This window comes from Mesocricetus auratus, unplaced genomic scaffold, assembly GCF_017639785.1.
Source record: "Mesocricetus auratus isolate SY011 unplaced genomic scaffold, BCM_Maur_2.0 Super-Scaffold_100009, whole genome shotgun sequence".
Taxonomy (NCBI): Eukaryota; Metazoa; Chordata; class Mammalia; order Rodentia; family Cricetidae; genus Mesocricetus; species Mesocricetus auratus.
In genome coordinates this window covers 32,197,755-32,341,933 of record NW_024429193.1, presented here as the reverse complement: position 1 = coordinate 32,341,933, position 144,179 = coordinate 32,197,755, and the positions used below count along the sequence as shown (strand labels likewise).

The 144,179-nt window shown below is 37.3% G+C and overlaps 1 protein-coding gene across 2 annotated transcripts; it reads right to left on the bottom strand.

The window, feature by feature from the left end:
* Nucleotides 1-28,664: 28,664 nt before the first annotated feature.
* Nucleotides 28,665-95,238, bottom strand: Ugt8 (UDP glycosyltransferase 8). 2 transcript variants are annotated; one of them, XM_005077141.4, is made up of 6 exons: nt 95,084-95,238; nt 74,565-75,388; nt 39,107-39,249; nt 37,680-37,756; nt 35,035-35,254; nt 28,665-31,039 (listed from the first exon to the last, which is right to left on the bottom strand). In XM_005077141.4, exons 2-6 carry the CDS (start codon nt 75,384-75,386, stop codon nt 30,676-30,678), a joined length of 1,626 nt encoding a protein of 541 aa, XP_005077198.1. In that variant the 5' UTR covers nt 75,387-75,388; nt 95,084-95,238; the 3' UTR covers nt 28,665-30,675. The 2 variants fall into 2 exon arrangements, with proteins under 2 accessions (XP_005077198.1, XP_040607839.1); XM_040751905.1 differs by lacking the exon at nt 95,084-95,238 and adding an exon at nt 95,003-95,021.
* Between the last annotated feature and the right edge of the window lie 48,941 nt (nt 95,239-144,179).

The following is a 144,179-nucleotide window of genomic DNA, read 5'->3' as shown; positions in this document are numbered from 1 at the left end:
TTTCTTGCTCTCCTTTATTCTTCCCCTGACTCAATCTTCCTGATCCCTCATGTTCTCCTCCCCCCACTTCTTCTCCCCTTCTCTTTCTCCTACCTGCTCCCCATGCTCCCAATTTTCTCTGAAGATCTTGTACCTTTCCCCTTCTCCAGGGGACCATGTATGTTTCTCTTAGGATCCTCCTTGTTTTCGAGCTTCTCTGGAGGTATGGATTGTAGGCTAGTAATCCTTTGATCTATGTCTAATATCTGTACATGAGTGAGTACATACCATGTTTGTCTTTCTGTGTCTGGGTTACCTCACTCAGGATGGTTTCTTCTAGTTTCATCCATTTGCCTGAGAATTTCAAGATTTCAATTTTTTCTGCTGAGTAATACTTCATTGTGTAAATGTACCACATTTTCTTTATCCATTCTTCAGTTGAGGGGCATCTAGGTTGCTTCCAGGTTCTGTATTACAAATGTTGCTGTGAACATAGTTGGACAGATTTATTGATGTATATATGTTTTGCTTTCATGAATGTCTGTGCATCACATGGCCACTAGAGGGTGCCAGATCTCACGGGACTGGATTTACACAGGGTTATGAGCCATGATATAATGCTGGGAACAAAATGAATAGCAAGTGCTCTTAATCACTGATCCATCCCACCAGCTCCTCTATCCTTCTTACCAGTATTTCCTGGTTCTTAACCCCTTTAGTTTGATTATAAACGGACTATTTCTCGCACTATTAGTAACCTAACTCAGAGTAAACTAACTCAAACACTTTTGTTTCCTGTGGTCCATTGCTTTCCCTCCCCACAAGAAATACCCTGGCTATTTGAATGTATGCTATTTGAATGGACAAAATGAATTTGTCCATGCACTGGGACTTCATAGAATGAAAGGAAAATCATCTGGTTGCACAGTCACATGCATAATTTATCAGAGCACTTCCTTCCTCTGGAGGCATGGATTCTTTGTTCTGTACTTTCAATCTCCAGGTTTATAATAGTATTTACTGCCTTATACTTTGGAATTCTAACAGCTTGGCTCCATATCTCATGGCAGTGTATCAGCTGCTGTAGACAGCATGCTCTGCTGTCTGCTCATGTGCAGCAGCCTGCCTGGACAGTCTTTCTCTTGCCCTTTCCATTTGCCTAATATTTGCTCTCATCCACTAGCCAATTTGCATAAAAATTATTGCCTAGAAATTGCTCCATGCTATTTATATTATGCAGAGAGCAATTAAGTAATAGTTTCACATTTGAAGTGTTTGTTGTTGTTTCTGTTTTACACACAGAATATATATGAAATTTTGAAAATGATTGTCAAAGTTTGAGAGTAGTGTGTATATCCATTGATAAAAGGGATAACAGTTTTCAGATGTAGTAATGTTATTTTCTAATGTGTTCTACTTCGTGTGAAGACACACATTGGAAATCCTTTGAAATGAGATATAAGGATGTTGGTAATTCATTTCAAAATATTTCAGCAAATAAAAATGAAGTAATAAAATAAAGCTGTCAGTTTTCAAAATAGAATCCATCATTTTAATTAACTCATAAATTGGCATACATTATTCTAATAATAAAATAGTCATTGCTAAATAATAGTTCCTGGGTGCTGATTATGTGCCAGACACTCTGCTAATTATTTCATCTGTATTAGGTCACTTAATTATATGATAAAATTATTTGTTAGTTTAAAATTGTTACTGGGTTTCAGGAAAATTCATTAATACATTTAGTTTTTACATACAATAGGTCAATAGTCAACATGAGTGATTAAAATAACACAAAGAAGCAAAAAAGTTTAGCTTGAAAATTAAAATAACTGATATCAAGAAAGAAAATTTAGCTACTAAGAACTAAAATAGTTCAAAGTAATAAACTGGTAAACACTTGAAAGTATTAAACAAATTTGGCTGTAGTTTATATTAGCGGCCTCATCAAGAAGTAAATGAAACCAACTACAGAAGTCACAACAGTTTTAATATTTTCTAAGTTGTACAGTAAAACTGTTCCAAAACTACATTCAGGGAATAATTTCTATTAACTCTATAGGGCACAGAGAAAGAGAAAAATATCCTTTGCGTCAGCAGCAACCAAAGTTTGTTGCTCATAATATATCTCTAATTTGAAAACACCTTCCTGTAAGGCCCTGTTCCTTCATACAGGACTCCTTCCCACTTCAACTCCTGTGCCACAGTAATCTGTTACAGTGAACCACACTGACATGCTGTCAGGTAAAGTTCATGTGTTCCTTTAGAATTCATTTAGAGTTATACCACATTCAGGGGTTTCTGAAATGTATGGCAAATTGAAATTGATTCATTGACCTGAAACACTGCCATCTTAGCACGTGGTCATCCCTCTTCTAACCAACTGCCAACCACCAATTATTTTACTGTCTCCAAGGTTTTGTCTTATTCAGAATATGAAATATTTGGAACTCTGCAGTAGGTAGTCTTCTCATATTGACTTACTTAAAAATAGGCATTTAATATTTTGTCTAATTTTAATAGAATGTTGAGTTTTAGCACCAGATTTAATTCTTTAGTTTTAGTAAGTCTTGGATAGAGCTTAGGAGGATCCATTCCAGACATTTTGGTACAAAAATAACTTAAGTAGATTGAGAATCACTGGAAATATTAACAGCAAATATATGATGGATGTTTCTTTTTAGAAAGTATGCCATGTGCACTAAATCTGCCCACTAAAATTAAGCAAATTAATACATACATGCACATATATGCATACACAGAAACATAAATACAAACATATATACACATATATACACACATACACACATATATACGTACATATATATAAACATATATACATGGATACATATATACACACATATATGTACACATATATATAAACATATACATATACACATATACATACACATATATATGTATATAAATATATATTCACACATATACATATACACATACATATATACACATACAATGTACATCCTGGCCAACCTCTTGGATAATATGAAGATATAAAATTCAAAATCCGTACTCTAAGTAAGGACCCGGAGTACAGCTGGTTTTGCTGTGGGTGTTGCCTTCAGCAGTCAGTTGCATGCAGAACAAACACTCATCCTTTTGTAAAATAATTCGGAAAAGGGTATGAACATAACTATACAGTTATCCAGTGAATCAAGTCACACCATGGGTAAGACTGACATCATCAGATATCAACTCCCAGTGTGCTCATGTATAGTAACAGCAGGGCAAACAAGTTCCGCAGTCCTAAGCTGTGAAGTATGTCTGCAACTTAATGGTAACAAATTGAGCTCTATGTGACACAAGATGAGCCTGTACATTCTACCTCCTACATGCCAATTGTCATAAATGAGATAAAAGTTTTACTTGATATAACTTTAATTTTAGAATATTTTATTTGCATCCCTCTTTCCTGCCAGAAATTAGATACTTGGAACTATTTTATATTAAGTCCCTTATTAAATCCTAGTGATAAACGTAATTCATTTTTATATAAGAAGATGTTATGTTTCAATTGTTACTAGTAGAGGAATGAATGTTCATTTTGAGATATAAAATATTTATGGAATGAGTTGAAATAAGGAAAGAGAGTGACCAGAATGCATTCTTGCCTTCCTTCCTTTGGAAGGCATTAGCTCATGCATTAACAGCCCATCCCTATTGGCTTTGATTTCCTTACTCATATTAAACTGTAAATCTTTGGACATTGCCAACCAATCAATCATAGCAAGTGTGATGTAATCCTTAATAATCTCTGTCCACAGGTTTAAAGGCTGAGGAAATATGAGCAAATCAAAGAATCAGGTTTTGATTATTGCAGACTGTCTAGCAATAAAATGGCACTAAATAAAACCATGGCCACTTCTGGAACAACAGCACATGATTCAGGCTGCTGTCCTACAAAATATTTGTGTGACATAACAAATCAACATACCAAGTGAGAAAATAACATACTGCAATATGAAATGTTAACGGATGACTTTGGTTGAAACAATTACCAAACCAAAGCAAACAAAGGAATGGTGAGATGGCTAAGCAGGTAAAAACGCATCCAGATGAGTCTACTAAGCAGATGTAACTCCCATGGAGTTGTCTTCTGAGATACGTATGTCGTGGTTAGTGTGTGTGGATACACACAAGATGAATCACTGAAGAGTTTCAATTAATCATTAAGGGTGAGCAACATTCAGAGTTAACTGGATACCAAAAACTGTTAGTAGCAAATCAGTTATTAAAAGTCCTTAAATAGTCATGAAAGAAAGAAATCCTAGCACATTGTCTTCTAGTAAATGGCATGCTATTTGGCTCAGCCTGGTTATTTCAACTCAGCTTCTAGGAGCTGATCAAAAGAATAACCAGGAATCTGGATAATGGAAATAGTACATTATATCAAGAAAATTAAATGATGATAGAATGTGAGCTACAAAAGTAATTTGAATGGCATGCCTTCTTGTCCATCTTCCTCCTCAAGTATAGGTATTAAATTTGCAGAATATTTGTAGCAAAACTGCAAACATACTTATTTTTCCAATAATTAGACAAAAGGGGCTGCTTCCAATTTGTATTTTTTAATTAGCATTCTAGTATAGTTAAAAATTTGAGTGCCTAGTCTTGTGATGATCATATACTAAACTAGAAATTATCAATTTTCTAAACATTGCATTTATAATCATACTTGTGTTAATAATTATGAACCACAAATTCTTGGTGTAGTACTAAACTATCAAGCCTAGTTACACTGTTATAATTAAGTTAAACTTGTTTCTATGATTAGTATGTTTCTAAAATAGATGATTAATAAAAATGCATCACATCTAAAGTAGATTTTGACTCTCAATAGAGGTGAAAGGAGACAGATCTTCAAGCTTCTACAAAATTCTCAAATTATGTTTCCTCTCAAACACCATCAGTAAGCACCCTTTCCACTTAGGGTCTGGGATGTTCTAACCCCAGCTTGTTCAGCTCAGATTAGTGTACTGAGTCCTAAGGCAGTGAAGAGAATTATGCAACTTAAAATCATTGCTGAAACTGTTTGACTTCTTCCATCTTTTCTTGTCTTTAGTAACCCAGGGTTCAGATTTTTGTTTTCTAAATTAATGTTCTATTTAGTGCTAACTATCTACTACAAAGGCATGATTCAAAAATTATAACTATGGATTGATCAATGAATCCATGAATAAGTCAATGAAGAAATGCAATTGATCTGCTAGCTGTACTCCAGTGTACACATACAAGCTTATCTTACTTTTGCACTGTCTTAAATCCTTATTTTTCATTAAATCTTTCACAAAGTACTATACATTTTTCTTAAAGCTGTCATATTATTGTTTAAAGAAATTCACTATAACTCATGATCCTTTATTAAAAAGAAAAAGTAATCTTGAATTTAACAAAACCCAAAGCACTGTTTGAAAAGAAAAAAACAGAACAAACAAAAATATTTTTGTACATATTTCTGTACAAGAAAATTAAAAGTTGCCGGGCGGTGGTGGCGCACGCCTTTAATCCCAGCACTCGGGAGGCAGAGACAGGTGAATTTTTGTGAGTTTGAGACCAAGCCTGGTTTACAGAGTGAGTTCCAGGACAGTCTCCAAAACAATACAGAGAAACCCTGTCTCGAAAAACAACAAAAACAACAACAACAACAACAACAACAACAAAACCAAAAAAAAACAAAAAAAGAAAATTAAAAGTTAAAGTTTAGCTATGGGTATTAGGGTCTTATACATCAATTTTATCCTCAGTTTTATGTTTGTCATCCTCTCTCTTTCTCTTTCTCTCTCTCTCTCTCTCTCTTTCTTTTTGTTTGTCCTTGTATTTATGATTTTTATTTTTTTTGTTTTTATTGGCTTTGGGTAGAAAACAATATGGCATTGGTAGGTGCAGTCTTCATATGACTGTATTAAGTGTTCAGCATGAGTTAGGTATGTTCCCTGCAGTTAAAGATTTTCATCAAACGGACAAAGAGAAATGGGGCTTAGTAGGTGAGAGTGCTTGCTGAGTATGAGGAGTTCAGTTCAAATTTCCAGCACACACATAAAAGTTGAGAGTGGCTGTGAAAATGTCTATAACTTGGAGATGAGGTGATCCTGTAGGCAACTGGCTACCAACCTAGATATAGGGTAATAGAGATCTAGGCTCAAGGGAATAAGGTGAGATCTGGTAGACCCGAATGTACAACTGGCCTCCATGGGCATTTATTTCACACGTATTCCTCCATCTGTGAGTACAACACACAAATACACACATGTACACACAAATATATCACAGAATCTCTCTTTTTAGAAATCATTTTCAATATGATTCCTGAACTCTAGTCAAAACTCCATTTGAACAAGACTCTACTCAGCCCTACTGGACAGACTCCTCATTGTATTGAAAAATTATTGCCTTCTGTACTGACTGTCCTGGGAGTTCATGGCTTTAAAAATATTCATTTATATGTGCTCATTGACCTATGTTTTAAAATTACTAAAACAGACATGACATGCATCATTAGAAAATCAACTCAACATTGATTCAACCTGACCTTATCAAACAGTGTGGAAAAATCTACAATAACTGTCTTCGATAACATCTTTCTAATTCATTTTGATGTCACAGATATTACCATGTATAAGTAATTGGTATTTTCAACAATGGCTGTTACCTGATGAATGAAGAGACAAGAATTTGCATCTTTCCAACCGAGAGATGAAAATGGAAAACTTCCCAAACACTCCAGAAGCTCTGTGGGAAACTGGAATGCTTTTTGGAAGAGAACTGTAGAGATAGGAATTTCAATGACTTAAAATAGAACAGTTCTTAAATATGGAAGATTTCCTGCAAATACTGTGATGTGTTCCTATTTCTTCAACAGGAATAAATGAGGTTTAATTGGCATCTCCTTTGGATATTAGTGTCGTGCAAGGAAAACTTTGTTGGCATCCCTACCTTGCAGGAAGACTTGACATTTTACCGAGCAACTTCAAATGTGCTTTGTCAGATATAACCAAGTAGTAATATCATAGTCTTTTTTCTGGCTGGAATATCTTTGTGATGCTTTTCTTTTAGCAACTCATAATCCTGCAGGTCCCAAGAGTTGAAGTTTATTTGAAGTCATTTGAAACTGACCAGATCTCCTTGAATAACCTTCCAAATTGCCTACAGGGGGGTTAGTATCATGCCTGGGGGAGTACACAAGTGAGGGTGGTTAATTTTTAAAAGGATAATAATTTTAAAAACACACCGTTACTCACCTTGTGTGCAACAACCTTTTTGTTGATTTTGGAGGTTGGCAGGAAGCTACGCAATGATTTCTAAAGCTGCAAACCGCGGTATATAGCATATCATAATATATTTATTAAGAACTAATGCAAACCACATTGAGTTAGAGGAAGGAAAATGTATTCCCCAGTGCTTAGAATTTACTGAACACAAAGAATTTGAATGAGATTTAGTGAGGAGGAATTTCCATGCCTATCTACACAAACAAATAAATCACTGCTTATACCCTGTGAATGTTTTCAAACAGACTGTGTTTAATGACACGGGTCGTATTTATAACTGAGTTTATATTCATGTCTTTTCTGTTTTACTTTTCAAACGTGTACCTCATGTTAAATTGCAAAATATACATTCAACATAAAACACTGGGTACCAAGAATTCTTGTCCTTGAATTGTTCTGCTATTTCAGGACATTAGCAGTTGCTTCTCAGGATGGTTAATGTGTGTGTGTGTGTGTGTGTGTGTGTGTGTGTGTGTGTGTGTGTGTGTGTGTGTGTGTATCCATAAATATCACAGGATTATACTGTAAATGATCATCTTTGAAACTGTCTTGGCTTTAGTACAGTAAAAAGGGTGGGTGAACTAGGTAGAAAAAGGAAAAAATGCCTCCCAAATTTGCCCCCTCTTCAGTTGATAAATGACTCCTGTTCTTTGTCCAAGTCTTTCTGTTAATTGATAAAATACTGAAGACTTGAAACCAAACCTAAACCAAGGCAAAATCAACTAAACAAAACAACAAATAAGACAGGTACCTAACTTTTCTCAGAATAAGAGCTACCCTGAAAGAGTGAGGCCAGGTTTCTAGCAGTTCCCACAGGATCTGTCTAAGATCAGCATACTTAGTAGGTAATTGTAATAAAAATTTTAAAAGATTAAGATGTAGAAGACAGACACTTAGACCTGATATCAGAAGACCTAAGTGTCGATTTGTGTACTGGACAACTGAAATGTACAGAGTTATAACTACTGGTTCCATACATAAATGTCAGAGATGCTCAAAGCCTGTGATGACCTCAGCAGGAAGAAATGCCTAGAAGGAGACACAAGTGCTGGTCTTAAACACAAAGCTTTGTAGATGAAGAAAGTAACCACACCAGCGTGAAAGTTGCCATTGAATAGTAAAGGATTGTGCAGTCATTATTTAAAATACAAATGCAAATGGGTTTAAGGAGATGTTTCACGCTGTACATGAAAATGAACTTTTATGTATAAAAACAAAGTGTTGAAAAGTGGGACAGAACAAAAATAAATTACAGCTATATATTAATGGTCTCAGGTGGGAAGAGGGGGATGAGGAAAACCTTGAAAGGCACATAACAGAATGGGAGACAAGGTTGCTAAAGTGTTAAAGTTTATACAAATGTTGAAAAAATAGTAAAGCAAGAGAACACATTCAGATAATTTTATATTAAAAACATAAAATTCAAATGCAATAGGATACAAATTTCTTTTAGCAAAAGTTACCCAAAAAGTATAATTCCTAATAAGATAGGAAAATATGTACTAGCACTACTGAAAATACAGTTATTTTAAAGTATTGTTAAGTCACTTGGCAATACTTACGAAGAGTAAGTTGTAAAATATTGTTATCCATTTATCAGTTAAATATCAAATCATTAGTTCTGTCCTAATGCAATATGCTAATACCGCAGAGGCATTAAGGACCAAGGTGTCTCTGAAGGCATTTTCAAAATATCAAGCAATAGAAAGAAAATACATGACAAAAGTTAAGTCAAATTAAACCTGGTATACATAGGAGCCTAGTAAAGACTGTAGAGTTATATTTTTTAATTTACATATGATTTAATATACACAATAACAATTTAATTTTACATTAAATTACACATAAAATAGATCATTTAAATGATATTTATAATTCACAAAAATTTTGATCTTGCTTTTCAAATATTTGACTGCTGATACAGTATGATTAATGCAGTGGGGTTTATCTAGCACAAAAATATTCCACATTTTCATTTCAAGAGAATACAGGGTTTTATATTATCACATAAGCTTGTATTGTCTGTAAATTTGCAGGATGAATTCAGCATAGGAAAGTAGAGGCTAAACATTTAATTTAATCAACACAGACACATTAGGGTAGGCAAATGACACTATGAAAAAATGAGTTTGTATTTAAACACAAAAGAGTAAACTAACTGGATAATTATTAAAAATTCAGTTCCACTTATAATGTTTACTTAGCTTTTAGACACAACTGTGACCTCCATGACCTCAGCTTCTTAGTTGAATTTTATTCTAAGTAGTAAATAGGAGGGTCATATTAAAATAAAATAGATTGGCATTCACACAGTCAGTATTTATTTCTGAAAATAATGTTGAGATTCAGCAATGTTCATCCATCCCTCCTTATTTTTGTTAGCACATACATCTTTGAAGACATGCTCTGGGGGTTTCTAAAATACTCTCTGTGCACAGAAATATGTTCAAAGACCTAAGTGACAGATGATTTTGTTCTTTGCAGTATGATAATATACAAAGACTTTATCTCATCTTATTTTCTGGTCAAGTGGGTTTTTTTTTTATATAAAACATACATTAAATAGGGAATTAGACCTAGATAATTTCCTACAATTAATTGTATGAAAATGTGTTGTGGAATAATCTTTGTGTACACTATGAAGGTGTGTCACTCATTTTGGTTTAATAAAGATCTGAATGGTCAATAGCTAGGCAGGATTTCCAGGTACAGAAGACGGTGGGAAGAAGAGGGGCCACGTCATTAGTCACCTGCCAGAAGGAGAGCAAACAGCATAGGCTTTCTTTTTTATTATTATTATTTTTTGGTTTTTACGAGACAGGGTTTCTCTGTATTGTTTGGAGGCTGTTGGTCCAGCCTGGCCTTGAACTCACAGAGATCCGCCTGCCTCTGCCTCCTGAGTGCTGGGATTAAAGGCGTGCGCCACCACTGCCTGGCAGCATAGGCTTTCTAAGTGATGGTAACTGAGACATATAAAATAACATAGATGAAAATATATGGTTTAATTTAAGTTGTAAGAGTTAGTTATTAACAGGCCTAAGTTATCAGCTGAGTCTTCATAATGAATACATTTCCATGTGGATATTGGGAGTTGGCAGGTAGTATGAAAAAGTGAATTGGTAACTCAAGTAAGAAGATGTGGACATGGATGCATTGTGGAATTTGCAAATATTTATTCAAGGTATATCACTAGAAAGATCTCAGCAGGACAAAAAAAAAGTATGACTTAATGCCTAGATTTGTAGATAAGCATGGGGATTAGTACCAAGTTAATCAAAATGTGCTCTTAACAGTTTCTCATAATAAATTGTCTGCACACTTTGTAAATGTTACTTCTGCTCCTTTTTAATTTTCAATTTCTTCTTAGCCATTTGAAGGTATTTTTGATGAAGAAAGCAGGTTTCTTAAATTTCCCCTTAAAGAAATTAACACTTCACAAAACTTTGATATGTGTAACTAGCTAAATCTGCACTTAACCACTAGATGTCACCAAAGGTTTGTTCACCATATCACAGGCACGGAACTCCTGTCAGGAAAACCATTTGCACTATATCTCAACGTAGGACAACCTTAATAAGGACATCCTTAACAATGTCTGATTCCTCAGTGTTTCACTAGTGTGTTTTTACATGTAACGATCTTTAAATGACACAAAATAAGTCAAATATACACTATAGAGAAGTGCTTGTCACTTTAGACTTCTTGAGACACGGCTGACCAATGATACAGCCTTCAGAATTATAATGAATGTATACTAATTGTGTGTGTGTGTGTGTGTTTGTGTGTGTGTGTGTGTATACGATTTCAGTAAAGCTGCTTATAGCATAATCATAACTTAACCTCTTTCACTCACAAGTACTTCACTGATGTAGGTAATTATGATCACACTGTTTACAGTTGGACCTGCTCAAACCATAATGAGCAGCTCTATACATTCTAAAATGCAAAAGTTTAATTTTTCATCTAACTGATTTAAATTATTAAAGTATAAAGTTTAATTAGGTTTATTTTCACAAAAAATAATAATGGAATAATTTGCCGCATAAATTTTACAGTGGAATTCCTTTTAAGAGCAAATCCCATGCAACATGCATGGATAATTTCACTTGAAACCTCCAGTGAGTCACTCTTTGATTAGTATGACTGGGAGAGACTTCACCTGAACTGACAGACTTTGAACTGAAGAAGATCAAAGGGAGGAAGCAAACGATAAAATAATGAATCTGTTCACTTATGTAGATACTAATCTTCATACTATACTGCCTTACAGTTAAGTTACTAAATATTTTCCTGTAGTCTGCTTTGCAGAGCCTGTTTTCAAGGTGGTTTTTTAATGAGTGTGTTTGGTCTCTTTTAAACACTCAATGACTACACTTTGAGCTCTAGGATATGAATAATTTTTCCTTACAGCTTTCCCAACCTAAAGGTAATCTTTTAGCTTTGGAGAGTACATTTTCTATGACCAGACAGACCACTGAAAATCATACATCCAATCACCAATTCAAACCTTCCAAGCAAAAGAAAAGAAGCTACATGCTTCTGGGTTACCGTGTATATTATCCCTACTTGAAATGATGGTATTTCTGGTATGATGACCTTGGTTATACAGATAATTTGCTTTAGTGCCATTGATCAGAGAGGAATAGTAAGGTCCTGACAATTCATTACATATTGTCAGGCATCGTTTGTCACCCACAGATGCCTTGTATTGTATTTGTTAGAGACAAATTAATAAATGCATAGATGATAAATGGCCATTATCTAATGGACATTTCTACACTAATTCCCAATCTGGTAAATTCAGAAGCTATGCGTAATATTAGCAACTATGATATAATGGCAGTGTGTCCTAGTCTGCTGTAATAAAAACCATGACCAAGAGCAATTTGGGAAAGAAAGTGTTTATTTCATTTTGCAGATTACAGTCCATCATGAAGAGAATTCAGGGCAGGAACTCAAAGTAGAGAGAGACCTGGAGGTAGGAACTGGATCAGAGTATATGGAAGTGTGTGTTACTGGCTTATCCCTTATGGCTTGATCAATTTGCATCTGTATACAACCCAGGGCCACCTGACCAAAGGTGACACCAATGACAGTGGGCAGGATGTTTTAGTCAGTCATTAGTCAAGAATATGTCCCATAGACTTGCATTCAGGCCAACTTAATGGAAGCATTTTCTCAGCTGAGATTCCCTTTTCTCAGGTGACTCTAGCTCGTGTCAAATTCAGAAAGGGCTAACCAGTACACAGTATTTTCTTTCTACAGGTCACATTTACAAAGAGGCAGAAACTATTATCAGCAATTCATGCATGGAGAAAATCTAGTAATTGTCATAGTAGCCTAACATAAAGACATGGAGAGACAAAGTAGTCTAAATAAAAAACCCTTCTTTGGAGCCTTATTATGATATTTCTTCTTCCTTAAAAACCAATGTTTTATAATACTCAGGTCTATGTTGGACAAATATAAAGTTTGAAGGTTGTTAGCATTAAGGAAGGCATAATTTATTTATATTCAGTGTTATCAACAATGTTATTAACATTTTGTTCTCATCCTCTATTGGGAATATTCTATTCCAAACTTTTTGGGTTTTTGATTCAACAGTACTTATTTAGTAAGGACCACATGTCATGCATGGGCCTGGTGATTAGAGACTCAGTATTCCAGTGTTCTGCTCTCAAGATGATTGCATTCTCAGCAGGATGAAGTTCTATGAAACAAATGAAAAAGAAATGCAGAACAAGCAGCCGTTGTAAGTGCTAAAAAGAAATTAAGAAAGATCAATTGGATAACCTCTGGGTAAGGCTGGTTAAATAGAGTGATCAAGAAAGACCTGTACTCAAGAAGTGCAGAAATCACTTCTTACAGAAGATTTAAGGACACTCACAGGAAGATCTGAAAGAGTCCCTCTCCTTTCTTTTTCTAATAAAACTTCTCACTCATGCTCTGTCTGACTGGCATGTTTGTCTCCTGCTTCGGTCACCTTGCCCATCATGGAATCTGCCATGGTCCCCCATGCAGGACTCCCCATCCAGCTTTTTGCTAACATTTGAAACAAAAGAAGAACACTCTGCATTGGAAGAAGAAACATAAATGTTTTATTTAGAGGCGAACACTTAACCCTCTCAGATCCATGTGTAGCCACTGCAGTTCACTGGTGTGATTAAAGACAGGAATGGAGCAAAATAGAGCCCATAAAAAGTTAGACATAGGCAGGGAGAGCCTAAGAAGGCCTTGCTCACTACTATTTGGTACAGATAGAATGTGGTGGGAGGCATTGCCTTCGATTTTGGACCCATTCCTGACTCCACCAAACTCCAAATGGATAACCCCAACCCAATGGCCACACAGGTAGTCCTAGGTAAACTAAATAGATCACTAAATAAATCTAAAGGTCATGAATCTTGGCAAAGGACAGGTAAGAAGGAGAGGGGCTAATGAGGTGGGAGAGAGTTAAGGGAGTGTGGGGATGCAAAGTAACTAGAACAGAGTCTTTAGATGTATGAGACTGTCAAAGAACAAACTTAGTTAACTACAAAGAAATATAGTTGGGCTGATACTTACTGAACCAAGAGACAGATGGTGAGATAGCAAGCCAAGCATGTTAACAGGAAGCAAGAGACAGATGCGTGGGAAGCCAGACAGTGCTGACAGTATATGGGGGGTCATAAGTTACAGGATTTAGGAAGAGGTCTCTGTTGACAAGTACAATCTCAATACGATAAAGTCAAGTATGGAAGGTGGAATGTCTTAACTTTGTCCACTGACCCAGGAAAGAGATCATCATGATGAAGACTGGCGAGAGACTGAAGAGTTTAGGGAAATGTCCAGTGGTAGAATCAACAATAATTGATTAACTGGATATGGAGAACAAGAAAAATACATTAACCAAAGTGTTTAAGTAACTGTGTGTGTATCAATATCATTTACAACATCCAGAAGTTGTTGAGTAACTTACAAATTTTCTTTGTTGGTTTTAAACTTAAAATGTTGAGTAGGCTAAAAATGAAGGTACCAAGTAGTAAGCTAACTTGAGCATCAAAGGAAAGAAAAGAAATGGAGGTATAAATTTGGGAAGTCAATGTACATAGGTGAATGAAGAGGGATGAGTCCTAGGACTTATCAGTATACACAGGTCAGGAAGTAAATACACAGACAAAAGTCAAAATTATGAGGTGGTCACTGAGATGGGAAAAAGAATAAAAAAGTGCACCTTCAAAAGCAATATTAGCTTCCTATTTTAGAGACATTTTATGCTGGCAACTTATTAAAACAGAGTAGGTGTTAGGATAATTTATTTAATCATCTTAAAATATATATTAGGTAATTAAACATGGACACCACTAAGCTCTTTTTATTAAAAGGAGACTAAGATAGAAACTAAGAAAAGGAAATGTTTTAAGAAAGAGGAAAGTGTGTCAAATATGACAAAAAGATAAGGCTGGTGCCCAGTGTTGGTGGCACACGACTTTAATCCCAGCTCTTGGGAGCCAGAGGCAGGCGAATCTCTGTGAGTTTGAGACCAGCCTGGTCTACAGAGTGAGTTCCAGAACAGCCTCCAAAACAGCACAGAGAAATCCTGTCTCAAAAAAAAAAAAAAAAAAGATAAGGCGGGCTGGTCCTTGAACTGAACAATATGATTGTTACTGGGATTTTGGAAAAATAATTTCAATAGAATAATGAGGGTAGAAGCTCCACATATCCACATACAAGCTATGTGAAGAATAAGGGTTAGTTGCCATAAAAGAAGAAAAAATTGTCAGATAAAACAGAAAGAATCATGACATTAAAATTTTCTTAATATAAAAGCTATCAAGACTGTTTTTATTCTACTGTAAATTTTTCTATATGATAAATGAATTACATATGGAAAATTAGTAAAACTCAAAATAAAAAAAAAACAGGCTTAGACCCCAAGTGTAGAGAAATGGACTTGGTGAGTATGGAGGCATCATACACATAGAAAGAAGCTAGCAAAGTCTGAAAAGACTTACAGATTCATTAGTGAGAATCTGAGAAAGATCAACACCATTGTGTGTATGTGTGTGTTCATAGACACATGTAGATACATTATCCATGTGATAGAGGCCAGAAATCAGTGTCTACTATCCTTTTCAGTTGTTCTCCACCCTAAGCTTTTGAGAAGTGGAGCTCACCAATTCAGGTAGACTACCTGGCCAGTGAGTTCTGGGATCACTGTTCTCTGATCCATCCCCAGAACTGATTGAATTACAGATATGCACTGAACTTATGTCCTCATGCTTGTGTGCAAAGTGCATTGCCAACTGAGCCATCTTCCTAGTCCCCTCGTTTTTGTCTTCGTAAAGAACTCTAAAGCAATCATCTGAATATAAAAGAAATGTGGGACTGTTGGAAGAATAATGAAAAGAATGCAACCTTACTAAGAAGGCTAGGGGGTAAATTGCACTGAGAGTTCATTTGAGGTGAAAGTTCTTAAGTGTAAAAAAAGGTCTGCCGACCTGGTAGGCTCTCTAGATATACTGGGGTGGTGTGAAATAAGTAGGTTTTTGGATTTTCTCAAGGGAATTGATAGACTTGGCTAGTTTCCCAAAGGGAATTTATTGAAGATCTATAGCTGGTAAATGATATAATGGCAACTCAATACACATTTTTCAGAGGTGTGTGTTTACAAAACTAAAGTGTGAATTTATTAAGTCTTCACTGTCTGACTAAATAGAAATTTCATTTTCAACACATAATAATTATTGAACCATGGTTGGCATGGTAGAATGGTTTTGCAGTCCACAAAGTTTATATTTTTAATTAATCCATAGGCATTTAAATGAGTTCAAGGACTTTAATCATAGAAAATGATTCTTTTACATTTTTTGGTTAAGTCCTAAAACTTCTAGAGTTCTATACTAAATACCTAGCAGTTTTCTTTTTAAATTTTTTAATTTAAATTAGGAAGAAGTCGGCTTCATATGTCAATCCAAGCTCCCGCTCTCTCCTGTCCCCCCCCAGCCCGCCCACCACCAGCCCCCAATCAGATCTTCTTTCCACTCACCAGAGAAGGTGAGACACTCTCTGGGAGATCCCCCAAAGTCTGTCATATTATCAAGGGCAGGGTCCAGGCCCTCCCCCATGTTTCCAGGTTGAGAGCACATCTCTCCACGTGGAATGGGCTCCCAAAGTCCATTCCTATGCCAGGGATAAATACTGATTCACTACTAGAGGCCCCATGGATTGCCGAGGCCTCTTCAGTGACATCCACATTCTGGGGGTCTGGATCAGTCCCATGCTGGTCTCTCAGCCATCAGTCAGGGGTCCACTCTTAGGCATATACCCAAGAGATGCACATTTATACAACAAGGATATCTGTGCAACTATGTTCATAGCAGCATTATTTGTAATAGCCAGAACCTGGAAGCAACATAGATGCCCCTCAACTGAAGAGTGGATAAAGAAAATGTGGTACATTTACACAATGGAGTACTACTCAGTGGGCAAAAAAATGCAATCTTGAAATTTGCAGGCAAATGGATGGCAGTAGAAGAAACCATCCTGAGTGAGGTAACCCAGTCACAAAAAGACAAACATAGCATGTACTCACTCATATATGGATTTTAGACATGGGGCAGGGGATTGCCAGCCTACAATCCAGATCACCAGAGAGGCTGGGAAACAGTCAGGACCCTAAGAGAGACATACATGGAATCCCCAAGAAGGGTATTGGGACAGGATCTCCTGCGTGGATTGGGTGCATGGGGGGAGGGGAAAGGGAGCTGGGAGAAGGAGAGGAGAAGAGGAGGGGAGAGCAGGAAATTTGAGTCAGGGGAAGAATAGAGGAGAGCAGGATGAGAGATACCATAATAGAGGGAGCCATTATTTGTTTGAGGAGAGATCTGGCACTAGTAAGATTTTCAGAGATATACAAGGATGATACCAATTGGCAAACTAAGCAATAGTGGAGAGGCTACCTTAAATGCCCTTCCCGGATAATGAGATTGATAACTACCTTGTATGCCATCCTAGAGTCTTCATCCAGTGACTGATGAAAGCAGAGGCAGACACCCACAGCTAAACACGGAACTGAACTCCTGGAACCCAGTTACAGAGAGGGAGGAACGTTGGGCACGGGGGTCAAGACCAGGCTAGTGAAGCCCACAGAAGTAGCTGATCTAGTGGTTTTCTAAAGAATATAATCTGATCTTTCATATTTTATAAAAATTCTGTTAAGAGTTTGTAGGTGAATATTACTTGATTCATGACAATTTTAGTATTTTCATTATCACTATGACTTTTTTATTTGAGTTGACCATAACTACCCTTGAGAATGTAAAGTCACTGGTAATCTTCCCCTAATTATTGTTTGGAAACAAGAACGATTTGCCAAATGTATCATTGAACAGTGGAGTTTTGTAACAAAACCAATGTTTTATTCAGTTTAGTACCCAAAATACCCAGTCCTGCGCCAGCACAAAGTGAGGGTTCAATAGATTTTTTAATGAAAAATATGTGAATGATCTGAGTGAGAAGACCAAATCATATACCCATTCAAGGATTAAGCAAGAATATTGAAGGGAATGAAATATTATTAGCTTGTGAATGTAGGTAGTAGACTTTTTATTGCATTTACAACTGAGAACATAAAATCAAAACTTCTGTTCCAGTATTGATGTGATTACAGAGTTAAGTTGATAATTTAGATCTATAACTTGTTTAACCAGAGATGCTCTAAAAAGTGTAGAGTATTCCTTTCCTCGTGTCTTTTAGATCAGATCACTGACACATTTAAAGAAACTGTTCTGGAACCAGCATCACAAAATCCTAATAATAGAATAGATGATGAAGTAGTGGGAAAAAACCAAAATAAGTGTTTTATTCATAAAGAATCTTACAGATTAGTTTTTCAATTTGATGCAAAGCTAATCACCCACGCTTAGCATCTGGCAATAAATGAAGAAGTAGAAGTCATATCTGCACAAGACCTGGCTTATATTTAACATGTAGCCTTTGAATATTGAAAGTTATGATTTTGATTATATGAATATCTACTTACCTTGTTGCCAAAGGGCTCAATCTATTTTTATCTATTTAAATTTACTGGTATTCTGTGAAAGAGAATTACTGAAAACAGAAACTTTCTTGCTATTGTCTTACAGTTCTCCTAAGTTGTATAGTTTATCCTAGAAAAATGAAAGAAACAAGTACATGAGCTAAAGTGCTCAGTGTCCAAGTTCTAGAGACATAAAAGTCAAAGTTCTTTAAAGGTAGGATGAAAAAGTGCCTACTTATAAGTTCCTGGTGAATCCTACACTATTTAGAAACTCATGTGCAACATGTCAGTATTAACTCATCAAACATAACAAGCCTTCAGATATGGAAACATTGATTAAAGAATATTCATTGGTTGATTTTTCAGGCATATATGCTATGATTATTTTGAGTTTCAAATTGGGCTAAAAATAACTTATTTGTGACTGGGTGGTGGTGCACTCCTTTAATCCGAGCACTTGGAAGGCAGAGGCAAGCAGATCTCTTTGAGTATGAGGCCAATCTGGTCTACAGAAAGAGTTCCAGGACATCTAGGGCAATACAGGGATACCTTGTTTCAAAAATTCAAAAAGAATATGTATTTGTATAGATTTATGTTTTAAAATAGCACCTTCACTGACCTACAGTTCACATCCATAGGTACACATGAATATGCGGGTATATATACCACTGTGTGTACAGTACTTAGAATGTGCATGAAAATAAGTATAGAAAACCAGTGTACTCAGGTTTTAATACGTAACATCCATATACTATTAGGAAGCCAAGAAGAAAGGCAACTGCAGACTGAAGAGCCTCAGAAAAAATGTTATCCTTAAAAGATCAAGATTGCTAGGAACACAGGAAAGGGGCAGAGACACACCCTCTCCTCTCCAAGACCTCCTAGAGAGGAAATCATTTAATTGGGTAATAAATCCTCCAACTTCTGTTGAAAGCCTGTCCTGTGCCAGACACCAACTGCACATCAAGGAACCAAACAAACTCATTCCAGGAGGCAGCGAATCAAAGCCCATAAGGGAGGAAGGTAAGCACACAAGCACTGAGAGGAAGAGAAATCTATCTAAGGGGTCTTCTTTGAGTTGAGGTGACCAACGTGTAACACAAATATATATTTTTTCATCACACACAAATTTAGGCTTATTTATATGCTAAGTTAACATTGCATATCCAGACATGTGCTGACATGGAATCAGTAAAACAATAAAAGAAATGGAATGCTTCTTTTTTCCACTCAGCTAATGATTTCATGTGTTTTTTATGTCTCAAATCTGTGCTAGGAATGCAGATGAAAAAGTCAATACCACAGTTCATTAGCCAAGAAGTGAGTATACAATGAACCCGTGATGAACTGCCATGGGCACAGTAGGGGACATAAAAGACTGAGAAGTCTTTCTCTGAAAGATGATGCTTAGAGCTGTGAGTCCCAAGAGGAAAGCCTCAGCTTAGAAAGAGTGAAGGAACAACACGAGAGGAATGAAAGAAAGAAGTGAGGCTTCCAGTAAAAGGAAAGGAAAGCTTACTTCTGTTGTCACTGAAGAGCACACTGTGTATGAGGAATTTCAAATAGTTGTATCTAGTTTATGGCAAGGTGTCATAAGTGGAAAGGTGATTGAGGGTGTAGTCAAGCACCATACAGTAAGCCTACACACTAGCTTAGCTTATACCCCACTGTAAAGAAGGAGTTGCATAAAGACGGAACAAGAGATAAAATCAAATATATCTGTAAGTGCAAGAAAACAGATTGTAGGTGAGACAGTCAATTCCCCCTTCCAGAAGGGAGGGAGCAAATAAATGAAAGGTGAGCAATTATAGGGTTTTTCCTTCATTGTACACTATACAGGAGTGGCTACTCAAGCAGGAGTGGAAACTGAGTGGGAAAGTCCAAAACAAAGAGGAAGGCAGGCACTGGCAATTATCCTCTGACATCCACATGTGCAGCTACACACACACACACACACACACACGAGAGAGAGAGAGAGAGAGAGAGAGAGACAGAGACAGAGACAGAGACAGAGACAGAGAGACAGACAAAGAGAAAGAGAGACAGAAAGAGAGAAGCACTAAGAGGCAGATTGCCAGAGATGGAAGGGTTTAGGGGAACGAAGATGAAAAAATGTTTACCAGCATTGTGCAGTATTTATTAGTATTGTGACGTGTTTAGCTCCAGCAATTTGTTTTCCTAACATGGCTTCAATTCTTTATATGAAACTGACTCCCAATTATTAATTCCATCCCCAGAGATCCTGATCAGTGTTACAAAATCCCTTCTTGATCTTTCCTCTCGGATAGCCAAATGATTCCAAGAAGTAAAGAATTCCAAAGAGGAATCTCAATAGTGAGAAATTTGGGTACCAGAAAGTAATGTACATTTTGTTATTTTGGTGTTGTTAGATTATTTTTTCACTTGTACTCTAGCAAAAAAAAAAGTGTGTAGATACAAATGTATTAGAAGCAGTAGAATGAATACAGCACATTGGCATTATCATTTTCAGGAAAGTAGTAGATTGTCTGCAGAAACCAATAGAGGTAACAAAAATAAAACCTGAAGGAAAATGGTGAAGATTTGAAGTAGTTCAGGAAAATAAGAAGTTGAGTTCCAATGGAACTGATAAAATGTTGCACTTTCATCATCTAACAAAGACAAGGCCCTTAATTTTTTTGTTTGGTTTTTATTGTGGTCCTGAGGAACACACTCAGAGTCTCTGTCACACAAATCAAGCGTTTTACCTCAAAGCTATTCTCAGATCCCAAGCTTATTTTCAGTAGAACCTGTCAATGGACTTTTGTCAATATTGTTTATGAATTCAGGTACTGGCTGGCTCTTAGAGGTGGCTGGGTTGACCTAAGGTCTGTATTTGACACATGAGTATGGAAGGACAGTATAGGCAAGGTTTGCGAGTAGAGACAATAGAATTATTTAAGGAACAAACGCTCAGATAATTCAAGAAACTCAGATTTTTTAAGACTGAGTTAAACTAGGGATATAGGATGAGGCATCAATAAGAAGAAACAATAGGTGCTGTAATAATAGGAGACTGAAATAGGGATGGACATCTAGCATGAAACTTTTCAGAAGATTCTGGTCTATAAGACATACCAGATTTGGCATGATGTTCCAGGTGGAATGGCGCAAAGGTCAAAGACTCTTTGTATGGCATCTGGCTCCACCAGCAGTGTTGAGCTTGTTTTGTCTTTCCTCCTCCCCTACTCTTTCAGGACGCTTCAGAAGACACCTGTGACTTAGGACTTAGGTTTGATGTTTGGATATGCACTTTTCTGAAAGAGACTAATGATAACACCAAGCAAACAAGACACTAATTTGAACAAAAGGTGCACACACTGTTTAGAAGATCTTTAAAGGCCCTAAGCCAAAAACAATCATAATATATTAAGTTTCAACATTCAATAAATTTTGATCAAACAATTATCAATATAATGGAATTACTCACCTAGTGTTGAACCACTCATCTTAAATTCTATAAAGCAGGCCTGATGGTGTTTCATGTTTAAGCAGTGACTATTTTTATTATCTTGAATTTATTTCAGACGATTATAAAAGATTTCAAAAGGGAAGGAAACTTGGATTGTTCTCTTAGACAAACACAGGTGATCAAACTTTTGGAGGAAGAATAAAAGATGTAATGAACATCGTCTTCATGATAATCCTCTAAGCCACTTTTCATTGCATAGGCATACGGCTAGGCTTCCTTACCCTAACTTCATAGACCCAGAACCACATGTGACGTCTAAATCCTGTGAGAACCCTCGTGTTAATGCAGTTTGGGGATTGTTATGGTATAATTTACAAATCTCAAGATCTATACTTGGGTTCCTTCATACCTGTTCTGTTTGTTATTCTACTGACCATTTCTAGTGAAACAGCCTCTTTATTTTCTCTTCACAAAGTCACAGACTCAAGAAAAATAAGTGTTATTTCATTCCCAAGGAAGAAGGTCCCCTATGGTTGGCTCTAAGGATGTAACAGGCTTAATGAGTTACATACAACTCAATCCAACTTGTATTAAAGGGAGGTTACTTAGAAGTTCATCTAAACCAAACATTTTCTTAGCCTTATATTGCAGCCTGTGTTTTGAGTCTGATAGACTCCTGCATCGAGAGCTATTTCCTAAGCAGTCATGTGCTAGGCTTGCCTCATTGACCCTTTGTATGGCACCTGGCTCAACCAGCAGTGTTGAGCTTGTTTTGTCTTTCCTCCTCCCCCACTCTTTCAGGACGCTTCAGAAGACACCTGTGACTTAGGACTTAGGTTTGATATTTGGTTATGCGCTTTTCTGAAAGAGACTAATGAAAACAGTAATGACTAAAGGCCAACTCAAAAATTGTAGGAAAAAACAAATGCATGTTGGATAATGTGCGGAATTAATTTTTAAATTTAAAATTTAATTATTACATGCCCAGTTCTATTAGTGTATTTTCTGTATAGTAAGTCATTACTATGATAATTTATTTTGACCTTAAGGAATGTAGCAGTTCATGTACTGGCATTTACTTTGTGTCTAGGAAGCAGTAATCTTTTTCTCTTATTGTGGTGGCTTGGCACCTGCATACAGGAGGCAGAGACAGTTTTATTTCTGAGAGTTCCAGGCCAGTCTGGTCTACAGAGAGAGTTTTAGGGCAGTCAGAGCTACGAAGAGAAACCCTTTCTTGAAAAACAAACAAACAAACAAAAAAAAACCCAACAAACAAAAACTATTTGTGGAACTGCATGTGCCATAGGCATGTCTATGGAAGTTAGAGGTCACAGTAGACTCAGTTGTCTATTTTCATCTGTATGTGGTTCCAAGGATGGAACTCAAGGTATCAAGAGGCTTGCACAAGTCCCTTTACCAACTAAACCATCTTGACAGCCCTTTGTCTTGATTTTTAAGGCAGAGTCTTTCTGTTCAGTCCAGGTGGACTTGACTTGATCTTCCTGCATCTGTTTTCTAAGTGCTGAGATTGCAGGTATGAGCCATCATGCCCTCCTTATGTGGCTGCTAGTCTGGAACCTGGTGGTAGTTAATATTCCCAGGTATTTTGCTATGAACATGTTACATGAAAATAATTTTTAATAAATCATGTTTTGTGTATGGCTGTAACTCAGTGGGTAGAGTATTTGCCAAGCAAGTAAGAGACCCTTTTTGGTCTACAGCACCATATAAAATCTGTAGCATTGGTACATACCTGTAATCCCAGGACTCAGGAAGTGAAGGCAGGCGGGTGTGGATTCAAGGTTCTTTCGAGCTACTAACCAGTTTGAGGCCAGTCAGGGCTCCATGAGACCTTAAACAATTTGCTTTTTCTAAATCCTTTCATCACCAAAACTTACTCTTTTATATTTTCGAGTGGAAAAGCAAACGCCTGTCATAGTTTTTCACACTGAGAAGCTGTACATAATACCATTTTGCAGTTTTCCTATACCCAACACAAATAAACATGAGTACTGTTATTATCAGGGTAAATGGAATAAAAGGTTTCCTGTGATCTAAGGTGGTCTGTAATTCAAGAAACTTGGTACCAGTTTTTAAACATTACATGACATAAGACCAGACATGGGATACAGGCACCATAAATGGGCTGCCTGGGGAAAGTTACTGAATAGCTAGTGCAAGGGAGACTGAGCTGCACAGTGAAAAACCATTGCCAACAGGCAGGCTGAAGTGCATGAGAAAGCAGGCTTCTGTCTTAGTAGAGTGGTCACTTCCTAATCACCACGCCTTTCCCGGCAGACCAAACAACCCTCAGGTTACAATGTCTAACACTCTTCCATAACTCAGTGCCTTTGACTGTAGGGCATGCTATTCAAAACCAACTTTGTGAGTTTCCATCATTTCCCCATGATTCGCCTGTAACAATTCCCATATGGAAACTCCCTTTACTTTCTGTTTCAATAGTTCACTGTCTAGACTTATATTACAACAACTATTTCATTGCTTATTGAAACTGCCTATTTGCTGGGATTGTCCTCTTGAAGCCAGGGACTATGGTTCCTCATCCTCACATCCCTAGTATCACATTCAGTGCCAGGCACTTTAGAAACACAGAAAACAATGTTTGCTTGTGTTCTAATAAAGGCTGTACTTATGGCAGTGAGACCAAATGGATACCAATACTGACAAAGGAATATTATTTAGTAGTGTTATAAATTAAGAAATAAGATTTGATTATCTATGGTTTAAAATAAATGTTACAGATGACATCCATCTTAAAACCTTAAGCCATATTAGTATTTAAAATGGTAACAAAATGAATAGGGATTTCTGTTTTGTTTTGTTTTTAGTGTCCTGTTTGCACACACTATATTGTAATACTATTCCTTCACCCAGTTGCTTTCTGTGGACTCCGCTTTCCTAACTAGCACTTGTGTTGTAAAAATTAAACAGTATTAAAAAGATAGGTGGTAGAAAATGAATGGATGCAAGGTCAAAGGCTTGGATAAAAGGGATTTGAAAACCAGGGAGGAGGAACTTAGCTATCTTAGAAGAAATAGATTTAATGAGTATGTAAAAAACTGCAGTGTAAATGGAGAATGTTTCATTAAAGCCTGTATATTAATAAGAAAATTAGAAAACAATAAAACAGCATGGCTCAATATTAAAATACCTGAGAACACAATCTTAAAGACAATTAATGATTTAAATGATCAGATAGACTAGAATAAAAAGAAGATTAAGTTGTTGTCAAAAGAGGTGGATAGCAGAAGCCAGCATGTTACATGACCTTGGCATGTCTGAAAAATAGAACTGACTGGGAGTTCTGTTTTCTTTCTTAGCTTACCTGTGCACCCTACACTTGGGAATGCCTGTGAGTTATGAAATTTTTAACTTGTGCAAGCAATAAGCTAAGAAAGAAAACAACTCCCAGAAGCCAGAAAATAAGAGCACTCAGAATGGGAAGATTGGGCACTATCAATCAACATTACAGGTTTGAGCTGGATCCCCTCAAAAAACTCAGAACTTGTTTCTAAAACAACACAAACTGTCACTTTCATTCCCTTGGATCCATGAAATTTGCTGGGGGATCAAGACAAATGACTTCCTTCCCTTAATTTTCTATAAAACAGTAGGGGGAGTAGGTCTCATTATCACTTAAATTCATGGTTAAGAAAATGTCATTTATACCTAAATCTACATGTAGGTCAAAATGTAATTAAGAAAAGCTTTGATTTTAGAATAATCAGGAAGATAAAACGACATGGAAGAACATAATGCATTAGTTCTTTGACTCTTTAATTTTGTTTCTTCAATGATTTGTTTAAAAATATTTTAGGAAGAGCTTCTAAAGTTTCCAGAATTTTCTAGCTCTTCTCTGCCTTTCTAAATTTAAAAGAAGCTGTTGAGACAAATTTGTCACTAAGGAAAAAGCAAACTTCATTATTGCTTGGATTTCAGAAAATGTAACAAACAATTGGATTTAATGGCAACCAACAATAAATTTGTGTATTATGTAAGTATAAAATTATGTAAGTATGTTATTTCTTCATATACATGCTATGTAGCTTTTTCTGGATAAGTGTAAACAAATGTCCATTCATCTATCATTCGACAGGGCAGGGATGACAAGTTTAGTCAATCAGTGAGTTTTTTTGAGTTATTAACAAAATCATGGTGTCCCAAAGGCATTATTCAAAGCCCACCCTAGCATGGTTGACAGGCTACAAATCTTTGTTTCCTGCACAGCTTATAAACAACTTGGTGGATGTGTCTCTTCTCCCCAGCAAATGTCATTGCTTATATACCTTGGGGAGGCATCTTGTGAACCTTGTAATGTTCATGAGCTTTCTGAGTCCTGCATGTTTGATCACAAGTCTTTCTCTAATTGTTCATACTATTCTTAGTGCCCTGGCATTTGTAAGTTCAATCTTTTGATATATCTAGAAGATAGAATCATGATCAGAAGCAAAAATGATGGTTTCTAACACACCTTAGCTTGGGGACTGTCATTCAGGGGACTCTCAGCATAAATCATTGCTGACTTGAATGCAACTTGGAATTTACCAACGTCTTTAAGTCCAAATGGTACTTTTTTCTTTGTTGTTTTTGGTTAAAAGCAAGGGATTGCGTATACTTTTAGAGAAAATTCTGGGAAAAGCCGAAGCAGGATTTTCGTGAAATATAGAATGCTTATTTCCAATAGGTTGGAGACTCTACTGGGCATACTCAACATTCTATGCTATGCAAAATTACAATAGTTCCTGTAACTGAAAAGTTCATATTTGTGTGAAGGGTAGCAATAAAAAAAACTCTTCTTTGTTGCAGGAATTGTTACAACTTTTTTTTTTAAATAGAAATGTGATCCTAATATTGGGACTAAGGAATCATGGTTTAATAGAAGCTATCATTTGAAACTGAGCAACTAAAACCGATTCTGTGAACCCAAAGTCAATTCTGCTAATTGCAATGGAGAATTATCACTTATATAAAATCAGATCTAAAGCCGGGTGTTGGTGGTGCTCACCTTTAATCCCAGAACTCGGGAGGCAGAGGCAGGCAGTTCACTGTGAGTTCGAGGCCAGCCTGGTCTACAGAGCGAGTTCCAGGAACAATACAGAGAAACCCTGTCTCAAAAAACCAAAAATACATAAATAAATAAAAATAAAATCAGTAGAAAAGTAAAAAAAATAATTGTAGAAGTCAAGTTGGAATATAATTAACTCTAATTCTCTACAAATAAGTGGAAAAATCTGTATTGGTTCATAAATGAAACAATTTTCATAAATGAAAATCCATTGTAATATCAGAAGTGTCAGAATGCTGTGAGATAAATGTTGCTATTGGACTTATATAATTCCACCTGTGGTTGTGATTCATCATTTCAAACAGGGATTATACTCTAATTAGGAACTTTTGTTTTATTAGACTATCTAGATTTTCAGAAAATTTTCAGACAACAATGTGAATCGCCCCAAAGAAAGGGTGTGATAAAACTATAATGTGCCTTTTAGTTTCTGTAATTAAAAAAAAAGATTACATACATTTGTGCTACCACCTATTACTATTATCCCTAAATTCATTCCACAAACATCCAAGTGGCAGGAAACCTAGAACAGTTTGCAGAGTTTTCAGCTAAATAATGTTGTGGATGGTTTAACTGTGTGAAATTCAGTAATGTTACTAAAATGTGTCTGAGAAAAATATCTAAGTCTGCCAAAGATATAAACAGCATGTTTACACATAACCTACTTCTTTAATAGTTCGATAAAGTAGTCTTCTTAGAAACTAAATAAGAAATTCTCTAAGACATATTTTGAGGATGCTTCAGCAATAGAAGTCATGTAATCCCATGCTTCAATTTACAAAAACTTGTAAGGTTTCGGCTGGAGAGAGGGCTCAGAGGTTAAGAGCACAGGTCCTGAGTTCAATTCCAAGCAAGCACATGGTGGGCTCACAACCATCTGTAATGACATCTGGTGCCCTCTTCTGGCCTGGAGACAGAACACTGTACAAATAATAAATAAATCTAAGAAAACAAAGCAAAACAAAAAAAAACCTTTAAAAAACTTGTAAGTTTTCTCTCTTATTATTAAAAATAATAAACATTGTCAAATGTGGCATTTACAGAGTTGTTGAATTACTCTCAGCAGAAAGAATGAAACAATGAATTAGTTATACTTTCCAAAAAAAAACCAAATTGTTAAATTATTACTCAAGGTTGTTTTTCAACATACTTTGATTCTTTGGGGGTAGGGTGGGATGGGAAGTCTCATGGTTCTTCTATACCTAACTCTTCTATTTAAGTGGAGTCATTCAATTTCAGTAGTAATTTAGGATTTAGTAAGAGGCTGAGATTTGTGGAAAGTGTCTAGTTTCTTTCAAGTTCAATAATAGCATTGCTTCCAACTCTAACATGAGCTCTATCCAATATGGGTTATCAAAATCCTTGCCTTTTGCTATTGGTGAGATAAGTTATTGACGTAGAAGGAAAAAACCCATCTTCATTTGATGAAACCAGCTATGGAAGCACTTGCTGTTATACTCTTTCTTAAAAGTAAGTGAATAAATGTGCTTTTGAAAATTTTACTCCATTAGAAAATTTAGCCTAAGTATGGAAAAATTTAAGTCACCCTGTTTACTAAAACTGGCTACTAGGCTAGATTGGAGTCTAGGGTAGGGGTTGAGTAGAGGACAACAACACAAGCAACAAAAATAAAATAAAAAAGAAACAATGGTAATTAAGAATCGTACTCACCTTTAATCCCATCATTTTGGAGGCAGAGGCAGGTGAATGTCTGTGAGTTTGAGGCCAGCCTGGTCTACAGATTGAGTGCCATGATAGGCGTTACACAGAGAAACCCTGTCTCTAAAAGCCGAAAGAAACAAAAAAGAATTGTACTTAACATTCTTAATACTGGATAGAATTTAAAAGTCCATGTTGATGTACTTTAAAGGATAAATCCCTGCATTTAATTTTTATTAAATACATTCTCACATTTAATACATTGTTTTCACACTCATATACACATACAAAAGTAGGGAGGCCTTAGAAACATGTTTATAATCTAAATATACCTATATATAATACTGTGAAATAAAATCTGAATAAAAATTTTATTACAACATTTCTCTATTTTCAATTTTGTTTATTGTTTTAAGTCTTTTCTTTTAAATCACAGTGGAAATTAACTTATGCTTAATCATCCAGTTAGTGCCTATAGTCAACTTCATCAAATGCCAAAATGCAGAATCAACTCATTCATACACTCTATGTCCTGCTACCATCCCACCACTCATTGCCTGTCTTTGTTTCCTTTTAACGGCAACATTGTGATAAGATTGTGAAAAGTTGTAACTAACAGGTCTGTATATATACCATATCTTCAAGTATTCAGAAAGCAGTACATTTTATGCATTGTGCATTAGAAAACTATTGATGATATTACTTCTAAGTATATGAGAGTGGCTCCTGGTGGGAGTGTCATAAAGTTGTATGTCATAGTGTATGACAAGGATTTACAGCATTCTAGATTTTTCACAACTCTTCCATGTTAGTGAATGACGTTAACATTTAATTTCCTTACTCTCAAGTGTCAAATGTGGGATTTCCAACCACAAATAAATAAAGCACACACTCCTAATGTGTAGTGCAAATGCTCAGTAAACAGAGTGACATGGAATAGGACTATAGTTGTCATCCAGCAAGTGGCTGAACAGGAAGGTCCTGATTTTGTGAAGGCTGTGACTCGTCTCCCTGTTCCAAATGAATACTGTCACTGTCCCATGTCAGACACAATGACATAAAAGGCTGCTGAGTTGGGTTGATGGAGTGAGGGAATGGAAACTCATTTGCACAAATGGGTGGTACAATTCCTGTCACTTCTATGTAGCATGTAAAGTCTGATTTGCTGACAAAACTTCAAACCCCTGCAGACAAAGCAGTTACCAATCAGGAGAATCACAAATGTTCTGCTTCAAAGAATTATATGTTGGCACCTATGTACTAGATTGTGTGACCCAGACAATTAAAGGAACAAAAGGTGGTATTTTAAAGTCAAAAGTTTAGAATGGTGACACCTGAATATTCAAAATATAAATTATGGAATACCCAATAGTCACATAAACATTCAAACATATGGCTCTGCTTCCAAGTCACATGTGAGCAACAGTCTTCAGTACTTTGAGCAAAAGTAAGAGCTTTGTTGCTTTGCTTTAATTATGTATTAGCACGTTACTTCTAAAATAAGACAGGAAAATTAGAAAATTCATCCAGAGAAAAACATAAGAAAAATGTGAGAACCAATTCACTCATTTACTTCATTACATGTTTTCCCTACATGCATCCATAGCCCTTAAGAAAAGGATGTATACAAAACAAACAAATACAAAATCTATAATAAACAAAAATACAAAAATTGTGCCACCCATCTTGTCACTTGTCTCTTTGAGTTCAATTTTGAGGGAAACAATCTTTAAAGGGAGAACTCGAAGTTCACATATGTTAAACACTGGCAGAGAAACATTTGGGTCCTGTCTTCCTACTCCATTCCTGAATATGTTGTACTTTCAACAAATACAAGCTAAAACTCACTGATACAGGAATAGGAAACACACACATACGCACATCTTATGAAAAAAGACATCTGTCCTCGCCTATAATACACATGTAACATTTAAAACTAAGGTCTGACACAATCACTTAATTGATTTAAATAATTAAGGCTTCTAAATGGTTCAGTGCCAACTTTCTGCATCAGTATTTGAATAAAATACGTTTTTGCATTTAACGTTGTGCTCTTTACAGACATCTTATTCATGGCATTTCATTAGAAAGGTCTGATGAGGGAGTATTAGAATTGTTTGCTGACATTTAGTTTTAGTAGCTGTTAGACTAAAGTATAGTAATACAAACTCAATGACCAAACAGATGTGTTCCCATATTCTGGGCTGTTGGCTCATTTTACCTTCTTTTCATGTTTAACATGACTATTTCCTTTGTATTTGCCATTGGGGATTCCGTTTTGGTAATGTCCATTAACTGTGCTATGCTTGTTTCTAGACCACAGACTTTTGATTTTTCGATAGATAAATTTTGTCACACAGGACAAAATGAAGTAGAACAAGGCAGCACCAAGCAAAAGCACAAAGGCAATATCCAGTAGAAAATACTGACAGAAAGAAATCTGATGGACAGCCGAACGGAGGTGATGAGCTCCATCATGGCGAAGAATGTAGTCTATCCAATAGGTAGTCCGATTGACAGGGTGGCCAGGTTGATCCTTATGAATTTCTGACAACTTTTGAGCCCTCTGCCGATAGCTACAGTGGGAAAAACACAATATGATCATGCATACACAGGTTCTATACTGATGGCTATCTCAATTTAGAAATGGAGAAAATGATTGATAATCTTCTTTAAGCACCTAAATGTGCTCCAGGCACTAGGCTAAATGCTTTGACTTCTTCTAATACCTCTGTATATTTCAGGCTAGCGAGGAAAAGCAAACCCAGAAATCACCACCATCTTAGAATGATTCCACAATGAGAGGCAGATGCATATTTTCTGACCCAAGCCCTTCCCACACTACACCACATCACACACACACTACAATTCAGAAACTGCCAACTGCTATTAATCAATGTATCTTATCAGATAATGACAGAAAAAAACACTGATATTTTTCATACCAGTTCTTAAAAAAGTAGTGCCATTCAGTTCTAATTTAAAGTCACAGTAAATGATGGCATGAGGATGTTATTTTAAACAAGAAAAGAAGGGTTGAGGAGCACAATGATATGATGTATGACCTATATGTAGAATAGGCATGAATGTTGGCAAGCGTGTACATGACTATAAACCCTTCCTCAAGTGGTTAACTAAAAAGCAGGTAAATTGATAAAATGTAAATGTTTTACTTTATTTTCAATTTCATAACTGTCCATATGTGGGACAGTCTTAAAGAGGACTATTGTCTTTTTGAGCACAGGGCTTTGAAAGAAGTTTATACTGCTTAGACAAAAGAGATAAATTCTACTTCAGGAAAATAAAAATAATCACAGATGATATGGCCCTTGGTACCATACCAAGAAGCAAAATCTTGGGTCTATGTGAAGATCTGGCATGCTAAAGGAGGAGGGTAAAGAATAAGGAAGCTGGGAATTCCAATAGTAAATTCGTTCACAAGCAATGTGCAATACAAGGGGTATCTGATCAAATTTCTCAAGACTGTACTGAATGATAATTATGTAACTTAAATCATAGAACCAAATAACATTAGACATAGAAATGGCTAGCATACCAGGCACGAAGATAATAATGGTAAGAGGTACCTGAAAAAGACCTCATGAGTAGTAAAAGGTAAGAAGCAGGCTCAACAAGATGGGGAAATGGTAGAATGATGAGTTGATAGGAGTTGTTAAGATTCTATATTCAACGGGAAAGGATGTAAAAAGTTTGAAGTAACTGCAGTTCTTGCAACCTGTAGGACTATGGCAGATCCGATGAACACTAAGCACTCCAAGATGCTTAACACTAGCCATAATGTGGACAGTGTGGGATGTGATGAAAGGAGGACCCAGAGAGCAAGAGGAGCTGTAAGATGACACTTCCTAACATAAAGGCTATGGTGCTGTAAGAGTTGATGCGATGTTCCTTTTGTGATCTAGCTGTAGCCCTATATATTTTGCTTATAATGGGCATGAAAACAAATCAAGGAAATAAATAGGGAATTAGGACTAGGGTAAGTAGCAAGAAAAGATAATCACTTCTGGCCTTTTCTATATCCCTGCAATGGAAGGATGTAGCTTTTAAAGGCACATTTATTCTGCTATCATTATCTCCTCTATAATGAATATAGATGTAAATGACCTAAAATTTTCACCCAAATAATGAGAGCCCATCCACATATGATGCTTTCTAACTGATGTGGCAAGAGAAAATGAAGGATTTGCTCTTACTCTAGTTTATATTAATATATATACATATATGCATATGGGTAAGAAACTATTCTTCGGATAGAAAATAAAGCAGAATATCCTAGATATTTTCTCCTTTTGAAACTAATACCATCACTTTATGTCATGAATTTATGAAAAAAATCTCTCCCCATAAAAGTTGACCTTGAGTTAGATAAGTGAAATTATAAAGATCAGTTCAACTTTGCTGTTTGCTTTCTTTAAAATGATAGTGTTTCCAGACTTACAAGAGTTCTTCCACACAAAGAAAGTAGTGGGTTTTCATTAAGCAAAACCAAGTGACTAGATAAAGGAAGCAGTATTGTAATAATAACATAGGCTTTAGGTTTAAGAAAAAAATCATCTAAACAAGACTTTCTTTAGCAAGGTTGGTTACTTGCCTTAAACTAGAATATCTTGAATATAACGGTAATGAGGCAAATTAGCCTTTTAAATAATGATTTTACCTTAAATATGGAACATTTGCCATACATTTGAAGTAAATTGCTCCAATTTGTATAATGACTTTTAGGGAATGGCACATATCACTGCTATTTCTATACTAAGCAAGGAATCTTTCCACCTATTATGTCCTTCAAGATACTTCAGTTAGGATTTCACTGCAATGTAAATGAGTACAGCTTGATGTTTTTGTAATTCATGCTCACTCACACCTCAGAGAACACTGCTAAGCTGAACTGAGAATACAGCTCATGGAAGAGTGCTTGCTTGGCATGTGCAGACCCCTGGATTCAACCTTCACTGCCACAGTCAAAACAAACACACAAATTGCCTTGCTGAACCACTTTCTGCAAATGTTTCTATATTATGGCCCAATGTTAGTAGCTCTCCAACTTTCCCATTCCAAATCCTTCCTTCAGATTTTGCAGACCCATATGAAAATATTTTCCAAACAGCACGTCTTTAAATGTATGATGTCTAACAAAGGAAGCTACAGATTACAGAAGAGGTAGCATGCAGGTTCCTGAGGAACAGAGCATACTGCTCCAAGAGCCACATTTGTGACCAATACTTTGGCTGTTGTAAGGGGCCAAGATCAGTGCCATCCCTGAGCTTACAAAAAAAATAGCATAATGAACCTTGGATTATTCAACAATTTTGTATGTAAGCTTCATATTGTCTTTTAAAAAAACATTTTATGTGACATTTCTTAGAATATAGCAACAATTCTCAACCCAGTGTTCAGGCACATCTCCCAGGTAAAAACAGAAATTAATTACTCTCTTCAGCTACATATAATCATTTGAATCACGTGATAAACTAAACATCCTGTCTTTAAATGAAGAAAATCGCTGCTTTGTTTAAAACTGCCCAGGGCAGCTGCCCACTGAGACTTATTTGTGAAGTGGGTTAACTCAGGACACATCAAGAATTTAAAAGGCAAAATAGAGATTCTAATTCATCATTCACATGAGCACACACATCTTAGCAACAGTGAGTGCTGGCAAAGGCAGCAGCACGTGTTAGCCAGGCAGGGTGAAGAGCTCTGCTTAGACATCACATAGGTCTGTCTTCAGTTTGTATTTGAATAGCTATGTGACCACGGGCAAACTACTGAAGCTCTCTGAGATTCAAGTGCCTCATTTCTATAGTGAGAACAGCAAAAATTCTGATGCAAGGGAGCGGCAAGTGTGATGGCTCATCGGCACTGTCAACTTGAGGGTGTTTAGAATTCCCTGAGAAACGTACTTTGGGGCATGTGTGTGAGGACAGTTCCAGGAAGGAACTGAGAAAGGAAATGATGAGTATGTCAGCATTGTCCTATGGCTGGGGACTCAGGATGAGGGAACAGAAAGCCAGAACAGTACCAGTACTCTCCACTTTCTGCTTTCTAATCAAGGTGTGAGGAAGCTCAGGTGACCGCAGCTAGGAGCCATCCTGCCAACAGACCTTGCCCTGGGTCAGCAGGATACACCACGGACCAAAATAAATCCTTCCTCCTCCAAGTCACATCTTATTAAGTGTTTGGTCACTTTGCAATGAGTATCAACAATACAAATGAGCATAAAAATTACAAAATCTGACATACTACCTTAGTTTTTTTGACAAATCTTAGTGGCAAACGCCTCAGGATCACAACTTGAATGGGTAACTCACATGTTTAACTTTGAAATTTTAGAGAACACACATAAGATATAATAGTAATATAAGGTATCTCCATGATGATCTTATAGACAACTTACTGTCAATATGCTATGTAAATAAATATACGCGCCTACGTGGATATGTGTGCATATGTGACTATATATATATATATATGTATATATATATATACACACACACACACACACATATATATATATATATAGTCACCTGTCTTATATTAGCTGAAGTCTTACCTCGGATTATTGATAACTTTCACCAGTGCATCATACAACTCTCCTTCAGTAACTGTTTTCCATTCTAACAAGATCCCCATGCCTTTTGCCTGTACTCGAGTCATAGTGTCATAATGGTCTCCAAAAAGTGGAATTCCCACTACAGGGACACCATGATACATAGTTTCAAAAATACTATTCAAACCACCATGGCTTAGGAAGGCTTTGATGTTTGAATGACCTAAAAGATAAAAAGGAAACAACTTACATTACTACTCTAGAGTTATCTAGAATTTCTTACAAGACCAACACTATAGTAAATATATATTTTAGAAAGTGAATTTTTAATGTGGTAATTTCACAGATCCATTCTTTATATTGATTAAAATGTTTGTTACATACATCAACTGAAAGCCATTTTTAGGTAATTTAAACATCTACCATCGATCAGGAAATTTATGACAACATTCTCCCAAACACAACTGTCATATAACTAGCAACACACACTTTAACTGCTGATAAGAAAGAGAGACAATGAGGGCATCAACTGTAAGAGATGAAGTAACATATAGCTATCATGGGACCAGAAAAGCTAGCCTGTCAAAATGTCCTGTATTTAATTACAGGAATGAAAAACTTGCATAAAAATACAAAAACAAACAGTGTGCTTAGGAAATGTGTTGTTGGCCAGCAAATAACTATTGGTTGCAGAAATACAAATCTACTATGTATAAATGTGCTCTCAGTACATTTGTGTCTCTACGTGTTATATAGAGAGAGCCTCCCCCTGATCTCAGATTACATAGAGGGTCAGATTTAAAAGCATTAATTGGCAGCCAAACTCGTTATTTTAACAAATCCTTTATTATCAAGTCCAGCATTGAAAGCTCAAGTAGTGCTGGCATCTGAAGAAAAGGGGACACTATGGGAAGAAGGGGAGAAGACAGGGATTTGGTACCACTTTTTGTCCTGGATGAATCTTTGATTAGGGAAGTCATTACAAGCCTGCAGAGGTGATGCTAAGAGTAGTATCAAAGCAATAACCTTGGAAAAGTCAGAACACTGAGACAAGGAAAATCTGGGGGAGCCTTGAAGCCATCCTCCCCACAGACCACTAAACATCTGCATTTTGCTGTGGGTCCCACATTTAATGCTCAGATGTTTCTAGGTAAAAGCATTACATTGTTGCACTGAGCTAGTTGATGGCCAACTTTTCTATGGGATTTTTCTTCTTTTTCCCTACCTTGTATGAATTCAGAGGTAACGATAACAAAGACAGAAAAGAGAAGGAAAAACTAAAAGTATTGGGAAAAGAAAATCGTTGTGTTTATTTTTGCTCATTTACTATACTTAGAATGAGCTAGGTACAGAGGACTTATATAAAAATTTATTTAGCATTTTACAGTGAAAAATTTAAATTGCTGGGCCTGTGGCCTGGAGACATAGTGAAATGGTGTGGTACATGCCAATAGTACTTACTGACCATGAATGAGGTCCTGTGTTGATTCAACACACACACACACACACACACACACACACACACACACACACACACACACACACACACAATTTAACTATTTGGTGAACACTTGTAAAATTCCATCACTTAGGAGGTAGAAGCAAGATTTCAAAGCTAAATAGTTGAGTGCAAGGACAACTTGAATAACATGACAGCCTAGCTTTAAAAACAATAATAATTTAACTTTTTTATTTAACTTTTTACACATGTTAATAATAAATAATAAAATAATAATTAAAAAAAGAGACAGAAAACATCCAATAATAATGATAAATAAAATGTCTGACTTGCAGGGCCATTGTAGCATCTAGAAAGTATATTTTAAAGTAAGCATAATTTTAAAGTATTTTAAGATTGTTACTAGTATTTTAAGAGTAATAACTTTAAAATGTCATTTTATTTGATATTTGTCATTAATATTATTGCATAAGTGGTGTCCAACATTGCTCACATGAATAGCTTCTTATCTTTTCTTTAATACACATTAAGGGATGACACTGAATTGGCTAGAAACTTAATGAATAAAAATGTTCATTTTACTGATTGTACTCATTAAACTAAGTAAAATACTCTATACTTAGGCATACTTCGAAGATAAGAAAATAATCAATACTATTTTAATTTTGTGTTGACAAAAATAAAAATCTAAACCAAAAGTTTCTTTAACAAAACTACTCAGCAATTTAGTAACAATTAAGCAAATGACCAAATTAGACTTAAACCAATCATTTCCCTGGTTTTTTGCTTTTCTTTGATTTCAGACAATCAAATAACTGTCAATTATCTAGGACTTAGATAAATCTGCAAATGAATACAACATCAGTTGTTGAAATTTTACTGCTTTTACCAATGAACCTAATTAAAGACAGCTTTATTTACTACTACTAACTTACACAATTTAATGCGTATCTTATGGAAAATTAAAATTGGAAGATTGTTTAAATTTTTTAATTATAGATTCCAGTTGTTGCATTTTACAAATGATTTTCCAAAAAACAAAAAAATTCTGAATCAATGGTCTGAATTTTAAGAATGGAAGTACTAGATAAAAATGAGTCCAACGGAAACCATGCACAGATTTTCCAAACCATTCAAGAACTAACACCATGTTTGTTTATCAGTTAACTAAGTGCAGTCACTGACTTACCAAGCAGGTCATTTTGTGGCAGCCATTCTATGAGCTTAGTGTTGTTTCCTAGATTCTTTGGTTTGGTTCCAGAAAACCTAAAATGAATACCACACAATGGGTCTTTCAGAAATAAAGATTTTAAACATGGGTTGATTTTGTAGATTTACAAGTATTATGTTATATGATACATTACTGATATTCTTGTGAGAGAAATTTTGGTTTAGTACCAATAAAAACGTGCTTCACTTTCTTTATAATAAAACATTCCACAAATATATAAGGTACAATTTTCTCATAAAAGTCTATTTTCCATTTGATCTTATAAGAGACAAACATTAAGAGATGGGGGATTCAAAGGAATCTTTGCTGAATTTAATTCTACTCAAGCAACCAGGGAGAAGAAAAACAACCAACACGGAGTTGACACCAGCCACCATCCTTGCCACCCAGTGCCAACACTGAAAGGCAGCAGAAAGTATGCTTCTGTGCTTTGGCAGTAGAGAGACTGGCAGAGCAAATCACAGAGTTACACTCTTTCCTATGTGATGAGCCTCAAAAGTGTCTCACAATTAAGAGGTTGACAAGAATCTTATGTAAACAAACAGAACCGTCGTCCTCAGTAAAGCACAGGGATGCTCTGGGTTAAGCCTGATGGCAAAATCTCAATGGAACTAGACCAAGAAGGGCAATGTCCTCCTCAGAACACAGTTTGTAAGCATCTTCTAGCCCAGCCTTACCCAATGTTATGAAGGTAAAACCCTGGACAACTCAGAGTATATATAATGGCTTGGAAGATCCTTTTTCTTTACTGTGGAGTTGTGTTCACTACTATGTCCACAAACTTCCGAAATAGTGGTACATGCAAATAAGTACATGCTTAATGAATTATACAGGTCTGATGTTCCGCTGCAGTGTCTTCAGGACGTTGGGATATATTTCAGGTCTACTTTAACCAGTACTAATTATCTGGCAAGTTACTGAAAGTTTCAGAATCACAGTCTCTCAGATTAGGAGTCTAGAAATATTAATAAAGTTGAGAAAATGCAGGGAGAGTGCAAAGTACCTGAAATAATGAGGTATGTATTTACTCACTCATCATTATCTACCTTATTCCAAACTGATTTGAAGAAACTTATAAACAGGCATGAAATTGCAACTAAGTTTTTAAAGTAAGAAAAACTGAGGGTTAAGTCTGAAGGAAATATAAAACTGTATCCAACATAAACTATATATATTCTTCCTATGCAGTTATTTTTGATTCAGCACTGACCTTTATGAATTAATTATTGATTTCAAAGCATTAGAAACAAAATGAAACCTCAAGATCATCTAATCTAGCCAGTCAATCAATGTTCCATGCGCTAGTGTTCCATGGCATGAAGATTAAATAAGAAGAAACTAGGACTCAACAGCAAAAAAAACAACGTAAGTTACCATGACCTTACCTCCAAATCACTTTTTGAGGCAATCTTCCCAGAGCTCCAGCCAGCTTGTTAGCAATGTCGTCTGATAGGTATTTGACACCAGCTCCAAAAGAAACCAGGACAAAGCCATGTTCCTGAGCACCATTTACCCAACTCTGCAGATCCTGTCACAGAAACATGGAGGGCAATTTTTATGAAGACCAATACAGTTCAGTCAATGGCATCAAAGGTATTCTTTGAAAAATCATTTTTAGTGGCATTTTCCACTAAAAACTTCAAACTACTTTAAAAGTTTTATTTCAGGCTTCAGAGAGATTGTTCGGCCATTAAGAGTATGTTCTCCTCTAGTAAAGGACCTGGGTTCAGTTCCCAATACCACCACACAGACTACAACTGTCCATAACACTAGTTTCTGGGGCTATGGCACTCCCTACTGACCTCTGTCTATTACAGGCATGTTCATCATATAAGGAAAGAAAAACCCTCATATATATAAAATAAAATAATGAAAAAAATATTTCTTCTGACAATGCTCGTTGAACGAGGATGGCATATGTTTTTTGTTTGTTTTCTTTAAGGCCAGTGAGTAACAACCACAATAAACCAGTAGCTAGTAGTGTGAGACCTCAAAAGTCAGAATAGTTGAACCACGATTGAACAATGTTTTCAGAGAAATTGAAAATATAAGCAAATACGCAGACTGACTATGTGATAAATCCGACAGCTAAATTCCTCAGTAAATCCTTTTCAGCTTCCCTGGGATGGATGATTTGAACTAAAAATGAAAGCAGTCCCAGACACAGGTATCACTTCTGTCAGCTGGGTTCTGCAAGCACAAATCTCATGTTAATTGAGGGTCATCAATGTGAATAAATCTCTCTAATAGACGTGGAAGCTGTTTACTGTGTGATCACTAACAGGTCCAGTGCATCTGAGTGCACATAAGACCTTCTGAAGTATAGCCCTGCTGTCTACTGACTGGCATGATATAGGCAGTCATAAAAACAAGGGTGTGTTTTAGTTTTATAGTAATAGTGTTTGTGGTACAGAGTTGGCTGCCAATTTCATTGCAAACCTGCCTTTCTGCTCAGTATTAGTGGATTGCTGCCCTGTGCCAAAGTGGTTTTACAGATTCACACCACTTTCTAGAGCACAGCCAAAGAGCACTACATGGTAAGAATCATATCACACTGGTACTATGGCTCAGCTTGCCTTCAGAAAGGAAACTTGTGACCTACATGGTTTTTCTTTATTTAATGATACTGTACGTTTCATTCCTAGAGATGGAAGGGAAGGACCACAGTTTATATCCCAAATGATTTAGAGAATCAAACCTTGCAAAACAGAGAGTGATGATGGACAGATGTTAAATCCTATAGCCAGTGAAGAAGACACACTATGAATATTGCATAGACACATATCTTAAACATTATTTTCTAAGCAACTTGATTTATAAGTGTATAAAGAAACAGAGGCTATCTCAACTTAGGATCAAAACTACTAATTTATCTGTTTCTACATTTACCAAGCCTTTTTTTACATGCTGAAAATATGAGCTTGATATCTGTAGATTATAATCACAACTTAAGTTTTATGCACAACTCTCAGGCCGATATACCTAACACAAGTAAAAATGTTACATGGAGAAGGCATGAAACGTGGCACCTTTCCCATATGCCTTGTGTTCAGGTCATTCACCACCTACTATTCAATTTTAGGATCAATACTATTTGCAAAAGGTTTACTCAGATGCAGAAGGCCTTACAGTAATGATGCCACTGACATTTTCTTTCATACAGATTTGAAAGGTCCTAGAGTTTTAGTGGATTTCATGTGATAAAGCTTTCTCCAGATTTTATTCTATATGATATAAAATGAAACCACACATCTAGTTTTTTTCTCTACCTTTTACTACAGTTATTAACCACAGTAAAGTTATATTTGTTTAGTTTTCACTAACAGATGAGGAAGTAGAATAGTAGCAATCATGGTTCTCTGCAGGAAAAGTAGTCAGTATTTTCAGTAGGTAACACTTCTCTTGGCCTAAAATGGTCAGTGTGCCTTCACGTTGACATTCACACTGGGTTGGAGGCATGAATAGATGAGGGGGGTGTCCAGAGTACAGATGTGGAAAAAGTGGACACCTGACTTCTACTTGATGAAACCCTTCCTTCCCCCCCATTGTTTCTAATCTTCACAAGTGCACAGAGTATTTCTCTGGCAGGTGTACAATGTGAACAGTGAAGGGACTGAGTTTTGGATTTGGCTAGAAATACATACAGAAAGCACAAACTCATCTTAGCCATAGGTTACAGGGATGTCAAAGCTGCAAGTCCAGAGTAAAGACTTTGAATTTCATGAAAATTATGCCTCTGTCTCCAGTGGGTTGGGAAGCCCCGGATGCCATCTCTTTTATGTATGTCATCAATGATATAGTACAAATCCTTTTTCTAGAAGTTCTTTAATAAAATCAATTTCAAAATAAACATATAATATTAAAAAACCCTTACTGCAAAAATTTAATATTATAAAATATAAAAGTATTTAGAAACGCCCTCCCTCCCTCCAAGAAAATACCAAATTAAAAAAAAAACAGACTTAAAGTTCGTTCATTTACAACACCAACAACATCAATAGATATAAAAGAAACTAAACTGAAGTGTATAATACACACTTGAATAAAACTTTAATAAACATAAAACTTAATAAACACGATTGCTTTAATAAAAGACAAAATGAAAATATCAATAAAGATAGAGTAATAATAGTAATATGCCTGACTTACAAATATTAATGTTAGGATGATGACAATTTTTCATAAAATTAAATTTAATGCATTATCAGTACATACATATTCTAAGAGAATTTATGACACATTAAAAGAAAGTTAAAATTTCAGAAAAAAAATAAGAGGCTGGGGAATGTCAACTGGTAAACTTCTTGCTGTTCAAACACAAGGACCTCAGTTCAGATCTATAGCGGGGCATAACAATGCATATCTACAATCTTAGTGGTGGGTAAGTGTATACAGATGGACCCAGGATGTGCTGACTGCCTTTCTAGCCAAGTCAGCAAGAGACCCTGCTCAAATAAGCTGAGGCACCAGTGAAGAAAACACCTGATGTCTGACACTGATCTATCTCTACATGTGTGCACACACATGCATGTATCTGCACACATACATGCACACATAGTGACATACATGCATCACACAAGCAATCATTTAAAAGATGAAAAGCCATAAAAAGAGGAAGAAAATTTGGAAAAGCAAAGGCAGTTTACTTTTCCAGGCAGTAATGTGCCCCCAGAGACTAGATCAATTATGTCTTTTAGTGTAAGCATTTGGGATAGAGCAATGAAAACAGCTGATGGAGACAGACTGCTATCAGATGTGAGATGGGACTTTTCATCAAAGGAGTGATACAACTATAGGTCTAGGGAAAATATAAGGCTCTACATTTCCACAGAGCATGAATCATAGAGGGCCAAAACATGTCAAACTGAATTCAACAGGTGGTTTATCTGTAGGCACAAAAGAATGCTTTTGTCATACTCGAGAAGTGTCTTCCTTGGTCAGAGACATCAGAAGTCACAACAGAAACAGGTGTATCTCACAAAGATCAAACAGACTACAGAGAATGGAAGCAACAAAATACTAAAGCTAGAAGGAATTTACAACACATAATAAAGGATGAGCACCAAAAAAATCAAATAGAAATCTACATAAGTGACTCGAGGAAACCTTCCCCCAAAGAATGCTAAATTGCACAAATGTTCCAGGAAAATGTTTCACTTTACATAAGAGGAACACAAACTCAGAATGTTTCCATATCATCTACAAGAACTCCACTAAATGCTAAGATACCACAATTTCATTCATTTAACTTTAAGCATTTACAGAACTCATTTTAATGTTCCCTTACTAAGCATTAAAGTTTTACGATTTTCTTTCAACTTCTTTTTTCACAAAGGATACAATCTCTTATGAAGCCTCAGGGTTTTTCAGCAATCTTTTCCCAGTCTAATACTATTACTCAAGTGGTATTTTCTTTCAGTGATTCATCAGTACGAGCTCATTAGTGTACTAACTTTCAATGCATCTAGAACTTAACAACAGAATTTAATTTCAACACATCTAGACTAGCGTGGCTGAGTTCTATCAGCAGCATTTCATTTGCTTTGAGACAGGAACTTGCTCTGCAGTTCCTGATACTCTGATACTAGCCATTTAGTCCTGACTATGCTTAAGCAATCATCATCCTTTAGCCTCCCATGTGCACCACCATGCCTGGGGCCACCATTCCTTTTAATCGTCTCATGAGTTAGCTTTATCAGTACTATGTATTGAATATTTCATCTTCTCAATGATTCAAACCGTTGCTATATCAGGTACTTTCTAAATGTACTAGGTTCCACTTATCTGTCATCCTTGATAATTCTGAAATTTATTTCCTGTTACTTTACAATGTAATTTAATTATTTTCAGGGTTTAATTTCTCTCCTTACATTTTATTTTGTAATTAGGTTATGTTTACATTTGATGTATTTTAATTACTTTTTAAACTCAAAACTTCCACTAACAACATTACTTCTTGTATATATTGTGGGTATTTATGCACATATGCAGAGAATACATAATTCATTTAATCAAAAATGTAAATTTAGAAATCACATCCATTCTTTAATAATCAGATGTAAGCACAGCATTGTACTTTCCACCACAAGATGGCATGACAGGCACAGAGCAGATACTCATTCCTAAGGGTTCAGGAGAATCTAAACTCCGGGAAAATAACTCTCCAATTATCTAAATGTAAAGGAAAGCCAGTGATCAAAACAGTGAATCAGGTGTTCTACATGAACACAGTAATACAGATGTCAGATGTTACCACATTATATATAGATAATTTTATTTCTACACAATTTAATTGCCAGATGTCAGATGTGTGCTCATTTTCTCTCTCTCTCTCTCTCTCTCTCTCTCTCTCTCTCTCTCTCTCTCTCTCTCTCTCTCTCTCTCTCTCTCTCTCTCTGTCTCTCTCTCTCTGTCTCTCTCTCTGTCTCTCTCTCTGTCTCTGTCTCTCTGTCTCTCTCTCTCTCTCCACTTCTCTCTTTGTATATGAGTATTTGGAAAAGACAACATTAAAATAAAATTAATCATATTGTCTTCTTGCAGTTCTGTCTTTTGCAGTAAAGAAAATGTAATAATAATACCCCTTCTGTATATTAAAATGTCTGCCTCCTTTGAATGTCAAAATATGACTAGACAGTGATTTGTTTTCTAGCTGACAGATTCCTTTCTCTGGATCAGTTATATCAAACGACTTGACTTCATACAGGAAGCAGGAAGCAGGTAGTTATGTATATTGTCCTCTGACTACCCCACCCACTCCGAAGGGCTGAAGAGCATGCATGGAGGAGTACAGTAGCTGGGCTCTGAGTCAGAAGACTAGGTACAATAGAAATTAAAGAATACAGGAAAGTAATGATCCCCAAAAGTATAACAATTTCTGTATTTTTAGGTATTAGTTCTACATGAACGATGTTGAAAAATCAGGGACAATATAAATGTTTAACTAGCTCTTCAGCCTTTCAGAGATCATCACTAATAATTAATGTTCACTCTTCTATACAAAAATAAACAGAAGCCTCCTATTAATATAATAATTTAAGATCATTTAAACACCCAGATAATTGCTCCCAAACCAAAAAAAGAATGACTGAAGATTGAGTGATACAGTTCTTCCTCCATCTTCATTGAGGCTTTTATCTGAGAGTATCAGGATCTTCCATGTCTGATGCCTGGGAACAGACAGGGAGGCAGTGACTAGCTCTAGGTATGTCCTTTTGGCATGCTGTGGTCCAAACCCACATCTCTTTCTCCACCCAAAACTGGGAGCCTTGAAATAGGGCCAGCACAGGCAAGAAAGTAGTAACACTGCATCCTTTGTCAGTCCCCTGCATTCTGAGGGAAAGAATGCCTGGACTGTGAGCCAGTCCTACACATAGATGGCGATAGAAGACAAGGGGGAGGGTGCTGAGGCCACTTTTGTTGTTCTCAATACCAACATCAATAGGGCTTTTATCTGCATTTTACCATGTCTGATATAAAAATGTTCTGCTTAGGTCAGGTGGGCTGTAAATAATTGAAATATTTATTTTCTAAAATTCATCAAGAATAGCAAATATTTTAATACAAGATCTTTTAAAAACAGCTCCAACTATCACATGATCTTTGAATATTGACAAAATAGTTAAACAACACATAGTAAACAAAAACTATCAGTTAAAATATAAAAGTCAGAGCTAGGGAGACAGCATGGGGTAAACTGCTTACTAAGTAATTATGGGGAATGGAGTTCAGAGTCTCAACACCCAGGCGAAAGTCAGATGTGCCAGGCCCGAGGTGAGACCCCAGCTCTAGGGGACTGACTAGGCAGGCAGATCCTGGAAGCTCACAGAGTCCGCAGTCACTCTGGCCAAGATGATGAGCTCTAAGCTCAATAAGAGACCTGGCTCAAAAAACAAAAGGCAGTGGATGCCAATCTCTGATGTCCACACACCAGTACATACAACACAGGGAAGCATGCTTGCACGTGCACACACGCACACACGCACACACGCGCACACACACAGACACAAAAGAAAAAATGAATATCTAAAAGTTACTACTCAAAATGAACATATACCAAACACTGTTTTCATGCCTGGGAGAAGATTTTCCTCAGAGTCCAATTCCACCACTTGATGTGTGATGTTAATCAAGTCACTGGAAGCCTGGCTTCCTCACCTCCACAAGTGCAGGCAATACATCACAGGATGTTGAGATTAAATGGGATCAAATATTTAAAAAGCACTTTGTCAGCTAAAAATATGCCTGTTCTTTTTCCCAGCCAAGATCTCTAATAAGGAATTCATAAATTATGGGATGAAAAGAAAAGACATGCATCCCTAGAAAAGATAAGACAGTCCTTCTAAAACAGTATGTTTTCTAAATACTTTGTTAACATACTTTATACTCCTCAGGACAGCGCTAATTATTATATATAAAGGGAAGGAACGAATACAATGTTTTCATGCAGTATCAAATCAAGTCATCAAGTTTTCTAGAAAACCCAAATGCTTTCCAAGTTCATCTGGGAGTTTAAGGAACAACTAACCTAAAGATGTAATAGAGACATCAGTGCCAACGTGAGGGCTGAGTCTCATTCTGAACATTCAAAAGAATGAAAGAACCATGAAAGACACATTCACTCCCACCGAGATGCTGAAGTATCTTTTTCTTTTTCAACAGGCTTTTCATTTTTACCAGCACAGTTACAATTAGAAGTAAGCAGAATTTGAAACCCTTTGAAGACAGTTAAATTTTCAAGGTTCTTCAGACCTTCAACAAACTGCAGACAAGCATTTTGGGCACCCAAGGACATGAGTACAGCAAGGTGCTGGGGTGCTGTGCAAAGTGCCACAGGGTAACGAAAAGAGCAGCTATTAAACAAACTGAAGAAACTGACCAGAAAAGACAAAAGTCTCTCAAAATGATATGTAAATCTTTTTTACATTACAGAAGTAAGCAAAGATTCAAAAGATGTCAGAAAGAAAGAAACCTGGAAACAGATTTTAAATGACTATGTGCACAGAGGGAAGAGACGACACACAGAAGAGGCACCTTTGTCCCTGACTGAGAACAGAGTACAGCTGTGCAGCATGAAATACACACTCCTTAATCTCCTGTCAGAGTAAATAGCCAATGTACGCTGCAAAAAAATGGACATGTATACTACTTATAGTCCAAAGGGAAAGGTTACAGTGCCTTTATTTTATCTGCAGGCATATTCATTTCATCAATGATGCAATCACAGTTAAACAAACTTTTATTGGTCATCTTTTATATGCAAGGGACTGCACGCCAGGAATATAAAAGAGCAAGATATAGTTTCCTGCCTGGGTGTTCAAAGTCCAGCTCTGCTTCCTGGCCTTCACTAACAGTGAGTAAACACTGTCTTTGCTGTATTACTCACATTCTGGCCAAATGGATTCCCTGGAAATAATAAATGTTAAATTTTAGAAAGTGTATTTACATTAAATATCTGGAGATTCTATCTTATTTTCTCCCGATTTCAAAGTGGCACTGCTACAGAAATAATTTGATGACAGTCATTTCCAGGCTGTAGGCTAAATATTTCCAGAACCTATTAGAAACACATTTAGAGTTAATTAAACTAAATGAAAGAGTAAAAACCAAAAAGCACTGGTAGCATAAGAAGTTAATCATAAATATCAGAAATTCTTTTTCTAATATTATGATTTTGGTATTTGGTGTTTCTAAATTATAAACCAGAATAGAGCAAAACAGAAAAGGGAGAGTTCATTTAAAACTAGTCTAACATAATATCCGAAATAAATCACTCAAATACATCTTCCCAGGTTGATGATGACACTTAAGTCAGTTGTTCTCATATGCTTTTGGAAATAGTGCCTCTTCTGTTAGACAAAGACCAAATATCCACGACTTCAAGGATATTTCCATTAGCTCCTGTGTTTGTGTCTCAGCCGAACCACGCATGAACTGAAGAAGCAGAGACAAGTCTTTGGTCCATTTTTTTTTTTTTGGCATGAGTGACTGTGTAATACATAGCTCCCCTCCTCACTCCTCATTTAGATAATAAGTGCTCTTATATAATAAAGATAGAGACCCAGCAGGGTATGGGTAATGGATTCATTGATCTCAGATGAGTAACTGGTTATCTCAGGAAGAGCATTTGTGCCTTGTGCAGAAACATTCGCAACCACAGTAACAGCCTGCTACACTGGATAATCTTCCATGTATAACATTAAATAAAGAAAGCAATAAATCTCACTCTATTAGTAAAGTAAAAGGAGAATCAGGTTAAGGAAAGAACTTTATCTGTATTCAGTAGTGACTATATAAATGAAAAATGACTTCCAGGCTCCAACATCACTGTAACCCCATCCAGCAATGCTGGGTATCCTATGGAAATGACTGGCAAGAACATCCAATGACAGTAAGCGCTGCAGAGCTAATTCTATAGCACTAAAATGCACATTAATCTGCTCTTCGTATAGTCTAAGAGCAAAATATTCTGTTAATACTGAAGGAAAGGTAGAGATGCCTAAGTGACAAATTATCTTTGAGCAGACAAAATGACATGCTTTCTCACTATTCCATTAACTTACTTCCTGAGCCCTCTCATGAAAGTTCACTTCCCAATATAAACCAGTATACTCAACAGTTTTACTCAATCTCTAATCCTTGCCCAATGTTCAAGTTCTCAATATTAATGCCTTCTTTTTACTTCATGAGAACTCAAATTGTTGATGGTTCATCCAAGGCTCACATGTTCTTTACTCCTTGTTCTAAGTGTAGTTCACTCTCAGTGTATTCCATTCTTGCTAACTCAGGGACATTGCTTATAGCTTCTCTGCGCATGACAGTATTTTCAACTATCCATATTCAACAAGTTGTTCAGTCAGCTCACATACTATCTACAGTATCAGTCCTTACCTGATCTTGCCAAGTTTAATTGTGTATTCTTTTTTCTTCTTTGCTACATTCACTGTACATCAACTGCCTATATGTTATTTACATGCATCATATTCCTTAGTAGACTATATTTTTCTTGAATTTCAAGGCATCAAGAATAATGAAATTTCTATAATTCATATGCAGTAAATTATATACTCATCCAAGATGTGTCATATGCCTCATATTTTCTCTAGTCTTTTACAGAGAGCTTCATTAATTTTGTAAATTTATGCATAACACTACCAACTTCTTAAAGTTTGTTTTTCTCCTCAATATATGTTTTTATTTCAACTAGAAACATGAATGCTTCACATGTCAATCCCAGCTTCCTCTCCCACTCATCCTCCCTTGTCCCTCCATCAATCCCCTTCAGCCCCCGACCCAATCCCCCTATCATTGCCCAGGGAGGGTGAGACCCTCCTTGGAGGGATATCCAACGTCTGTCATTTCATCCAGGGCAGGACCTAGGCCCTTCCCCATGTCTCTGTCCAGGTTGAGAGAGCATCCCCTATTTGGAATGTGCTCCCAAAGATCATTCATACACCATGGTAAACACTGATCTACTACCCAAGGCCCCAGTAATTTCTGTAACCTCCTCACTGACACTACATTCATGGAGTCTAGATCAGTCCCCTGTTGGCCTCTTAGCCATCAGTCTGGGATTCAAGAACTCCCCTTATCCAGTCAGCTGTCTTTGTGGGTTTCACCATCATGGTCTTGACCCCTTTGCTCATCACTCCTCCATCTTTGTCACTGAAGAGTTTATTTTAAAGATCTATTCATACTTATTTTTACAGAAATTAATGTGCATTTCCCCCAAATAATAGTGCTATATCTAATAATTTAGGAAAAGTTAAGTTGTATGCCAGCATTAAGGTATTATTTAAATTAACTAATAACTCAAAAGACAGTTGAGAGATGAATCTTTAGACATCAAATTCATGTGCTCTCCCCTGCCTTTCCTGGGCATCAGCAACCAATGCACTTGGTACATCCTTGAACAAATTCCTTTCTTAACAGAGAGCATCTAAACAAGCCTGTGGAGCTAAGGTATGCATGCAACAAACTCAAGAACTCCCAACTGGAGTATTTCAATATGAGAATAAGATCTTTTATATCTACGTATGTATCTACATATCTCATTGTTTCTGATATTGAAATTGTGTCAAAATTTTCAAGAAATTAAATGGCACTGTGAAACTTTTACATTGACAACAGAGAAACAAGATGAAAGAAAAATAGCTTTAGCAACATTCTAGAACACTTTAAATATTCACAATCAAGGCAAGTTAGGTTCAATCAAAAATTTCAGTCTATTTAGGACTAAATGTTTACAAATTCTCATGATATATCTTATTTCAGGAAAACTGTCCATTAGGATGCAAAATTAGGAGAAAAAGAATAGGTGTCATGCCCCTCTAAATCAATAGCTACACTAAAAAGGTATATGGGTAGAGTTGTCAATATCTCATCACATTTTGTAATAGTCATTGTTCACAAGGAAGGAATAAATGAGGATGAGCCTTCCCCACGATGAACAAAGTTAGGAAGTTTGACAGAGGTCAATTTCAGGCAGGAAAAGGTATGATGCTAAAATAGGAGGGATGGCAGAAGATTTAAAAATTAACTATGTAGTAAATGAAAAGTATGTCCAATGGGTAACAGTAGAAAGAGCTATAGAACAGAAACAAAATGTACATATTCGTGAGAAATGGCTTGCTAGACCAAAGAAAGAAATGAGCACGATCTTTAAAAAGCATTTTATAGAGAATTTAACTGTTAAAATAATCCCTGAATTAATAATGAGTTCATTCAACTGGATACCTTACCTGACAATTAAATTTCTGAAAACTGAATAATACTCAAAATAGATTTAAAAACTAAAAACAGAAGTAGAAAATACTACCAGGATAGCAACTGTAATAGAACTAGAAAATATAGTAATAATATTAGATTAGAAGACCCGCCCACACAGGAAAGACATCAGCCCCTCCAAGACCCCAACCCCAGCGAGTCCAGCTTCAGGTGAGATTGGGTCTCCAGGGGGACCGCCCGCCCATCACCCATCCCCTTGATCTTCTGGGCCACTCCTGGCATCCAGAAGACCCGCCCACACAGGAAAGACATCAGCCCTTCCAAGACCCCAACCCCAGCGAGTCCAGCTTCAGGAAGGACATCAGCCCTTCCAAGACCCCAACCCCAGTGAGTACAGCTTCAGGAGACCTGGCCACACATCAAAGAAGTCAACAATTCCAAGACCCCAACCCCAGTGAGACCAGCTTCAGGAAAGACATCAGCCCTACCAGGACCCAGGACCCAAACTCCGTGTCAGCATCCCCAGCTTCAGCTGCAGGAAGGAAGGAGACCAGTGGAGACGAAAAGACCCCCACCAGCACCCACTGAAAGAAGAGATGGGAAGAAGACAGAATAAGAGATCACTCAGCAATAGAAACACCAACATGACCCCACCAGAATTCAGGGATCCAACACCAGCAAGACCCGAAAAGCACTACATAGACGAAGAAGAGGAGACAGACCTTAAAAATTATTTCATGAAGATGATGGAGACCCTCAAAGAAGAAACGAGGAAATCCCTTAAAGAAATAGAAGAAGAAACAAACAAAAAATCCATGAAATGGGGGAAAAAATTCAAGAAATAAATCTCTCAAAGAATCTAAAGAGCACCAAGAAAGAACAACCAAAAAAATTAAGGAAACAACTCAAACAGTTGAAGGATTGAAAGCTGAAATAGAAACGATAAAGAAAACACAGAATGAAGAGATGCTGGAAATAGAAAAGCTGGGTAAACGATCCGGAACTACAGATGCAAGTATCACCAATAGAATACAAGAGATAGAAGAGAGAATCTCAGGTGTTGAAGACTCATTAGAGGATATAGAGTCGTCAAACAAAGAAAATCTCAAAACCAACAAATCTTTAACACAAAATATCCAGGAAACATGGGACACCGTGAAGAAGCCAAACCTGAGAATAATAGGTATAGAAGAAGGTGAAGAAATTCAACTTAAAGGTACAGAAAACATATTCAACAAAATCATAGAAGAAAACTTCCCTAACCTAAAGAAAGATATGCCTATGAAAGTACAAGAATCTTACGGAACACCAAATAGGCTTGACCAGAAAAAGAAGTCACCACGCCATATAATAATCAAAACATCAAACCTACAGAGTAAAGAGAAAATATTAAGAGCAGCTAAAGAAAAAGGCCAAGTAACATACAAAGGCAGACCTATCCGAATTACACCTGACTTCTCAATGGAAATGATGAAAGCCAGAAGATCCTGGACAGATGTCCTACAAACGCTAAGGGAACAAGGATGCCAGCCCAGACTACTATATCCAGCAAAGCTCTCAATTACCATAGATGGAGAAAACAAAATATTCCATGACAAAGCCAGATTTAAACAATACGTATCCATGAATCCAGCTCTACAGAAAATGCTAGAAGGAAAACCTAGAGCCAAGGAAGATAACTACATCCACAAAGCCACAGGCAATATATAATCACACTTTACAAAACACCAAAAGAAAAAGGGAGGAGAAACTACACAAAATAACTTCACTAACAATAAATCAAGCACAAACAAGGATCACCAATCAATGGTCATTAATATCCCTCAATGTCAACGGCCTCAACTTGCCTATAAAAAGACACAGACTAGCAGAATGAATACGAAGACAGAACCCTTCCTTCTGCTGCATACAAGAAACACATCTCAAAATCAAAGACAGATGTTATCTCAGAGTAAAGGGTTGGGAAAAGATCTTCCAACCAAACGGTCCCAAGAAACAAGTGGGTGTAGCAATCCTAATATCTAACAAATTAGACTTCAAATTAAAATCAATCAAAAGAGATGAAGAAGGACACTTCATATTCATCAAAGGAAAAATACATCAAGACGAAGTCTCAATTTTAAACATCTACGCCCCAAATACAAAGGCACCTACATTCGTGAAAGAAACATTACTAAAGCTCAAAATGCACATAAAATCTCACACACTAATAGTAGGAGACTTCAACACTCCGCTCTCACCGCTAAACAGGACCTCCAGACAGAAACTTAACAAAGAAACAAAAGAACTAGTAGAAGTTATGACCCAACTGGGTTTAACAGACATCTATAGAACATTCCACCCAAATACAAAGGGATATACCTTCTTCTCCGCACCACATGGAACCTTCTCTAAAACTGACCACATAATAGGAAACATAGTAAATCTCCACAGATACAAAATAATTGGAATAACCCCCTGCATCTTATCAGACCACCATGCATTAACATTAGAATTCAACAATAACACAAATCGCAGAAACCCTACAAACTCATGGAGATTGAACAATGCACAAGTGCACCAACCCTGGGTAAAGGAACAAATAAAAAAAGAAATTAAAGACTTCCTCGATTTCAATGAGAATGAAGACACAACATACACAAACTTATGGGACACTTTGAAAGCAGTGCTGAGAGGAAAGTTTATAGCACTAAGTGCCCACATGAAAAGACTGAAGAACAGTCATACTAGAGAATTAATAGCACAGCTGAATGTTCTAGAACAAAAAGAAGCAAACTCCCCCAGGAGGAGCAGACGGCAGGAAATAATCAAATTGATGGCTGAAATCAATCAAGTAGAAACCAGAAAAACACTGAGAAGAATCAATGAAACAAAGAGTTGGTTCTTTGAGAAAATCAACAAAATAGATAAACCTCTGTCCAAACTAACCAAAAGACAGAGGGAGAGCATGCTAATTAACAAAATCAGGGATGAAAAAGGGAACATAACAACGGACTCTGAGGAAATCCAGAGAATCATCAGGGCATACTTTGAAAATCTGTATTCCACAAAATCTGAAAATTTAAAGGAAATGGACAATTTCCTGGAATGATATCACTTGCCAAAACTAAATCAAGAACAGATAAACAATCTAAACAGACCTATAACCTCTAATGAAATAGAAGCAGTCATCAAAAGTCTCCCAAACAAAAAAAGCCCAGGCCCAGATGGCTTCAGTGCAGAATTCTACCAGAAATTCAAAGAAGAGCTAATTCCAATACTCCTCAAAGTATTCCACACAATAGAAGCAGGAGGCTCACTGCTAAACTCTTTCTACGAGGCTACAATTACCTTGATACCCAAGCCACACAAAGACACAATTAAGAAAGGGAACTATAGACCAATTTCCCTCATGAACATCGATGCAAAAATACTCAATAAAATACTCGCAAACCGGATTCAAGAACACATCAGAAAAATCATCCACCATGATCAAGTAGGCTTCATCCCAGGAATGCAGGGATGGTTCAACATTAGAAAATCTATCAATGTAATCCACCATATTAACAATCTGCGAAAGAAAAACCACATGTCCTAGAGAGATCAGGGATAACAGGAATGTACCTGAATATAATAAAAGCAATATACAGTAAACCAACAGCTAACATCAAACTAAATGGAGAGAAACTCAAAGCAATTCCTCTAAAATCAGGAACAAGACAAGGCTGTCCACTCTCTCCATATCTCTTCAATATTATACTTGAAGTTCTAGCTACAGCAATAAGACAACAAAAGGAGATAAAGGGGAACAAATAGGAAAAGAAGAAGTCAAACTTTCACTATTTGCAGATGATATGATAGTTTACATAAGTGACCCAAAAAACTCCGCAAGGTTACTCCTAGAGCTGATAAACACCTTCAGCAATGTGGCAGGATACAAGGTAAACTCAAAAAAATCAGTGGCCCTATTATATACAGATGAAGTGACTGAGAAAGAAATCAGAGAAACATCACCCTTTACAATAGCCAAAAGCAGCATCAAATATCTGGGGATAATGTTAACCAAGGAAATTAAAGACCTGTATATCAAGAACTTTGTGTCTTTAAAGAAAGAAATCAAAGAAGATACCAGAAAATGGAAAGATCTCCCATGCTCTTGGATTGGTAGGATCAACATAATAAAAATGGTAATCTTGCCAAAAGCAGTCTACAGATTCAATGCAATCCCTATCAAAATTCCATCACAATTCTTCAGGACCTGGAAAGAACATTAATCAACTTTATATGGAAAAACAAAAGGCCCAGGATAGCTAAAACATCCCTATACAATAAAGGAACTTCAGGAGGCATCACCATACCTGACTTCAAGCTCTATTATAGAGCTATAGTCCTGAAAACAGCTTGGTATTGGCACAAAAATAGGCAGTTAGACCAATGGAACCGAATCGAAAGCTCTAATTTTAACCCACACACCTATGAACACTTGATTTTTGACAAAGAAGCTAAAACTGTACAATGGAAAAAAGAAAGCATCTTCAACAAATGGTGCTGGCATAACTGGGTACTGGTATGCAGAAGACTGCAGATAGATCCATGTTTATTGCCTTGTACAAAACGTAAGTCCAAATGGATCAAAGATCTCAACATAATTCCAGCCACACTGAAACTTTTAGAAGAGAAAGTGGGAGATACTCTTCAAAGAGTTGGTACAGGAGACCACTTCCTAAACATAACACCAGTGGCACAGGCTCTGAGATCGACAATTAACAAATGAGACCTTCTGAAACTAAAAAGCTTCTGTAAGGCAAAGGACACAGTCAAAAAGACAAAAAGGCAGGCCACAGAATGGGAAAAGATATTCACTAACCCTACATCTGACAGAGGGCTAATCTCCAAAATTTACAAAGAACTCAAGAAACAAGTCTCCAAAACACCAAAGGATCCAATTAAAAGGTGGGGTACAGAGCTAAATAGAGAATTCTCAGTAGAGGAGGCTAAAATGGCCAAGAGACACTTAAGAAAGTGCTCAACATCCTTAGCCTTCAGGGAAATGCAAATCAAAACAATTCTGAGATACCATTTTACTCCTGTCATAATGGCTAAAATCAAAAACCCCGAAGACAATTTATGCTGGAGAGGATGTGGAGAGAGAGGAACACTCCTCCACTGCTGGTGGGAGTGCAGACTCATACAGCCTCTTTGGAAATCAGTATGGAGATTCCTCAGGAAAATGGGAATTAATATACCACTAGACCCAGCAATTCCACTCTTAGGCATATATCCAAATGAGGCAAGTTCATACAACAAGGGCATCTGCTCCACTATGTTCATAGCAGCATTATTTGTAATAGCCAGAACCTGGAAGCAACCTAGATGCCCCTCAACTGAAGAGTGGATAGAGAAAATGTGGTACATTTACACAATGGAGTATTACTCAGCAGAAAAAAAACAATGGAATCTTGAAATTCGCAGGGAAATGGATAGCACTGGAAGAAACCATCCTGAGTGAGGTAACCCAGTCGCAAAAAGACAAACATGGTATGTACTCACTCATATATGGATTTTAGACATGGATCAGGATAGTGCCAGTCTGCACTTCCACTGATAGAGAGTCTGGGAAACAGGAAAGAACCTAAAAGATATGCATATATGCATAGTACCCAAGAGAAGAGGATGGAGACAAGATCCCCTGAATGGATGGGGAACAAGGCAAGGGGTGGGGGGGAGTGGGACCTGGGAAGAAGAGAGGGGGTGAAGAGGAAGAGAGTTGGTCATGGGGGAACAGGAAGTTGAGGGGGTGGGGGTAGAATAGGGGGAAGAGGGAATCATGGGATCGAATACAGATCAGGCACCAGAGCGACCTCGAGTGATCTAAAGGGATAACACCAATTGGCAAGCTAAGCAATAGTGGAGAGACCACCTCGAATGCCCATTCCTGATAATGAACTTGATGTCTATAACCATCCGGGAGCCTTCATCCTGTGACTGATGGAAGCAGAGGCAAACACACAATTAATCACTGAACTGAACCCAAGGAATCCAGTGACAGAGAGAGAGGAGTGATGAGCAAATTGGCAAAGATTGGGCTGGCAAAACCAGCAGAGACAGCTGATCTGAACAGGGGAGAGCTCTTGGACCCCAGACTGACAGTGGGGAGGCCAGCATGGGACTGATCTGGACCCCCCAAATGTGAGTGTCAGCGAGAAGGCCTGGGCAACCTATGGGGCCCTGAGCTGTGGATCAGTGTCTATCCCTGGTATACAAACAGTCTTCGTGTGCCTATAGCACAAAGAGGGATGCTCTCTCAGCTTGGACTCTTAGGGGAGTGCCTGGACCCTACCCAGAGTAAAATGACAGACTCTGATATCCCCTATGTGGAAGGATTTGGCAATAGGGTGGGAGGGTGGGGGGGAAAGGGAGTGCGGGAGGAGGGGAGGGAGAGGGAACTGGGATTGACATGTAAAACAAGCTATTTAAAATTAAAATAAAAAATGATAAAAAAGCAAAAAAATAATATTAGATTAGATAAGCTTTTTCATTAACAGCTAAGAACACATATTTTAATGTAAAAATGGTATCAATATATTTGTTAGAGGTAGTGACTGTTTCAAAAATATGAACTTTTAAAATACACCTCATACAAAAGGATTTGGATGTCGAAAAATTCCATGTAGACTATAATGGTCCCACAGGACACCATGCAGGTAAGATTATAGGCCATTTAAGCAAAACAGAATTCCAAAGACAGTAAGTATAACCACACAGCTAGTCACTGCAGATCCTTTGCCCCCCCTAGGCAGAGGGAATCAATGATGCTAACACCTCAGATCTTGAGGGCAGAACCTCTGCTGTGAACTCATCTTGGGAAAATCACTGCATACCAATTAAGTGGTTTAAAAAAACCACTGGTCCAAAACACCACCACTTTAAATGAATAGTTCACAATTTTAAACCATTACTCACTGAATAAGTCACTGTTCAATGAATTTAAATAACTGCATATAAATCACTTTTCAAAGTGGAGACAGAAACAATGTGTCCAATGAGACACATATTACAATAAGGTCATTCTGAGAGTAGTCTAACTTTAAAACAAAATTAATTTTATTTTACATAAAATACAGAGGTATGGTGTATCATTATGGGAAAAAGGAAGCTAGTTGCCCAGCAAAATTCATTTCTTCTACTTCCTTAGCAGTCTATCTTTTAGCTGGAAATACTACAGCCCAGGAAGACCATGTTTTCTAGAAAGCTCAAGCTAAGTTGATTAATATTAACAAGGCTAGTTAATGCTTATTCCAAAGAGCAAACGTAAAAGTGAGGTTTCCAATGGAGGATAATCAAGGCTATTAAGATCCTGCAGATAAAAGCAATCCTCTAGGGAAAGTAAAGAGGACGGAGCCAACTCCCTACTCACTTCTCTGCACTGCCACATCATGCTGGGGTTCAGAAAGCCCTTGTAATCAATATACTTTAATTACATATTGCTACTCATTTTCAGTAATGTGTATGTGTAAGGCATGCTTATGAAGAATGGTTAGGAATACATGGTTTTCTTAGGCCTACCCAGCTGGTTAAATCAATCCTCTGTGGTATGTACTTAATGCAAATTATTAATATTAATTTCTGGATTATTTGGATTGCTTTAAATTAGGTTACCTTCATATTGTATCGGTAACTTGCAACAAGTGATGGAGCAGAAGTTGTCCATGATTATTTATCATCATCATCAGCGTTATTAATAGAAAAGAAAAGCTAAAATTATTCAGGTTAGTACTAAAGAAATCAAAGCAAGTCATTAACAAGAGGCCCTTGGAAAAAGATGTATATCTCTTAAATTTCTGTCCAATGGCCTTAATTCTAAAATGCCAGTGTGGCCATATACTCCACAATGCAAAGGCTATTTAAGGTTCCTCACTTAAAGTTAGAAAAATCTAACCAATTCATAAGCCTTTGAAATTCATCCAGTAATACGAAATTCATGTCTATTTCTCAGAGGCACACTTCCTATCTATTGGCAATGTTGAAGAGAAAGCAATGCTATACAGCAGGAACTCTCAGACAGCATTGCAGTGAGTAAGCACTGTTTCCTACTGATACATCTATTATCTCTTTCTATTTACTGGTTGTATTTTTGTTTTCTTGCTTGCTTTTTTGTTTTGTTTTCTTGCTTGCTTTTTTGTTTTGTTTTGTTTTCTTCCTGCTTTAGTCTATAGCTAGTATTTTACTTTCTACACTGCTAGTAGAGTATAAAAATTTATTCCAAGTATTTTCTTAAGATTCATGAAAAATTGAACTAAATTACATGTAAACAAAACTCAGTTTTGTGCCATAAAGGCAATATTTAAAAACTAGTATCTTTCCCTTAAAACTCTACAGGAGATCTGACTAGCAATCATTATGACCTCTGGACCTGAGTTAGTTAAGAAGTGAGGAATGAGAAAGAAAGAGGATGAGGAACAGAATGTTTATATAGACTGTTACTATATAATAATATGTATAAACCATTTAAATACTATTTTATCATCATAGGAAATACATAGTCGCACGCCTTTAATCCCAGCACTCGGGAGGCAGAGGCAGGCGGATCTCTGTGAGTTCGAGACGAGCCTGGACTACCAAGTGAGTTCCAGGACAGCCTCCAAAGCCACAGAGAAACCCTGTCTCAAAAAACCAAAAAAAAAAAAAAAAAAAAAAAAAAAAAGGAAATACATAGTCATCTTCCTTGCATATAAATGCTACTTTATCACTCTGATCTCCTCAAAGCAACTTCAAATATGTAGCAATGGTATTCCTTCCTAAGCAATGAAGAATAAAAGAACTCAACAAGGAAAAAAAATCACTGAGGAGTCAGCAAAGGGCCTCAAAAGAAAGGTGGTATTAAATTGATGCTACAGATTCTCCAGAAGTGAGAAAACCACCCTAGAGGGTGATTTTTTTGTTTTGTTTTTCATTTTTTTTTTTTTAGACTAAACCGTTGTTAACCACTAACTACACTACTAATGGAATCCTCTGAGATGGTTCAGCAGTTAAGATCATTTGTTGCTCTTGCATAGTACCCAAGTTTGGTTTACAGCATGTACACGCTATTTCCTATCCCAGGATATCTGATGCCTTCTCCTGACCACCATGGACACCAGACATAAATTTGTACACATGTAAGCACACAGGCAAAAGACTGAGACATAAAATAAAATTTAAAAATTAAAAAAAAATTCACTACCTTATACATGAGACAATCTGTTAACAATCATAAAATGTTCTCTGTGGTCAGTGGATTAACATACAAGGACAAAGGAATGCAGTAGGAACAGTCTGCCCCAGAGAAGAGGACACCAATTGGCTATCCAATAGCAAACTGTCAGTCCAGAAAACATATACAGATAAGCAATATTATAAAGACTGAGCAGGTTATATTCATGTACTTAGGAACACATACACACACATACGTAATAACAATTAAAATTAAAAGAGGAAAAGAATTTTAAAGAGAGCAAGGAGGGGTATATGGGAGGGTTTGAATGAAGGCAATGGAAGTGGGCAAATCAATAATAAAAAGTACAATAAGAAAACATGGTATGTACACAGTCATATATGGATTTTAGACATGAAGCAGGGGAGTGCCTACAATCCCACAGACAGAGAGTCTGGGAAACGGGGAGGATCCTAAGAGAGAAATGCATGGTGCCTCAAAGAAAGGGAATGGGACAGAATCTCCTGAGTGGACTGGAAGCATGGGGGGAGGGGAGAGGGAGCTGGGGAAAAGAGAGAGGGAGAAGAGAAGGGGAGAAGAGAACATGGGGGAGCAGGAAGGTTAAGTCCGGGGAAGAATAGAGGAGAGCAGGATAAGAGATACCATAATAGAGGGAGTCATTATGGGTTTGAGGAGAGATCTGGCATTAGTGAGATTTCCAGAGATCTCCAAGGATAACACCAACTGGCAGTCTAAGCAATAGTGGAGAAGCTGCCTTAAATGCTCTTCCCTGATAATGAGATTGACGGCTACCTTGTATGCCATCCTAGAGCCTTCATCCACTGGCTGATGGAACCAGAGGCAGACAACCATGGCTAAACACTGAACTTAACTCCTGGAAACCAGTTGCAGAGAGGGAGGAGTGATGAGCAAAGGGGTCAAGACGGGGCTGGTGAAACCCAAAGAAACAGCTGACCTGAACAAGGGGGTGCTCATGGACCCCAGACTGATGGCTGAGAGGCCAGCATGGGACTGATCCAGATCCTCTGAAAGTGGGTGTCAGTGAGGAGGTCTCAGCAATCTTTGGAACCTCAGGTACTAGAATAGTATTTATCCCTGGTATCTAAATGGACTTTGGGAGCCCATTCCATATGGAGGGAGGCTCTCTCAGTGTAGACACATGGGGAAGGGCCTAGGCCCTGCCCACGGTGATATGACAGACTTTGGAGATCCCCCATGAAGGACCTCACCCCCCCCTGGAGAGTGCAGTGGGGATTGAGTGGGGAATTGGGGGGTTAGGGGGGGTGGGGAGGAGGGGAGGGAGAGGGAGCTGGGATTGACATGTGAAGCAAGCTTGTTTCTAATTTCAATAAAAAAGAATGATGACAGAGTATAAGGATGAAGGGCAAATAATGTCTACGCCTCTACAGTGTGAGGTCTAAGTCTTGCCTTCTACCATCACTTTGAGAAAGTTACTTGGACTCCTTGAGCCTAATGTTCATTATCTGCAAAATGAAGCCATAGCAGTTCTTGCCCGATAAAGAAACTATGAGGCTTAAACAAGCCAATCTACCTTAACTGCTTTTAATAGGTACATTAAAGTGATCAGTAAGGACTAGCTATTATTATTCAGCCATTAGTGAAATAATAATAAGTAATAACTCTCTCACACACACATAAGCATAAAAAAGAAAGAAAAATAAACTCAGAAGCTATTACTAAAGGTCTTTGGGAAGGAACAGTTGATACAAATTTGATACCTCAGATGACACTCTCCTGTATTCTCATGTATTAAAACTAATACATTTTATGAAATCTCTATAACTGCCAACATGATTATAAAAAGGGTGATCACTGACATCTATTTCTATTTGTGTATTCTTAGAATGATGAGTTCAGAATAAATCCTATGGAAGGAAGATGTTTCTTTTCCTTAAATTAATAGTCAAACTCCTAAACTGCAAAGAATTCTGCTGGATCTCAAACTCTGGATGGTTTGCAATTGCTGTGCACAATGGTGGCAGACGTACATTTCCAGGTTACTGTTGTGACAAGAAATTGGTCTGTAAACTTCCTCAACAACTGGATATCAGGAAGCTATCTAAACAGCAATTTTTCTTAAATGTACTTGAAACAAAAACAAAACAACCACACAAAAACTTTCTGGGCATTTTCCATGTCATGGAATGATGGAAGGCAAGCCTTAATAGGAATTCTGATATATTTTCTCACCCCTCATTTTAGGGAAGGATTAAGGCTAATGCCTATCCAGAATATGTGACTTAATGAACTGACCTTCCTTAAAAGCAGCTAGAGCCAGGCAGTGGTGGCGCACGCCTTTAATACCAGCACTCGGGAGGCAGAGGCAGGCGGATATCTGTGAATTCGAGATCAGCCTGGTCTATAGAGTGAGTTCCAGGACAGGCTCCAAAACAATACAGAGAAACCCTGTCTTGAAAATTAAAAAAAAAAAAAAAGCAGCTAGAATAGTGGTAGCTCTCTACCACCTTTAGAGGCATAAAACAAAATTGTAATTTAAAAAATCACAAAATTAAAAACAAAAAGAATCACTTATATCATTTCTGTAAGGTGTAATTATCCCATAGAACCCAAAGTAATAAATACTACTCTGTGAAATGGTAAAGCAGCAACTATTGTCTTCATGCTGTTGCGCCAAAGATCATCAGTTCTTATATGCCGTGCACTTTTTAACTCACAAGTAACTGGAGCTGAAGAGTTGCTTTGTTTTGTGCAACATAAATGATATGTATATTAATTCAGTGCAGGTAAATGAGGAGCTACCCTTTCCCTAGTAAATTTCCCATAGTTTTTTTTTTCATCAATACTCTTATTACCACTAAAAATAAATAAATAAATGGATTGTTTTCCACTAAAAGGCAGTTTTGTTCTATGTCACTAATAAACTTCATGGGATTTTTATTTTAATTTTTAGACAATGTCTTACTATTGGGCACAAAATGGCCTTAAACATACTTTGCTGCTCATACTAGCCTTAGATTCATGCCTTCCTGCCTCAGCCCCTTGAGAGCCAGGGCTTTATGGGTATGTGTTCAAATTCAGGTAGTGGGAAGCTCTCTGCAAGAATCATATTGTATGTTTGTTTGTTTTTTTCAAAAGTAGTAAGGAAGCCTTAAAGCACAGCAATAGAAATGATCAGAATACACCAGAAAGAAACCATGAACCACATGAATAATATACTAACTAGGTCCTTACCTGCAAATTTTGCAAAACAGTGAAATCTAAATGCATCTGCCAGAGGCATCTCTGAGCTAATTCTCTTTTAGAGATCCACTGTGAATCTCATACAATATTTCTTATTATGATACAAATATAACAAAAATACTGTCTCTGTATTCATGTGTGTTTACACCCAATTCTCTCCTAGATAATTCTTCAGAGGAAATGCATTATTATGTCTTGTGTCCGTCAAACCCTTCAAAGTTCTAGCTTACCAGAAGAGCTTAACCAACACTTGCAATGTTTCTCTACCTGAGAAACTGGCAAAAAAAAAGATCACAAATGCATGCACTCATCTAATACGCATTTACTAAGTACATGCTAGGTATGCGGACAGAGCTCAGCAATGCATAAGGAAATACTGGTGTTCATTAAACAGAACCTTACTCTAAAAAAGCATTACCTAAAAGCCCTCTAATATTACTAGCCCAGCACTAGGGAGGCAGAGGCAAGCAGATCTCTATGAGTTCAAGGCCAACCTGGTCTATAAATTGAGTTCCATCCAGGGCAATCTCCAAAGCTACAGAGAAACACTGTCTTCAAAAACAAGAAAGAAAGAAAGAAAGAAAGAAAGAAAGAAAGAAAGAAAGAAAGAAAGAAAGAAAGAAAGAAAGAAAGAAAGAAAGAAAGAAAGAAAGAAAGAAAGAAAGAAAGAAAGAAAGAAAGAAAGAAAGAAAGGAAAGAAAGAAAGAAAGAAAGAAAGAAAGAAAGGAAGAAAGAAAGCAAAGAAAAAAAGGAAAGAAAACAAAGAAAAAACGAAACAACAACAACAAAAACAAAACAAAACAAAACCATGAATTGGGCTGGAGAGATGGCTCAGTGGTTAAGAGCATTAGCTGCTGTTCTGGAGGTCCTGAGTTCAATTCCCAGAAACCACATGGTGCCTTGCAACTATCTACAATGAGATCTGTATACATAATAAATAAATCTTAAGAAAAAAGTATTATTAGCCTTGAGTGTGGTATAACATCTTTCTCTAATCCTCATAATCTCCTTCTTTATTAGCACCAAAAGGAAGGCAGAGAACTCAGACAGCTTGTTGAAATTGCAGAGTTTAGTACTGTTTGTCAAGGATATTCCTATCTATTGTTCTTACCTACAATTCAAGAGATTCATGTGACGTATCACTGTCTACAAATGAATAACTACTAGATTCTAAATTATATCTCTTTTTTTTTTTTTGGTTTTTACGAGACAGGGTTTCTCTGTATTGTTTTGGAGGCTTTCAGTCCAGCCCGGCCTCGAACTCACGGAGATCTGCCTGCCTCTGCCTCCCGAGTGCTGGGATTAAAGGCATGCACCACCACCGCCCAGCCTAAATTATATCTTAATCATTGATTTCTGTCCTTTTAACCATGAATTTCTAATTGCAGACAAAGCCATTGTCATCATTTTGTATACAAATACCATTGTCATTATTTAATATAAACAAATCAGAAAAACTATGACTCTTACCAACAGAGTCCTGCTTTGGCAGTTTCTAACCTCAGACTGTAGCCAAACATACCAAGTATCATTGATAAAACAAGCACAAAAGGGGTTTTAATCCCATCCTTTAAAGTGACAGTCTACCTTGTGATAATGCTTTGTAGTTTACATAACAAAACAGAGTTATAATCACATTATATAATGTCATGGCCAAAATACATTAGGCACTTAAATCAGTAGCTATTATCTCCCTGACAGCATGATGCATTTATGATTACAACTTAGGCTGTTGAACTTCACTGATGCTTTCTTTTTAGTATAAGGCTATTGTACTAAGTCTATTTTTAAATCACCATTTTGATCTGTAGATATTTTGCTACCTTTATTTTCACTTGACTGAACAGCTGCATGTTGTTGAATCACCTACCCAGCATAGACAGCTGAGTAAACTCAGCACTGATCATTTCAATAGGTAGAACTTCAATTTGCTTATCCGTTCTGTCAAGACTATTTAGTTTGTAAGTCTACTGCTTGGCTTTCTGTTGGTATATGATAAAGAAAAATATGTATTTCAAAAGGCTCCTGTTAAGGGATAAGTTATAGGAAAAGAGTGCAATTAATTGTTTAGAATATTGTTTCACTGTTGTATTCAGAGAAATGCTGGTGTGTGTGTGTGTGTGTGTGTGTGTGTGTGTGTGTGTAATCCCACGAGAACATGTGATATGTGGAGGCTAGGGTCAATGTCAGGTGTCTTTCTCAGATTGCCTTTTGTTTTGGAAACCGGATGACTTACCAAAATGAAGTTCACCAGTTGCTTATATTGGTTTCTTCTGCCTCTTCCTCCCAACACTGGGGTTGCAGATACACACTGCTGTGGATGGCTTTTTTACTTGGATGTATCCAAATTTAGATCCATATGTTTGTGCAGTACGGACTTTACTGACTGAGCCATCTCCTACTATGCAACAAGAATAAGGAGCCCCACTACTTCCTTCCATTAATGTTTCTTTCTTCCATTTGGTGTGAGTTTACATGTATGTAAATACTACTAAAATTCACCTTACAACTTCTAAATTTTACTTTGTAAGTCTGATTAGTGTTATTTTTCATTGCACAGGTAAACAAGAAATCATACCATGAATCTTTCAGTCAAAATACAAAGTTGGATTAAGTCAAGCAATGGACAAAGTTTTACTTTCTAACTTAATTACTATAATTATTAATATACCTGGAAGCATTATGCATAATTGTATATATACACACACACTATGACACAGGTAACTTCAGTAAATATTAAAATAAATAATATCAATCTAGTGGAAAGAATTATAAGGGTATAAATGGTAGCCTATAACTCTAAAGGTTAGTTTCACACCAAATTTTCTGTTTAAAGATGAATACTGTGGACCTACGTTGACGGGTAAGTCTGGATTTCTTCACCTAATTAAAAAGCCTGTGTGATTGCCACAATCTGGAACTTTCAGTTTCCATGGAGCCTATGTGATGATTAATCTTTATTGTCAGTCTGTTGGGATTTAGAATCATAAAATGGAAATAAGCCTTTTGACAAGGTCTGTGTATGGGTTTCTACATTAGGTTACTTGGGTTGGGAAGATCCACTCTAAGTGAGGAATGGCACCATTGCATGTGCTGAGGCTTCAAACTGTACAGAAATGGAGAAATTGAGCTCGATTCTGCTTCCTGACAGCAGAATCAATGTGGCCAGCTGCCTCAAATACCTGCCACCAGGTCATTCCCACCAGAATGCGTGCGATTCCCAATCTGAGTCATAACAAACCCTTATTTATAGAAGTTGTTTTGTCAGATAGTTTGCCACACCAACTACTTCACCCTATTATTGAAGAAGCCCCTATAGAAGGTATGCTGTGCTCCCTTCCTTGAAGGGCCAGAGTTCCAAGATTAAGGACATAATTTTGAGTTGTGCCACTATGGTTAATGCTTTCCTCTGGGTCTATGATAGTAAGTAGCCCAAGACCCTTTACCTTTCTTGAATCATGTAGATTGTTTTGTTATTCTGGAGGAGTTTCTCTCCTTCTCTGATAGTTAAACTGAAAAGAAGTTGTCCCTTTTTACCACCTTAATCATGTCTCCTTCTACTATACAGTTGTTTTAATCTCTCATGGGTTTTGGAATAAAATAGCTGAAATATTTAGAAGATACACAATTAAGGCAGATTATGTGAAAAAGGTTTAAAGCTAGTAATTGTGGGTCAAAGATATTGATTTTAGTTCCTGGACGTTGTAGCATTTATTCCAGCCTTTCAAATATTTAGTTTTACTTTCTAGTTCTTAGTTGTAATTCAAATAAGATTCCTAAAAGGGATTGTTATTTGGAATTAGTATGAGAAATGTACTTAAAACTCTAGATTATTCTCCACTAAAGTTATCTAAAAATCACAGCTTGTCTTTATAGAATACATATTTATTTAAATAATAATGCCAATTGCCATAGAATACTATGTAATTATGCTCCATAATTTGTAACTATAAATATTGCAATTGATTTGCAACTAATGCTTCTGATATTGATAAAATTAGAATTTATGATGAAGAACACTTGGTCTAGAAAGGTCATGTGAACTTTCTAGCCTCATGAAAATGAAAGCAGTTCTTGGTTGCAGACCTGAGGCTCAAACTTCCGGATCTGTAACTCAAGCTCCCCTTCTCTCTTATAGAAGACAGGCCAGGTAGTATCTATAACTGAACCACAGATATTCTACAAAAGCCAAGTGTTAGAGAAAAATCAACAGCAGCCTTTCCTGCACACACTGACTTCTCAGTATGCCATGCATTTGGCTTATTTGTTTCTCAAACCTAAAAGGGGGATATTAGATCCCCTGGCCACAAGTGTTGTATCTACTTGCAGTGACTCAAATGTGAACTGTCTAAGCGCAGAATTTACATCCTCCATTAACTCCAGTCATTGCAGGGATAATCTCACCTGTAATCAGCCAGAAATGCTGGAATTAGAGACATTCAGAGTATTTCACCCAAATGTCCTGAACCACTATTTTCTGTCTTTTACTAGCCAGCCTAATTACTCTACTGGTATTGATTGTTCTGACTTAACACCTCACTGTCATTTCAACTCAAATTTCCCCATAAAATATTCACTACTCTTGGAAAGATAATACATTCAGTTGTTCTCAGTGCTTACCATATTGCAGAAATGAATTCAGTTGTCATCTCTTTTGCTACAACTTATTGCATTCAAGGGTTAGAAATATGCTCTTTTGGTGAAAGGGACAGTGTAGCAGTTGAAAGCCTGAGACACTGTGAAGTTACTTGAGAGAGGTTGCTACAGTGGGATTATTGGCTACATGGCTCTGGCTAAGAGTGACAGATGGGAGAGGAGGGGAGATCGGGAGATAGTTTACATGCATGTAGGGGAGGAAGCTGTTGAAAGCAAGATTAAAATATTGAATGTATAGGTCAAATACAGGCAGAACTATGACTAAGATTAGTTTTTGTTTTGATTAGTTTTGTTTTAAAGAGAGATATGACTAAGGTAAGTTTTTTTAAAAGAGATTTCTATGAAAAGTTTAAAGTGATAAATTATTAGTAGCAGGTTAAGACATTTTGTTAACGTCTGTCTGCTTGACATACCAAGCACAAATACCTATTAATGAAACCACTAATGTATGAAGAGTATTTTTTATGTTTGCAAACAAAAATGGTATTGTATCAAATTCACTGGGTGTGCTTTGTCCCGGCTGATTTTCTCATTAGAAATTCTTAGCATGATTAAATGCTAAGTACACAGCTGTGTAAAGCCTCAACTGGTAGTAACCAGTAGTGCCTAATACTGCCTTCTTAAAGCGATAACAATAAACTCAAATATTGGATGTACAACACTGAGGCCCCAATCATCTGAATGAAGGGATGTTATCAATATAAGTACAGATTGTATATACAGTAGACAAATAAAGCTAACGTAAAACTTTCTGGCTCTGTTGAAAATTTCTGTGGGAGAAATAGAATATAACTCCTGCTTAAGACCTTCCTATGTCACCATCACAAGTAGGCTAAGTCACAGTATGAATTCTATTAGATTCTAATTTGGAAAGCATTCAGATTTATTTCTAAGCAAATCTAGTGGGATGAACTATATCACTTACATTAGAACATCATTATTACTTTAAAAAATGAAAATAGGGGTCTGGGGCTTTCCATCAAAAAGAAAAAAAGCTATATACAGTCTAGTAGAGAAGTGAATTCTTTTACCTTTACCTTTCTTGTTTCTAATGCCAATCACCTCTCAACTGTTAAAAACAGCATCTTTTTTTTTTTTTTTTTTTTTTTTTGGTTTTTCGAGACACGGTTTCTTTGTGGCTTTGGAGGCTGTCCTGGAACTCACTTGGTAGTCCAGGCTGGCCTCGAACTCACAGAGATCTGCCTGCCTCTGCCTCCCAAGTGCTGGGATTAAAGGCGTGCGCCACCAACTCCCGGCCAAAAACAGCATCTTTATAATAGAAAATGGATCCAAATTATAGATCACATCAATTACTACATAAACATACAAAAATCTCATAGACACCTTATTTACTTAAAACTAAACTGAAATAACTATAAGAAAAATAAAAACTTCATCAGAAATTTATCAAAATGAAATTAAGTTTTAAAAGCTTGCAGCATTTCCCTGTATTTTGAAATTTACTTAAAATGTAAAGCTACGACTATTTTACAAAATCTTATTCAAAAAAGCCTCCATCATACAAAGATAACACATACAACTTTTTAAAAAGAGAAACTAAATTGCATATATAGTTTAAAATGTTTTGAAATTCTCTTTTAAGAAGACTTATCTTTATATTATTTATTTGTATGTCCTGTGTCTGCATGAGTATACAGAATGTGTGTAGGTGTCTTTGAAGGACACTGGATCCCCCGAAGCTGAAGTTCCATCTGGGAATCATTTGGGTTCTCTCTGAGAGTTGTTCTCACTGAGATATCTCTCCAGCTCCTTAAATTTTGATTTAAGATCACATTTCAAGAAAAGGTCGCAAACACTCCTTTATGTTGTGAAAAAAAAACTCTTTCTTTCTTGATTACGTCTTATCTTCTCCACTATTCTGTACTGTTTATGTTTGTTTGTTTTCTCTATGAGTTTGTGCATCTACTTCAGCAGTTGTTCTCAACCTTCCTAATGCCGCAGCCCTTAACACAGTACCTCATGTGGGGACCCCAACCATAAAATTATTTCACTGCTACTTCCTAACTGTAATTTTCCTACTGATAGGAATACTAACATCTGATATACAGGATGCCTGATATGGGGGCATGATCCACAGGTTGAGAACCACTGTACTAGGAATTCTTTTGCTGTTGATTTTGTTTTATTGCATTGTGGTCAGAGAAAGTACACTGAGTTATTTCAATTTTCCTGTATTTGCTGAGATATTTTTAGTGTTCTTAATTATGGTATGTTTTAGAGGAACTTTCAAGGGGTGCTAGTAGACTGTATATTCTTTAGTTTGAAGTTTAATACTCAGTAGATCTGTTAGGTCCATTTGATGTATTATGCCCTTTAATTCTATTACTCAGTTTATTTCTGTCCAAATCACCTGTTTGTTGGAGAAAGTGGAGTGTTGAAGCAACCTACTGTTACTGAATTGGGATTAATCTCTGTCTGGAAGTCCAATAGCACACTTCTTCTGAAACTGGATGTGCTAGAGTTTGGTGCATATATGTTTTCCTAAATGCAATGTCTTCTTGGTTACTTGTTCCCTAGGTGGTTTCAATTTAACTAGAGGAGATTAAAATTAATTTATTTTTATTTAAAAGTTTGAGACAATATACTTTGATCATATTCTTTCCCTTCCTTAATTCCTTCCAACCTCCCTATCAATCCAATTTCATGTTCTTCTTTCTCAAACAAAAATAAAATCAAAACAAACCACACAAAACAAAACTCATAGAAAAAAAACATGGAAACTGTTTTAAGTTAGTCAACTATTCCTAGGCATGAGGCCTGCCCTGAAGTGTGATTTAGGTATACCCATTCAAGAAAACTGATTTTCTCTTTCCAAGAAGATATCAATTACAAGTAAGTTCTTAGTGAACTTGAGGTCCACTCCTTCACAGTGCTGGGATATTGTCTGGTTTGAGCCTGTGCAGATCCTGTGTATGCTATCACTGTCTGAGTTCACCCTGAATCTAACAGAAAAAAATGTAAAGAATGGGCTTGAATTCATTGTCACAGAAAAGAACTTTCTGAACAGAATCCCAGTAGCACAGGCATTAGCGCTAGCAATGAATAAACTGGATCTCATGAAGTTCAAAAACTTTGGCACAAGCAAAATGTTCATTCATTTGAACAGAAAAAAGCCTAGAGAAAGGGGGAAATTCTTTATAATTTACATCTGACAGAGTTTGAGTATCTAAAATACACAAAGAACTAAAAAAAGAAAAACTGTTCATCAAGAAAACAATCCAATTTAAACATGGTGTACTGAACTAAACTGAGAGAGATTTCTCAAAAGATGAAACAGAAACAGCTGAAGAGCATTTAAAGAACTGTTCAACATTCCTAGCCACCAGAGAAATACATATAAAAACTACTTTGAGATTTCATCTTACACCAGTCAGAATGTCCAAGATCAATAAAACAAATGATAGCATATGCTTAAATTAATCATTGCTAGTGGGAGTGCAAGCTGGTATAGCCACCTTGGAAATTAATGCAGAGGTTCCTCAAAAAGTTAAAAATCAATCGACCTCAAGATTCACCTATACCATTCTTGGGTAAATACTCAAAGGACACTACATCTTACCACAGAGACGCTTGCCCAGCCATGTCCATTGCTGCTCATTCATAAAAGGTAGATATTGGAATCAGTCTAATCAATGAATGAATTACAATTAATTTTAATAAATTTCTAATTTTTAATTCTAAATTTTAATAAATTTCTATTTCTAGTTATTGTTTACACATTATATATGTAATTAGTTTCACTAATATGTAAATAATAAAGCAGTGTTTTTCCATTCCTTCGATAATTTGCAGGATCTTTTATGAACTATTGAAAGTACACATGGTTGTGTCTTTGCCAACAAAACTCCACCAGAAATAAGAATGCATGAAAGGGGTTTAAAATGTTCTCTTTCACATTTTACCTAACATGGATGAAGCTTTTAAACTATGAACAGATAGTGGAAAAAGGAGTTAGAAAAGAGGAAGATGATCAGCTGGGGAGAGGGTAAATATGGGCTAAGGCAGGGAGGTAGTTATTGCATATGCCACATAGGAAAACGCCATAAAGAAGCTGTATTGTTGCTGGGCAGTGGTGGCACTTGCCTTTAATCCCAGCACTGGGAAGGCAGAGGTTGATGAATCTCAAGAGTTCCAGGCCAGCCTGGTCTACAAGTGGAGTTCCAGGACAGCCAGGACTGTTACACAGAGAAACTCTGTCTTGAAACCCCCCCTCATAAAGAAATTGTCTTGTACATATCATAAGCTAATACAGACAAAACAATGGCTCAACCCTCACTACAAAATCATTTACAATTTAATTATAAATAATCCAGGCCTATGTGAGACATCTCAGCAGGTAATGGCATCTGCTGTCCACCCTGGTGACCTGAGCTTAATCTCGGGGATATACACAGTGGAAAGGGAGGAACAACTTACAAGTTGTCCACTTACCTTTACACATACACCACAGCATATGGATGTATTTCCACACATGAACACACACATATACATAATTGTGCAATTACAATAAATGATAGAAAATAATTCAATCTAGAATAAATTGATTTTTATCATCCGTTATTCTTTCTGAAAAAAAATTTAAAAATAGAACCTAGTGTTTTCTTAAAGAGAAATGTAAATTCTTTCGAACTACTATAAAATGGACCTTTCTTTAATTGTACACAAAGCTATTCCATTCTGAAAGGTATTTTTTCAGCAGCTGCTATAGTCATTGAACTACAAAATCAGGTCAAGTATTTCAGTGAGGTTTTTTTTTTTTACCATATTATAGATACACTCCAAGGAGTTAAAAAACATAAGGAAATAATGGGGAAATAATTATCAATGTATGACATAGTAATTCTCTCAAGTCCCCATGTCAAAAACAAACTATATGAAACATTACAGTTAAAAGTCAATAGCCCCTTTAACAGGAAGTTCTCCTTAATCTAGAAGAGAGTTTTGGAAATAGGAAGACACACTTATTTGTCTTGCTATTAGAACACTTTCACTTCTCATATAACTTTCCATAACATATACTTTATTAACCAAGTAATTAACTGACTTCTGGCTGAATTCTGCAATCTCCAAATAAAAATGATTCCAACAAATAGCTACATATGCTGCTTTACAAATTATATTTTGGCTAGGCACTATGCTGGCTCATGCCTATCTTCCCAGAATTCAAGAGACTGAGGCAGGAGGATCACAATTTGAAGCTACCCAGGGCTACTACACAGTAGGTTCTATGCCAATGATAGAGTGAAATCCTTTCTGAAAAAACACTACATCATAACCACCAAACAAACAAAAATAACCTCGACACAGAGCCAAATGTAATTTCCTGTAAATGAAGACAAGAGGAGGGATTAAAAGACATTGGTTTTAAGGTATCATCAACATGGCTTAGTTCTAGTACAGGAAACAAAGCAAGATATAAATGTTTTAGTTCTTGACATCTAGATACATTTATACATAGTACAGTGCAACCTAAAGCAAACAAAAAATCTGTATCTTCCAGAAATAGTGTTTCAGTATAGAATCATTAAATAATGCACAGATTATATATGTTGTCTGAGGTTAAAAAGCACTGGTTCTCCAAGAGTAGCTTGTCAGTCCGACCAATAGCTTTGCATCACCAGGGAACCTGAAAAACTGTTTTGGCCATCCCAGACTTAGTAAGTTGCCTATACATGAACCTCACAAGATTCTGACTAACTAACACTAAGAGTTAATGAGAAGATAAAAAGTACAAGAAATTATATACTTAGTCTTTCTAAATTTTCTCTATTGGGGATATCAGAGCTTGAATATAATGGAGAATCTGGGTAGGATTCCTGCTACCATGAAGGCATCATGAATCTGCATGAAATTACCTCTGATCCCTCAGGACTGGGAATCATAGAAACATGAAAATAAAAATGTGTGGAGCCAACTGAAATAGGCTAATGTTAATTCTCATCCTCTACAGTAGCTAGTGCAGCTGTGCTCTTGACACTCCAGTGACTGTATCGATTCAAGCCGCTAACACTGTGCTGGACAAGAAGCCAACTATTTCTGTATGTCCATGGCTCAGGAACTATACCAAGGTATTTCATAAGTATCACTCAATGGGTCTATCAGAAAAACCTCACATCTACTTTCCAGTCACCTAATTAAACTGTAAAAAATATTATCCAGTGACCATTTTTATGTTAATAACTACAGGAGACAATCTGGGTTTTCTCTTCATTGTGGGCCTGACAGACATTTTAATTTAGTGCCTACAGTGGAAATCAACCATTTGTGCAGGTGGTTATTTTCAGAGATGATAGAAAATAAAATTATATAAGCTCTACTACTGTTGGAAGTACTAAGCTACCATAAAGTCAGAAAACTTTTTTAATATATGCATAAATGACTCATGCTTATTTAGATATAATTAAAACAAAATAGAATGGAAAAAAGATTTCTAAAGAACAATGGATTTGCTGAGGGTTCAACTAGCAATAAAAAAAATTGCAGGTCTGAGAAGCCAGAAACTTTTAATGTACCATTAATTGTCTTTTAAATGAAACTTCACTAGGGCATACTTTGCTTAAAATGTTATACTTGTTATTAATTTAAATTAGTTTCCTACTTTAAACTTAATACTAAATGTTCTAGTCATTATAAATCCCCAAAGGAGTACATTTATTTTCTCTGTTTTTACTGAGTTTACAAAACACAGTGCTCTGCATGCTATTTGAGAACAGAGTGTTTAATTAAAAGCAAAATAAATTATACTTGTTGAAACTAAGCAGCTACGTATATTCAACCCATAGACAACAGTTATTTCTTAAAAATCTATTTCCCATTCAATCTATTGTCTACACAGGACAAAGAATCTCTTGATACTATAGATATGCTTACCCAAAGCAGATGGATTCCAGGGGAGTGAAGGATCCACAAATAAAAAGGACTAATCAGTTATGGGCTCATAAAGTGATACTAACTAATTTTTGTTGCTGAAATAAAAATTGACCCTTATATTTAAAACAAAAATAACCAAGGAGTTCAGCAAACCTTACTTCTGGCAGTGGGCTGGCCGGCTTTGTGAGGATTCCTCCAACGTACACAACATTAGGCAGGGTGGGTCTTGGAAACTCCAGTGCTACGTCAGTACACAACATCCATAGGCTGGACCCATGAACCAAATCGTACATGGACTTCGAAGGCAGCAGGTTGTACTTCTGCATTATCCTCTCGTACTTGGGAAGAACCAGAAAGCTAACCCCTATTCTGGAAATGAGGTAAACACCAGTATTTTTCATCCTTTCCAGGAAGTTCATGCGGTCTGTGAGGAGTGAGTTAAACTCTGGGACATAAGCTAAAGGTGCAGGCGCTCCTACTTCAGCAGGATACCAAAGGCCAGTAGAAAATACAGCATATTTAACTCCTAAAAGATGAGCGATCACAAATCCACACATATCATTGGGGTCCACAAGTAGCAGGTCAAACTTCTCTTTTTTCAAAGCCTGGATTAGGGCTTGGTTGCCAACCATCATGTCACAATTCTTAGTATAGTGATCCAGTATGTCAACCAGTTCAACGGCTGTCAATCGCCCAGAGAAAATATTCCGCATTTTAGACTGCAGGAAAGCATCTGAGGTGGTACTGTTGAAGATCCCTGGGTATCGCTGGAGGCTGTAGTGATTAGATGGGGCAATGTCTCTGCCTTCTGAGAGAAGGAACACAGTGTGGTGGCCTCTCTCATGCAAGGCTGATGCTAGCGTCTTGAAAATGTACAAATGGCTTTCAAACATAATTGGCGGCACGATGATGATTTTGGCAGCCCTTGCTATTCCAACAGCACTCCATAGGAGCATGAAATATGTAGTGTAAGACTTCATAGCTGTGAAGACAACCAGAACATGACTTAAAATGGTATAGACACGTAGCCACCCAAAACAATCACAAAGATTTTATTTTCCAAAATATATGATGATCAGAGTCTTTTAAAAAGTAGTCTAATACATTGCACAGAAGCCTTCACTTAAATAAAAGTTATTATTTAAGAAGAGAATTGGAAAAAAGTGACACACAATACATATTAAGACCAATCTCAAAATATTTCATCAATAAATGAGAACTTTTGAACCCAGATAATAACTTCTTCAAGGTCTAGAAACAAGTGATAGCACTTCTTTGAACACTATCTATGAAACAGTATTAAAATTTCTTATTCTTAATACACATCAGTGTCAATTCCAGGAGGAATGACAATTTTTAATTTTCACATGTATCAGTACACAATTGCTACTTAAATCATTTTAATTTAGTGGTAACACTCCTAATTGTGACTAAAGGTTTCCAATGAGAGGTCACACTTCAAAAAATAATTAAGTAGCAGTTCAATAATTATGTAGAAAATGTATTTCCCTCACAGATAAAATCATCTTCAGCATGTTTTTCATAATCACTAAGTACACGGACTATCCTGGCAGTCTGTATTTATGATCATTTCAGTTGTTATGCAATGTGTTAATTCAGGGCATCACCCAAGTGAATGACTTTCAAAAGCAAAGTCCAAGAGTAACTGCATATGGAAGAAGGTTTTGTGAATGAGTATGTTCTAGACCACACTTTCTACATTCCCCCTTCAACCATAGTGCCAACTTCAAGTCACATGGCTGTACACCTCAAGGCAGACATTTCTGATTTATGTTGTCCCTCTTCTCCTATATGGGTTTTGGCTGTGTATGAAGGGTGGACTGCTCCTCCCTTCAGAAACAACACCACTCCCCCTTGCTTCCTGGTTTCTGTTCCCTTTTCCTACAATAACTTATGCAAAGATAGATGGCAAAGGAAAGTTAGGTTGGGGAAACCAGAAGGAAGCTTGAAAGACTGGAGTGGGAAGGACTGAGCCATCCGGGTATCCCAGTATCTCAGTAATCCCAGTGATCCCAGTAGTGCTCTACCCAGTTCCAAGGCTGAGTTATGGGATCTGAAGAAGGAGACAGGGAGACCTCACCCAGCTAAGGGAGCTATTCAACTGTTCACTCCTGCCTCCAGGACAAGGAGGGTTGGAGTCTTACCTTCTTCTCCTCACCATCTCCCAGTGGAGGCATAAGCCAGAGACCCTCTTGCTTGTTGTCTCTCACTTACTGCCTCCCCTGGGATGGTGGACACTGAGTGTGGAATGGGATGAGGGGTTGAGGTAGTCTTTTGCCAGGAGTTGGAGAACCAGCACCATCTGGAAGTCATTCTCTGTAACGGCGAGAGTCCCCCATTGACCACTTTTAGTGAACTAGGATCATGCCCAGCCATCCTGGCCTGTGAGTGGATGTCCCTTTGCCAACAAGATGGCTAGGCAACTCACTTTTTGCTGGGAAAGTGAGCTGTGGAGCCAACCAAAGGGAAAGGGATCCTTTCCTCAAATTTTGCCTGTCACTCTTAAGAAGTACTTTTCTAGTTCCTCTTCCCAACACAGCCACATTGAACTCACCTCTGCTTTTAATTTCTGTCTCTTTAACTGATGTATGGGGCCTGGTGACTGAGCCCAGGCATCTGCTCTAAAAGCTCTGGTTACAGGAGGAGAAATGCCGTGTGCAATTTCTAATTTTTGCCATAATTGAGGCTCATAGCTGGTGTGAGACTGGTAATTATTAACACTCCAGGTCATGCACTCCAAGAGTAAACCCGGAAAGGCATAACCACCAAGATGCTTGAAGCCAGAAATGCCAGTCCTCCGTGTTTATGCCAGATTACTGTTTAAGAGGAGCTAAACTATCTGCTCTAAGCCATTGTGCTGTCTCTGTCTATAGCACCAGATGATGAACCATCATGACCTTCCCAGAATTGAGGGAACTCCCATGGGATGGGCATTTCAGTGCTACAACTGGGAAATTCCTGAGAAAATCAAGCAAGTAGTTCACTGCATCATGGCTCTGACCTTGTAGTCCTTTTTCTCTTTTTGAGACTTGGAAGCATTACTTCACTTACACTAAGACAAATGCGTCCATTTTATGAAACAAGCCTGAAAAGGTAAAAACCTGAGAAAAGCTAACGCCAAGTAAATTAATCCATTCTATCCCACTATATACAGAGAGCTTACACACATGCATACAGGCGTCCACTTTATACACACACACACACACACACACACACACACACACACACACACACACGGCAAAATGCAGCTGTACTTCTATGGCTACTGCTTTCATGTGAAAGCAATATCTGGTGTGTTACAGTAAGTTAGGTCTATCAGCTTGCAAATAAGCCACTAAAAGTAACAATCCTCGCACAGAACAGGAACTTCTCAGCTTGGGGTGGGAAGAGAGCACAGCATTTAGAAAAATATGGCCCCCTGTTTCCAGTCAGCTCCCACCTTAAAGAAAAAGAGACTGAGAAGAGAGAGAGGTCTGGAGACATGGCTTAGTGGTTAAGTGCTTAAGAACCCGTTTGATTCCCAGCACCTGAATCGCGGCTCACAACCATCTATAACTCCAGTTCCAGGCCATCTGATACCCTCTTCTAACTTTCTAAGGCACCATGCATGCATGTGGTGTATAGAGAAACACCCACACACATACAAAATAACACATATAATTAAAATTATTAAAGCATGCCAGGTACTATGAACTAACTGGACTGTCACATACTAACAAAACTCAGGATGGCCATCAGAAGTTAATGAATAGATAAGTAGATTTTCAAAATCAACCACTTTGCTAAGGTTTTGGTTTTGATTTACTCAGAAAACAAAACACATTTCTATGCTAATTTTGCACATGATTTGTAGGTATACACGGTTTACCTACAGATATGAGACAAAAATGAATGAATGAAGAGGATGTGGTCTATTTTACAAATTTAAAAAATAAAAAAGTTTTAGAGTCACCTGTCAGAAGTTTTTTGTCAAAATTTCTAACAAAATCACTTTTTAAAAAAATTGTAAATAACAATTAATTTGAGAAGTCATGATGAAAATATTATATTCATTTTGTATTATTGCTTATACTAACATATTCCATTATAGAAAGTGAGACTGATATAGCTGTTTGGGAGTACTACAAACATACAGATCTTGCTTTATAAAAATGAAATACCCAAAGAAATTAACCATTAGCAATACCTTCAAAAAGGTTGTAAGGTATGCATTATTACTGTTGCTTTTGTAACATCTCAAGCTCAGCAGACTCACACTCTTCACTATCATCAGCCACAGTTATCTCCTTCCTAACATCTGCAGTATAGGTGGCAAAGCTGTAATGAGAAACTCAACCCTATCCCTTTATCAGGATAAGCTGGCCCCTGTCCACATAGAGAGTTTCCTCCTTAACCATCAAGTGTAAGGAAAAACAAAAGCAAGGCCATGGAGAAGACAGAAAAATAGGACAAGATAGATATCAACAAACACTGTACTCAGGAGCCCATACCCATTTATGCCTAATCATGACACATTTCATTTAAAACACTCAGTAGGCAGAGGTAGGGGAATCACTATGAATTCCAAGCTAGCCTAGGTACAAAATGAGACCTTGATGATGAGTAATAGTAATAAGTACAATTTTATATCATAGGAAATAACAAAACACAAAACTTAGTCACCTAAATGAAATGATCCTCAAATTTTAGGGCCCAAAAAAACCACTTCAAATGCTAAGAAACAGATTCCAAGGTATCTTCAGCAAATATCCTGAGACTTGGGTAGAAAAGAGTCTGTATTTTAAAAAAGCAGCTGAAGATTTGTATGTCACTCTCCACCACACTGACTGGTAGGAATCTAGCACTTAGACTTCAGTGCAGAGTTAGACAAGTGACACAACTGGAGAAACTGTAGGTGTAAGCTAGCAGGCCTGAGGTAAAGCATGGCTGTCTGGGGAATTCAGAAAAGCACAGTGTACAGCCTGGATCCTCAGGAACACAAAAGCAGCAGCTGAACAATCCCAAAACATTTATAAGCTTCTTCCTGCTGAAATTACCTACAGTCTCCAAGAGTACATAAATAAAGCTTTTAGTACTATGCCAGCACAAAAGCCGCCGGCTATCCTGCTTGCTGTCATTCCTTTTAGGACTGGGTTTTCCCTCTCACCTAACTCATTTAACAAATTCTAAATTGAACTATGTTTTTAGTGCATTACTAGAATGGAATTTCCTAGTGATATATATCAAGATCAACTTAGAAACATAATTAAAATAGTTGTTAATAAATACTTAAGATTTTGGCTTGGAATTATATTTGAGAATCCAAGATTGCTTTTTCAGTTAGTTCATATCTGAAGTATGGAAATTTTAAATGACTTATAATGAAAGAAAAAAGTAAAAGAAGACACACATCCATAAATCCCATAAATCTTGTCATTAGTAATCTTTGTAAATGGAGCCAAGTACTTTAATTTGAGACTAGTTACCTAACCTGCCAAGTGAGACTATCAAATTAGAAGGTCTTGAACATCCTTCACTACTATAAAACCTGTTCAAAACTAGATTTATGAACATGCTTAGAAAGAGCTAGGGAATGAAAAAGAAGGAGAGGAGGAAAAAAGGATAAATGTAATGAGATTGATATGATATGATCATAAATCAGTTAAGATCAGATCAAAGGAATAAATAGTATACTTAAAAAAAAGAAATAAATTAAAGTTTATTTCCAAATTAGGTTACAGAGAGTCTTCAACTGACACAAACTTCACAAAATATAAATTAGGTTTGACAGATCAGGAATGAGAGTCCCGGGTCTATTTATTTCTGAAACAAGCTCCCTAGGAACATGGGACTACTGATACTCATATAAAGTAACTATCAATATTGGTCAAGACGTAGTCAACATTCTAAGAGTCCTAAAACAGTAAAGACAAGATTATGGTCAAGCAGTTAGCAATGCAAACCTGCAAGGAAGCAGATTACTTTTCAGTCACAACTACACAAAGACAGTTTCCTTAAAACAATGTGACTACCTAATGGACTTAATACGTAATGTTTTAATTGGCTTTATAAATGGTCAATCTTTAAGCATGTGGCTACAATTTAACTCTAAAACATCTCTAGCTTTTAAAGTCTAAAGATGCTTAAAATCTTCATTGCTGCCACAATCATGAGACCAGGTCTAGGTTTGTTTTGTTTTTGTTTTTTGTTTGTTTGTTTTGTTGTTCTTTGGTTTTGGGTTTTTCTAGACAAAGTTTCTGTGTAACAGCCCTAGCTGTCCTGGAACTCACTTTGTATCAGACTAGCCTTGAACTCACAGAGATCTGCTGCCTCTACCTATGGAGTGCTGGGATTAAAGGCATGTGCCACCATATCCAGCTGAGGTCAGGTTTTAACATTTTTGTTGCACTACTGTTATCCAGGTGATAAAATTGAGAACTACTACCCTCACTGGGTAACTGCAAGACCGCATCAGAGCAAAGTCTACAAAAGTGACAACGAATTAATAAGCATGTACATATTAACTGAACTACGAATATCCAACTCCATCTACACAGCCAATTAATTACTGAAATCATTATATCATAAGTTTAAGTTATAAAATTATTCAGGCAATTGTTGGTCAAAAATCTTAACACCTAAGACAAGCTGTTCTTCCTCAAAAGTATCACAAATTTCCACCAGTTGAGAATATGAACCAACTAGTCATCTGGTATCACAGATTTGTGAGCCTAAAATTAGCAAGTATGGCTCCCCTTTACTTTGAGAACTTGGGAGGCAGAGGAAGGTGGATCTCAGTGAGTTGGAAGTTAGCCTGATCCACAAAGCCAGGTCCAGGACAGCTAGGACTGTTACACAGAGAAACCTTGTCTCAAAAAAACAAAAAGTAGCTGGGTCTGCCCTCTCAAGGTCTGACTTTGTAGATGCCGGATGAGCCACAGAATCTGTTTTTTGATTTTTTTGAAAATTCACAGGTGATGCTGACTCAAGTACTGACTAAAGAGCCATTTTCTGAGAAACAGTGGTAGCAATAAAAATGTACAGCTGAAAAATGACATTCCTTTCATTACAGAAAATGATGTAAATAAATCACTTTCAGTGTTTATTATATCCTTAAAAGACTGGGGCTCCTTTTTCTACAATTCTTCCAAGACCTGAACAGCTTGGTACTAATTATCCCCATGCCTCTGCATCATGTGATCAACATCCAGCAAATACAGAAATTCTTTGTTTTGAGTCTGACTTCACCCTTAAAACAAAGAGAAGAATTCCTAAGTTATCGAACTGTGACTTTCTAAAGTTCAAACTTCTAACAAATGCTTAATTTTAAACATGCTAGAACACTTTAGAAATCTTTTATTGAGATTTTTTATATAATCAGATGCATAAAAGTCACAAAACTATACATTTGTTCCTGGTATTGGAGGAGCATCAGAGAAATTAATTGTGTGTTATGAAGAACATACACAAATCTTTGTCCCCTGGGAATTAATATAACTTTGCTGTTTTTCAATCTAATAGTCTATATGATTAATGTTTTCAGACAGATTTTTCACACATTAGCCCAGTTTATCCTGAACCTCTATATGTGTATACTTCTTTATTGTTTTGTTTTCTTTTTGTGGAATACAGCAGGTAAATCTGAAGGAAATCTAGGTCAAACTTTGATCTCCCAAAATGCAACAGTATTCAATTAGCATTTACTTAGAAATTTTTTTTTTTTTTTTTTTTGGTTTTACGAGACAGGGTTTCTCTGTTTTGGAGGCTGTCGGTCCAGCCTGGCCTTGAACTCAACAGAGATCCGCCTGCCTCTGCCTCCCGAGTGCTGGGATTAAAGGCGTGCGCCACCAACGCCCGGCTCTACTTAGAAATTCTTAATGTTACAGAAATATACTGGAATGTATGGGATCTTTCCTCCACTTGTTAAAAACATCTTTTATTTGCTATTTGCACTAAACAGGTTTGTGGATGATCTATACTGGCATTTGAAAGTCAAAAAGTAAACATTCTTATAAAGTCTCAAATATGCTTTTGAACTTAAAAAATTCAGCCAAATATTAACCTAAAACCAAAATTCTATGTCTTCATCAGTAAACTAATAATAAACTTGCCTGTTGCCACAAAATTCAGACACAAGCTCCATGAGACATTCCTTATACAACATTAGATTAAAACGCAGCAAAATTAAATTAGTCCCCAGGGACCAAAGACTTCAGTAGGTTCTTCATAAGGCACAATGCATTTCTCTGATGCTTCTTTACTAACAGGGGAAAATGTAGTTTTGGGTCTTTTATGCACCTAGGATTATACCAATATATAGGCAATGAACGAGTGCTGAGCAGTCTTTTGCATCACTGCCGTCATTACTAGTTTAGTAAAACTGACACAAATATACCTAAGCACAGTGATTACTAAATTTTTTGTAAAATAATACAAAATACATTTAAAAGTATTTTAATCTAAACATCAATTGGAGTCCCAATTTAATTACTATATATATATATATATAAAACTGAGTCCAAATTTTGTCCTTTGACAAAGGGAAAACAATGTAATGAATAACTTACCTGCCATCATAAACCACACCATAGCTACTCATTGGCCAAGTCAAAACTATCACTCAGGTTTCCTGATTCTCATCCAGTATATCCTGCCTGTGACAGGTAAATACTTTCCAAAGCTATCACTACCACATGTCAGATAATAGATAGATTATTTTCTTTTGTTCTGGAACACACAAATCACAACAGCAGAAAAGCCTTAGTACTAATCTTCTTAAATTTTTATACTGAAAACTCCTCAAATACTCAGATTATCAAAAAAATACAATAGTTTTTACCCAAAGGTAGAGTTCTATCAAGCACCTGGCTGCTTGTTTAAAAATGACTGGATTGTCCATTAAATTTCTCAGATTTCTAAGAAATCAATATTCCTAGTTCAAAGACTCTCCTGTGGTGAAGACAGAAGGAACAGGGTTGCACTTAGGCAATTAAACTTAAATCCATATATATATATATATATATATATATATATATATATGTGTGTGTGTGTGTGTGTGTGTGTGTGTGTGTGTGTGTGTGTGTGTGTGTGTCTTGGGGGAGTGGGGAGAAGAATGGGCACATAATATTTTTGTTGTGTAAACCAAGTCTAGTTAGTGTTGCCTATATGTGCTCAGGTTTGCAGCTAGCCACTGGGGCATATGCAACCTACCAGTGGCCCCTCCATTTTCCCAAAGAAAAGTTATTCCCTACCCAATAGCCATCAACTTCCAAGAGATCCTCAGCTATGTTTTGGGCAATGTGAGTCCAACCTCCATTCATTTTGTTTGGCTTTATGTTAAGCAGGTCTTACTGATGTGACCACATCTGTGTAAGTTATACAATCATAGTATAACCAGAGGAAATTTCTCAGCATTCTTCCTCTGTTTCTCTCTTCTACCCGGTTCCCTAGGTCTAATGAGTAAGAAGTTAATCTAGCTACTCCAACTATGGCTGATCATTTGTAACCATTATTCTCAACACTGAACAGGTTTGAATCTCTGCATTAACTACTACCATTGCAATAAAAAGTTTCTATACCCAAGGTTGAGAGTAGCACAAACTTATGGACATAAAGAATTTAGAAAGCAATACAACAAAATGACCATTTATCAAAACAACAACAGTAGGTTTCCCCTGCATCCTAAAACCTCCCTAACTATAGGTCTTAACTATGTTTACAGTAACAAGCATGAATTCCCCCCTGTGGAACTGGCCTCAAATTCAATCAAGGGAGGTCTGGGTTAACGCAGTTACTAGTCTTCCCACTACTACACCAGTGTCCATATCTTGCCTTGTAGGTTGCTGCAGGGGTCAGTATGAACCATGGATGATTTTTCTCTGAGTAGCCTGCATAATACCTTCTAGAACTGGAAGCTAGTCTGGAGGGAAGGTTTCCTAGTCACTTCCAGCTTGATTTCTCTATGTCCTATAATCAAATGATTATTTAGCAATAGGTTCCTGCCTTCTATCTAAATTAGGCAACTAAGAACTGTTGTAAACACCTAAATTGTTTTGAGTTCCTATGGGAAGTTCCTGATTCACAGACAGGTAACTTGCATATAGACTTTAGTAGTCTTCATATTTCTTGCTTTTCCTCTCTCTTCCTATTCACTCTTTCTACTGGGCTCAAATATATTAAAATTTGTCTTAATCTTAAAGTATATCCTTAATCCCATCCCTTCTCCTACTGCCCTGTCCAGAAAGAAATGGAAGGGGAGTCATTATGAACAAGAATTTTGGTAACTACCGCAGAAATTTAGAACAAAGGAAGAGGAAAAAACAAAAACACACCACCTGGGTAACATTTTCAACATCTGTAGCTACTGTAAAACGTGCAGGTGAGCGAATTAGAAGGCTTCCAAGACTTCTTTCTGATATATGTAACCCACCCCCAACTACAATTTCATGACAATGGGCATGCTCACTCTCAAACATACATCTGAAACAAAAACTTAATTACTTAATTACTGTTGTGGCTATTTCGTGTTATTAGTCTCACTCAGAATTACTTGAGGTTGCACTTTTATCGATTAGAAGTTCCAGGGAAATTCAAAGAAAATGTTCCCACATGAATGTGATCTTTCAAGAGTTCTGCAACACGACCTGTCTGCAGATCAGACCTTGCTACTGTGGCTGACATGGGACAGAGGTCTTGGTAACCCTTGTGGTTTCTACAAAGACAATTCCAAAATCAAAAGAATGAAACATTTCAAGTTTGAATGATCAGCTTGGAGGAAAACATGAAAAGTATCAACACATGTGCAGAAAACTAGAAAAATTCTCTAACTACACTACCTTGTGAGGAGCTAAAAATAACATTTAATGATGTTTGAATATAGTATCTTTGGTGAGAACTGTTTGTACAAGGTGGAATATGGAACCTGTGTTCTGAGAGAAAGAAGGTGAACAGAAGTAAATGTAATACTTTCATCAATATATGCAAAGTGTAAGGTGAAAGAAAAGATTAAAGATGCAAGGATACAATAATCTGAGGTGTCACTTGAAAGTCAAAGACTAGTTCGGAGAATATCTAAAATGAGAGAGTGAAGACTGGAGATATAGATCAGTGGTGGGTATAACACTTGTCTAGAACAAAAATGAAGTCTTTGTTTTGGGCCCCAAATCTCTCTTTGTCTCTCTTCCTCTCTCTACTCACCCATTCTCCTTACTTCATTTATATCCTGGTCACCCACCTCTCCGTGTTTAGCTAGGGCACTTTAGGAATGAAATGGTCTGAAGTAAATGCTCCAAGGGATAGACACTGTCACTTTATTGGGTGTAAGACTAGTAAGGGTATTCAGTGTACAGTTGGTGTTTCCAGATGAAAACAGGGGGCACAGTTAAATGGCCCCTAAAGAAAGTGAAGGGTAGGCATCAAGAAAGCAGTGATGGAAACGGATCCAAGGCAAAGGTGAGAGAGGGGCAATGATATGTGAGGTTGAGAAGTGAGAAGACTACACAAAGACAGCACAAGGTGAAAGAAAGTTTCAAGAGATGTGAAGGCAGGAGTTTATTAAGAAGATAAGAAGAGTGGGCCAGACTAAATCATGGACACCAAAGACAGATAATTCCAGGAGTAACCCCCAAGTCTATCCCTTAGCTGGTGAAGACAGGGGTTTCAGACATAGTTTGCAAGTTGGGTTTGAGCTCGTAAGCTTTCCAGAGAGTAGATTAAAAATGTCGTGGCTGGAATTACAGGCTATGGATTTATAAAGAGAAATCTAGTCTATAAGCACAAATAATCCTAACTAAAGGAATGAAGACAAAGAGTGAAGGCTTGAGAATGTTTTAAAGTTCTGGAAAATGCTAGAAAAGACGAAGGAATAACCAGAAAAGCATATGAAGAACACTGTCACAGCATAGGGTGGGAGACTCCAACAAGAGAGAAAGGGATAGACACTATAGTGGAGCCCAAAAGAGACTTTAATGTGGAATTTACACAGGATAATGGGAGGATTTCAGAAAACGAGGTATTTGGTATACCTCCAGCACCTGGCTCTCAGCAAGAAACTGAGGTCCTAACCTTGAAATCCTAGGGACTGTACCAGTCATTTCAAAAAGTAATTTAAAACCTCATAGCTCTCAGATCATGCTTATAGTAAAATTCTACTATCTCCTAGCCAGAGATCTGAAGCAGATCAAAAATGCAATGACAGAACATAACTGTAAGAGTTTTGTGAACTACAGAAATGGGGGAGAAGGGGAGCTAGTTTGGCATGGTTATACATAATCCTTTAATCCTAGCTCTCTGGGAAATGGAGACTGGAGGATCAGAAGTTCAAGGTCATCCTCCACTACATAGTAAATTTCAGCTAGCCTGAGCTGTGTGAAGCCCTGTCTCAAAAATAAAACAAAAATATGTATGGATATTTTACTATTTTCTAAAAGATGACTATCATTTCTAAGATTAGAGTCAGAAAAAGTAACTACATCCTACCCATAAATATCCCTAGTATATAACTCAGCTCTGGGATGACAGTTCCCACGTAGTATGCCAATACCACAGACAAACCTTAGCTTTAATTATATTCACCTCCAGATCAATACTCTGGTTTCTTGCTGTGACACAGCCAGCTCACAGAAACCATAACACAGAGTCTAACAATGAAGCATGGCTACTTTTCTTTGAATGTTCTCTTGTTGTTCCAATAAGGGTTTCTCTTTCTCTGTTGCCCACACTTTGTTCTTATCCACTGCTTAATTCCCATTCTAGATTTCCTTACCCTAATCATATCTTTATTAAGTCATATTCATTCATATGAATAAGACATATTCATAAATGTCTTCAGCATATTTTCAAATTCAGGAGAAAACAGCACTTAGTGATTAGCATTAATTTCCTTAAAACAGCTTCAGCCTTGCCTTTATCCATAACTTTCCCTGCTTCTCCCAGCTCTGTCAAATAAACAGGCAAACCTGTTTGACTAGTTTGCTGTAAACCCTACTCAGTAGAAGAAACAACTGGACAATGGATAAAGCTATGGAAAGCACACAGACCATTTTTCTTCGGCAAGTTGCACAATGCCTGCAGTGTAAAGCATGTCTTTCAGAATACTAAGACATCAGCACAACTCATTTATGTCACTGTCAGAAATGTTAAAAAAATCCTCTTGGTATACTCTCCTACAATATCAACATTGCTATGGCAATGGTGCAAAATAATAGTAATCCTATTTGAAATGCTGTTTAAAATTTATAAAGGAGTTAGGGTGTGGGGACACACTGTATTCTGGAAGTCAAGACTAGAGGATTACAAATCTGTAATCAGGTGTGCTACACATAAAGACTAAAAAATAGTTGATGGTTGAATTACATTCAACTATAGAGGTGTGCATAATTAAGAAAAATAAAAAGCTTTAAATTTTGCAAAATAGGTTACTCAAAAGAGGATTCTTCCCATGGATGTTCTTTGACGTTGCTTTCAATACCAAAGTCCTTTAGTCTAGTTTACTTAAAATATGAGGTATTTTTAAACCATTAGCTACAGTTTCTTGTACTGATAGAAAGAATTTATATAATACAATAAGGTGTATAATTAATATGACAAAATATCAACTATATAATTTTAAAACTCTGTGTGTTATGCATATATGTAGTGTAGTGTATATGTCTGTGTCCTGGTAGTTTATGCACATCTGTGGAACTCAGAAAACAACCTTAAGTTTCAGCCCTCACTTTCCACTTTGTTTGAGGCAAAGTGTGTGTTTTTTTAAACTGTGTAAATCAGCCTGTGGGTGGTGAGGGATTCTCTTGTCTCCGCTTCCAATCTTACCATAGGAAGCCTGGGATTATGGACATACTCCCATGTCTGGCTGTAGACTAATTTAAAGATCTAACTCACATGCTCAGGCGTGTGGAAGAAATTCTTACCCTACTGAACTATCTCCCTAACCCTAAAAGTATTTTTTACAAATTTTAAATATTGGCCCTATGTCCTTCAGGTGTTTTGAAGTTTTATAATCCATATGATTTAATATGTGTAACATAAAGAAAATCCTACAGTTATTACAGCAAATGTGCACAAATTACTTTTCCAATACTTGGGCACACACTTGTATTTTTCTCACCTGCAGAAATATTAGTCCCATAGTTTCTTCTTATTAAAACAAGGTATAACAATAGCTAAAACATAACTTAGGATCTAGAAAATACTTTATGCATTAGAAATTCATATAAATAATCTAAGGCCATAATGAAGATCTCCAAAATGTCCCTACTATGCAGTTTTCCAATCTAATAAAATACTTTAAAACTTAAGCAAGTTTCCTGTCTGAAACCAGCATCTGACTTTGAACCTGGAACCTCGTCTATCCTAGATACCCTACAGCTTATCAATACAAAAATAGCATTTTTGTTCTGTCTACTACACTTAATGCTCAATGCCTATCTACATGGAACATTCCTCTCTACCCAAATTTCAACTTGGCCTTGCAGTCTCTCCAAGGGAGAAAGACAATAAATATCTAGTGAAAAGAAAACTGGATTTGTTCACACACAATGTGGAACAGAAAATAAATCTTAAACCGAAATCACCCAGCTCTCTGCGCTTTGTAAGTAATAGGACCATGTGTCTGTAAAGAAAACAGAGTGGAAAATAAATCACAGAAAGTCAACTCTGCCAAAGAGAGATACTGATAACAGAAAGTATCGCTACAGTCTCTAAGCCATCAGCATAACTAACTGTACTTCACCTTTAAATTATTAAACATTAAATTTCATTTTTCAGTAGATTCTTATGTGTTCTACAGCTATGCACTTCTGAGAGTACTATACAAAAAAGTGTGAATTAACCACAGATAGGATGGACTAATAGACTTACTAATTTGAGCTAAACATAATTACATATAACCAATTAATCGCTATTACGTCTTCCAATTAATGGAGAAACAACATGTGTTCCAGCATTGGCTAGTTGCCCAAAATAATTCATATATGTAAACATTTTACTCTCAAAATATTCACTAGTTACAAAGTACTTATTTTAAGTATTTATCGTGAGTATAAAATATCACCATTTCATCCAAATAGAGAAAAGAGATTAAGACAGAAAGTAAGGGTATTTACACATCACTGTAATAAACTTCAGGGGAGGAGGGGAAGAAAACAAACTCCATGATCATCCTTCCATTGCTGTACAGGTTAATCATTACTTGTTTACAATGTTGAGTTTAAGACCCTGGATACAACATTATAGTTTGTCTGACTGTCGGTCTCTGCATCTGTTTTCATCAGTAACTGGTACATAGTCACTCATAAGTGGGTATTAGTTGTAAGATAAAGGAGAACCATGCTACAACCCACAGACCCAGAGAAGCAAAATAACAAAGAGGGTTCAAGGTAGAGATTAATGAATCTCACTGTGAAGGGAAAATACAGTGGACATTGCCAATGGAAGGGGGAAGGGGTCTGGAAGCTGAGGTGGGAATGGGTACAAGAGGGGTCAGGTGCAGGGAGGATGGAAGGAGAAAAAACTGGGGCATCTCTGGGATGAGCTAGAAACCTAGAGCAATGGAAACTCCCAGGAATCTAGGAGGGAGACCCTAGCTAAGACAGCTAGCAATGAGTGATAGTGAGCCTGAACCACCCATCTCCTGCAAGACTTCCAGGAGAACTGGGACACTAACTGACACAAACACTTCAACTTACACTTTGTTCTGCCTACAAGCTGTGCTGGTGGAAAGAGGACGCAGAAATTGTGGGAGTGATCAAATAATGACTGCCACTGGTGAAGACCCATACCCTGATAGGGAGCTCACCCCCAAGGGTCAGGACCCAAAGGTGGGATACCCCAGAGATCTAGAACAGAACTGAGTAAGAATGGAAAAACAAGTCAATGAAAATGATTCCTAATAATATTCTGCTATACTTGTAGACTGATGTCTAGGCCAAATGTCATCAGAGAGGTTTCACCCAGCAACTGATGGGAATAGTTTGTTAAATTTTGATATCTATCTTAAGTTCTGTTTGTTTCAGGCTCGATTAAAATGAACAATCAATAGCTTGTGAGTTCATCCAATGCATACTGAGAGTATCAACAACATCAGTTTGAGTAACAGTTGATGTTTAAACACAGTTCAGCTGGAGCACAACATCCCCCAGAACTCTGGAACCAATTTCTACCCTCTCTTCTAGGACTTGGATGAGCTGACGTCTATGCTCCCTTCACATTTTTCCATGTCTGCTAATCCATTAGCTTCTCAAGAAAACACTACAAATTGGTTCACCTCATAAATTTTTGAAATAACCTCCCGACCCTGCCAGCTTGCACTTTGGGAACTAAAACTTCAAATCACAAACCCAAGGGCTCCCACTTGTTAGCAACAAACAGGTAATAGGTAGGCATTGTTCTTAAGCCTATCTATTATCTTTTACTTCACAGAAACCTTGTAAAATATGTGCTTTGTTTCCTATTTTGCAGATTAAGGATAGAAAATGAACTGCCAGCCCAGGACACAGAACTTACCTGAGGGGAGATAGAGCAGGACTGTCTAATACTCCTCCTTTTATCACCCAATGACTCACTCCCTGAAGTTCCCTCCTTCCCCTCATTCTGCCTTGCCCCATTGCTTCCCACTGTTTTGTTTTTGTTTGTTTGTTTCTACCTCTTTCTCAAACCAGTTGCCATATTTTAGGATCGCCCTAGCTGTGTATTTTCCTACCATCTCTTGGTGCCTTTCCTATTAGTCCATCAACTTTCAATGTTTATAATTACACAACATGTTATATCTGTCATCCATGCATCCATCCATTAATCTACCTACTTACTGTGTAAGCGAGGACTACCCTTCACAAAACCTTGTGTAACGACTCACTTAATACCCATCACTAATGAACTTTCAACATCACTTCAGATTCTGTATGCCCCAAAAGGAACCTGACTTCTTGATTTCTCATATCTCTGTCTCTTATCCCAAATTTCGGTATTCCACCAGCACGCCCATCACCTGCTCTTGCAGACTCTACCACTTAAGTACCTTGGTACTCCCTCTTCTTCACTCAAGTAACACTTATGTATTAGGTCCTCTTATCAAGGTCATCCGGATACACAAAAGCCACTCCTGTCTCAGATGCCTGAGGTCCATCCTTCTAGACTGCTGTCAAAGCTGACCTCTCACCACATCACACCTCTTTCAAAAGCAACTCTGCATAGAGACCCATACCTTTCAGGAGGGCAAACAAACTTCAGCGATAGTATTTCTGCTAAGCTTGATTTTATGTCACCTTCCAGAAATCCTTTAAAGTCTTCTAGAATTGATAACTACCCATTCCCAAATACCTACTCAGGCACTCTGATCACACTTCTACCACAGCACTAAACAACAGTGCTCTTCTATTTATTATTATTAGGTCCCCATGTGCAAAATATGCTATAGTGTATTGAGCTGTTGTTAAAAATTCAAGACACTGTGCTTTCCCAAAATTAAAAAAAAGTTCCTATAACTCTAGATCACACAGCACTAGATTTCCCTCTTAGACCCAGAAACTACCTCAATTAGAATTGTTTGCATAATCTCAGCACACAGAGACTGGCAAATATTTTGCTGTTAATAAATGCTTGTTAGAAGAAAGAATACATGTTCATGAAATGCTTCAGATTAAAAACATGTGAGTAACACAGTTTTCAAAACTAATAGACTTTTTTCAAACTTATTTGACTATGTAGCTCCTCCTTAGGCAGGTATGCAAAGTGACATTTAAATAATTAAACAAGCATCCAGTATGTTTAGCAGGATTATCAAATTACACTTTTACTTAGCTTCCAGATAGAGGAGTTTAACTTTACACCAGGTTAATGAGTTTCACTGGCTGAAAAGAAGTATATAAAATCTACACTCTGAAAGAAAATAAAGCCCATGTAAGAAAAGAAACATTTAAAAAGGGGCTGATTCAATTTTTTTCAAAAAAGGCAAACTGTATAAAGTGAAGATATTCTTCTAAGAATCTCTCATACAAAATTTTCTGTATATATACATATTAAAACATTTCATATGCAGATCACTCTTCTGAAAATTGCAACCATTCAGTTCAAAGCACAGGAAAAAGCACATGAACAAAATTTATCTGTCACAGAATCTACAGACTTTGTACATCATTTCACTAGGATGAGAGAGACAGATATATATATATAGAGAGAGAGAGACAGACAGACAGACAGAGAGAGAGAGAGAGAGAGAGAGAGAGAGAGAGAGAGAGAGAGAGAGAGAGAGAGAGAGAATAGATAATAGAGCATCAGGACCTGCTCCCAGCCTGACAGCAGAAAGTGATAGCTGATAACAGAAGAACACCCAGACAAAGCATATAAAGAAGAATGGTACCTCTGTCTCCATTCTAGGAGTTCAACCAGCAAGCAGAAACCACGACTAAGCAAAAATAGTTCTCTACCCTCAACAGATGGCACTGCTGAACCCTGTATAGATTCATACTTATCACCCAGACACTACAAGAAAAAAATCCTATCCAATAACTTCTGAAGGTTTACAAACTGCTTATTTTAATGGCTAGCTTTTTTGAAGTTGAGGTGGTCAATATGGGCTCACCTACTCAGAAAATATCTATGAAAATAAGCACAAACTCATATGTTGCCAGTATAATGTATATCGCTTAAGCAGGCCAACGTAGCCATTGCTTGTGTGCACTGGCAATTTTCGGGTGTACTCTGGAAACTGAGAATTAATTAATCAAGAAATCTGGATTGTTTGAGATTCAGATCCATAAATTATTTTGAAACAGAGTCTGAGAATTGAGGGTAAGTATTATTGCAATATTTAAATAACTGTGCTCAGGACTGCTTGTGGGTACCTTGAAATATCCCAGCTTAAATAACTAGAAATGTTAACTATGAAACAATTCTTATCAAAAAACATCATACAAAATCTGTCATGAAATATATTTATTATTAATGATCCTTGGGCAGTGACAGTACCATAGCCAATGAGGTTTATCCAAGGCGCTATTATTGCTAACTGAAATGAATGTATTGAATTTGTTTGTTGAAACAAGTGTTCTAAGTATCAGCATAAACACAAAACTGTTGTTTAAAAAAAAAAGGAAAAGTATGGTCAGTAGTATGCCCAGTTGTTCCGATGTGCCAAACAAAGTTGACCTGCTGTTCTAAATGTCCACACTTCTTCCTCAATAACTTAAAAATGTTTCTATAGCGCAGACAGCACTCGATGGGCAGTTAATCCTGCTGGTGGCAGATAAATTGGTCGTTCTCTCTAACGCTATCTAGAAGAGTTAGGAGTTGCTGAACAGACATGGTCAGAGCAAGACCTCAAGCTACCAAGAAATAGTTTCTTCAGGAAAAATTAAACTGCAGACCCAAATATTAATTTGATTAACACAAAGTTCTGTTCCTCCTTACCATGTACTTGAGTGTATGATTTTTTTCACTTAATTAAAAAAAAAAGCTTAGGGACAATGTGTGACTGCGAATGCTATTAGAATGACTAAGGAAAAGTTTCCAGCCTTTTAAAAAGCAGCTGTCTTTTTCTTTTTTGGGGGGGGCACATGAGTTAAGGAAGCCTACATCCAAGAGGGCTATTTGTTTGTTTGCGGGAAACGTGGGACTATAGGTAGAAGTAACAGCATAGGTGGCATTCCGCCAAAGGGCCACGCATTCCTTGTCATTTTGAAAAAAAAAAAGTTGTACAAAGTGACAGTCTAAGATGACTAAAAACCTTAGTGTTTTTCTTTGAACCTTTTCAGAAAGCAATTATGTGAAATAGAAGCCTGTGACTAGTCCTGACACTGTCTTTTCCAGAGAAGGTGAGGATCAGGAAAGTCACCCCTAGACTTTTCTTCCACATTCGTTAATTTCCTGAACTGTAAGCACTTTTCTACCTCTGCTCCTTCGTGTCCTTCAGAACTCTAAAAGATGCTGGGGACTGGTACCAAACACAGGCACAGCAGTGATCCTGTCCCTCCGTGCCGCAGAGGGGCACGTTCTCAGTCCCCAACTTTATAACCCTTCAAACCTTGGAGCACACAGATCAGGTTCTGCCCCGGGACACCTCTGAGCGTCCTTTTGCCCGGACGCACTGCATCCTGGAGCTCTCGGCGAACGATGCGCTCTCCTCCTGCACCCCGGCAGGCAGCACCCATGCCGGGGCCTCGCTGCTCCCCGACAGCAGGCAACCCCTCCGAGCCCTCCGGCTCGCCCACAGCGCTCTCACCTTCCATCCCGGCCCTGCACCCGCGTCCGCCTTCCCCGGGCCACCCGCGACCGTGCTGTCCCCTGCCCACTGCTGCGGTCACCGAGAGGTCCCGCGTGGGCGCGCAGCCGGGGGCCGCCCCTTCCCCAGTGCACCCCTCGCGCCCCTTCAGCGGGAACCCGCGGGCCAGAGAGTCCCGGGGGGCGGGCGGCTGCAGGCGACCATCCCGTCCCCGGGCAAGGTCCCGCGTCTGGACAGGAACCCCTTCCCCCGCTCCCGCCGCCGCGAGGAGGACACCTCAGGGGGGGGACAAGACTGAGCTTGCTCTCCACAGCGCGGCGCCGGCCGCCTCGGCCGTGGGGGGCGTCCCTCCCTCTCTCTCTCCCTCCCTCGCTCCCTCACCTCGGGCAGCGAACAAGTCGGTGGTCCCGAGCCCTGGGTCCCCGTGCCCCCGCGGGCGGGCGGGCGCCCGCCGCTCCTTACCGCGTCCTCCGGCTGCCCGCCGCGCGCGAGTTGGGAGAGCGCCTGTGTCGCGCGCGGGACGGTCGCCTTCCGAGGCTGGTCCTGAGGGGAGGCTGCAGCGCGCCCGCCGGCTGAAGACGGCCGCTCCGGGCCAGGCGATGCTCCACCGTGCCCTCCCTCGGGGCCGCAGCGCGCCTGCTCCTCCGCCCAGCCCCGCGCGCCCCGCCCCCCGCCCCCTCCCTCCCCGGGACGGCCGGCCGGCGCGCCGCTGAGGGAGCTGGAGCGCGCTCACGTCCGCGCGCGCCCCCGCCTCCGCGCCCCCGCCCCCCCCCAGCCCGGGGCCGCCGCCGCTCCGACCTCCTTGCCTCGCGCTGCCTGGGCCGGCGGGGACACCGACGCGCACGCGCCTCGACGGCGGCGGCCTGAGATGCTGCGACGCGGCACCTGCCGCAAGGTCTCCCCCTCCAGGCGCGCCTGCGCCCCGCTGCTCCTCGTCCGCCCGCCTTTTTTATTCTCCCTCTCTCTCCTCAGGAGCTGTGCCCCCGGGGCGCCGCGCTCGCCCCCCCCAACCCCCTCCACTTCCTGTGGGCCAGCCTGAGGAGAGCCGCTCAGTGGGGAGAGCCTGGGGTCCGAGCGCACGCCTGCGCACACGTGGAGAGCGCAGCAAACGCGGGCCTCGGCCTCTGGGGCAAAGCCAAGCGGGGCTGCTGGTGGAAGGGCCATTTGAAAGTTTTGCCTGCTTGGGTCTGGCTTCCTGGTTCTCACTCCAAGTGTTGGCTAGCAGCGCGACTGCCAAGTTGGCTTCCACGTTTCCCAAGGAGCTTGTGTCCTCTGGTGCGAAGACACTGGAGACCAAGCCCTTTCCGTGTCCGTGGCAGGCTAGAGGCTTCAGAAAATCTAGGAGTGGTTCCCTTGCTTTAATCTGGAGCCTGTTAGACACTCTTTTCTACACACACACAGTGTCATACACACGTGCGATGCACATATATGTACATGAACTGAACTGAATATGGTCGAACTTCCTGAAATGCCCAGATCCTGTCAGATTTAAATTCCAGAACCTACAATGCCGCCATGAACACAAAACTTTTTTGCTTTTAAATGTTCAGAGATGAAAAACAGGATGCCATCATTGTTGTTTCCTTGCTCCAACTTGAGATTCAGGTTTTGGGACTTTGCCCTCAAAAAAAAAAAAAAAGGAAATTTGTGTAATGATATAAGAAAAAGTTATTATTTAATGTTACTATTTAATATTCTTACAAACTGTACTGTCCAAAGGTCTTAAGCCCAAGTCTTTGCTCTTATGGAGAGATTTTTCAAAACCTATTTCAAAGGGGATAATGCACTTTTCTTCTTTGTAAATTAGAAGTGCTTGACCTAAGGAATTTAATATGGTATACATTTCTTTATTTATTTAAATTACACAACAGATAATCAATAGAGAATATAAGCATTTTCTTTAAAAGATTTGTTTTCTCAAAAATGTTCCAGTTGCAAGTAATTGTCCTAATATACTCTACATAAATTCTTGATAAAAATTGTCATTAGAAATTAATAATTTAGATTTTTATCTTTTGTATAATTTGTGTCACATCCATGTGCTTAATAAAATCATATGAACTGATAATATTGTAATATTTTGTCAAACTTAACAGATGTTGAAAAGTGTTGAAATTACTGAATATTATGTGTAGTTATATCATGAATTTTGTATCTATGATCCAGCTGTTATTTGTCATGTTTATCACAGTCCAGCACCAAAAGAACATTTGACAACTTAAGTATGCCTTTGCATGAATTAGAATGGAATTATGTTTATGGACTTTGAAACAATAAAGGAAATCATACACGAAAACCTCACTCTCTTCATTTTAAAATACTGCAACCACTGGCACTTAATATAACTGAGAGGATGGTTAGATAAAATGAATAACCTTTGCTACTTCTCTTCAAAAAAAAGGGTGCATTGTTTTTATTTTTGATCCATCCTTCAAGATAATATTTAAATTAACAGGAAGTGCCCTTACCTTTCAGTTTACAGAATGTTGCATTAGATAACATATCTGTGAAGGAAGTTTCAGCCTAGGTAAAATAAAATTGCTGTGTTGTTGCTGCATACCACATTCATTAGTTCATACAATTTAATTTAAAATGATTGTTATAATTCTAGAAACTCAGACCCAAATTATTTCAGTGGAAAATATTAATGCATGTGAGAAATAACAGCTTAGTTAGTAATCATTACTATTAACTTTGCAACACAACTACCTAGAACTGAATTTCACTATTTGTTAGCTGTGTTACTGTGTCTTGGTATTTTTTTACCCATGAAATAGGTGTGATGTGGTGCTGAAAAGAGGGCTCAGAAGTAACAAGTGTGTCTTGTTCTTGAAAAGAACCTAAATTTGAATCCCAGAAAACATTTAGTTGGTTCACAACCACCTGTAACTCCAGCTCTACAGGGATCTGAGGTCTCTAAGCTCCATGGTCACTGGCCCCAACACACACATACATACACACACACACACATACACATACACACACACACAAAGCCATAATGTACATAAGTAGTAATAAATCTTACAAATTAATGTGGTGATACCTATTTCATAAAGTTATTGTGAGAACTGCCAAAAATAATACATGAGTTAGAAAAGACAGAGTTCTTAGCCGTTGGCATTAATCAAATATTAACTTGGAGCTATCTATCTGTAATTCCAAAGGTTAGATAATTTATCAGCTTTGTAGGACTTTCTTTTTTCTTAGTAGTACTAGGGATTGAACCTAGAGCTTCATACATGCTAGGCAAGTGTTCTGCCATTGCACTAAAACCCCAACCTGTAGATCAAATTTCAATTGCAGGAGGCAGCACACTAGAGCAGAACATGTTCTTCTAGGCTCTTTAATAACTCTGAGCTCTCCTTGTGCTGTTTTTTCTTATAAACCACGCCCATGCATTTCTTGAAGACAATCTTTGGATTTATTGTATTCATCTAGCATTGGTTAACTAACTAGCATAGGTAAAGGTCAAAGATAACTGACATAAGTATAGTTTCATGGCCCTTGTGATAAGTGATGAAATAGGCAACCAAGCTGATCTGTTCTGAAAGTGGAGCATCCTTAGGGGAAATTGTAATATGGCTACTTTCTTTATAGGGTATGGGATGGTGTGCCTCCATGCTTTAGTGATTGCATGTTCCCTGTGATTGGTAATATGACATGCAACAAAGGCCAGTCTAAGAGCATAGCGTTCTTGGGAACCAAGAGTAGACACCCTGATCTGTATGATATTGATTTACATGTCTCCTGAATGAATATGGTGTGTTATGCAAGTATAGATAAATCCCTTAAATAGCTAGCAGACTAGAGAATATATTGCTAAACGGGTATAGTATTAAACCAACTCCTACTGACATTATTATACCCACAGACTAGTGCATCTCTCTGCTCTCATCAGAGAAGCTTCTTTTTGAAATAGATGGCAATTAGCACAAATACTGGTCAAGGTGAAGAGAATGAGAAACTGTGGAATGCTCATGTGCTTGTGCGTGCATGCATGCATGTGTGTGTGTCTGCATGTCTGTGTGTGTGTGTGTGTGTGTGTGTGTGTGTGTGTGTGTGTGTGTGTAGTGGTCAGGAAGAGATGAAAGGATATCTTTGAAGGTTGGTTTTTTTCTACCTTGCTGAGGTAGGGTCTTTCTTGTTTCTTGCTGGACCCTGTGCTTTGACTAATTCATACTGCATTCTGAATTACATACTTTCTCTTCCTCTATATTAAAGGTAGGACCTCCAGGCTATCTTCTATTACTTATTATTATAGAAATAATAATAAGTCACTAGGAGTTGGTTTAATGGCATACCCATTTAGTGAAGTTATAGCAGTGGGTTCTCCTGTTGGTCCTATGGCTGATCTAGGTATAAGTTGTTGGCCTCAATAATGGTCCCAGGTATGGGTTCAGTTTCCAGATCAGAAAGTAGTTTGTTACTCCCAAGACTTGTTTTTCACTATTAAACCAGTAACAGGTCTTGCCAGGTTGGTTGTTATTGTAGCTCTCAAGGTTCATAATAGAATAAAACTGATGGTTGCTTACCTTTGCCAGTGTTGCAGCACTATGAAATCTAGCCAGACAAGATAAGCATTCCAGTCGAGTACCAGTGTGATTTCTCTGTGTCATATGACTCAAGTATAGCCAGAATGGTCAGAATAAAAAGCAAACCAAACATAATAAAACAAAAACCACAAATGATGACAGATGCGAGTATGGATGTGTGTGTGTGTGTGTGTGTGTGTGTGTGTGCGCGTGTAATAACAATAATAATTATAGAAAAAGAGACCATAAATTTTGGAGGGAGACTCAAGAGAGATTCAAGAGGAGAGAGAAATGATATATATTTTAGTTAAAATAAAAATATATTTGTTTAAAAGTAGCTAGGAGTTTTCCAGAATCGAAGAACTAGCTCCTCAGAGCTTAACTGGTATCTTGTTATAAAAGAAGAGCCAATGTCATCAATGATTTCTGAGAGGAATTGAAAAAGTGTTCAATCGTTTGAGCACCATGGCAGGTGTACTGAATTAGACAAAAATATAGAAATACACGCTGAAAAGATATCTCTGTCCTTGTGTTTTCTTTTTCTTCTCTTTCTGCCTCCCTCCCCCTCTCTCCACATATATATACGATTGTATACATATATAGAACTAAAAAGACACACACACACACACACACATACTTTCTCTTATAACCCAGTATAAATCACAAGAAAAATAACAAATCACACCCAACCTGTGGATGCTCTGGAAGATACCATGCTACCACTTATCAAATATGCCAACGTCATCAAAAATAAATCATAAGAAACTTTCATAGTACAGAGGAGACATGACAACTAACTAATTTGCCTTGGATGGTACCTATAAAATGGATGCTGTGTTAAAGGCAAGATACTCTGAATAAATTATGCTTTTAGTTAAAATGATAAATTAGTAGTGGTTAGTCAATATTTTTCTGTATAATTTAAATAATAAGAGGCAGTGAATGTAGGACATATAAGAATTCTCTATAGTGCTTTTACAGATTTTCTTTAAGCTTAAAACTATTCAAATATTTTGAACTATTAGAAATAAAACCTCCCAATACATATTCAATCATCAACTAAATTTCATAATCATTTATTTTTACATTACATAGGAGGTAACTGAGGTACTTTGGTTATAAACATTCAGTTTGTTCTAATAATTCTCAGACAGAATAGTTTCTAAATTATTCATATAAGCTGTGATTACAAGAGCTTTTGAAATGTCTTAGATTTAACTTTAATTTGGTTTTGGTAGGTTTAACTTTGTCACAGGAACATAATGGTTGTAGTTCGATGTCAATAAATACATAATTTTACAGCATGGAAAATTAAGAGGAAACCAGAAATAATATTCTATTCTTTTAATTGGAGATTACAAAATCTGCTTCTGTTGGTATAAAAAAAAACAGAGATTTGATGCTAAAGTATTTTCCTATACCTGGCCAGCATTTATGCAGTACTTAAAATGTTAATGAGAAGCATTCATAATTAAAGGATCCTCTTCAGTCAGTCCTCTCCCTTTCAGTATTTCCTGCTGTCTGTCTTTCCTCAATCTTTAGAAGTGAATAACCACATCACAAAAGAAATCCAGTTTTCCACGAAACCCCTACCAACTTTACCAGTTTCCTTTTCTGTTCTGTGGTAAAAACATCATGATAAAAACAACTTTAAGGAAGAAAAGGTTGGTATTTCTTACAATTTCAACTTTAGCCAACCATAATAATGAAGTCAAGGTAAGAACTTGAAGCAGCAACTGACACCCACAGTCAATACAAGAGGAAGAAGGAATTTATTTACATATGCTTCCTTAATACTGACCATTGTCCTTACACTTACTGTTGTGTTTTACCATTTGGGGATGGTGCCACCAATGGTAGGCTTGAGTCTTCTGATATCATTGATAGTATCGAGATAACCCCCTACACCATGCTTACAGGCCAACCTGATCCTGATGACCCTTCATGAAGAGTCATTTCTGAGTTGATGCCACACTGTATCAAGTAGGCAAATGTAACCATCACACCAGTCATCCTTCATGTTTTGTTAAGAGGCTCCATTTAAACCAGAGCAGGTGTTTGTATGAGACCAGCACTGAATTACACTCCATATTTTTACTAAACTTGTGTGAATTTAAACTGCAACCGACACAACTCAGCAATAACTCAGTCTTAAAGCTTGCAAAAATGGTGACAAAATTTCTACTTCACAAATGTATTATAAATATTAAGTGATGTAAACTTCAAGAACATGTTCTAAAATCTCAGGTATTTTATGAATGTAAATTGTCAAATTCCATTTCTATTTTTTTTTCATTTTTTCTCTGCTGTGCTTGGCACATATCTTATATTTTTCCTTTATTATTTAAATTAGAAACAAGCTTGTTTCACATGTCAATCCCAGCTACCTCTCTCTGCCCTCCTCCCTCATTCCACACTAACCCACCTAACCCCTCACCCAATTTCCACTCCTCACCCCTCTGTAGAAAAAAAAAAAACAATGGAATCTTGAAATTTGCAGGCAAATGGATGGCACTAGAAGAAACCATCCTGAGTGATGGTCACAAAAAGACAAACATGGTATGTACTCACATATGTACATGGTTCAGGAGAGTATCAGTTTACATTCCCACTGCCAGAGAGTCTGGGAAACAGGGAGGACCCTAAGAGAGATATGCATGGTACCCCAGAAAAAGGGGATGGGACAGGATCTCATGAGCAGATTGGAAGCATGGGGGGAGGGGAAAGGGAGCTGGCGAAAAGAGGGGGTCGAATTCCATTTCTAAAAGAGCATCCAATTTCTGAGGTAAAACATCCGCAACAAGACAGTGGAGGTTGTGTGTGTGTGTGGGGGGGGATATATTCACTTCTCATTTATCACCAGTAATCAAACTATTGTCGTCTAAAATGAGGAATCATTGACAGTAACTTTGGATCTGGTTAACCTAAAGTTTTTCTGGGCGTTACTACTGACTTTCCAGATGTTACTCTTCCTCAGAACACTTAGAAAAGAAAGTGAAGCGCATTGCTTAACTGCTAGTTTCTGATGTAAGAGAATTTTAATCCCACTTCTATAAAAGATTTTCTGATGTACTTCCCATATATTTTACCTCCATCCAGAGTTAAAACAAAAAAACAAAAACAAAAACAAACAGTACGAGGCTGTACAATCACAAAAGGTTACTTCTACTCAGTTGTGTTTAAATTATGACTATTTAAGTTTTGAAAATTCCCACTATACTGAGTGGATCTTCTAAACCATTCAGAAATATTCTCTATGCCCCTCTACAATTCTAGTAAATATGTAAGGTTAATTAAGCATCTGTTATTATGTGCCCATGAAGTGTTATAGAATCTCATTTGATTTGTATTCCTGGAAATTTATACACTGCACTTGTGTACCATCAGAGGCTTCCAGTTTTCATAAACCAGTTGGGTACCAAATACTACCTGCATTCACTTACGTATAAATTCCTTTTAAAGAAAATATGACAATATACTGTTTTTTTTCCCGCAAGGAAATGAGCAATGGCCAGAACAGACAATAAATAGAGCAGATGAGTTTTGTACACAGATAAATTCCAACCAAGCTAAACAATAAGCAATGGAGGAACAAAGCTATGGAATGTTTGGGAAAATTACACTGGTACAAAATTTAGTAAATAGCTTACTTTCAAAATAATAGGAGCACCCATTAGAATCTAAATTCCACAAGAAGGATATAGTTATGTTCTCTGTTGCATCATTATTGCCTAGAATACTATCTGGGTCATAGTCTGCTATCACATGGAGGAAATTGATGGAAAAAATGAAAAGCATATGGACCATTTACTGCCTAAAGAATACTACCTCCGTGCCACAGAACAAATCTCAAACGATGACATGTGCAGCTAGAGTTAGTGTGATTAAGCAGGTTTTTAACCATAGATATTTTAATGTGCCATGGGATCCATGAAGAGTTTTAAGGAATAAAAAAGGAAATGATGATAAGAACAAATAACTTATAGCACTGACAATTGTAACTGAGGAAAAGGCAAGTAGACTCAATTCTTCCACAGTTTGATTACCAGAGCCTATGATGCGATTCTTGGAAGAATTCTCTGTGACAAAGAGTCTTTTTTCTCACTTGGGAGGCAGAGGCAGGCAGATCTCTGTGAGTTTGAGGCCAGCCTGGTCTACAAAATGGGTTCCAGGACAGCCTCCAAAACAATACAGAGCAATCCTGTCTTGAAAAACAAAAACAAAACAAAAAAACCTCTCTCTTTTCTGTCTGTGAATTTGGTTGTTAGCAATTAATTCCATTCTGAGCCAACTGAAAAAAAACTGGATAGATATATTAAATAAGACTGCACTTTAACTAAAACAATGGCTGCTAGAAACATCTTCCATGACTAGATTGTCTTATTCACTAGTATGTTCCAGAAAGAATTCTAAAAGGTAACTCCAATCCTACTTTGAAGATGGAATTAAAGGACATATCAAACAAAGTTCAATAGCATTATTTTAGGTAGTTATATTTGAAAATATTTATGAAGTTGGGGCTACAGAAATGGCTCAACATCTAAGACTCCTTGATCCTGTTATCAGAGGACCCAATAGCAATTCCCAGCACCTATATCTGATACCTCACAGCTACCTGGAACCACAACACCAAGGGATCCAGAACCTTCTTTCATCCACAGGCACTCCTACACATGCAACATTTAACACACAGAGACATATAAATTAAAAGAATAAAAATCAATCTTAAAAGAAAAACTATTATGAAATTAAATATACATGTGTGTGTATATATACATATATATATACATATATTCAAGTTAGATCCATTTTTACCGTTTTGTATAAACTTTGTATGGAATAGAAAACTTGTATTGTTTTCATATAAATGAAGTCAGATATTTAATATAAATATTTGAGACATAAAATGTGGTCGACAAATGCTGTTGGGAAATTGAGTTGTATGATCAATCTCCCATAAGCGATAGATTAAAGAACGCTTGTTTGAAAGTCATAATTTATAACATCTAACAGAAGATGTACCCTTCTTATTAATTTAAGTGTATTTGGCAGCGCAGCCAAGGAAATATTGTCTGCTTACAATAAACCTGTGTTTTATCCTACCTGCTACTGTCATTTTCCAAGATGCTCTTCTTTGTGGGAAACTTCACTAGTTTTTATAAGCAATATAGATCATAGATATCCAGAATTACATTTATGTGCATGGAGCTGGCATGCAGAAGCCGCAACAAGATCATAGAATACTTAATCACAGCCTTACTTGGCAGAGCCCTTGTCATTCATTTCTCTGAACTGTTTATGTTATAATTACTCAAGTAAGTGATTAGAAGGCCATAGCTACTTAGAAGTTTACATGTACACCTTCAAGTCTTACCAGATATGTTTCTGTACCAGGGAACAATAATTGACTGTATCTAAGAATATGGTCAGGTTTAATTGTAGATACTCCTGCTAGAAAGGAAACTCATTCACAAAGAAAGGGATGGAGTTATTTTTTAGTATAATTCCTACATGTGAAACTACTCCTGTTCTTAAGCAAATGTATGATTCAAAAGGTGAATATAAAATATTTAGAATCTGATAATTTGAGACTAAGTACAAGGATATGGTATTTGTAAAGAATCTGATATTTTTGGAAGGATATAGTATTTGAATGCATTATTTATGTTAATGTGATGGTCTTTCTATCCTAATGCAACATTTTTCTACAAAATGTTTTAAAAGGTTCCCTTAATTTATTGTTCTTTATTTTACTTTAGATTGTATTGTTAATTGGTTTTCTACAGAGTCATTTTAACTTTCCTGTTTATATTAGAGCGTACCATATCTTTGTATAACACATCAATTTGGATGTTCCAGAATGGTGTAGATTTGTCACAAGGACATATAACACAAAGTAAAGTGATGAGGAGTTGGAAGCCATACTAAATTGTGCACTTCCAAGAATCTGGAATTTGCACTACATTTCCTAAAATAGGATTCTTGGCACATGCTGAATATTTGAGTTTTTTTCTGTGCTAGAGATGAGCATGTTTGTGCCATCTGTCTATTTACAGTGACTTTGAAAATAATAAATTCATCTTTCAGAGACTTCTGTTCATTTTATTACTAAATAAATTATGTATATTCTGAGGATATCGTAATTAGTTATTTTTTGCAATTTTTTACTGTCTCTACTAAATTTAAGACATTCGTAATCTCTGTGTTTTAGAATTTCATCCCAAACTAGTTTTCACTCAACAGGTGCTTGAACACATATTTGGAACTACCTTTATAGTTCACGTTCCTTTTCACGGAAACTATTATAAACTATGTTCATGCTTTCTTAAGGAAGTTTAAGACTGATAGAAATATGAAGGAACACTGTCATTAATTCTCGTTTATATAATGGATATAGTCACTAATTTAATAAATTAGTCCTAAATGAAATACAGACAACTTTGAAAACAATATTTCACTTATTACAGAGTCTTTGATGGTAGCCTGATGACAAATAGTATGTGTATCTTACTAGGACACAATGGTGATAGTCTGTCAGGATATGACTTAGAGAATAAGAGATAAATAATGGTGGGTCTGGAATTGACCAAAAATGCCAGACTTCCTACCAGCAATGTGAAAGAACGTATAATGTTGTGAATTACTGCATGTGAAAACAAAACACAAAAATTAATCTATTTATAAAATTAAACTACTTCAATAAAGAAAGAAACAAAGGATGCTGGAGATGTTCAACACAGAAGTGTAACTCTGTAGAGACATTCATGTCAATAGTTCTTCATCTTTGCAACATAGGATTCATAATTACAACTAAAAGGCAACAGAGTAAAATGAAGTACAGTCAGTTTTGAAGACTTATCCCATTACTACTGATATTGGAATGCACAATTTTTAATTAATGTGGTATAAATTATACACGTGACATGCATATATATGACATGTGACAGAACTCTGAAAGTACATCACAGTATATTATATATGAGCAATTTAGGCAACCAGCTGGAGTTTACAGTTAGTGGAGTCCTGTACAGAGCACAACATCATTTACAAAGCTTAAAAGAAGAAAAAAACTCACCATATAAAGGTAACATTTTCAAATCATGGCCCTAAAAACGTTCAGCAGAATAAAACCTGGAAAGTTGAGTCAGTTAGCTGGAGTTCCTAGCCGAGTTTTCTCTCCATGGATGAGTGTCCATGGGGAGAACTTCCAACTTCTATTTCCTGTGGTACACATTTTTATATCATAGAAATAGATAAGCAACGATAACACCTGTTGGAAATAGTTTAGTTTCTAGCCAATTTCAAAGGCTCAATGTTTTTTATTCTTAGGCTGTTTTGCATTTGTTTTCCCTCTCTATCCCAAGATTAGAGTGAAAATCCCATTCCCCAGGCAAGAAGTCTAGGGGACACTTTACATAAACATGCTTGGATAAAATGTGTCCACGTAGCAATCCTACTTTCAGAACTAGCTTGTCAATGTGCTCAGACAGCACATGACAATTCATTTATGCAATGTACATTACATAGACATACCTTGAACCATAATGATGAAAAACCATAGAATTGCACTTGCCAGCAAGTATAGATTTTGCTCAGCACCTTATTCAATTTCCCTACAAAGCTTGAAAGGAAACATATGACTAAGTGTGATCACTGAACAACACGGCTGCTCCATGGTCACTGATGTCATCAAACCTGTAAATCTTTCAGTTTTAGTTTATAAAATTCTGGGAAATTTACATGGCTCAGTGGGTAAGAACACTGGAAAAACATGAGGTCCTAAATTAAAATCCTCAGCATCCATGTGAAAGTCCTAGCATAGAAACTGAAGTGCATCTAACCCTAGTACTGTGCAAGACTGAAAGGGGAAGGTAAGTGGAGCTTGTTTGCTGCCAGCCTAGCTCTAGGGTAACTGGGAGATATTGTCTCAAAGGAATAAGGAAAAATGGTAAAACAGGACTTCACATGCTACTCTGGCCTCTGTAGTATGTTCTCACACAAATGTTCCCGTTACTATAGACATGTTGTTTTACTCTCTCTCTCTCTCTCTCTCTCTCTCTCTCTCTCTCTCTCTCTCTCTCTCTCTCTCTCTCTCTCTCTCTCTCTCTCTGTCTCTCTCTCACACACACACATGGTAATGTGTGCCTCTCATTTCAACAATGTTTGCGCGAGTACCTATTATTGTCTTAATGTAAGGTTCTCTTCAATGGAAAATACCTAAAATTCATTGCTGAGACTATGTCCATTCCTATTACACCATGATGCTTCCCATATCACAGTCACTATAATATACTATTGAGTTTGAAATTTTAGATCTCTATACATTCATCTAAACTTCATGTTTCATGTTGAGAACACTGAATGCTAACTCCGAAGCACTGATGCTTTGCATTGATAGGGATATGAAATATAAGAAAATGAAGAATTAGCAAAAAAACTAGTTCAATTTCATTATCTAGTTATTTAAAATATACATATTAAATAGAATAAATGTTATTATAAACCAAAAATTTCCTGGGCAGAGAATGAGTGATGTACAACATATTCAGAAAATTTTGCTTAAAAAGAAAATCAACGCCAGGCGGTAGTGGCACACGCCTTTAATCCCAGCACTCCGGGGGCAGAGGCAGGCAGATCTCTGTGAGTTCGAGGCCGGGCTGGTCTGACAGCCTCCAAAACAATACAGAGAAACCCTGTCTCATAAAGTAACAAAAAAGAAAGAAGGAAAGAAAGAAAGAAAATCAAAGTGCTATCTTGCAAATAAATGAATACTGGTTTATACCTCCTATACATTTCTTCTGTGTTCAAATTTCTCCTATGTTTACATTAGCAAGTTGTGCTTTTGGAACTCCATTTTGTTAACAGTGTTCTAATTTTACAAGTAAGACAAGTGACCTTATCAGATATTAGTGGTCAAATGATACACATACTAAGTGATAGCATCTGAACTAAATTTAGACGATTATACTAATCTCTGTGAAAAGTTTTTGCTTATCTTGTCTAAGCTTTGTTAATGATACCAAGAAGCAAAAGTAAACAGAGACAAGTCTTAAAGCTTACAAACTGCCCAATTTAAATCTACATATGGTTATACAAGCAGATAGATTTCAATGAATAATATTTTCCATTCTGAAGTAGATAGATTCATAATAGATGGGTGGATAGATAGATAGATAGATAGATAGATAGATAGAGGGATTGATACACAGATAGATACTAGATAGACAGAAATCATATAGCCTTAAGTAAGAGGATATATATACATTTTTGCTTTGAAGTATTGACAATGTGATTAAGTATATAATTTGTCACATCTAAAATGAATATTTAATAGTGAGCTCCTTTTGTATTAAATTGCTGCAGCACTAGTATTTTGATTGTTGTCTTCATGTTCTTACTGTACACATCATAGAAATGTTTCATTTTCATGCTTGAAGATGTTTTAATAATAGATATGACTTTCATTCAATTTGCAAATGATTGCATGCTAGCTACGATGCTGCCATGTACTAGCTCTTTAAATCCCACAACATTATGCACTTCCTGTTAGGTCCTAAGAATCTAGCAGTATGGATATAGGTTAAACAACTAAGTGAGTATTCCACATAAAGTATTCAATATTGTGTTATTCTTTTTTTGTTTGTTTGTTTTGTTTTCTAGACAGGGTTTCTCTGTGTAGCTTTGGAGCCTGTCCTGGCACTCACTCTGTAGACCCGGCTGGCCTCGAACTCACAGATATCCACCTGCTCTGCCTCCCAACTACTGAGATTAAAGACATGTGCCACCACCACCCAGCTCTTGTGTCATTTATTTATTTATGTCGTGGGTTACTTTTTGATTAAAATGTCCGTGGTCCTAATTTACTTTCTGTTGTTAAAACTCTGACCAAAACCAACTAGTGGAAAGGAAAGTGTTTATTAGGTTTACAAGGCACAACCCATAGTAAGCTGGGTCCTCCCACATCAACCATAAATAAAACATATGCCCCACAAACATGTCCACAGACCAATCTGACGGATGCAGTTCCTCAACTGAGGTTCCTTTTCTCCTGGCGACCCTAGTTTGTAGCAAGTTGTCAAAAATTAACCAGCTTACCTCTTTTGTATGTGAATGCAAGCACATACGTCATGTGCAAGTGAATGACACATGGAAATTTCCATGTAATTCTTCAAGAGACAACCACATTGTTTTTTGAGATAAGGTCTCTCAGTAACACAGAACTCATCAAATATGCTAGGCCTTGATGAGCAGCGAATCCCAGTAATCTACCTGGTTCCACTTCTCCAGTACTGTGATTGCCAGTGAATGCCACTACACTCAACTTTTGTATATGGGTTCCGGAGGTTGAATTCAGGTTCTTATGGCCAACACTTTACAAGCTGAATTTTCTCCCCAACCACAAGAAAATATCTCTTAGCTCACGTTTAAAAAATAACAATAAAAATTTTCATATTCATAATCTTCATCAAGTTTAGGGGCTTCACAAAAACCTCAGGAAAACAAAGGAGTTGCGAAGACACTATGTGCTGGTAATCATATATCCCTTTATTTTAGTATGCTTTATGTTTGCATTTAACCCACTTCATTTCTTGAGTAACAGTGCAATTACAATGACTCATATGTCTTATACATTTTTCATGTGTAATGTTTTTAAAGAATAGATAGCTTCATGTTATAAAATGTGATGTTATTGATAGAAAAAATGGCAGTAGGGCATTGTTTACTTTTTGAGCTCCTATAATTTATCATTTTCTCTTTCTGTATGTTCTATGCAGTTTTTAAAGATGTAGTTGGAACTCTTGTGTAGCTAGGATCCACCCAAATTTGTCAAGAGTACAAATTCCTGGTCTCCTCTCTCAGAGAGGTTACTCATGATGTTTGTGTGTAGTGTAGAAGTCTACACTGTCAAAGGAAGATAATCTGGTACGACATATTTGTGTTTTGAAGATTTACTACAACCGTCACAGTGAGGCAGGGGTCAGGGTTTGCAACATAATGTGAATAAAATACACGAAAAATTCAAAAATACTTAAAAATGTTATTGTTCTCTAAGGATGCCTGGTAGCAAAAATGTACTGATAGGCCTGGCAACAAATAATTTCTACTTCAATTTTACTGAACAGTATCTCCTGATTTTTTTTTCTGCTTGGAATACTATGAAGGGTGCTTTAAAATTCAGATATCTTAGGTACACTGCATACTAAATCAAATTGTCTGGAGCTAAGCACCACATACAATGAGCATGCTCTCTCTCTCTCCCCCCTTTCTCCCTTTCTCCCCCCTCTCTGTCTCTCTCTGTGTCTCTGTCTGTCTCTCTCTGTGTCTCTGTCTGTCTCTCTCTGTGTCTGTCTGTCTCTCTGCTCTGTCTGTCTCTCTGTCTGTCTGTCTCTCTCTGTGTCTCTGTCTGTCTCTCTGTCTCTTTGTCTCTCTCTATCTCTTTGTCTTTCTCTGTCTCTTTGCCTCTCTCTATCTCTTTGTCTTTCTCTTCTCTCTCTCTCTCTCTCTCTCTCGCTCTCCTTTCTTTTGATTTCCAAGTGTGACAAAAACTTTGAGCCACTGTGCCAGAGATTGATTCCCAAGGTTAGGGATAATGATGAAAGATCAATGCTTTTAGTAGATGCTCTATGTGCTTCTAAGAACAGCATTTAAAGATTGTTTACATTGACACTTAAGAAATTACTTAAGAAAAAAACTATGTTTGAATACTTTAGAACAGATAGTACAAAGAGTTGGGCTTCTGTGCTTGTGAATTGATTTTATAATATTAATTAGCTCAAACTATTTCAATTAGCAACTATATCAAATGCACGAGCATGCACAACTTTAGAAGCAAGAAAGGCAATGGCGTACTTGAATATAAGCTGAAAGACCTGAATATAAGAGACCAATATGTTAGTCCTCTTCAGAGCCCACAATCTGGAAAACCAAGAGACAATGTGGTAAGTGTTTTAGTTCATAACAAATCCCAGTAATCTTTCCTTTACCTTTGGATATATTTGAGCCCAGCCATATAAGATAGGGCTAGCTTCTTCACATGATTCACTAATCTAATTGCTAATCTATCCAAAAATACTTTCATATCAGACACAACCACAAACACATATACAAAATACCCCCCACACATTCTAGACATCTGGGTATGCCATACTCCAGTCAATTCTATGTTTAAAATTTATCAACTATTGGCAAATGAACAGAGACCAGAGAATTTATAACATATGGGATGAAATAATAACTAAACATAAAATGACTAGCTATTATTTTAATCTAGTTTATTTATCCCACAGAATTTCTTACTTGATTTATTTTCCTGTCCTTTCTCTAAATGATGTTTAGACTGGTTGCTATTAAAAACTGGGAACTCAGACAATTTGGATGATCAGACAGCTTTCTTTATTTACTGTATGGAAGGGAGTCATGGACTAGGTATAAAGCAACATGTAAATCTATCTGGAGTTTTGTTCTTTGTCTGAAGGATAAATGTCTTTGTGCTGTGTTCCTTGAATGGCTTTATATCTGTCCATTCTTCGACTTTTCCAAGAGTAAGATTGAGGCCTGAGTCTTAAACATAAAGACATGAGCCATTATTGAGCTTTGCTCTAGCTATAAAGAAAATTCCCTTTCTTTTGACCCATATTCTATTATTTCTGCTTGTCTTGTGTCTGTCTTAGTCTGAGTAATGTTTAAGCCTGATAAATGTGGCATATGATCCTGGGAATGGTACTTTTTCATTTAAACCTGGAAATGTCCAAATGTTATGTATCCTTTGGTATCCAAGACAAATTGTGAAATTGTGGGACATTAAAGTTGATTTTTATCCAGTCTATAGTATTTGAATATCAACCTTTCATCTCAGCTCACTGTCCGCTCTCAGTCTACATTTGTTCACAGGTGTGTTTCATCTAGTAAAGCCATATAACACAATTTGCTGGAGGAAGACAGGATTTGTAGCTGATCTAGTAACGAACCACAGGAAAATAGCTGAGTCAAAATGCAAGCTGTATCCTCTACTCCACTGTATTTTTATTGGAACTGGATATTTTTCTGGTCTGTACATAAGGAGAAGAATAACCATAGACAATGACTGAGGAACTAACACACTGAAAATGGTGAGGACTACGTTTACTAGGAGACTCACAAAATCAGGAGAGCATTGTTCAAAACTTCAGTGAGTGGAGATTTCAATAGCATTGTTGGTTCTGAATCATGGCAAAATATTAGGGCCATCAAAATGACTTAATTCTCATTATTGACCTAACTTCCTTCAACACATGATGTTGCTACGGCCAAGATGTTCTTTTTAAATTTGAAATAGTTTCTAGGAGTCCCTGCTATGTCAGGTGTGTCAAGGCCCTTAACATGACATTTGAAGCTTTTCCACTCTTGCTGGGAAAACATTAAGTTATGACCATACTACCTCACATTCCTAAAAATGTTTTCCTTTATTCATATTTTTCCTTTGATTGTGTAGTTACCTCTGTTTGCTCCCTGACTTCCAACACAGCTGATGTAACAGAGCAGATCCTTAGTCAACAGCCCCTGACCAATAAAGAAAAGAAGGCTGCTGCTATAGACAGAACCAAATGCTTAAATCTTAGCCTCTCTTTCTTGTTCAAAGGCACCCACATCACATTTCAGCCCTGTATGTATTAATCGTTTGGTTAATTACACCTAGCCAGCAAGCCTGTTCATCTCTACTCCTGAGATAGAATAGAAAGGAGATTTATAGTGTGAGACCTTACACATACGGTATTTGACTCCAGTGGAAGATGTCTCAGCCCCACTCACACATAAAGGACCAGAACTTTATGTCCTTATAATTTTCTTGACATTAAATTCATAAACATGAAATAGTGCAATAACTCTAAAGCAAACTTGTTATGTCATGAAAGAAGTACATAGTTAACTTTGGAAAATACTTCTGAAGAGGCTTCAAGGAGACTAGTGACAAGATTTATGAACCACTCCACTTATGGTGATACATGCCTTAATTTGCAGCACTCATTAGGCAAGGACAAACAGTTCTCATATAATGAGTTTCAGGCCAGCTAAGCCTATATAGTGAGATTGCATCTCATAAAATAATAAATAAATATTTGTGAATGATCCTCCATAAAAGAGTCAGTAGATAAAGACGATTATGCAAAAGGAAATAGGTGAAGTTCATAACTCATTTTTGAATCCAGGTGTTTCACAGTAGGCCAGGTGATGCAAATTATGTTACCCACGGAAAGCAGTTTAAACAAATGAATACAAACCAGTCTGCTTCCATGTCTCTTGCTTTAATTCTTGTCGTATTAATACGACCCAGGAAACAAGCTACTACATGACCCGGATCCCTGCCATCTCTTACAAATCTTGGAGTTCTGAGGAGGATCCCATGTCAGGGCTGTGCTCTTCTGCTGCATTCTACTCCCCAAGCAGAAGACTCATGGCCGCATGGTAAGGCTCACAGAAACCATCTCCCCTCCTCATAGCATGTGCAAGGTCTATGATGTATCTTGCATACTTATGGTAGAATTTCTGGCAAGGAAATGAAAATAACATGGTGAAAAGTAGAATTTAGCATTCTCAAATTTGAAAATGAGAATACAAAGACATTAGTGCACAGAGGATTTTTTCCCAGTCTTTTCTCATGCTGCTGCTTCAAGTGTCTATTGTGTTATATCACATCTATGTACCCTAGCTCAACTGTCCACCCCACCACAAAACTTCTTGTGTTTGGTCAGGAGAACATGATATTCCCCTGATTGCATTAGACCCTATAAAGTACATGATTACAGGGGTTTGGTTTTTTGAGGGTTTGATTCTGATAGTTGTTCAAAAATTATCTGTTGAGTGAATAAGTGAATCAATTCCTTAATTAGGGAGATTTGGAGAAACATTAGTTAAATTCTTGGATTTTGAAACTATCTCACCAAGGATCTAAAGAATTGAACTTTTGCATTAGGATGCTTCTATGTTTTTATAGCTTTCTCTTTCTTTCCCCCATTTCTGTAACTGTAACAGTTCTGCTTGAGCTAGCCATGTCTGTTCCCTCCTGATTTTATTTGTGTTCAGACTTCTCAGATCCCAGGATTTCCACTTTCCAAGAAATGGTGATATGGTTTGTATTAATGATAGTCAATGCTATAGGAAAACAATATATTTATTTACCGAGAGAGAGAGTCACACAAACCAGGAGTTAGAAGCATGGCTGGCTTCCAGGAGAAAAGGTGAGGTTCCTTTTTCTTTCACTTCCTTTTATATCTACCTGTGTCAGTTTACATGTCCCCGCCCTCATGGGCAGATAGTTTTGTGGGGTTCACTCCTACAGGTTTGGGTATACATCTGATAGATGTATACGAAAACATCAATGTCACTGCACTAAGAGGCAGAGACATTGAGAAATGCTTTTGCCTTTATAATAATAGTATCCTGATCCTTCCACCTTTATTCACAGGTAAGGTAGAGTAAGAGGGTACCATCCATGAGGAACAAACCTTCAGACATGGAGTCTGCCCAGCCTCCACAAGTGTAAGAAGTAAATTTCCATTGCTTATGAACTATCCAATTTAAACTATAGCTTAACATTAGAACAAAGCAAGGCAAATAGTTACAGCTTAGTTCTAATAAAATTGTATTTATAAACACTGACATTTGAGTTTCACATGTTCCAGAATGTGATTCTTCTTTCGATTTTTCTTTTTTCAGTTAAAACCATAAATACTACTTTTGCATGAGAGCCATACAGAACAAGGCAGTGGGTCCATATTTTCTCATGATTGCAGCTGGTTTGTAGGCCATTTAAATGCAGTCATCCAAAAAGAAGGGGAGTGAACATACAGAATTCTGGAGCAGACCATTCTGAACAGAGGGGCTCATGACTGCAAATATTTCAAGACAATGGCATACTGTGTTAGAGGAAAGTCTGTGAACTAAGGTGTTGGAGGAGTCTGAGTCTGAAAGGGAATCATGATGTGGAAAAGAGACAATTTAGAACTGATTGTGGGCTGCTTAAAGACCTGTATTTTTTTTCAAAACAAAACGGGAAGTTAGATGACTTTGAGAAAAAGAGTGAGATGATTTATATAGAATCACAGGTAACGACTGAATCCTCTTGTATTAGGAAGAAAATCTTGACAGATTGTCTTAAGCCACAGCCTGTTAAATGTGTTAAAGAGCCAACTGGAACTGGGGAGTTCTGTGGTTTCTCTATCACATTTACTTCTAGGATCCATTAGCATGCCTGCCAAAATGTAACGCTACAGGTTGTCATGTGATCCCAGGCCTTGTATTCTTCTTTCATCATTTTACTAATCTGATACATTAGTTTATGCTGTTTGATTGCATAGTATATTCAACAACTGTACCGAATTAACATCAAGAATTTCACCCTGAATAGTCACTTCCTGTATATTTCCTATATTGATTTTTTTAAATGCATTTTTTTTCTTTTTTTTTTCTTTTTGGTTTTTCGAGACAGGGTTTCTCTGTATTGTTTTGGAGGCTGTCCTGAACTCACTCTGTAGACCAGGCTGGCCTTGAATTCACAGAGATCTGTCTGCATCTGCCTCCTGTACATCATTTATTTCCTTCACTTTTCTCCCTCCAAACCCTTTCATATATTCCCAACCTTACCCAACTTCAAATCCATGGCCTCGTTTTCCTTGTTATTGTTGCACACATACTAGTGCATACACACACACACACACACACACACACACACAAATACATACATACAACCTGCTGAATCCATTCAGGGTTACTTGTATATATAATTTCAGGAATTGAATAATCAGTTGTAAATCTCATCCTCATTCCCTCTCCCAGCAGTTCTTAGTTTTCTGGTAGATTTTTGTCTACCAGTGGTCCCAGTGAAACCCCCCCTTCAGTTTTCTTTTCATTTAATGGAACAGTCAGTTTATATCTTTGCTACATGTAGAATAGGCATTTAAAAAATGGCTGTGACAATGATGGTAATAAATGCAAAACACATTCCTTTAAATTTGTATAACATAAGATGGACTTAAACTCTAAAATTTTCACAGAAGATACCTAAGGTCCAGGATCTTTATCAGCTGGAACTCCAGGCTGCTTGTAAACTGAGATGCACATACTTGTCTACAGCTGCTAAACCATTACAATTCTTAAAATTACACTTAGGATCATAACCGCAGCTTGTGGTGCAGTTGTTACTAAAGCATAGGCAGGCACACATTGAGCTGAAAGGAGAACCAAAACTTCCAGAAGTTCTGCACTGAACTTAATGCTACTGTTTCTTCTGGCTCTGTGCGTTGTAGGGATGGGGAGGGGGCTTGGAGCTGAGCTACAGTGATGACTAATGAAATTTTCATTCTTTTCAGTAAGAATGGCTTTAACAATTAGGCTGTGTTATCATGAAATGTTCATTTGTCCAAAGTCTGATTCCTGGCCCATCAATACTTCTTTGTAAGAGGTACATCCCTAAAGCATGCCTTTGTGTGAAACGGAATGCAAACAGAGGCGTTTAGTCAAGGACTCAGTGAAATGAACAATGGGGCTTCAGAAAACCTAAAAACCAAGATAAATAAAGATATATATATATATAATATTTATATATACATAATATATATGTTGTTTCACCATGTGCTATTCATTACCTGTTGAAAAAAATCATTTCAAATGATGAAACAAAATTTCAGTTTAATATAATCCAGACTGATGAAAATCCAAATTATAAGTGAAGCTCATTTTGCATTCTCAGTGGGAGGATAAAGGGCATATGAAATCTACTTTCTTGTATATTTTTAAATGATTTAGATTGAAAACTCATCACTGCTTTTAATCTCTCCTGCCCTCCAAGAAACATTTTAAATGTTATATTTTGATAAGAAGTATCTACATCTTTTAGCTGATGTTTGCAATGCAGCCCAAACTTGTTGAGGTCCAGCCTTAGAACTGTTATCTTGCTCTTTTCCACTTCATCTTCTTCCATTCATATTTAACATTTAGGAAGAACCAACAAAATGTTGGATACATAATAAGCACAACTTTAGTGAATTCATATGCCCAACCTGAGCAGAAGCCATTGTGAGTGGTGAGTGTGCAAAGCATCCAGGTAGTGTAGAAAATTTAATTCAGTATAAAAAAATCATAATTTGTCTCTGGTTTTATGTGTTGCCTGAGTTGTGCACCACCTAGAATGTGGGAGGGAAACATTGCTAAGAGTGTTATCGTATGAAGACTCTGGAGCCTGAAGTCTCTGGAGAAGGAAGAAAGAAAATAACACACAGGATAAGAGATGAGCAGGCCAAAAGGTCCAGAGCAAGAGTGATGGTTTCTTTTTCAGTACTGCACAGCCAGTCCATGGATTGATGGACATCTAGTGAGTCTCTAGTCTTCATTCTCTCATCCTTCTCAACTTGCAACCCAAATTACACTGCGTGATTGGATACTGGAATCACTGGGCCTAGTTTAGTTCCAAATCACAAACAATGCAGTTATTTTTCAATATTCCATTTTCTTGTTTCTAGACTAGTATCCAACATTTTCTGCCTACATAATTCTGATTATACCTTCTTCCCTCAGACTCTGAAGTTCCAATTTAAAGATAAACAAAGGTCTCCTATTCTGGCAAAAAAATAAAAATAAAAAAAACCAAAACAAAATCTTAGGCACCCACAGTCTTAATCAAATGTTCCTCACTTAAAATCCTATAGTAGATTGGGTATTCTTCTACATTACAGGATTATCGTTATGCAGATTTTACTTCAGTTTTAGTGAAGTATAATGGATGTCCTGATCGATTTATATAGTTGCCTTTCATGTATGAGAGGAGAAAATATGTGAAGTTATTCTCCATGGTGTTTAATCTTGATAATAACCAGAATCACCTAGGACACAAACTTCTGGGCCTGTAATGTCAGGGCATTTCCAGAAAGATTTAACTGAGATGGTAAGTTCCTCCCTGAAAATAGAGAGCACCGCCCAATAGACAAGGCGGGTACCAGACAGAGAGGAAAGGAGAAAGCAAGCTGAGCATCAACAGGTCTTTGTCTCTGCTTCGTGATTGCTGGTGCAGTGACCAGCTTCCTCATGCTCCTCCTCCCCTAACTTCCCACTGTGGTAAATTATGTCCTTTTCAACCGTAAGCTGAAGTAAATCCTTACTTCCTAATGTCGTTCTTGTCAGGCACTTTTCGAGAGCTGAAAAGTAACTGATGCCTCATCTTAGCAAATTTCAAGAAGATATTATCACTTACAGCTACCATGCTGTAATACAGGTCTTCAGAATCATTTGTCTCAAAGTATCAAGTTTGTGAGCAACAGCGGCTCATTTTATCCACCCTCTACCCCTAGTTACTACCCATTTACATTCCATTTCTATGAGCTCAACTTTTGAAGGCGACACATACAAATGATATTTCATTCTTTGTCTCATACCGGGTCTGGATTTGATACTATTCACTTAGAATACTGCCCTCCAAGTTCATCATGATTGCATGAAACAGCAGGATTAAAAAAAAATACTATTTAAAAGTTACTTCTCCATTTCATGTTTTCTTTTGGTCCATCTGTGATGCTCCTGTCTTGATTATCATGACTAATTATGCAATGAAAATGTCCTTTCAAAACTGAAAATTTGCTTTTTGTCTGTGACAAGATCTCACTCTGTAGCTCAGTGGGCCACGATGTCCCTATGTAGTTCATGTTGGCCTCCAACATGAAAGAATTCTTCTGCTTTAGATAACAAAGTACCAGGTATTGCCAAGATAATGATTTTATTTCCTTTGAATAAGTGCCCAGGTTTTATTATTTTAGCTCTTTTTTATAGTGTGTAAGTTTACATTCCTAGCAATAGTATAAAAGACTCATTATTCTCTATACTCCCAACAGAAGTTGTTATTATATTTTACTTTTATTTTATTTATTCATTTAGGTGGGGCTTGGAAACAGGGTATCTCTGTGTAACCTTGACTGTCCTGGGACTCACTCTGTAGACCATGCTAACTTCAAATTCATAGAGACCTGATTGCCTCTGCCTCCCAAGTGCTGGGATTAAATGCAAGCACAACCACTGCCAAGCTTATATTTTTCTTTTTATAATGGCCATCCCAACAGATTTAAGGTGGTGTCTTACTGGCATTTTTATTTATATTCCTCTTGTGTTTAATGAGGTTGGTCACCTGTACATTTTCAGACTTATTGCCCATTTTTGAAATTTTTATTATATGTGTATTTTGAGAGAGAGGGGGTTGGGGGAGGGACAGAGAGTGTATGATATATATGTGATGACTGTGTATCCCTCAGGTCACAGAATACATATGTACATCAGAGGACAACTCTCAGGAATTGTTGGAAGTTTTTTAAACTGATAGAGGTTTCAGTGTCCTCATGGCCAGGCAGCTTATTTCAATGTCTCAGCAAAATGAGGCTCCCTTCCTCCAGCAGTACTTCCTGCCTCTACCTGCCCATATCTGGAAGATGTTCCTGGGTTTGAGGACTGACCTTATTTAAAAGCTGTCTCTATATCAGATGCTGATTCATAAAATGTAGCAATAATAATAACTAGTAAATATCATTCTACTGATAGGTGCCAACTCAGCAATCTTTTTATCTTCATCAAAGTCCAATGGGCACAGTTTATTTTAGTCTGCATTTTACTTAAAAGGAATCTGATGTCCAGGGAGATTAAATATCTGCCCACAACAAATGAAGCATATTTTAGACCAGGCAGTTTGGTTACAAATGTGGCTTAATTTCTTTCCCATTATGTTACTCCAAGTCTGTAGGAGGAAGTCTGATGCCGCCATTAAACATGTGACTTATTAGAGGCGCGTACAGATGAGGTAATAAAAGGGCGGTTTACCACACCGCTAACCACACCCACTTTAGGCAGGACTAAAGACGTATACGGCTGGACGTAAAGACGTATACGTACGTAGGCAGAACTACGTCACTAGCCAGGCCCACTTTTGGGCATGGCTAGGGGCGTTACGAGGGAAGGCATAAAAGACAGCACACAGGAAGTCTCGGTCTCTTTTCCTGGAGTTCGGCTTCCGGTCCGCCAGCTAGCTGAGAACTGTTTGGCTCCTCTGGGTTTGGTATCTTGTGAGTAATTTTCTACATTAAATACTTAGCTTTACTGTCAGTAATTGTGTGTCGCGTATCGTTACAGTGTCCATTTAGCCTACACAAGTCACTAAAAATGTGTTTTAGGAAGAACACCCAGAGTGTCCAGAGTGTGGCTCTCAGAGGAGGAGAGGCGAAAGAGAAGGGTGGTGAGGCAGAGAGGGAAGGAGCAGCGATGACAGGGAGGCAGTGGCGAGGCAGAGACGTGCAGCAGAAGGCGGCTGTGGGAGAGACAAGTGTCAGCAGTGAAGAAGAGGAAGCCCGAGGAAAGTGTGAGGGGGTGCATGAGGGAGATGAGTAAGCAGAGAGTGTGTGAATAAAGTAGACATGTGTGCATGTGAGCGAGTGTGAGAGCTGCTACATAGAAGAGCTGTGCCTCGGAACTGTCTAAAGTGCTGCATGGTGGATGAGCTATGTAAATGAGATGTATAGCTGCAGCTGTGTGGAGATTTGCAACTGCGTGGAGACAAAGAAAATGCAGCTGTACAGAAAAGAAATGTATGTAAAAGAAAGGCGTGTAGCCGTGTGAAAAGAGATACAATTGAATACAGAAATGTGTGACTGGGCAGGAAAGAGATGTTTGTATGTAAAGAGAGGCTGTCAAGATAGGGACACTATTCAAGTTGAAGTAAAGTGAAGGTCACCATCAGGAAAGTGTGTGTTTGTTTCTTTTCTCTTAGATCACCAGCAGAAAGCATGTGCTTGTTTATTTTTCCCCTCAGATAGAAAAGTCTAGTACCCGTCAGATAAGAATGTTTCCTAGCCTCCTGCAGCCCTTGTGGATTTTATTTACTCTGGTGCTCACTGGTGTTCGGACCCACCTAAGTCACCAACAAGGCAGGCTATGAAGATGGGAGTGTTCTTTTCTATCTGCTTCTACGATGCAGACCAGTGGTGATCAATTGGCGTAGTAAGCCAAATTCCATCTTCCCCCCCAGTGGAGCTGGTAACTTAATTTGAAAAGCTGATAAGGACAAACTATATTTCTCTGCATCATCCAAGCTTCCTGACAGAGGATCTCCCATCATTCCTACAGTTGCCTAACTCAGCTCCCTGGATGGATTTGATACACAGTTTATTTCATGTAAATACCCAGTCAATAATTCTTAGCTTTCTAACAAGCTGTATTTGGAGAAAATGAAAAATTAATTTTTAAAGAAAAGTTTCTAGTCATCATTAGAAAGTTACTCAGGAAAAATTTTCCCAGAGTCCATAGTCCTACCACAGCTGGGATCCGTGTTGATGCCTGCAGTCCTTGTTGCTACCAAAGGTCACACAGATATCTGGGATCTGGGCCATGCTGATTTCCAAAGGCTCTTCTGAGCTGGGGCTGTACTGATCTACATGGCCTGTGCTGTCACCCAGGGCCATGGTGTTGTCCATATGAGACCTGCTGCCAATGGGCACGTCTGGTTCTATGGCCCTACCACATCCAGGATCAGGATTTATGTCTATGACTCCTGTTACCACTGAAGGCCAAGCAGAACCCTTGGCTCTGGTCAGTCACCCAAGACCATGTTGGTGAACAAGGGCCATGCTACCACCTGGTACAAACTACTCTGGGTAGCCTATGCTGTCACCGGGGGCCAGGGTAACATCCAGGTCCTGACCTGCTGTGTAGGGCCATGTCTGTGTGGTCCTGCTGCAGCTATGATCTGTGTTGATGCTCATGACTTGTGTTACCACAAGAGATCATAGGAGCCATGTGTGTTGAAATACAAGAGCTCCATGCTGAGCAAGCCAAACCCCTCACTGACCCTGGGATAGCTGACCCTGCTCCTCGCATGGGAAAGCCCCCCCCCAACCCACATTCCAAAAAGGTGGCATGGAAGAGCTGGCCTTAATGGTATGGGCCTCGGAGAGCTGCCTCAACTACTTGCATGAGGGAGGCAGTCCCAGTGCTCAGCTACTACCCAGAACTACATCCTGAGTGGCCACCTTAAAATCTACCCTATCTATGACTTGCTGGAGCCTGTGAAGGGACTGGTCCTGCAGAATGATGATCACAGGATATCCAGGGGAGTTTCAGTGAGGTCCAGTAATGATGGTGTGCCAGAATCCTTGAATCAGACTGATGACTTATGGCAATGAACATTTTGGGTAGAATTGATTGTATAAAAGGGTATAATGCATGACATATGGCAGTTCCCAATGCCACTAGGACAAATAAAGAGGTATTGGAAAGATGGAGAAGTGAGGTATTTTTTGTTTATTTGTTTGCTTTGTTTTTAATTGATTTGGGGGGTGGTTTATTTTGGGGAAGGGATGCTCTAATGGTGAGGGGTGGATATGTAGTGATGTGGAGGTGGGAGGGTTTGGGGTGCATGATGTGAAATTTTCAACAAATCAATAAAGAATTATGTTACAAAAAACTTCATAAATAAGACACAATTTAAAATACCAGTTTGCTACATCAGTCATTTAAAAGAAGACAGAAACTTTCACCAGAATCTCCACTCACCCAAATGGTAATTTTATATACATTAGGAAAAAAGAAATTCTATTGCAAGTTTCTACCTTCCTAAAATTGTTCTAATAAATATTATAATCTTTAATGACTGTGATGGGAATATTTCAATAATTCTTATCTGGTACCATCACATGTAGCACCTCTACCTGATTTTACTTTTTGTCAATCTGTTTGTTTGTATAGAATTTCCTCACCTTACTGCTTTGGCAAATTCATACTCATTTTCAAATCTCAGCTAAACATTCACCCATTCAGAAGCCATTTTCTCACCTTTATTATAACATTGATCCATCTCGAACAATATTCTTTCTACTTTGTTTTAAATTTGTTTTTTCAATACTTCTGTTCTTTTTCCCTAAATTACTTCATTAGAAAATTTTATCTTTAATTATTGTGGACAATTAAGCATGGAGGTCCTATGGTATTTTATTGAGGGAGAAGTCGCCTACATGAGAAGCCAAGAAAGGCGAGAATCAAATGGCCACATGCTGCCCTCTGGGACCCAACCAGAACCCAAAGAGAGAGCGTCTCCTTCCTCCCAACTCTTTTAAACCCCATATGTTCTACGTACCTGTGATCATGCCCAAATGGGCGTGTCAGCACTATGGGTATGTAAGATTTCTCCCTACAATTCCCATTTTAGTCTAAAGAAAATATTTAGACTTAAAACAAAACTGAATTGTCTCAAACATATATAATAAAGCATATTTACATAGAAGATGATAAATAAATCATAATCTACCTATATCCTATCTAAAGCATACCTATCCCATCTAAACCCTAAACTTACCTAAAAGATAACACCTCCTTCCAATCCCAACCCTAAATAATTGAAAACTAACTCTAATAGGTATATATTATCCTGTAATATCAACACTAGTGAAAGGGGGCATAGATGATGAGGGAAGTCTTTCTGTGTATATGTTTGTCTGATTAGTTGATAAATTAAGCACTGTTGGCCAATAGGGAAACAAGATAGGTGGGACTAGGAGTCAAGGAGGATTCTGGGAAATGTAGTCAAGAGTGGAGTGTCTCCATGTGATCCCGGGAAGAAAGGATGCATGAGGCTGTGTCCTCGATAAGATAAAACCTTATAAAAATATAAATTAGTAATTATAGGTTAATAATTAAGTCAGAGCTAGCCATTAAGAAACCATAGCAAACAGCCAACAGCTTCATAATAAATATAGCATTCTGCGTGTTCATTTGGGACTGACAAGGCTCTGGGACCAAGCTGGCAGGAAGAATGCTCATTATACAATTAACAGTTTTCATGGGATCAGCTCTTAATAGCTTTGAGCTTGAAACAGAGAGAATGATGTTAAAGGAAGGAATGTATGAAAAAAATTCAATATTTGATGTCACATATTTCCTGATTTTGGGCTTATATTCTTAATATAGTGTGCAATATATTTAATCTATGGCATAATAACTAGACGTCAGTCCCATCTTTAATAAGATGTATGATAAAATACACTATTGGTCTCTGGAAAATAAATGCATAAAGAATCAATTATTAATATTCTATGATTATACCTACATATTACAGGGTATTTTTAGGAACCATACTCAAAAAATAACAGTGCTTTAGAGTTGGAGGGCTGCTTGTTTTTTGCAGTACTGAAAATCAGAAGCAGACCCATGTGCATGCTAGACAAGTGCTCTCCCACTGAGTCATGCTCCAAAACAAAATGGTTCTTAAGAATACTAAGTCTAAGATCCAAAGTAAGAATTTTAATAAGCACACAATTTTAAGTTACCAACTTTTACTTACATAGACATTATAATATAACATATTGAAATTTTAGCAAAGAAACATGAAGATGGAAGTAGAAGTGATGATACCTTCTTTTACCCATTCAATTGTCAGGTGTCAACATGGCACTTTCAAAAGTCCAGCTCTTTATCCAACTTTCATCCATGGCATTATTCCCTACAGCAACAGCCCTGTGACTTATGGTGTTAATGATTTCTTCTCCAGAAGCCATCTGAGCACTTTAGTCTAGTCTTTTAAAAGTCAGATTTACTTTTATTTGTGCATATGTGTCTGTGTATATGTATGTACTCATGTGTGTCTACCTCCATGGAGGTCAGAATAGGCCATCAGATTCCCAGCAGCTGGAGTTACCAGCAATTCTGAGTTACCTGATGTGGGTGCACAGAATCAAATTCTGGTCCTCCAAAAGAACAGTAAGTAACTGCTCTTGACCAAGAAGGTTCCAAATTTTAATATTAACAGTCATAACTTCAAGTCAGTTTCCTGAGAATCTTTTGACTGACCTGCTTTCCTCTTTTTACCACTTGTAATTTTCAAGAATAAGAATAGCGTATGCTGAAAATGCAACAATTTGAGGCAAGGACAACTGGCCAGGGCCTATAGTCCCCTCCCTACCAGAAGCACTTTTGCCCAATATGCACCATGACTCTAGTATACAAAACCCATGACAGCCTGCTTCTCAGGGTCTCTAGGCTACAGATGCAACTCCACCTGCTCAGGGCAGCTTCTCAGAGCTCTGGAGAACAGATCATACAGATGTTTGCTTCAGTCTTTGACCCTGTTACCTCTCTCAGAGCTGCATAAATAACTCATTTCATTTATGAGATTCTGCCTTCCAGGGCATCACCATGTTAACAGCCACTGTAAAATGAACTGTCCTTGTAATTACCACATCTTCTGTTTTATATAACCCCCCCCTTAATGATATGATATGTGCATTTACAAAAGACCTGATTGATGAATACCATTTCCTTGATCAAGACTATATCCCTAACCTTTTTTTAAAGTTATTTCTGTTTGTAGTTACTTCTGTTCTCTGAAACTTCTTTGAAATACCGGAAGAAAACAGTTCTTCAAAAATAACTTATTCTTCGCTGCCTGTTCTGGTCCCTAAATGGATCTAGGTAATTTCTTGAATTATAAGGCCATACATGAGTCGTTCTTTTCTGACTTTTCAACTTCATATTCTATATGACCTCAAGCCATTATCCCCATGGACTTACTGAAAAAGCTCTCCAGCATCAGTCTTCTTTCTGTACAGATCTTTGGAATGATCTCTTGGGAGCCAGTGGTGTTTTTCTCTCCCTGGAGCTTGTTTAAAATGAATGATGGTGACGCCATAGCAGACACACCTTAAAGATGTCAGGCTGCTCTCCCAGAAGAGGAACCGGATGCAGTTCTAGATGAAATACTAGTCTATGTTGTTAGATTTAAGGGATAAGGAAAGGAATCCACACTCAACTGTTTCCTTATCAACTTGTAAATCCAGCTAGCCCTACCTGTCTAAAATCCTGCTTGTATTATTTTGAACTAAGCAATCAATCTTCATTTGTGACTTTTAAAGCCTTTAAAACCCATAATCACAAATTATGCAAACTTTAAAATGAGCCGTCTTTGGCTTGAGAATCACTTTTCATCATAATAGCTCACTCACTGTAGCCTCTATCTGGTAATTAAGTATGAGGCCAATGTGATAAAAGTATAAAGGAAATGGGGGAATGAAAAATGTCTGGATAATTCTCCCCCCCCATGAAATTTTGCTTAGAATATTTTCCAAGGTTTCTAGAGTATCTTGAAATGCAACAAAACTCTAAGTTTTCCTTGCTGACCTTGAAATCTGCCTATAAGCACATCCTTGTAAACAGCACAGATTTCTAACCATGAAGACTGTGAATTTTCACAAGTGTCATGCCAGATGTGGTCCTATTTTCCACAGGATTGTGGACTATCCAAAGAGGCAACAACACATTTTGAATAATGAAAAGTTTTTAAAGTAATTTATTCTATTGAAGAAATTCTTTTAGAGAATCCTTTGGGATCATCAGTGTATCTTCCAACCCTCATCAGAGAAGGTTCTCTTGCAGTAGATGCCAATTAACAGAGACCTACGACTATTCAACATTCACAGAAGAAATTTTAGAATACTCAGCCGGAAACGGAACATCTATATCACACACCTTCTCCCAAGACTCAGGAAGGTTTGTGGAAGAAGAAACAGAAAAATTGTAAGATACAGAACATGAGTGTTAACATTGAAGAAACTGCATTTTCCAGACACAACTGGATAAGGGCAGTTACACACAGAAATTCAAAGACATTCTGACAACATAGATAAGACCAAGCTCATTATAGCAAAAGCCCCAGCATTGAGGGGTGAAACTAAGATGAAACACTAACATTGGTGAGAAACCATCATTGTTTGATAGCTGCTGAAACAGAAAGAGTCAATGTTGTTTAATGATCTGACCATAGGTTGACTGAACACACCCCAGGTCAGTCTCCACATAAATAGGAGTAGGGCAACACAAACTGAATTGGATTGGGGTGGAGGTGTATACAAAGAAAAGTCAAAGTTAGGTGAGTGGGGAAGGAAGATTAGAGAATGGATATGGAAGGAGTTGAAGGACAGAGGTGAATATGATCAAAATATGTAATATATGAAATTCTCAAAGAATTAATAAAATAGTGTTTAAAATATCTTAGGTTTTTATATGATTCAAAATGTTTTATGTGTTATGAAAAATGTGTTAAAATATCTAGAAAATACACAGGTAATTTTAAAATTCCTTCCCAAGGGGAGATGGAATCAAAGTGTAATCCTCCTCCTGAAGTCCCAATGGCAAGTGGAGGCATGATTCTACAAAAAGATAACTCAGGGGAAAGAATGAGAGAGAGCAGAGGTGAGGACTTGCTTACTATGGGTGCATTCCAGGTCATAGACTATACCTGGAAAGCTTTTACTCAACAGGGGTGAGGGCTTTCATGTAGCCACATAAGTGGAAGCCTGCTCCCCATATTTTCCCTGGTGTATATACTTTACCCCATCCTCCATGCCTAGTGCAATTAAGGCAGAATTGTATACTACTGGTTGGATATTTACGGGAGGGTCTCATGATTCTCCTCCACCTTCTGTGAGGTTATGCGTAGAGTAATGGAAACCAACTGGGATGAACTTTTTGTAAGAGAACACAGCTGATGTGCAGATGGTTGTTGCCTGGTTGAAAGGACAGTCACTCACAGACATCCCATTTAAGGCTGAGTGATCTAAGAATTTTCATGGACTGTATCTTGTCCAGTTGTGGATCTTTGTGTTATTTTCTGTCTATTGAAGTAGGAAGTGTCTCCGATGAAGGTTGAGTGATGCCTTAATCTATGGTTATAGAAGTACAATACAAGGAATTATTTTACTGCTATGTTCATTCCTCAGAACAAGAGGTAGCACCTATCTAGCCCCAGATTCTTAGCCTAATTAACAGTGTAGGTTCCATCTTATGATTGGGTCTTACAACCATTTTTTTCCTTTTTTTAAATTTAAATTAGAATCAAGTTTATTTTACATGTCAATCCCAGTTCCCTCTCTCTCCCCTCATACCCTGCCCCCCATGGACACCCTATCCCATCACCTAAGTGCTCCCAGGGAAGGTAAGGCCTTCCATGGGGTATCTTCAAAGTGTGTTATATCATTTGGAGCAGGGCCTAGGCCCTCCCCAGTATGTCTAGGCTGAGAGAATATTTCTCTATGTGGAGTGGGCTCCCAGAGTCCATTCATGCACTAGGGATAAATACTGATCCACTATCAGAGGTCCCATAGATTGCCCAGACCTCCAAACTGACATCCTCATTCAGGGGGTCTGGAACAGTCCTATGTTGGTTTCCCAGCTATCAGTCTGGGGTCCATGTGCTCCCCCTTGCTCAGGTCAACTGTTTCTGTGGGTTTCTCCATTCTGGTCTTGACCCCTTTGCTCATCACTCGTCCCTCTCTGCAACTGGATTCCAGGAGTTCAGCTCAGTGTTTAGCTGTGGGTGTCTGTTTCTGCTTCCATCAGCTACTGGATTAAGGCTCTAGAATGGCATATAAGGTAGATATTGATCTCATTAGTGGGGGAGGGCATTTAAGGTAGCCTCTCCACTGTTGCTTAGATTGTTAGGTGGGGTTATCCTTGTAGATTTCTGGATATTTCCCTAGTACTGTATTTCTTTTCAAATCTATAATGGCTCCCTCTATTATGGTGTCTATTTTCTTGCTTTCCTCTATTCTTCCCCTGACTCAACCTTCTGGCTTCTCTCCCCTCATATCCTTCTCTCCCCTCTTCTTCTTCCATTCTCTTTCCCTGACTTCATCTACCCTTCCCCCATCCTCCCAATTAACTCAGGGGATCTTGTCCATTTCCCCTTCTCTGGGGTACCATGTGTGTTTCTCTTAGGTTCTTCCTCATTTCCTAGCTTCTCTGGCAGTGGGGATTGTAGACTGGTAATCCTTTGCCCTATGTCTGAAATCCATATATGAGTGAATATATACCATGTTGTCTTTTTTTTGTGACTGGGTTACCTCACTTGGAATGGTTTCTTTTAGTTCTATCCATTTGCCTGCGAATTTCGATTCCATTGGTTTCTTTTTCCTGCTGAGTACCATTGTGCAAATGTACCACATTAAATTCAGTTTTAAAGTGGTTTATTATTCCCATAATATTTATGTCATTATTGCAGTGACAAATCTTGCAGGCAAGTCTCTGTTGTAGTTTGAAGAGTTTGTAGCTGGGTGAAAATGATAATTACTTTCTTGTATGATGGTGTGTAAATATTCTCCAGTGCTATGAATATTAGTTAGTAAAGGGAAAGTCTCTAGTTGGGCTTGACTTCTCCATTCTTTATTACATAAGTAGGATCTTCCTCATCTCCCTACTCAACCAACTTATATTCTCTCTTTCTGTTTGTCTCTATTTGCTATCCTTTCAGCTCCCAGGCATCCCCTCCACATGCACATGCAAATTTGAATCAAGAGGAAAATGTTTCTTCATGATTTTCACTTCAGCATACATTCCTAATTATTTTGTCTTGTTCCTCATTTCACCTTTTTGTGGAGGGAATCTGCTCTAGTTTACTTTTCAGTTATAGGTTTAATAAGATGTTTTTCACAGTTGCAATAACAATAAGATGTAATATAAGATAAGCTAGGTTGGAAGGGAAACAGAAAAATTTAAACGGCTTGTGCTTCTGAAGTGTTTGCCTTGAAGTTGTTACCATAGCTGACTGAATCCAGGCTCATGATGGGAATAATGGTGGCTACTTGAGTAGTTAAATGATTTACCCATGTAGGGTATGCTCATTTTTTTAAAGCATACTAGAAAGTTTGCATTATTTTTTGGTAAACTATATAATTGCTCTCCTTTGTTGGTGTAGTGTTTTTCAATAGTAACAGACCAATAGGATGCACATATACTACAAAGGTATACCAGGATGGCCTATAATTGATATCCATTGGGTATCCCAACAGTGGCCTCTTGAAGATTGGAAAAGCTACTGAATCCACAAGACTGGATGCCTCATCATTCTAAATATAATTCTAAGTGCCTGGAAGATTTCTGGAGAGTTTCTGGTCTTCAGTCCACATCGGAACTCAGAGAAACTAGATTCAGATGTTGAAGACAGGTAGCAGCAGCAGAAGAGATAGATGCACCCACATGAAGAAAGGTATGCAGATAAGAAGGTCTGATTTTCTCCATGGAATTCTTTGTATCTGGACTACCTCTCTGAGGGAAAGGCCATTTCTCCCATTCGATTTATCCCCCAAATGTCCCCATGTACTTACCCAGGCACCTGTCTCTCAGTTGATTCTTAATGAATTCAAATTAACAATATTAACTATCACAGGTCTACCATTTCTGAAATTCACAGTCAAATGTATCACTTTTAAGTCATATCCATCTCCCTGCCTTTGTAGATAAGTGGTGTTCACATAACTCAGAACTTGCTCAGTCCAACTTTAAAGTTTCAATAGTCTCTGAGAGTTCTTCACTGTTTAAAGGTGTAAGTGCATATTCTCTTCTGAAACTCAGGTAATCTCTGTAGTGTAAGGTCATATAAGATCAAAGCAAGAGTGTATAACTTCGGCAGTTAATGGAACAGAGTAAGCATTTCCAGTTTTAAAGGGAGGAGTGGCAGCAAAGAATAGAAAGAATGAAGCAATGCAAGACTGTAATTCAGCAGGTGAAATACCAAGTCTTATAGTTCCTCATCAGTCATCTGGGGCTCATGATGGCATCGTGTAGGTTGTAAAGATCTTAAATTAGTTAGGTTCACTCCTCCAGCTCTGCCAACCACAGGACACAAAGCAAATTTCATTCTACATCTCCAACTTCCAACGTGAGATGTATCATGACTCTGGCATTTCCAACATCCTGGGTGGGGCCTCTATTAAAACTTCATTTCAACTTCACAGCTTAATCAAATGGTTCCTTCATGAAAAACCTTCTCCTACTACGTATTTGTTGAACACAGTGGCCTTCTTAACTGTAACCTTGACTACTGCTTCTCATTCTTTCATGTATCATGTGTGTGAAGAAAGTATCATATTGACATCACTGCTGCCAGCATGAGATGTATCTGTCCCCATTTGACTTCAGTTGTACTGGGCTGTGTGCCCTTTCAGACTACTTAGGTCTTTGAATACCAGCATGGGACCATTTCTCAGGTTCCCTCTTTGCAGTCTAATGAATTAATATGTTTACAAGGTAGGGTCTAATGGATGGAGTCTGGCCCACACAAAGCCTTTCCTGCTGTCCCAGTGTAGGGCTGGGGGTTTCTCTTTAACAGTGCTAACTTCTTTGAAAATTAGAGCTAATTGTCATCTCCTAACTTGTCTTTACTATTAATCTGCAATTTTCTTTTGCAAATCACTTTGTGCTGCTTTTTTTCCCGCTATAGTTCTTGGTAAAGTCTGAATGCAACAGTCAAACACAGCACAGCCTGGATGCTATCCTGTCTTGAAATTTCTGCCAAATAACTGCTCTTAAAGTAAGCCTCACTCATTCTCTGGACAGTGAAGTGAAGACAGTCAGATTCTCTGCCAACTTGTAACTTCAATGGCTTCCAACTCAGTTCCTAGCAGTTCTCATTCACATTTTTTCAAAACATCATGATATGGACCTTATCTGCATTTCTCTCAGCATTCTGGTCCCCCGAACTCCCATCATAATGACCCATTAAACTCTACTTAAAGCATTTTTAGGTCTCCTTCAGGCCAAAGTTCCTAAAAATCTTCTACATTCTTGCAGCAGACCATTTCCAAAACCCCAAGAATCACACAGTCACACGGTCAGCTTTATCACAATAGAAGCCCCACTTTTCAGTTTCAGTTTTCCATATTAGTAAACATTTCTCATTGCTATGTCAAAAATTCAGACAAAAGAAACTTAAGAATGGATTTGTTATAGCTCACAGTTTGATGTTACAGTCTATCATGCAGGATAAGGCATGGAGGCAGAAGCATGAGAAAACAACTCATCACATCGAGTCTACAGTCGAGGAGCAAGGGGAGATGAATGGCGATGCTCAGTTTTTGTTTCTGTGTAGAGTCTGGGACCACATTCAATGCAATGGTATCATCTGCATTTCGGGCAGGTCTTCACACTGCAACTAATTCAGTCTAGAAAGTCTCTCATAGACACACATAGAGGTTTGTTTCCTTAATGATCTTAGGTTCTATAAGTTGAAAATGAACAATACCATCAAAATTTTCTTCCAGCTTATTCATAAGTGTTATCACATCTAAGAAAATTGCTTAGAAATTCAGCAGTAATCCATTACTGAATCCATTTTTGTTGTTATTTTCTTTCTCAAATATATATTCATGGTGAGGTGGTTTCCTACATTCAGATGTGTGAAAATAAACTTGAAATGTTACAGTTTATAAGGGGTGTGTCTAAGATTGTCCTTTTAAATGAGTCCTGTCCTTCCTCCACAGAAATAAAAAGTTAAAATCAAGCTGGAGAAGGCCACAGGCTATTCTATCTCACTGCTCTGAAGGCCATAGTAAACGTGTGACTGAATTCTCATGATAAAATGCAAGCAGGCCACCTCCAGACTAGTCCTTCTAACAGTATTCTTCATCCTTCCACTAGTGGGCATGGGGCATGGTCATTGACTTTTACAAAGCAGGTTAGCAGGATATCCTGGAGGATGCAATCAGTCTCTGGGTGATTTAGAGCCTAGTCTACCTACTATTCCAAGATGGTTTCATAAGAAAAAGATAACATGCAGCTAATATAATATATTATGTTGGTGGAGACTGACATGAACTTATGTCCGTATTTTTTCCACTTATGTATTACTAAAATTGCCTGAGATTTAAGTGATTAAGGAGCCTCATGTTTTGTCTTAGTCATGATTATATTGTTGTGAAATGACACTATGACCAAAGCAAGTCTTATAAAAGGTAGAATTTAATTCAGGACTTGCTTACAGTATCAGAGCTTTAATCTGGTGGGAGATTGGTGGCAGGCATAGCAAGCATGGCACTAAAGAAGTAGTTGACATCTGCCTCCTGATCTGTAGACAGAGAGAAAGGGGGGAGGTCCCTGGCATGGGTTTTTGAAATCTCAAATCCCACCCCAAGTAACCTACTTCCTCCAACAAGGTCATACCCCCTAATCCTTGTAATCCTACCGAAGAGATCCAGTCCCTAGTGACTTAAGTTTTCAATGAGGGTTTGGGGACCATCTTATTCAAATCACCACTCATAGGGTATGCTCAACGAAGACTGGATAAGATTCTTTTTAAAACATATTTTATTTTAATATGTACAAGTGTTTTGCCTGCATGTCTAAGCAGCACATTCATGCCTGTGCCAGAAGAGATCAGAAAATAGCATCAGATCTCTTGGAACTGGAGTTATGGCTATGAGCTGCCATGTGGATGCTGGGAATAGAAGCATGGTCATCTCTTCCACTCTGAATAAAGTTCTTATCTAATAAGTGGTAGGTTAGTATTAAAGAATTAAATAAATGCTCCCAAAAGTAGGTATATTTTTCTAAAGAAGCAATCCTCAAGGCCAACATTATAATGGACTGTTATATTTTTGGTCCAAATGTCTCCATCACTAAGTTTGAGATTGTTGAGGTCATGTGGTCAGATGGAGAATTATTCTCAAAGATGTTCAGGAACGGTATAGAGAAAGAGGCCTAGATTGAAGTGTCTTATGTCCCACTGAGGTTGTGACATAGAAATCCTTTCTTATGATCATGTATTTGAATCTTGTACTACTTGGCAACAACTTATGACAATAAACTATGAAGCTTGAAAATGACCTTTGAATTATACATTTTATTCCTCTCATTTGTGAGATGACATTAAAGCATAAACTTTTCCCTTTGAGGACACTGTAACAAGGGTGCTCATTGAACAATGCCCAATATGTTCTTTATCCTGACATATCAGCTATGTCATTTAAGTGCCCTATAGAAAGTTTTAAGGTGGGACTGGTACTTCTAACCCCTAATCCCACTGTATTTTTAGTGTTTCCATCAGAGACAGGAATTGAGACTAATCAAAATCTTGAGTCATGCAGTCTTGGTGAGGGAAGAAGAGCTTCTAAAAATTATCCTTTCTTATATTCACTGAGAGCAAACATGCATCTTAATATCTTCAGTTACTACTGTTAGAAATATAGTGTGGAAGTGTGGGTTAACCATGTGAAATGTGATAAGAAGCCTTTTACATACTAGGATACATGAGGAACTTTCTAAGAGTTGGATTGATGGTGTTTGTTGGTTTGAAATGTCAACACTCTTTTCCCAATTTTATGTATGCTGCCTAACATCATGAGTGATAAACCAGCTATTATTTTTATTTTGCTTTATTTGTCTGCTACTTGCTCCCACAGCCTGACTTTACTTCTCTTGGAACATTGCTTTTTATTTATAATTATTCAAATTCACACAATAGAAAAGACAACCTGGTGTCATGTAATTTCAACATATTAAAGTATGTTACCTTGGCAGTTTATATGATTCAGTGTTCTTGTGCTTCTCTTAACATTCACATCAATAATGACTCATTAGAGCCTGGCCTATGATAATAGGAGACTGCTTTATACAATTTAAATGTGAGCATTACATTGAGTAACATAAATTTTCTCTAGAGATTAAGACTAATTCTGTATTACCAATTATGACTATATATGTATGAAATTGTCAAAGAACAAATTAATGTCTTATTAATTATGCTCTTATTTTTCTTTTGATTTTTAAACAATAATTATAAGCATTCTGAATTATTTGATACTACTTTAATTACTTTATCAACCTTACCCATTGTTTCTTCATGTACTATGCATATCTAACAGAACCACTGTAATTTTTGTTGAAGAAATTTTGGAAGTAGTCACATCCCAGTCATTCCAAAGGTTTGATCTCATTTTCATATGCCTACACATGCACATAAATACCCATCAATAGACATGTACAATATTGTACTCCAGTGATTTCTACTAAGTTCTCAAGCTTTTAGTGGTTAACACTTGGGGGACACATGGCATATATGACAATGGAGAAGTAATGGATTTTATATTTCATATTTTAGTTTGATTATGGTTATGCCCATATCTGTTTTTTACTTTTTCTGAACTTTCCTAACTAAAACTGGTAAGGTGTAATATACCCCCTATAATACTACCAAAATGAACAAATAAGAACAAACCTAAACATAATAGGGTTTTTTTATATAACCATTCATGCATATCTTTCAAACTGGCTACAAAAAAGGTCAAATGGTTACGTATAGCAGCACTTAGTAAGTTCTCAGTTGATGTAAGTTGCCTAATTTTTCTCTGCTGTACTTAGTCTGCATTGAGCATGCTTTTATATAAAGTACTATTTATTTAGCATAAAATTTGAGTCAAGTTTTTAGAGGAGATATTGCTGGGTTTAAAGTTGTTTTTAATAACAAATTTAAATGTTATATGGTTATACATTATTATCAACAATGTTCTCTTTTGTAATATTTGCATAAATGGATAACTATGAATTATATTTTTTCTTAATGGTCTTAAATTTTCATGATTGTTTATCCATTTATAATAAGTCTTCTTACATTTAGGCTGCAGTAATAAAATATTTTAATTCTTAAATTAAGGTAACATTTATTTGTTATTTATTTATATGTGTGTATGTTTATGCATGCCATACATGGTACATATGTGGAGATCAATACAACTTGAAGGAATCTATTTCCCTTCTGCTTGTGGTTTCCAGGAATTGAACTCAGGTCCTTAGGACGGGCAGAAAGTACATTTATGCACTGACCTCTCACTTAAGGAATTTACCCTAAATATATGAACATAAGCCTAGACAATATTCACTACAGCAATCACTTTAACTTTTATTGTGTTTTCTTTTTTTAAAATTTGGCTTTGAGAATGGCTATAAACCAGGGTGGCCATTCATTTTCCAGGACAATCTTGACAGAGGAAAGTGTGACAAAGGTTAAGTCACAAGGAAGAAATAAAACGATGAACTAGGGGAAATTTATTAGTCATGCTTCCTCCCAGTGTGTTAGGGATACTAAATGGAGACCCATAGATATCAGGGAGCTCAATTAGTGGCTGAGAAATTAGAAGAGGGCACTATGAGATCACCAGTTCATTAAGGTCAGGAACATTATTTTATAGAGTTGTAGACTGGATATTTTATAGAAAGCACAGGTTCTGGCTTCATGCCTTTTGACTAGTCACATAGATTCAATACACAGAAACATCCATTTATTTTCTATTTAGAAGCATAATGTGTGAGTGCCAGCTATATGCCAAATACAAATGTTGTTAGGTTCCAGCCATAATCCCCAAAACAAAAACTTCATGGCTAGGTTTGCAAAAATAGGTTGAGGCAGGCTAACATTTGTATAAGACCAAATATAAATGAAAGACCCAGGATTTAAATCCAACACTACGTAGGTCTTTTGCAATCTCCTAAGCTACCATGGTTATAATAGATGCTTATGTTAGTTTTTAATAAGCAAAGTCAATACAATTTATTCTCAGATTCTTTGTTAGAATTTTGAAGAGTTTTCTTATTTCCTAATTATAATTTCTATGTGTGCTTTAGTTATTTGTTTACTGTGTTCTTAGTGCTTTATTTATTAACTAAGTAATAATATATTAACTAAGTATATGTCTATATATGTGTAAATTATCTGTAGATAGACCTATATCAAGGTATAGACATAAATATTAGTTTTTCTAATATTTGCATAATATAAATTTACATTAAAAATTTTGGTTACAAATTTAGGTTAGCTTAGCAGATGGTATTTTATCTTTATATTTATTAATATATTAAAAACAACACATAGATATCTTAGCCAGTACAAGGAGGTTTCTTTTATATTCAAGAACCTTTTTTGAATATGGAACTATATTTGATTCATCTGGTGTATTATGGGACTTATTGTACTGAGTATTGACTGTTTAGCAATCACTAAGATGAGCTATGTTTGACAAAGTGCACTTTACATTTCAATTTGAGATGATCTTTTAATGGCATGTGCTAAAGCTTTTTATAATCCCAACATTTGAAAACTAGAACCCATATCTCCTGCTAATATTTGCTTTTATTTTCCTTGGGTTAATGTATATTTCCACATAATTGCTTTTATATGGCTCTGTGTTTGCGTCACTGTTGTCATTTAGTTATCATTAGAATTTAGTTAGCCGAGCTGTGTTTATAAACTGTCTTAAATTTTTGAGATATGTTTAATAAATTCACTTTCATCAATATTTCTAGATTCACTGAAGGTCTTTTAATGACAAACTGATACAAGTTGGAAAATAATTTTTTACAGAAACTAGTTTATGATTAGTTAATAATTTCCATAGAGTATCTTAATACAAATGTGTGAAAATATCAGTTGATTCCCTGATATAAGTAGATACAAAAACATGATACTCTCTTCTGCTACTTTTATGATTATTAGCTCTTGTTTGCTAGAATTCATTATGTTCTATATGCAGCCTAAGTATCTATTTAGCAAATTATATGTAGATATAATTATCACAAAATTATCTTACTATTTTGAGTCATTATTTAATATGCATTGCATGTCTAATGAATATATATACATTTAAATCCAGTTTCAGGGCTTAGAGCAAAGGCTCAGCAGTTAAGAGAATTTGCTGTCTCAAAACCCCTATCTGGCAGCTCAAAACTGCATTTAATTCTACCTCTGTGGACGTGATGTTCTCTTTTGCTCTCCACAATACTCACACCAACTTGCATGTGCACATGTACCACCTCACCACTTCAGACTCACTCAAATTAAGTTTAAAAAATAGTACAGATACAATGGTACACATCTTTAGTCCCAGAGAAAATGGAGGCAGAGGTGGGTGCCTTCCCAAGTTTCTTTTCTAAGTGAGTCAAGAACAAATACATCAAATATCCCTAGACCTTGCTTCTGGCCCTCATTCACCCCTATAGGAAGAAGAAGATTGTTTGGGCTCATGTCCATACTATTTCATTCCTTTCTGTAACACACTGATATTTTTCTAACAATGGAACAAATTCAAAAAAGACCAGCACTTTCCATGTGGAATCCACCAAGTACCACTTGGCAGCTGAATTTCCTAACTCACAGGTTGAATACCACTGTCACAAAGCTATTGTTGGTTGGTTTGTATTTTCATAGAAATTAGTCTGACAAACTAAACATCCTTGCTTTGTGGCTTTGGAGTAATATTAACAAAAACCCATGTTTTAGTAAAGTTAGCAGTGGGAAACAATTGTAACATTTTCATATAAAATTCGTTTTTCTGGGCTGGAGAGATGACTCACCTGCTGTGGAATAATCCTTCTGTATACTGTGAACAATGCATTACTCTTACTGGTTAATAAAGTATCTGACTGGCCAATAGCTGAACAGGACAAAGTAAGGTGGGATAGCCAAACTGAAAATGCTGGAAAAGAAGAGGGCTGGAGTCTGGAGTTGCCAGCAGATGCAGAGAGAAGCAAAATGGACATGCTGTACTGAAAAAGTTACCAAGCCACATGGCAAAGCATAAAAAAGAGATAAGGGTTAACAAAAATTTAAGAGTTAGCTAGTAACAAGTCTGAGCTATTGGCTGAGCATTTACAATTGATATTAACTTTTTGAGTGGTTATTGGAAAGCAGCTGCCAGCACAGAAAAACCCCACGTTCTCTCACCAGATAAAATCTCCTGCTATACAATCCTGATACCTTGAATTCAATCTCTGTACTTTACAATTAAAGATACTGAGAGAGGGATAATCTGTCTTCTACAGAGATGAGCCCTTAATTTTTTGTCCAACAAGTGGTCAGTCAAAAAAAAGATTATTTCCCAGACTCCCTAAGCCAACTACATGGTGTAGACACACAGATGACCTAATGCTGCTCTCCAACACAGATCTACCAAAACCTGGTTGCCCTCAGCTGCTTGTGTCAGGTCCATCTTTCAGACTTCATACATCCTGTGTTATGGTCTAGCTTTTGAATTCACCTGACCCAACCCTAACTCTGTCCTCCCCAATTCCCATATCTACACCTGGCCCTACAGGCACAGCCCAACCCACACTTGTAAACCTAATCTGAACCTTTCCTAATCTCCAGGTTTAAGCCAAGTGGCATATCCTGTTTGTCATCCAATTCTGTTATGTGCACATTAGACACACAACCCATATATAAAGTCCTCATACCAAAACATCATCATAAGAACAAAGTGAAAGAAAAGACAGTTTGTCCTCCAAACCACCAGTCCTATAGAAATGTTCTCAAGATTAATAAACTTGATCAAATAATTCAAGTTTAGAAGGCACAAAAAACAACCGAATAAGCTTAAAGAGGATGAATTCAAAGAAAATAAATGCCAGAGGATGTTTAAGGCTGGATAGAATGACAAAGTCAATACAAAATTTGAGAACTAAATTTAGTAAAGAGAAATATTGAGAAATTCAAACTGAAAGAAAAAAGATTAAATTGAAAAACTCAATAACCTAGCTAGAAAACTGAAGAGAAAGACAAGTAGATTGTATCAAGTAGACCAAATGAGCAAAGATTATAACAAATTTTGAAAGCATATGGAATCATCAACAAATAAGAATGGGAAAACTGGATGTTCACATCTAAAACAATTAACTGACTCTAAATGGATAAAATACCTAAATGTGAAGCCTGAAACTTCTAGAAGAAAACATGTAAGATACCTTACAAGATACAGGAAAGGACTTTTGGAATAGGACTCCATTTGCCCAAGAACTAAGGCCAATAATTAACACGTGAGACTTCATAAAACTTAAGTTTCTTCACAGCTAAAGAAATAACCAATGGAGTGAAGAGGAAGCCCAGATAATCTGAGAGGATCTTTACCATCTACACATCTGAAAGTAGATTAATATCCAGAGTAGATAGAAATGAAAAATCAAAGACTCAAAAAAAAAACCAAAAGAAAACCCCAACAAATGATCCATTCAAAATATGAGCTATGGATCTGATCAGAATTCTCAAAAGGAGAAATAAAAGTGGGTAACATAGCTCAAAAATGTTCTTCATCCCTTGCTATTAGTGAAATGCAAATTGAAACAGCCTTGAGATTTCATCTTACTCAAGACAGAATGACTAAGATCAGCAAAATAACAAACCACAAATGATAAAGAGGATGTGGAGAATGGGAGCCCACTATTGGTGACTTTGGCATAGACACTCTGGAAATTAGTCTGGGGAACCTTAAAACAACTGAAGGAAATATACCATGTGACCTACTCTTGGCTATGCCCAAAGGATATTCAACCATGTTTATTGCCTCTCTATTCACAATAGCTAGGAAATGGAAACAACCTAAAATTCTTTCTACTGATGAATAAATAATAAAGATGTGATACATAAACACTATGGAATGCTATTCAGTTGTAAAATAAAACTGAAGCACAAAGTTTTCATGTAAATGGATAGAACTAGAAAAGAGCATATTAAGTGAGGAAATGACTCGGAAACACAAATGTCACATGTTTCATCTCATCTGTGATTTCCTGGCTCTAAATCTTCAGATGTGAAGATATGACCTGGAGAAACCACAGAAATCAGGAAAGTCAAAAGGTGTCATGGAGCAAGAAGTATTAGAGAGGAGAATATCAAGATACAAACTGAAGGAATAATTAGGAAAAAATGGGGGGATTTCGGTTGTAGATGGCACAGGAAAGTAAATACAGAAACAGAAGAAAAATGCTCAAAAAGTCACTAAGAATATTTTAAAATTCCCTTAAGGAATTGTGTTATTTCTCACTTATTCAAAATTATGTGCAATACATATAATTTTATGCATATACACATAATTTAAATGAAGACACTGTGCTGAGAAACCTCAACCCCCAAACCACAAACTAACAAAAACCCTAGTAATAGGAATGAAAATTCCCTTCTTCATTTGGTGGTCAGAAGAGGCCAGATGATTCCCAAAATAATTCAAGCTACAGACATTACTCTTGTTTCCCAGAGGATGAAGGTAAGGCCATATTACTAAAGACTCTTCCTTGAGGACACAGGGGATCCAAAATGGATTTTGTTTGGAAGCCTCCTTCTGGAGGACTAACTTTCATAATCCTGGAATGTGCTATTTCAGCTGCCATGGGAGGAAAGCAACCAATAGTTATGTAGAGATGTGAAGCCCGTGTGCCGTAATAATGACATAGTATTACAAGAATCCAAAAATCTAATAATGCATTCATACCTTTGTGGCAACCAAGAACTGTCTAATTGGACATGAGGGCTGCTCAACAGAAAGGAAATCTTTCCTAGGATTGGAAATTAGCCATTTACCCAGGGCCAGTGATGGTATTAGAGGAGAGCCTACTACTAATACCACTAATACTAATACTTTAGTAAACCAGTATAATCCTTAATTGTATTCTAAATACTTTCCCTTATACTAACAGATAATTGTGGTTCCCTTGAAGAGGCTTCTGTTATAACAGAGGGATTCCAATACAGAAGGTCACAATTGACCAGTGCAGAGAAAAACCGGTCTTAGGATGCCCAACCTCGATGGATACATCTACAATACAACTCCCACATTTAAGCATTGTAAGAGGCAGAAGGTCAGGAAGTCTGTTGTGAGCTTGTAACTCCTAGAAACGATAGAGATGTTTCACCCATGATATATCAACAACATAGTTATCTAAACAAGACATCAAGAGACATGCAAATATGGAAGGGAGGAATTCACTGAGCTCCACTGATACACAATGAGTTAGTTATAGGCAACTACAAGATTCTGAGAGCAGAAACAGTGTTTGTCCCACTGGGAGGGGCCTCCTAATTGGCTGTCTAGGACAGAGCATTATTGTTGGACTTAGAAAGAACTAGGAAGAATACATACATACATATATACATATGTATGAACAACACTTAATAAACTCAGCAAGTTGCATTTCTCTTGATGTTTCTCAGCCATTTGATTCAATCTTTTGAAGAAACCTCCTCTCTCTCTCTCTGAAAACTGAGGGAATGAGTTTTAAGATCTATGTTTCTCTGTGCTATGAATATGTTGTTTAAGAAAGCTCCCTTTTAGTAACTGAAACTGATATAATTTGTAAGGTTTATACCATATTTTCAAGACAAATACTTGCCCGCATAAACTTGAGAAGAATTATGTTACAAAAAACCTAAATACTGTGGATTTGAAAAATACCCTGTTATTGTTTTCTTTAAAGGCTTTATTTTCATACTATTGATGTAAAGTAGATAAAACAAGCAAATAATGCCATAAAAATATAAGGCTACTTGAGCTTGTTTTCAATTGTTAATTGTCTTCTTATATTTAAAGTATACACCTAAACAAAATAGACCATTATCAGCTAAAGAAACAAATTATATGAATACTGTCAGTGTCCCAAGAGCCAATAGGTTAGTAAATATTTAATTGCTTTGCTGTCACAAAGAACATTATTTAATTTTCTTTTAAAATTTATTTTATATGTAAATTAGAAGCAAGCTTGTTTCACATGTCAGTCCAGCTCTCTCTCCCTCCCCTCCTCATACACACCCCCTACCAGCCCACCCAGCACCTAATCCCCACTTCATGCCCCAGGGAGGGTAAGGCCCTCCATGGGGGATATCCAGAGTGTGTCATTTCATTCAGGGCAGGGCCTAGGCCTCTCCCAAGTGTCCAGATTGAGAGAGCATCCTTCATTGTGGGATGGGCACCCAAAGTTCATTTATGTGTCAGGGGTATATGCTGATCTACTACCCAAAGTCTCATAGATTGCCTAGGCCTCCTCACTGACACCCACATTCAGGGGGTCTGGATCCAATGCTGGCCTCTCAGCCATCAGTCTGGGGTCCAAGATCTCCCCCTTGTTCAACTCAGCCCAGTTTTAATCCCTTTGCTCATCACTCCTTCCTTTCTGTCACTGGGTCCCAGGAGTTCAGTTCAGTGTTTAGCTGTGGCTGTCTGCCTCTGCTTCTGTCTGTCACTGGATGGAGGTTCCAGGATGGCATATAAGACAGTCGTCAAACTCACTATCAGGGAGAGGCATTTAAGGTATTCTCTTTGCTAATGCTTAGTTTGCCAGTTGGTTTCAACCTTGTAGATCTCTGGAAATCTTACTAGTGCTAAATCTCCCCTCTAACTTAAAATGACTCTCTCTTTTACAGTATCTCTCATTCTGCTCTCCTCTCTTCTTTCCCCAACTCAACCTTTGTGCTCCCCCATGTCTTCCTCTCCCCTCCACTTCTCCCCCTCTCTTTTTCCTGACTCCCTTTCCCCTATTCCCCACTGCAATGCTCCCAATCTGCTCAGGAAATTTTACCTCATTCTACCTTCTCTGGAGTACCATGACATTCTCTTTTAGAGTCCTTCCTGTTTACTGGACTCTTTGACAGTGGGATAGCTGTCCATTTCCTTTAAATTTTCAAATTTTGTGGAGTACAGGTTTTCAAAGTATGACCTGATGATTCTCTGAATTTCCTCAGTGTCCATTGTTAATGTTCCCCTTTTCATTTCTCATTTTGTTAATTTGCATGTTCACACTCTACCATTTAGTACGTTTGGATAAAGGTTTGTCTATCTTGTTGATTTTCTCAAAGAACCAACTCTTCATTACATTGATTCTTTGTATTTTTTTTTAGTTTCTACTTTATTTAGTTCAGCTCTCAATTTGATTATTTCTGTAGGGCTGCATTAGTGGATATGTATTGTTTAAATCTGGGTTTGTCATGGAATATCTTGTTTTCTCCATCTATATTGATTGAAAGCTTTGATGGGCATAGTAGTCTGGGCTGGCATCTGTGGTCTCTTAGTGTTTGTAGATTATCTATCCAGGATCTTCTGGCTCTCAGAATTTCCATGGAGAAGTCAGATGTAATTCTGATAGGTTTGCCTTTGTGTTACTTGATATTCTTTCTTTATTCTGTATGCTTTGGGTCTTGATTATTATGTGGCAAGGGGACTTTTTTGTGGGCCACTCTATTTGGTATTCTGTAAGCTTCTTGTATCTTCATTGGCATGTCTTTCTTTAGGATGGGAAAGTTTTCTTCTATGATTTTGTTGAAATATGTTTTCTGCCCCTTTGAGATGAGTTTCTACACCTTCTTCTATAACTGTTATTCTTAGATTTGGTCTTTTCATGTTGTCCCATATTTCCTGGATATTTTGTGCTAGGGATTTGTTGGACTTAAGATTTTCTTT

Coding starts and splice junctions, on each gene's coding strand:
- Ugt8 (XM_005077141.4), bottom strand. CDS start 75,386: ATGAAGTCTTACACTACATATTTCATGCTCCTATGGAGTGCTGTTGGA. Junction 37,757..39,106: donor CCTCAAAAAGTGATTTGGAG/GTAAGGTCATGG, acceptor TATTCATTTTAG/GTTTTCTGGAACCAAACCAA. Junction 35,255..37,679: donor GCCACAAAATGACCTGCTTG/GTAAGTCAGTGA, acceptor TTTATCTTTTAG/GTCATTCAAACATCAAAGCC.